General features: G+C 34.7%; 1 protein-coding gene across 3 annotated transcripts; it reads right to left on the bottom strand.

Annotated features, from left to right (window-relative positions):
• Positions 1-26,189: 26,189 nt before the first annotated feature.
• Positions 26,190-126,290, bottom strand: Antp (homeotic protein antennapedia). 3 transcript variants are annotated; one of them, XM_018515511.1, is made up of 3 exons: positions 125,803-126,290; positions 34,461-35,862; positions 26,190-26,733 (listed from the first exon to the last, which is right to left on the bottom strand). In XM_018515511.1, the coding sequence occupies exons 2-3, from the start codon at positions 35,269-35,271 to the stop codon at positions 26,480-26,482; spliced, it is 1,065 nt and encodes a 354-aa protein (XP_018371013.1). In that variant the 5' UTR covers positions 35,272-35,862; positions 125,803-126,290; the 3' UTR covers positions 26,190-26,479. The 3 variants fall into 3 exon arrangements, with proteins under 3 accessions (XP_018371013.1, XP_018371012.1, XP_018371014.1); XM_018515510.1 differs by lacking the exon at positions 125,803-126,290 and adding an exon at positions 61,308-61,739; XM_018515512.1 differs by lacking the exon at positions 125,803-126,290 and adding an exon at positions 50,469-50,571.
• Positions 126,291-144,179: the final 17,889 nt, after the last annotated feature.

The following is a 144,179-nucleotide window of genomic DNA, read 5'->3' as shown; positions in this document are numbered from 1 at the left end:
ATTAAAAAAAATCATTGGATTCTCTTATCTCATAAGAATGTTGACGAGTATTCTAATAATAATCGAGTTCTATTGAATCTAAATTTTTAATGAGAGCTTTAGACTTGGCATGTTAGAATATATGCAACAATATTATTCAATGTTATATAGTCTTTCTTTGGAATCAGAAGAATGCGGTTTCTTCATCAAAAGATACGAAGATTAATTATAAAAACATAAATGCGGAAGTATTCATGATAACATCCATACATGTGCCTGCGGATAATTCTCAACCAACTGACTGCCGCTAATTAATGACCTACTACTACAGAGATAAGGTATAACGCAGATTCTTTCTTTTCGAAGTTTCTTTCTTCGTGCTCGGGGATGGTTCGTCGTGGAAAAGGTGGATGAAAGCATCGGCTAGGTCGGTGTTGGCCATAGTGTGAGTTGAAAGGAGAGAAAGAAGGACGATGGAAAAGCGAGAAGGAGGATAAGGCAGGAGAGGGTGGTCGACGTGGCTTGGGGGAGTTTTTCTCGTTCCCGGCTTCCGTCTCCTGGGACGCGAAGCGCGAGGATCTTTTTGCTCGCCTCGGCGGAGGATCAGACGTCCCACTTTATCTCCGACGACCCGTTCAACCCCTATCCCTCCCCCCGTCACCCTCGTTCTACCTCTCTTCGACCCGCGTTCTATCCTACTGCAGCCCCCGTTGCGCCCCGGTTTCTACCCCAACGTCATCCCCCTGCCCTTCTCACGTCACCCAGAGCTATGGTTGATCACGTATAGGAGGAGCCTCTAGCAGCGTCTAGAGTGACGCGCCGTGGAGGAGCCATTTGTCATCCATCAGCACACGGTCCTATCTACGCAAGATTGCACAAGAGAGTCTGATCCAACTTGGCTTTATTGCGTTGCTTATCATTCTTCTACCGCTACATTATATACGATAGAACGCTCTTGAAAACAATTAAACCTTCTCTGACGTTTATAACAAAAATTGTATACACGTATATTAATGAATTACATAAATCGCGCTAAGAAAAGTTATATTAAAATATGGTAAATACTTTATTACACTATATATACACAGTGAATAAATGTTATAAAACGCGTTGCTAGAAAAATTGATAGATATATTTAACGTTTATAGGATGTCTATTATTGAAGATATCGTTTATACGGGGCGATTAACAGTAAATGGGGAAAAAGAACAACTTCAAGTCCCAAGAAATAAATCTTATAAGTAGGCAGTTCACGATACAAGCGGCGGTCACAAATCCGCGGATAAGCCATTGGAAACGAAAGTCCTGTTGTCGAGGTTGGTGTTGACCAGAATGCAGTATACATTGGGGATAAACTGAAGGGTAGAAAGCTGCAAGGAGAACGAACGGTCTGATCGAATCATCATTACAAACGACCCGACAATTTGAGGCATGCGCCGTTGTATATATATTGCTTGTTATATATCGATTGCCGTACTTGTTCGTGGTACCATCCCCAGCCTGCTGATAACTCAGATATTTTCCACGTCCGCGAGCGTCAGAAATTACACCAATCACGTAGCCGCTTAAAGTTAGTATTACCGGCAACAAACTTCTAATTTATTTCACGAGAGTCATGTTAGATACCGGAAACATAAATTCATATAACATTACTTAACATATTTCCTATAACCGACATCAAGCGAGCAAATATTATTTTTTCGATCTCAGCGTTTAGATCACCGATTGATGCTGCCTTATCAATAAAACAATAGTTTACAAGAATAAATAATTCTAATTTGTCGTAGAGAATACTGTAAGAAAGGGCTTGCCGATACGAGCGCGAGCAATTAGTTAAATACGTAGGTTCTTCTGCGCGATACGTTTCACTGTGGTAGAAAGGAGAGGGAGAGAGAAACACAATGGATGATATAGGTATCGCCAATTTTTCTCCCGTCCGCTAGATTTTTCAATGTAACTTGAGAGCCGCTCCCTCGCGAGGTCCCAGGGCACAGGAATGGATGAACAGGCAAGGAGAGAGGGTAGTACGGGGGTCGCGGCGACAAGAACACAGCGGAGGATAAGAGAAAAGAAGGACAATTGTGAAGGGTGCAGAAGATGAGATAGACACGGAAAGAGAAAAGGCCAGGCCCTATTTCTCCTGCGGGGGAATACAATAATGCTCGAAAAAGGAAAAAGAAAAGAAAAAAGGAATGCAAGAGATGGCAGAAAACGAACGAATCTCGGCGCTATCGTGACTGCATCCACGACTGCGGCGGAAAACCTGGCGAACAAGGGGTCGTGGAGGGTGTCGGCGGAGGGAAATGCCTCGGGCAACGGTGTCATTAATAAAAGTGTCAATGATGTCAGTGGACTAATGTTGGTAGTCACTCGCTCGCTGGGTGGATTGGGGCGGTGGCATCACTCGGCGTCCTATCGAAGAATTTCACCCTCTCCCCGAAGGTTGAATCGTTTTCAACCGGGTCGCTCGTTTGATTCGCCCTTTTTCGATACTAATAAGAGTATCATGTTTTGCTATATTCGCCGCTCTTCTTTCTTGCCACTTGCGTGAGATGAAGTTTATCCTTTTTTTTTCCACTCGCCAAAAGCTTTCACGAAAAGAATATTATTTTCTTATAACACATTTGAATAATTCTATTATATTAAATTTTTTTTCTACATAACTGTAATATACGGACAAAATATATCGATCCTCCTTGTAAAGGACGTGAAAAATTTCCACACGAAATAGATACATTTCTTATTGGAACACACATTAAAAATGCATTAATGTTTTAACTTATAGCCACTATACAATCCCTAACTCACCCTCTCCACCTCGTAGAGTCTCACGAAAGCTTTACATTAATTTTGCCAAAATTGCGTGTCCTACCTTTTCGTTTCAACCAGTATTCACAGAAACTAAAGAGAATCGTTGAGTTTTAGTTTCTGCGCATTTAGGAAATTTTATTTTTATGATTGACCAACATTTCATGAATACATTTAATGAAAGTGACAGTCTTGCGCGCATATCTAGCTTTATCAAAGAATATATTTTTTTCAATTTAATACACATATATAATGCAAGGTACAGATAAATTAATATTCTCCGACACAATGGCGTAAAAGCAGATCTATATCGCTCCGGAACAAAATGCAATTTTGCATTCAATTACATATTGCTTATAATGAAAAGAAGCATTTCTTCTCAGTGAGGATGTAATGTGTATCGATACAGAGCGATAGAACAGGTTTGCAGATCGGAGATTGGTGCACGGGAATATCTAATAAGAACCTAGAGCTCATCGATCCTACGGAGTACTCCAGGGGCTGTCACCGTGAGCGTCAGCATATCGTAGAGAAGAGATTTACATAGTAATAATATCGAGATTCTGGACTATATGTTATGGCATAAAAGTTTTTTATTATATTCGAAAATTAATAGCAACTATCGAGAATCAGCAATATGTGCTGCAGAATTATTTTTAAACAATTCAATCTTTTATTTATGACAATATTTTGCAAGATACTTGAGTAACATTGCGCAATTTGATTCACATAAGTGATTTACCCAAATCTATTTCCAATAACTTTTTCTGTTAAAACATTCCGTCTGATATTTTAATAACCACTCAAAGTACATAATGGGAGCCATCAGCAAAAATAACATTATCGATTTCTTGTCTCCATTTTATCTTCGCGATTGTTGAGAGAAGGAATTTCTTTCGTCCTTACATGAAAGAATCGGCCCTCCAACAGCAGAACAGTATTTCTTCCGGACGTTCTGCCGACGGCGTTGCGCTTCTTTCATCTTGCAGGAATTTAAGAGTTATCGCCGATGTCAGGAATTCCGGGAATCTCCGGCTAGACGCCGGGTAAACGACAAGAAGGGGAAGTGACGAGAGATGTAGATGAGAATTGGCCGATTAGAATATCAAGAGGTTAGTACAGCTTGGTGGTATGACGCTGACATAATAAGTAGGCGGGATAAACAATAAAAGGGGTAAAAGAGCACGAGGGTTGCTCAATGTCTCTCTGCGGAGAGTCACAAAGGGGGTTCAGAGTCTGGATCTACCAGGGGCTTTTGACGTCTCCTTTCGCGCGTGAGGAGCACAATGTTAATTAACGAGAGAAGAACGGCTCGACGATTCTCAATCAACGGATGACATTCATAAATTTATCCAAGTCTCGTAACAAAAGGAACGTATCGACTGCGTTATGTAAATTGTTTATGATCTCCTAGCTCTCCCCTCTAGTTCCAAAAATTACATTTAAATTTCAGCAAAAACATAATTTTTGGTAAATCAAGTTAGATAATAATTAAGTCGGTACGCACTATGTGAACAAGTAGAATAAGTCATCTACTAACATCGACCAGCAACGGAGAGAACTGAATTCTAATACACTAATATCTCGTATCTTCTTTATCCAATCTTTTTGCGGACAGATATTTTTTGCATAACTCTACCATACGACTATTCCCCTCTCGTCGCCGCCATCAGCACCTCCCTCTCCGAGCTTTCTCTCCCTTGCTTCCCCCGCCGTTGAGCGAACCAGCCTAGATCCCCACTCGTCCCGACCACACGTCCCTTTTCCCTCCACTCTGACCAACTTCCACGACCTCTCCTACCGACACCTCATCTCTCGGCTCTCTCTCTCCCTTCTCTCTGCCCCTACCTTACTGCCGCGGTTCCAAACGTTGTACACGAGGCTGCGGCTAAGAGCAGAGCGACGTCGGCGACGCCACGCACCCCGACGTCGCCCTGACGCGCTCTACTGACGCTGCGGAGCGGAGATTAATGGCTTCGGACTCTGAAATCCTGGAAAATAAATAGCGAGACCCCGGTGGCGAGAGAGGGAGTCCTGCGGAGCAAGATGCGGTCCCTCCTTCTCCGTGGCTCCGTGGCTCGCCTTCCCGTTTGTTGTACGAGGGAGCGAGAAAGGATCGCAGCTTCCCGAGGGACCTACCACTACCACTGCTGTTGCTGCCCATTTCTTTGTAAGACAGTGCCAGGTTGTCAATGAGATGAAAGGAACAATGTACGTTGTTCTATTACAAATCTCTCTATCAAAATATTTAACGCATAAAATATAACGAAAGAAAGTTAATCTGAGCAAGTAGATTTTTTAATGTAAAACTTTTAATTATTACAAATATCCAAATATATATTAAGATCGAAATATATATTATAATATTATGAACAAAAGTTAAATTGTATCAAATACTAGGTAATCGATAGTAAACTACGATCTAATTGTAACGTCGTTTACATAATATGTGGTCTACAAGTCTCACCCCTAATCTTGTTTGTCTGCTTCTTTTATTCCTCTCTTTATTACGTTCTTTTCGCGTTCCACCTTTGCGTCCGGATCGTTCTCCATCCCCATTCGTACACCAACCAAAAGATTAATTGCTAATTCTTGCTACTGCAACCAGTTGCTACTAAACACGTATGGAGGCTTCGCAAAGGTCAAGGGACCGCCTTGCGTATACGCGTTGAGTAAGAAATATACATGCGTTAATGAGATTCCTCTCGCAAACTTGCTTGATGATTAAAAGCATAATAGGGACAGACTATAAGGAATCATCTTGTTCGTAGTATACAATCTGCTTGAAGAGTATACACTTTAAGAATAAACCATAAACTCCGTCTCCCTTTATTATAAGCAACGGAATCAAAATGTACTCCTATATCGTTTTAACTCATTCTGATATAGCATTATACAAAATTGCAGGAAGTTATTAAAAACATATAAATGTTTTTGTTGTGTAGGTAATTATTGTCTGCACAATAAGTTATAAAAAGCATATAATGTAAGATTTTATTTAAAAAAGTACATAATGACTATAAATTATAATATTACACAAGAGTACATTTCTCAAGTCATTAATACTTGCTTTTTAAACTTAATTAAATGATTTAGTATCCAGTTATTTTTCCGTAGAATCTTCATATCCAAGATCACTTCGTAATTATGTTTACTTTTTATAGCTCCCGATAGATTTGTTTTGCCATCTGATAGTCTATAATAAAATGTTAATTAGAGTGTCTGAACCATTCATTAACTCTGCAAAAACTAGTTCAACGTAAAATGTGCAATGCGTATAACTATATAATTCTCCGGTCTAATAAAGTCTAACAAATAATTAAATATTCCCCGACACAATCATCATGATTACTGTAACGCAATACGTGTCCTCAAATTTATAAATAGATTATTAATCTTAATGCATAATTATTCCGAGTATTTCACTTAATACATACTGTGTTTTTAAAGTAATATTCTTTTTATACAAGATTTAAAAACATACGCTTTAACATCGCACAAATAAAAATATTTTCAAGGTATATGCATTACCTCTTCTACCCTCTCATTTCTAAATTGATTAACATAGAAAATCACAACTAGCAATTTTGTTCCGTCACATTCTTCGAAGATGATTTTAATTTTTAGCATAACGAAGAGAAGAGAGTGGAGGTAAAGGGCGATTTGATTCATGGGGGGAGGGGGGGGGAGGAGAGGAGGTAGAATAGATCGGTATGGTGTCTCTATAGACACGAAGGTGGGAGGCGGAGGGAATCGTGGCGTGCAGGGCCGTGCTAAGGTAATATCCATAGGAACACCCCGTCAGAGGGAGAGACGTAGAGACGTGCAATCAATCACAAGGGACCCTGCTGCCATGCTCGTGGCCCTCATATCAGCCGTAATACACAGTAAACATTTTTAACTTTGCCACGTTATTAATATTAGTTGCACGTCCCGTACGTCTTACAACTTTTTCTTTGTATTACAAAAAAAAATATATAAACATATGTATATTGTGTGTCCTATCATATGTACGTTATGTGAAATTTATATATTGACGTAACGTCTTGTTGAGTGTAAATTTAGCAAGAATTGTTTAAGTTCTCTCTCATGTATGGATAAAACATGGATGATTGTAACATTAAAATGTCAGATGCAGTGTTAAGTACGAAGCAGTGTTCAAAATTATACCGTCGTTACAACCACGAGTATCATATGAATTGCAACCCACAGTAAACATTTTTAACTTTGCTAGGTTATTAATAGTAGTCGCTCTTCGCGCAGCTTGTTCTCTTTTTCGTATAAACATATAAAAAAGTATATAAATTGTGAAATATTAACTAGTACAGTTAACGAGCCTTCGGAGAAAATAGAATGTATGTCGTGCGACATTATTTTATGATGGTATTACTAAATATTTAAAATTGCATCGTTATCATGCTACTCACATTTACGGTAGAAATCTCTAAATATTTTAATGTTCATGGTATTACGGATATATCAGTTGCCATCTCTACATTTCGCAATTTTACTATGTCAGCGAACATTATAAAAATAAATATCGTATAGGATATTAGTATTGTACATTTTCTTGATGATCCTCTACCAAAAACGTTAATTTAGTATAACACTTTGTCATTTCACGTTGATGCGAATATCATGGCGACCCATTCTGTTCCCTACGAACCAAATCTCGTTCCCTTCTGTGCGTAGCACGAATGAAATTCATCGTCAAGGAATGCGACTGGATTTATTTGTCTGCAGTAGCTTTGATATCCCCAGCAGGCAAAAGAGTATCGTGCATAAATTTTGTCTTAAACTGATCTTCCATTAATCATATCACATTTGCCACTATATATTTGGTCAGCACAACTCAATCATTCACTATTTTAGCTAACGCACATAGTTAAATAAATATTTAAAAAATCGATATATTGAAAAACAATTAATTGCTTCGGTTCTAATAAAACAAAAATAGATGTAAATAGTAGAGTTTGTGAGACAGTATACAATCATAGTGTAATAATAATGTAAGATATTAATAGATTAAGATATAAAATAATTTGCAAGACTACATTAACAAATAATACAATTAATTTTAATGTTTATATTGTATAATAACGATACAACAAAATAATGACACATGAAATATTTCTTTTTTCAGATTATTCCTTGAAGAAAACGTACAGAGTTCAATTATCTACTATTGTGTAAACAGCAGGATATCGTCTGATATTTGACAAGGAAAATATTCGACAAACTTTATATTCTCTATCAAATGGTAAATTACAAGTAATAGTTCTTAATTTAAAAATATTCAAGATTATAGCATAAAAAATATTATATTTTAAAAAATTATCCACGTTATTTTTTCTCACATTATAATACTATTAATTCAGTTGTACATGATATATACTTCGCAGATTGATGTCTCATATGAAAATATAAATATTTAATTATTCAAAAATTAAAGTATTATTGTAAAATAAACTTTAAATATACAATCGAATGACAATACAAATCTGTCACTGAATAGTACAGAAATAACTTACGATTAAACTTTTATCTTCCAGTGGGATACAAATCAAATAGGGAAAGAAGAAAGTTAACGACATGATTGGAGTTGCACAATATTCCACTACTTTCGCTAAACATTGATTAATGGATACGGAAGAAATATAAGAAGATCGAAACACAAATATAAGCGGATCAATCATGCGAAACCAATCCATTTAAATATCACAGAAGAAGAGATTCTTAATAAGAGGCAATAATGATCGTAGTATAAACAAGATTATTTCATGGAACTTTTACATCACCATAGTATTTTTCGACACACTCGTCCTAATTACTTATTAATACTTAAAAATTTCATAATCAAGTGTAAATATATCAATATCTTCTAACTTAATTTCGAAATTAATTTCGTTATTATTGTAATTAAATTTTTATGTATCTTTAACATCTTATTACGGATACTATTCTAATTACACATGATATTTTTCATGTATACAAAATTATGTCATGAATAATGTCAGTTGTTTTTTATTTAGTGATGTTTTAATTTTAAATATCTTTCTTTTAAAAAACTTATATCTTAATTATTTGAGATGCAAGAATTTTTAGTAAAAAATATGTACACTGCGATGGAAATTTTTCTACATAATATTTTAAGTATAATGCATATTTAAATTGCATATTTAAATTAATATATTAATTAAACCGGTCGCTTTCTATAGAAATCTCCAAATGACGTTGTGCCTCAGCTCGATATTTTAATAATTAGAAATGCGCGCACGCAAATTGCACAATTTAGTTCTACACTATTTAGTATTACAGGTATTTCGTTAATTGCCGATAAGAACTACATCGTTTCCCTTTTACAGTTTACCTTATAAAGGCTTCAATGGATTTCAGACGTAAGATAATTCGATTCAGAAACTTTCCACGTTTCTACCTCAATTTGATCAAACCAGTTACGATTCTATGATATTTTTAGGGTCTTTGTAAATCCAAAATTATTTCGTATAGCAAACATAAAAAGAGCTAGAACAGAATTCTAAACAAATTTCATTTACGAATTTAAAATCTTTATTACAACAATATTTCAATAGCGAGATTTTTAAGTATCCTAGTAAAATCAGAATACTGTATGAACTTGAAAGTGTATTAATAAAAAAAATGTTTATGACTGTTTCTTATCGGCTACGGTATGATACGCATTAATATTGCGACGGGAAATGTATCAAACATAAAAGAGCTTGATGAAGTAATTCTCTTTTCTTCTTTCTTTAAATTGTATTCGGTTATCAAATTAGTATTCCGATTACTGTTTTAGAAATTAAAATTTTTGGAGCTTGAACGTAATAACAAGAATATATGCATAAAAATTTAAAGAGGGAGAAAGATATAGACTTGCTCATAAATCATGTTATCTGATCACATATCTGCGCACGTATGTATTTAGACACGCAACATCCCGTAATCGTAAAGCAGATTTCTGAAATATTCATTAGAGGTACAAAGCTTTTCAAGAGTTACAATTGCTGAGATATTATGTATGTTTCTCCTCCATGATACATATATAAAAGCTAATTCTAGAATTTTTATCACAAACATAATCAAATTTCCAAGGTATCGTCAAAATAATCTCTTTTCACAATTTAACATAACAAATGCAAAATCTATTTTAATTTTATTTTAATAATAAACATTATCATTAACATTTTTGTTACATCGTGCAAATATATATATTTTTGAATACGAACATTATCTATTTTTTCCAACTTCGCATCTTGACTATAAAATGGCTTCATTACGCAAATATATATGAGATTTATTCAGTCAATGTAGGGAATAATTTATCAATATTTATGAAAATAAGTTTTTGAGGCTGATATTGTAAAATTCTATGAGATGTAAAAGGGCACTAATATCCATCACGTGGAATTGAGTTATATTTTAGCAGACAGTCATGCTTCAAAACGGTTCGTATAGTCATTAAGGCATCATTAATCTTGTGCTTTTCTTATGCGTACGACAATAAAGTCATTGTTAGAACAGGTGCTGCATTTAGATATGTCAACTAACTTATTAACTCAATTATAGAACAATAAAGTTTGATAATGCATATAAAAATTCATTTAGCGAAACCAAATTTTAGCAAATCCAAACGAAAACTAAATTATGCTGGATTATGTCAAATTGGTATTATCAAGTAATTATTATAAATAAAATAATTTATTAAATTATATGAAAGACCTCAGATCTTTTTTCTCAATCTCAACTAAATAATATTTTAAAAGAGATAGCTTTTTGCCTTTTTCTCTCATGTTGTAATATGCTTATGTAACCACAAATAACGTAACCGTTCTCTCAATTTGGAAATCGCTTCGAAATCATTTGAGCATAACAGAAAAGTGTTTGCATGTAACGGTACGACAATTATTTCACATAATTTTTACGTGATAAGTATTTTGCGAAACATGACAGAATTGTGTGATGAAAAAAGCATTGAAAAATTACAAAAAATGTTGTTTTAAGTAGCAGTAAAGTGATAGCGTAAATTAGATATCGTTTGAAATAAAAGAAAAATATTCACGCCTAAAAATATTCAAAACACAAATACAAAATCTGCTTATTAAAAAGGTATTTGGGTACGTATTATGGAATGGTTCGTTGTGGAATGTTCCGATCGGAATTATTGTGCTTTCTCTAGAAAATACAGCAGAAATCTAGGGAATAATTGAACAATTCCGGTCGGAATCAATTCTGAATAATTCCATAATACGTACCCTGAGTACCTCGAAATAATTCCCACATAATTTACAAAATAGCTTGACCTACACAAATCTGTGTCATTCTTGAAACCCAATACAAAACTCGTATTGTTTTGTTGAATATTCGAAACATTGATTCATACGATTTTGTAGCCTTGGCCTGTAAAAACTACCTGTACATTTGGTAAGGTCAGTCTCGAGTCTTTTCAGTCTCGAACAACAATACCGTATTTCGCGAGGACCGTATTTTCGCAATAAAGAAAACTTTCAATGTGCTTTCCATGCGTATGCACACGTGTTGCGGTTTCCTTCTGGAAACTAGAGCAATTTACGGTCCCCAAATTCAACGTAATATTTGACCTAGTCACATACCTTGCCGACATCTGACCTTTCTTAGCAATGTAGCCCACCGATACATCATCGTTTGCATCAGATTTCAGATTTTGCGTTACATGTTTTTAAACAAAACGGAAATTTATTGCTTCGCAATATATTCGAAATAAATTTAAAAATAAGCATATAACGGTATCAAAGAAGGTAAGAAAATTACAGTACATACAATCTTTACCATAAAATAACTTTACCATTTAGTAAAACCTGGCAATTGTCTGTGACAAATCGCAGAACGATAGAAAATTTACCATAAACTTTTCTGAGCCTCAACATTCAATAGATTGCATTAATTTATGTTTTGCTAATGTTTCGTTTTTTTTTTTAATAGTACGTACTTCCTATTAAAAGCAATATTCAATCGAGTACAAAGCGAAAAGTTTGAAATAAATAAATTTCATTGAATTCTGCGAGGAACTCAACTAATATATTTCGTACTATAAAAGTTCGTACTACAAAATCTATGTTATTGTCAATCTACAGTTATAATTTTATCATCATGCATTAGATTACTTACCAATCCCATAGTTCTTCTACATTTTCAGATCTTCATTACTAGCAACTCAACTGATGGTGAACTGCATCCGATGATGGAAACAAACTGTAACAGCACACTTTAATTAAATGATAAAACCAACTTTGTTATCGTCAATCTTTTTGGCACATTCATAAGTAATTTTTAATTCCAATTACTTCGAAATTACTGGGTTGTTCTATCTTTCAGTAAACGTCAGCTTATTGTCTTACTATCTTACTCTTTTATTCTTTTGTTTATCCAATAGGTAAATTATCACATAGTTTATCTGAAGATGGAACAACCAGCCCTATGTCATTTCGATATTTATTTTGATAGAAACAATCGACTCGTAATTCAAAGAATTTGTATATTTGTAATCTAAGCAAGAGATTTCGACTAGGTATTTAAATAGTATAATTATTTTATTAAAAAAATAGCAACATTAGTTTTGTGATAACCAAACAATTTTCATAAGATCTATATTTAAAAATCAGATTTATGAATATATAGCAGAATATTCATTTCAAATTTATAAGGTTATATTTTCTAAATTGATTATTAAAACATAACTGCTTCTTACCCACTATTTCGATCGCCTTCATGGTGAACCAGGCAATCAAATAGAAGAAATTCTTGGTTCTGGCCGACGCGAACAGGTAAAACCGCGAATTACAGAACCGTTGTAGAAAATATTAACCCTAGCAATACACGAACAATGAAATCGAACTTCTAATCAAAATGAGAGCGTGACAACGTTGCTTGCGGGGAAAAAAATCAATTCAACAACCGGTCAACTTCTTGATCCTACCAGTAAGGTGGCAGCACCTCGCCGCGATTTCTCTCGTCAGTGGCAACGTCGATGGCTGTATTTTTTTTTTCTCTGTTCACGTTGCTGGCAGATTAGGCTAATGCGATGGACCAGATGAGATATGGGCCAGCGAATGGGAGTACAGTACTCGCATGGCAGGGGCGTGACTGTACCCTGGAAACGGCCGTGCCCGGGGCCGCAATCGCGACGTAAACTAAGTGCTGGGTGGAGCCCCGTCTAGGCACTACCTACTCGATGGAACCATCATACTCTACCTCGAATGTCACGGGGGCAGTCTAATGGTTGCCGGTATCCTTGAAAAGGCGCCAGTTTCAAATAGTTTAAGTTAACAAACGTACGATTGTATTGTTTAATTATGATATTGCTTTATGTCCGGCTAATATCCTCGATTGGATCCCTCATCGATGTACCCGTTGCATTCTCCCTCATACCCGTTGCCTTCTCCAATTCAATATTTGAGTGTGATTCATCGGTTTGTTGATAAAACATAAAAGCGTGGCATTTTTTATTGATAGTTTTATTTTATGTACAGTCACTTTTTTTGAAAGAGATAAAAAATATGTATCTCTCATCTATAATTGTAATATATATTTCACTGGTACCCCATATAAAGTTGTAATTTCTGTAGTATCTTCAATATAATTATGAATTCTTTATATTAAACTTAATATCTTCATCAATTTTTTGAATTGTCATCCATTCATTCAGTAACTCACAGATAGTGCCACTAGATCCTCATTCGTATTGATTGATTCGTATAATACGATAAGTGTATGCGATGAAAAAGCTTCCGTTTTCATTTGATAAGTTGGTATAATGATTAATTTTGTTGCAATCCATAGTAGAGAGTGAGAGTATATCCATAGATAATATATAATGGAATCTGAAAAAATAAAAAGAAAGTATTTTATTATTATTAGAGAAATATATTCTTAATTATTATATAAAAATAAACACGTAATGTAAATGTCATCCATGCAAGGAATTAGAGGGATGAAAGAGCGTGTGGTACAACTCATAATAATATTAAGGATGAGAGAAAAAAATATAAGCAGGATCCTTTCAATTTGTTCGACGCGGTATACTCGACAATGCTACTTACGTCACCCTGATCGTGAAAGTTTATTGAATCTACGAGGTCGCGATATTTTTAACAGAGAACAATGAAGCAAACGTATTTGCGCCAATCTCGCGTACAATGCATTCCAATGACCTCGGGTGAGAAAGGGCAGCAAAAGATTTTAAAAAAAACGTCCGTCCGTCGAACAAACACTTTTCAGTCTATCAGCCCTTGCACGGTAGTTTTTCATGTCCCGCTTACTCGTTCCAACCCCTTGCTCATTCCCACGCCATTCGTCTGTCTACCGATATTCGTCGGTAGGGCCATATCTCCCGGCTACTTTTCAATTTCATTCGACGAGAGTACCACGGTGTGCACCGCACCCGCCTCGTGCCTCTTTCTCGCCGTCCGTGTCCAATTCTGGACGACATAAATCCGATAAGTTTTTATTATTTAGCATATCTGTAGCTACAGTCGTCACCTAGAATCCCGTTGAGAGGCCGCGGACGGTCGCTTGGTAGGAGCAACACAACTGGCGGAGAGCGGTAGGGGAATGAAGTCGGCGGTGTGGCGCAGCGGCGAAATTTCTGTCGCGAGACTAGCACGGTTGGCGGTCTCGGGGGATGCCCCGTTGATGTCATCGGGACATCCGGCTAATTGCGAGGATGTTTTGTTAGTTTCTCGGAGTACGCGAGTCTCTCCCCTTACAAGGTTTTGCATTTAGCCTTTCTATACATCGGCGACGTGGACCCGGACCCAAACTTCCTAAAACACCTGGAAATGCGCCCCACTCGAAATAAATTCGCATTAATTCAGCAAATGTCAGCCTGTATCTTATTACTGAAGTAAAAAATAATCTGAATCTAACCAGACCGCATATATCTGTCTATCTAAAAATCCCGGATTACTCATACATTTTTCATTCAACATTGTCTAGTACACAAGAATGTTCCATCTATTATAAGATAATAATACTATATTAAATGAAATTCGCTCAATGATATTAGAAAATGCTTTCAGATTTTTTTTTCAAATATATTTTTGTATAGACATATTTAAAAATCATCCTGCAATTTTTACGAATTAAATATTTGATTTATATGTAACGTAAAATTACTACCGTTGTATTACAAAAAAAAGTATTTTTCGAGCAATTGTTTCTTATCAAAATAATTATATTGTCAAATATTTTATATGTATTATTGAATCCAAATTAATGATTAATTTAATTAAGCAAGTTGCAAAGTTTTCGATAACTATATCGTCGAATGTGTTAGAGAACACATACTGTTTGCGATGTTTTAGATGTGAACATTGATTGCGGAAGAGATGCTTACTTCGCTTGGCGGTTTGCAAAGCACGGTGCTCGGGATAGAGTGAGGTATCCTAGGGAGGGAAGAAAGGAGAGGGGGTAGCGATATTATTGATTTATGTCCCGTTATACGTTATGTATCCAACGGCGTCCTCCGCAACATACAATGATTCACCTACAGCACAATATTGTTTACACCTGAGAATCGACTACGACAGAATTTTTTTCAACTTCCCCTTTTTACAAAAATAATAAGCTTCCCATTAACATGCTGGTTTTTTTTTTCCGTATAATCCTAGGATTTGAAACGTAAAAACTATAACCGAGAAGATTAATAATACGGTTATATTTTATCATATCTAGTTTTTGTAAGAAATTTCTTTGTAAGATTATCTACAATATATTATCTGAAAAAGATAGTAAAACTATCACTACATAATAATAATAATAATTATTAAATTATTATTATTAAATAAATAATTTAATAAAAACTGTGAGAATTTTTCATTGTCCAAAATTGTTCGAATAGCTCACACAACGCCGTTTAAATTTAACGCGTCTATAACGCGAATGTTCGAACTTCCATAAACTCTTGGTAATTGTCTACATTATCGGACATCTCCATCGCACAAATCGAAACTGATCATCACCAACGGAAACAAACGCCGCGGAAGCAGTCAGGACAGGCGAGCAACTATCGCGTACGGGCATTTCCAGGGAAGTAGGCGTTCGTGATATCAATTATCTTCGATACGATTTACATTGTACGAAATGCAGGGTGTACGAGGATTGTGCCGTTGTGATGTGCGACGGAAATTGGGTGGGGATAGCCAGGGCGGAGCGGGGTGAAGAGACAAAATCGTCGAAGGTGGTAATAGTGGGGGGGTCAGCGAGCGGGAAGCGCCGAAAATTGATGCATTCTCTATGCAAAATAGCAGAAGCACACGAGGCTAATAGTAGCCGGACAGCACGCAACCAGAATTCCTCTATGGCAACCGCTTACCATTCTCTCTTCTCCCCCCTGTCAAGCTTCTACCTACATCACCACCTCCGTCACCTACGTCCTGGACAGAATCGAGAGCGGCATAGAAGCCGTTAACACTCTATTAACACTAACGACGCTCATACATAACAACGGTGCCGCGGGGATAGAATTTATGGTCTATTAATGGGGGTTACTTTATGCGTTATGTAGTTGTAGTCGTCATGCCGACAGGTAGTATGACGTAAATTTTACGAGGCCCCGCGCGGAGCGTCCGTGTATGCAATAAGTTACTCGTGAGACCCGTTATTAATGTGTTTACACTAGAATATTCGTGGATTCGGTCGGCGCCACTTTTCCTGTTAACCGCCGGAACAATTCCCAACGGGTTGGACCAAGTGAATTAAAATCCAGCCGTTAAACGCCCATAAGTATAATGAAGCATGCGAGCAGTTCAAGAGTTAGCACGCATCGAGTATATAAAGACATAAATTTAGACCATGGACTCGGGGATAGCAGGCTTCTCAGATTAGAAGACACACAGATCGAGTTTATCTCCTTCTTCTACTATCTTCGTAAATCTGTACAATTCTATATTAATTCACGTAAGTCGAAAGTTCGTTATTATCTTGATATATTCTATTTCCAACTTAAGGCGAAACTTGATTCCATAGATTACGAGATATAACTAATCTAATGGAAATTAATTAACAACACTTTTTTTTCTTGTTAAATTTACTATACAATTTAATTTAATATCAAGGAATTTTAGAGCTAATAACTTTCGACTCTTTATTCATATCGTACGATCCGATTCAATTCAAATATATAAAATTATATTTTTTAAAGGACTAAACCGGCTTTCAGAGATATATATTTTTCTCCTTGACTTACACACGTATCCTTCAGATTGTAAAACACATTTCATATAGTGTTATATTGCATTAAATTTGAAAAAAAGGGAAAAGTGGAAAAGAGAAAGATAGAGAGAGAGAGAGAGAGAGAGAGAGAGAGAGAAAACAGGTGTACTTGTAATCTCTCGCGAAATGCGAGTAAACAAGAAAGTTAACGGGCTCACCGCTCGTCGAGTGCAGCGTAGTCGAGTGCCAAAGTTCATCGTGAGATCCTGCCCTCCTCACGGGCTAAAGGAGACGCGGCAAGGCCGGTAAAGTGATAAAGCGGCCATAAATTCTAACCGCCATCCTCCCACCGGCTCCTCTATCTTGCCGGGTCTCTACTCCGCCGACTCTTCGCTCTCTCCCCGTCCTCGGCTATCTCGCTCCCTCCGTTCGTCCTGCCTACACGGATTCCTTCCTCGCCTCGAATGCATTTACAACGTGGATGCACCTGCAACAACAGAATTGGCAAAGGTCACCATGCGCTCCGTTGCTTTAAATCGTAAATACGCAATCCACTATACAGATATACTCACTTGACGATGAATTCTTCTGCTTCTCTATCTCGCATGACCTGGATTCGTTACCCAGTTCCGGAAGTGCGATAGCATTACCAGACTTCCGCCGATTATACTCACCTTTCGTCGCGTCAACAGATGTTATAGATAGCATCGCATCAATTAATTGATCTCTTTACAGCAAAATTTAGCGGATATACGTATACATATATGTGCTTGCTCAATTTATGTTTAACATTTCTAATCGCACAGAACGTTAATAGGAAAATAATGTGACAAAAACACGCTTCGATAATGACTGATTCTGCGTTAACAAAGTATACGTAAATCAATATTAAATTAGGCATGTTTTAAAAATTTTCTCAAGTAAGAAATATCCAAGTTCGCCATTGCTTCGTACACATCATTTAAACATGTATGTATTTTAAAAAGCAGTATATCTATTCTTTTATATTAATCTGTTCTGATCACATTTATAAAGTGATTATTTACTTGTTCTATCTTAATATTGTATAATCATTAAACTTATCGAACAATGTAATTACAATATGACAGATAAATTAATCTTTGTGTAAACTTTGACAAAGAAAAAGGCAGTCAGAAACTAATGTTTGCAGTATAAAAAAATAATTTTAAAAAAAAGACAGAAAAATATGAAACGTGAATAATCGAAAAGGGGCGAGATATAAACCCCGTGATATCTGAAATTGAATCTGATATTGACACTTGAAGCATGCCGGACTGCACATGGACACGTGGAACGAAGACGTCTGTCCGTCGTGGAAGAATGGTTGCAGCTGCACTCGGTCGAGATGTCGAAATCCAATATCGCAAATCCGAGCATACCTACCGTCTAGGCAAGCTAGGCAGTGGTGTGTTCGTTGCAGCGCAGGGGCGAACAGACAGAAATCCCAATAAATCATCCCGTCACGAGCCGTGAGCCAAGGCGGGGCCTCTTGCTTCGTATTAGCCAATAATAATCCTCTCCGAGGTGGAGGCCATCTTGGATTATACAATGGTTCCTTCCGCTGCAATTCGTATAAACGCAACCTCCGGGTATGCTGGACTACTCTCTCGAAAGGAAGCCAGTGGCGTACTAATCGCGATATCCTCATACGAGTACAGAAATCATGATTTCACGCTGAGAATCTGCGAATCCGACTGGGAATCTCGTCTACTCCGCTGATTGACCGCGCCGCGAAAAGTAGATTCTCAAATCTGCATAGCGATGTAATGATAAGGGGGACACGACACATCCGTTTTTTTTTTTTACCACATCCTATTTCATATTCAACCACAATTTATTTCTCGTTTTCAAACACAGCTATTATAATTAATATAATAATTATTATTAATATGGACAGACTCTTATATAATATAATACAATACACGGTTTAGACTCGTCGACATGATAGCATGTATAATACTATTATCCATTGTCGTCGTCTTCATCATTATACATAATACATACTTCACTCGCGTAAGATATCGTTTACCATTGCAATCATCATCAACATCGTCACTGTCGTACTCTTTATGTATACATATAGTTTACATAATGCGAGACACTACAAAATAACTATATACGTTTGTTGTAGCTGTAATAATTATCGTATATATTTATATTTAAATATATATATATTTATATATATATAATTTATATATGTATATATATTTATATATATAGATTCATTTATTTATATTTTTTTTTCTTCGATTTATCGTTCGATAAAGCAGTGTTGCCCACGTTTGTTTTCGGCTGCTAGGCACACCTGTACTTAAGTATTTCTTCCGCACAATCGTTGGAACGAATGCATTGTACCCGGTCTTTTGTAAATAGGCAATGTATATATACTGTATGTATGTATGCATGTATATGCGTGTATGTGTGTGTGTATATATATATATATATGTATATAATATGTAGAATATATGATACATATACACTTTGTGTTTTCGGTCGGGGCAATGCGTAACCATGGTGACTCAAGTGTGTAGCTGAGAGATAGCAAACTTAATCGCAGATCGTATATCATACTTCAGCAAAACATGTTAACGTAAATTTTTATATGGGACACAGCAACATAGCCGTTCCTTCTACTTAAATAAATCACGGCTTGTTTCCTAGATTGTTGTTTTACATGTAGGATATTCAGAACTTACTCCTAGCACTTTAGGTCGATTCTTAGTGAACTTGACATTGATTATATGTGTTTCTTAAAAATCGCATGAACTTTTCATACGAATATTAAAATACTATTGTACAATCAGAAAATAAATATCAAGGTTATTAGATAATTAACTTGCTATTAAAATCTGGTAGAACCTGTTGACATTCTGTGCCGATAGAAATTCACGGCAGAAATTAAGTAGAATCTGTTGATATAAACTAATGGCAGATTGGCAGTAAAATCGAGTAAATCTGTTGAGCGTCGTAAACTCTTTTAAGGTATCTTTAAAATGTCAGAATCTAATGCTTTAATGTAAAATATATTAATTTCCATTAATAAAACAGTTTAACATTATTCTTTTCAAATAAAAAAATTAATAAAGTGAATAAAGATAAAAGAGAATAAAATTTTAATTTTAAAGACTTTTCAAAATCAATAACGTCACGATTGAAATAGCTACAAAACAACAGCTTCCGCTAGGTTTCTATCGCCAATTTGCCATCAGATAATATTAGTAGAAGCTGCTTGATTTCTACTGCCAGTCTACCAACATTCTACTATAATATTTTACTTACGGAGTACTTAGTCTAAAGCACATGTAAAAAATCCAATCTTCTGTTTTCCCCCAACGATTCAAATGACCTTGAAATAAGTATTTGAGAACCAAGTAACTAACAATAATAGTTAAATCAAGTATATATGTCCGTACAAATTTTAATAAAGAAATTCATGTATGATAAAAATCTATAAAATGCGACACACTGGAGAAACCGTAAGTTCATCGGCGGACGACAACGTGGCGGCTCTCGAAATATTGTCATCCTCTTAGTCTAGTTATATTTTCGTCGAGTCACTGAATAATCGAGTTACTCGCGAAACTCAACTATGTGAATATCGTTCCTATATCGTATCAATAAATAGTAATTAATTAGACCTCTGCTACCGTTACTTTGTAAGGTTTTTTTTAATCTAGTAAACAGGTACCTACTTTACCTACGCGGTATCGTATACAGGGGTCGCGGTTCGCGATTCGATACCGCGACGTCAGACGTCGCCTTTCACATTGCCCCGCCGATAATTTGAAAAAGAAAACTTTCATTCACATATACTTTTCACATGACTAATTATATACAAATGCATCTTGTTTGTCTCCGTGTCTACCGGTATCAGAATGAAAGTTATATGTAGAGCAATTTCGGTAATTTTTATTGCTTGCGTTTAGAAGTCAACTCCATTTATAAACGAAATATGATTTCAACAAGTTCCGAAATCGCTCTAAATTGAATCTCAATCTGCAAAATTCTTTTGGAATAATTAAATAATTTGAATATTAATAACGCACAGTTAAATAATAATTTCTATTGATAAATAATTATATTCGGTCTAAATGTCTTCTTGTTTTAGCGACTATTGTATACAATATTCTTGTCTCGCGTTACGGAATCTATCAGTCTTTATATGGCGGAACCTATAATCGATGAGACCGCACATCTCACGTTTGAAATAGCAAAAAATCGAAAATTTCTTGTATATAATTGGCAATTCTCCTCTAGTTGCATTACATAAGCGATATATTTATGATGATTTGATCTTTTTTACATTTACAAATACATCGAAATATGATTCAGGGATTAAATGAAGCAAGAGTAGAGTAAATATATTAATCAATTTGCATTACAAAATTTATGAAAAAGATAAAACCAGTGAAATGTATTCTAATGGTGTACTAATATCTTTTGAATGATACTGAGATTTTATCTGTACTTTTGTTGTTTCGTCACATGTTATAGAAATGATATTAACTAAATATTTCATAATCATATCAATGAGTTTTAGTTCGATGGATGATGATGAAGCGAGGGACTTGCTTATTTATACATTTTACGAATTTGAATAGAAATACGATACCTAAAAGGTATATGCAATTAATGACACTTTCCTGCGACAGAAAGTCAGGAACTCTTCGGCGCATACACGTATGAGACGTTTTGTAATTTGCTTATTCAATTTACCTAATCAAAAATGGATCAGATTAAAGAATCGAAATTGCGAAAGGATGAAGCAGCAAAATATGAATACACGGAAAAATGTTTTTATGAAATTGCTTTTCTTAAACGTCTTTTTATATATATCTACACGTATAATTCGATAAAAATGATTGGATATGACGAGAATACAACATCAGCATAAGGATTTCGTAATCTCTACCAATCCACGTCATTTCGTAGAGATACTCAAGGAAGTAGAATAATGGTACATACAAATACCTACAACTTTATCTAGTACATTATAAAAAATATTTATTGTATAATCAATTAAACAAACAGAAAGATCCACTTTGCGATATATATAACATGTATCAATAAATATTACCGGACTAAACAATATTACGGTCTGAAAGTTACTCGTTCATTGACAAGCGTTACTTCTTATATTTCTTTGTTTTTCTTTGTTCTACTTATCTGGTAGCGTTTTTTTGCAGATAGCCTAGTTAGAAAGATCGGACTTATGTACATTTTTTTGCAAGTGCCGCCGCTCTCTGGCGTATTGTGGACAATAATAAATAAAATTTTCATTGCGCGTTTCTCCCGTGGTGTACGCTTAATGGCGGATATCGTCGTTTTTTTATTTAGACGAAAATCCAATTAAAAATTTACGACCGCCACCTCCGATTACTGCGACCGACACATACCCGTTTACTTAATGCTATTTCTTTATTTTTACGAATTAGATTTTAGATGTTACTCTTATCGAATACGGACTATCTTAGTGACATACTTCGTACGTACACACTGTTGCATTTTACGTTCAGTTTTACGTTCTACTTTTGCATACACTCACGGTACTTGGTTTAATTTACGTATATCTTGTAATTTAATGCGCATATATACGAGTAAAGATAAAATATATATTTTGCATTTTTATTCCTCCCAGTTAATACTATGAATTTCCCTTCTCGCGTTATATATAATATATGTATATATTTTTTAATCTATAAGTAATAGGTTCGCTATCCAATAGATACAAAAGTTCATTTTTCTTTCATTGCGTACGTATCCACGGCGATCGCTCACCACAGTTTTACTTTTACAGCACCGAAGTCCATCATATCTTTCGTTCAAACGCATTTTTATTTAAACATATTTTATTGCACTATTCAACTTTTGTACACATTACAATCGAATTAGATGTTTGCAAGTAATCTTCGATTTGATAGATCGGTGCTGTATATCGAATTTAAACTATTTAATGCATATATACAATTTTGACAAATATTAAAGTAATGTACATAGCAAATCATAAAAATCTCATCTTAAAGTTTAAATTTATTATCATTCCCTCTTTAGTAATTTAAAAAGAAAATTATTAAATCAATCTCTAGAAATTGGATACATGAAATTTTCTTTTGGTCATAGTATTATAACAATCGATATCATGGTCAAAGGATAAAAAATTCTTTTCTATCAAAAATGATAAGAAGCCTTGTATATGTTGCATCATCTCCTCTATCATTAAAATATTGTTATTTGATGAATACAGTTAGAGCTACGTGCAATTTGCTCGCAATAAAATATGTTACCCAAAAATCCATGTGATATCGTGCAAAGTTGCATGTTGTACGTCTACATAAATCATTCATCGATAATACAACTGTACAATTGTTGTACTTTAGAGGCCAAAAAACGTAATTTTGATACAATTACAATACAAAAATGTCTCAAAGATAGAATAACTTCTATATATCCAAATTACGTAAAATCGAATGATGGAACAAAAATGTAAAAGATGGAGACCATGATTGGCTAAATTACGGATGTTTCAAAATAGCGAGCGATCGCCGCGGATTTTCACACAGTTCGTTGCTCCTCAAGGACAAAGAGTTTTATATAAATAAATTTCTCGAGAAGGAAAGGCTGGTCACACATGGCTCGATCGATGCACGAGCGCAAGCTGGACCATACGTTACGTATATCGATTACACGTTTTATGCCACTCTCTTCGCCTCTTTCTCCTATTTTTTTCGTAAAGAGATGATAAGGAGCCGAATTCTGCAGTGAGTTAGAAATTAACCACCTCTATAGGCATTTTTGACCGCTGTTCGTAATTAGCCACGCGGTTATTAATATCATTTATTACGTATATCATTAATTATGGTGTATACAAGATATACACTAAATAATTATGTCGAATCTAAGTTTACAACACAGCACAAGAATTCACCGCGGCGGAATATATGGGCTCGCCTGGCTACAACGTGGCCGGGCTTTCCTGGATCTCCCGATACGGCATAATCGAATCAATTCATCGAACCAGATCAGACGATCGAGTTGACGAGTGCCCTGATACCGCTTGCCACACTTAATACGCTTGTTTCAATATAAATGTAACAAATTGGATTCTTGTTCATCACACATTTATCATACATAGAAAGTGTTTTGTTATGTAAAAACTAAATAAAAATATTATATAAAATTCTCATATAAATAATAGAAAATAATTCACAAAAGAGAAGCACAATCACTCAGTTAAAAAAAAACTAAAATAAACATTATTTGAATAATTTTCATACTATATATTAAAAAAATCAAACAAACAATATATTTATTTGGAATGATAATGCAATTAAATTATCGTATATACATAATAAAACAATTTCTTTTGGTCAAGTTAGCTCTAAGTCACTATTAAGGTGCCAAGCGGTTTCATGCCGAAAGCATCCTATTCCGAAAATACGCTATGTATTATAACACTTGGTAACTTGGCGTCATGTCGCGCGGAGCAAGAGCAAATTTTCGATAGCTACTAATGCAAATAAACTTTCGTTCCTTGAGTTATCTTCTCTTAATATTTACAGAAAAAAGAAGAATTGCAACGCTATTACGAGTATAACTATTGCATTTATTCTTTTAAAAAAATTCTAAAGAAAATAATTTATTCGAGATCACGTTACGTGTCCGACATTGTAAAAGACATCACGCTATATACACTTTATTTATTTATAATATCAAATATTATTAGATATTACCAGATATCTTAATATCAAACAGTTGTTTTCTGAAATTAGTTGAACTATTTCAAATACAAACTAAAAGTTTTTTGATTCAAAAATAATAAATAATAATATAAAATACATTTCTAAATTATCGAAAATAATGTAAAAAATTTTAATTAATTTGAACATTCTTTTCCAAGCACAGACACGCTTTTTAGCTAGAAAAGAACTGCTTATATACATTATATACTCGTCATTTTTTGAGCAATATGCGTGATAGGAACAAATTTTTCCAACTATCGGTTATTAAACGGATAAACTACATTTTTATGCATTATCAATTACACACAAAAATATAAGCTTATTCCGTTGGAGTTCAAAGCTTACTGTTCTTATCAAATGCACGATGATTTAACGAGAAACAAAGTAATGTAACCGATAATTGCGATCATTAGCAATCTTTATAAGACTAACCTTGCGATGACGCTGATGAAGAAATGCCAAGTCCATTTGACTCTGCTCCGCCGAAGAGCGCTGTTTTTTTTTTTTCATATTCACTTTATCAATCAGCACTAGTCTGTCCCATTCATGGTCGCTTTTTCCGCATACAAAATCCAAAAACAACGCCGTGACCTTTCTATTTATACATCAAAATTCACTGATCTTCCATGAAATTAGTTTTGCACACACTTGTATCACTATTCTCAGAATAAGACGAAAACTTTGCGATATTTCTCTTCCGCTTTTGCACTGCTCTTTGTGTCCACTTGCTGTATCCCGCCGTTACTCGAATCCTCCTTCGAATTTTATCAAAACACATTCTCAAAGATCACACTTGGCACGAATCATAAATATCCTCGTTAGAGCCACCGCTCGGCGGTATTAAAGAAAAAAAAAAAATCTATCTAAACAATCCTCTAAGGACACTAAACCGCTTACCTATCGCTAAATACAGACGCGATGGACACCTTCGTACGGCTATTCTACTAATCGTCCTACAATTCTACTTTACGATGTAAGAGAATAAATAATAAAATGCTCTCCTAAGATTTTAACACGATCTTTTTTTTTTCTATCATACTCGCAATCAGATTCGCGCAATCATTCTTTCTCAGTAGATTTAACTCTTAATACTATATCATTCGGAACCATGTCTTCTACGTGCGTTAGTGCCAACCGGTCATCGGTCACTCGCTCCCACATTAAACTACATATATCTCTATCCATATGTATATATTTATGTATATATATGTATACGTATGTATACATATATATGTATATATATATATGGACTTTAGTATACAATAATCGTTAATTAAACGTAATAGAGGTTAACGCGGTTCTGATTAGCATGTGATCCAGTTTTATTTACTCTTCTCGATCGAATAATCTTGATCCACCTTTTTCACGCGCATTCACGCAAATCCTCTGCTGACTCGTTTGTGCGTCTCTTTACTTCGTTTTATTCTCTTCTTCTTGCATTCTCGTAACTTTACGTCTCTCTGGGTTTATCGTAAGTTCCCTTCTTATCGTCTTCAAGCGCTCTTACGGGTCCTTCTACAACTTCCTCGTCTTTATCATTATCTGCTTCGTTTTTGGTACAAGCAACATGATTAACACGACAAAATAAGCGTCATTGCTTAGAGGGATCATTTGGAGGTCATCGATGGGGATTGGAGTTTGGGTAGGGAGGAGGTAGTGCTGGAAACAAGGTATTAACGACCCTGAGAGAGGTGGAAGGAAGTTCCACTCCCCTCGGAGCTCTTTTAACCCTGCGGCGACGTCTGCGGCGAGATTTCAGTGTCGCCATCGCCTGAGCCCGGCTCGCCTTTCGTCTTATTCTCTTTCTTCCACTTCATCCGTCTGTTTTGAAACCAGATCTTTATCTGCCGTTCCGTCAGACATAGCGCGTGTGCGATCTCGATGCGTCGCCGCCTAGTAAGATATCGATTGAAGTGAAACTCTTTTTCCAGTTCTAACGTTTGGTATCGTGTATAGGTCTGCCGACCCCGTTTCCTTTCTGAAACAAAAGAAATTAAAATTGCAAATTAATATAAATTATTATATTATATCTCTATACATAAGTATAAGAGAAAAATAACTATATTGTACAAGATATGCGTCAAAAGTATCAAGTATAAGTAATATATTATAAATATAAATGTAAAATCTTTTGACGAATAGCGATTGCGCTGGCATAGAAGTACAGCTGTAGCGGACAAGACACGTAGATATTTCGCTATCTTATCTTTAAACTACAAACGACCAGAGTTAACTAATATATTTCATAAATACTACAGTCTATGATCGACTTAACTGGCCGATAGTTTCTGTAAACTTCAACAAAGTTTCTGTAAAGTTTTCAACGAAATAAATAAAATACCGCTGCGAATAAGAAAGACTCAGGATCGTAAATGCAGTTCCGCATATGATAGATACCTTAGCGATATCCGCGATATGATCTGCGGTCAGTGCGCGGTACACGAATTCCGAACAAGAATATTAATTATGGTTGCCAAGAGAGCGAGAGAGGCAGAAAAGACGGAGGAAGATACTAAGGAGACAGAGCGAGTTGACTCTGTGTGAGAAGTCTCGCAACTTTACAAGGTATAAACCTCAAAGGGTTTGGTTCGGTTAACCCGCCATACGAGTGAGAGAGCAAAACGAGAATGCTTCAGAATGGTATGAGGGAGGGAAGAAGGAAGAAGAGGCGTAGGGATGAGAACTGGAAAGTAAGGAGGGGAGAGGTGAAGAAGGAGAAGAAGAAGAAGAAGAAAACTCCTTGGCGAGCATTCGAGGCAAACGCCGCCCGTCGCGCTGTCGGCCGATGAAGATGGATGGCGGTTCTGCTCCGGAGAGAGATGGAGAGATCGCGTAGGTTCCTGAACCTTCGACTAGACGAAGAGGACGATATACGGAGGAAGAGAAAAAAACGCGCGTTAGAGAAAGAGAGGGGCAGAGAGGAGAGGATAGAGAAAGTTGGGAACATGCCCTCTTATTCCTTCCCTTGGGCTACGCTCTCAAATTAACAACATACCAATCTCTAGCGCTCTCTTATAAGCTTTAACGATTTAGGCAACTTCCTTGGCTCTCTTTCCTTCCGTTATTTTAAGAAAATAGCCATTTACTATTCCGCCAAAGATATAATAAATATTATTAAAAAGTAATTATATTGGTCATCGCATAAATAGATATATGCTCTTATGGAATCATGTACACATTATATGAAAAAAATATTATCATAATTGTCTATCAAGTGTATCGCGTCGACTGTTCTATAAAAACTGCATCCTATTAATATTCATTTGTCACACCGCGTTAATGAAGATCATGTTCTAGATCTAAGGCTAAATCATCAAAGCGTCGCGCGTCGGTGAAATACATGAAACATATTCAATTGCACCGACACTTCAGAAAATGTCAATTTATTTATGTAATTTTATTTATAGTATTTTATTCCATAAATAGATAAATCGTATTCGAAATCAAAAAAAGTTCATACGTGACTAAAATTTTAACTGATTAGTAACACGAAAATTTCCAACATAGCATCCGCACGTTATTTTTAAAATGCTAAACAAATTCTAGACACACATATATATATTTTTATTCGAAACTTATATATTCATCTGAAATACGTTTATACGATCACTTTAAATAAAGATAATCCTGAGTTGAAGCGGCGTAATAATCAGGTTTGTTTCAAAAGGTCACTTCGCCCATAAATCCTCTCATGCCACTAGATGTTGCAGAGCAAAGAAATGAATTATTAAACACTGCATCGAGACGAGTCTGTATTATTTATGAGCTAAAACCTATAAAGTTTTCGAGCCAATCGATTTGATTATTAAAGACTAAAATCTCGATTATTAGATGTATCCGGATATAAGAATTAGACAGCGGACAATAATACGTGAGTTGAGTGGGGGTAATTTAAAAGATAGCAATATTTTATGTTCTCAGACGTTATTTACCAACATGGTTACATGCTTTTATAAGATGTAACTATAGAAAGAGTTGTAAACTGATATTGCATATTTTAAAATCGAAAAAGTTATTCTTAACAGATCCCAATAAAAATACATACTAAAAAAATGTTAAATGTGGCTAAGTTCTAAATTCTAAATGTTAAAATCCAGTTTTTTTATTTAATTTAAATGTTGAAAATAAATTTGTATTTTTAGGAACAACGTTATTATCATATTTCTCACATTAAATTTATTATATATATATGATGTTGCTGTGGTTCCATTGATATTTTTAAGATACGTGATACATACACGCAGGCATGCATACGCGCGTATGGAAAGAAGTCCAGTAATAAGAAAGTCATACCGATGGCTTAAGTTTCGGATCGGCGTACCAGCGCTGCCACGGCTTTCGCGGACGGAGGTGACTTTAAACGCGGAGCAATAAATTAACGGCGTTGGGTTACGCAAGGATCAAATGTCCCCTGGAGTATGCCCGGGAGATTTATGGGTCTGCCTTCACTGGCGCAGCATGAAGGAACGAAACAGAACAGAACGTACACAACCGTGCGGCTTATTATAGGCTAGTTGCTCCGTATCTCCGCTTCCCCTCCTGCCTGACTAGTCTTTCAGGCCCGCCGCAGGATACACGCAGGACTTTTCAGATTAACAGCTAGCCGGATGTTGTAACCCGCTAATAAGGTGCGGCCACCACTCGGTGCCCAATTAAGCTAAGCTTTACGTGGGCACTATAAGGCCAGGCCTTGAAACGCGCTTCGATTAGATATCCTAGATGTATCATTAATTTTATCATTTGCTCACGGTATCAACCTTGGGTTGTATCTTACACCATTGATAGACATTAATATTAATTGCACAAAATTGTATGGATATCTTCTGAAATTTTCTTAAATAAACGATCATATACAACAAAGTCGGAATTTAACATCCAGTTTGTTGTATGTAATTTTTAATGAGACAAACATAACTAAAAATTTTATTTTCAAATGTTGAAGATTTGAATATATATATATATTCCTCAAAAAGTATTCTTTGAAACAATTTGTATAAATAAATAGTGCAGAGATATAATTAATAACGAATAAAAAATTATGACGTTCTAATTTTATCATATATTTTAAATCAGACAATTTATTTTCATTTTTATTAGCAATTCTTACAAATTTGCAAACGATCCTCATAAGATGGATTAAATCCTAAATGCTTTACTTTGTTTCTTTTAGTAAAACTATAATTTCAATATACGTTTTACTTTTAATGTTTTATGTAAACTAACTAAGATTGACTGAATTTCACAGAAGTTTTCAGCGAAAGAGAAAAGCATCAAGTCCGGTAACATTTATAGAGGAAATTTAGAAACTCCAAGGAGTCTAGAGTATTCTATAGGTAGTTTTTCCTCCTTGCTTTCGTTTTCCTTTTTTTGATCTTCCGGGCAGACGAGCAGACAGGCAGACAAGAAGATGGAGTCTGAAAGAGCCCCGAGGTAGAAGGTTGAGATAATGAGTAGCGAGAACGGCTTGCCGCGACATATGCATCTTTACGGGTATCACTCGGAGCATTAAAATTTACTTTTTCTCTTACACCTGCTACTCTAGATACGAACAATATAGCTATCTCATAAAACTTTAGATTGAATCAGGACAAATGGAAATTTTTATTTTATGCAAGAACTCAAATTGATTGTTAAGTATTACGTAAATGAGTAAATCAAATCACAACAAAATAGAGACAATTTTGTCTTTCAAACGTTGAATTCTAGCCAAATATCGAATAGGAAATCAAACCACGACCTCCATATCGTTCACAATTGCCTCCATGGCGGAGCTCCAAAAGAAAACGGTCCCAGGATTTCTGTGGATTCATTCATCATCATCATCCATCCCTTCTACCTCTTTCTACCGCCTCAATTTCTCTCTTCCTCTCTCTCTCTATTTCTAATATGTACATATGTACACATATGAGTGCGTACATATACATGCACATGTCCTCTCTTCTTTCGCCTTTTTTAGCTCCTCCTTTCCTGCCCCTTTTGGACTCCATCGCTTTTTGAATATCTCACGAAGCCGCCATCGTTATGGCCACCAATCTGTTGAGCGGCTAGTTGGATTATAATAAAATGCATATCGGATTTGGAATGCTGATTCTTCTTGTTCTATCTGCTGATTCATTCTTCGGATAACGACTATAAATTTTACATGCATCTGACGCGTCGAATATCATTTTAGCTTTAAACATTTTGTAAAATTTTATTACATGACTTCGCTCTTGTAATATAATATTAAGTAAGTACATAAAATATACTAATATCTTATATGTAATATATATATATATATATATATATATATCTCATTTGATATTAACACGTTCACAATGCTTTTATTGTGAAAAAATAAAGAAATATAAAAAGAAAAAACATGGAGAGTGCGTTTTACAATATTAAAATTTATTCATTTAACTGAACTGTTTTATTCTTTTAATCTTTTTTGTATCCTATGTTTCATATCGCGACAATTTATTTGAAGCATATACATATATTCTGAACGTCTCAGAATACACATTACATAAGGAATGTAATATACGAGCGTGCACGCACGTATGCAATAACGGAAGCTTTGTAACTGTATCACGCCATGCTTATTTGCCGATTGAGAATATATGAGGGGGGAAGGAGTCGAGATGTCATAAATCTTTTCACACAGAGGGTCGCAATTATCTCATGCATTAAAAGTACGATGGTCGGTCTCCTTTTCTCGGATCAACACTTGGGATCGGAATGCCAAATGTTGAACAGTGTTGTAATATGGCAAGCACATTGTATTATCCAATATGAAAAAGATTATGTCGAGATTTTCGAATCTTATCAAATTAACGTATAGCAATACTTTTGTTGTTTTTCTATATAAGAATTTTTTAAACTGTATTATAATAATAAAATTTTTTTGTACAACGTTTCCGTGACAAAATTCTAATACAAACATACATTAATAGAAAAATAGAGAATTCTTATTGTGTCACGTATATTTATAACTATGTCTCATTAAATCTTTGGCATTAATCAAGGAATGTATGCATGTTTGCACGTCTTTACTTCGTAATGCAACTAACTATGTCGGAATTTCTCGGCTCACGTGTAATGTGCCCCATAAAAAATACTAAGAAATCTCAGCAATTTCACTAAACGAATGCTCTTTAACGGTATCCGTGAAATAGAACTGTACATAATTCACAAAAATCTGGTTAGTATATTTCATTCAAACTGTACAGCAATTGAAGCAGAATACGTGTAGTGTGATAAAATTATAGCTATAACTAAGAAACTATATCAAACTTATATGGATTTTAAAGAGTTTTCAAGATATATAAATACAGATAGATAAATATAAATTAAATGAATTTTAAAAGCGCAGAAATAATACATTTCAAATAGAAATAAAATCAAAATTACTCCAAAATTAATTAATTTATTGCGTGCACGCTCGTATATTACATTCCTTATGTATATAATGTGTATTGTGAGACGTTCAGAATATATGTATATGCTTTAAATAAAGTGTCGTGATGTGAAACATAGGATACAATAGAGATTAAAAGAATAAAACAGTTCAGTTAAATGAATAAATTTTAATATTGTAAAACGCATTCCGTGCTTTGTCTTTTTAATCTTTTTAAAATAATATTCATTTTTCTCTTAAAATCATTTACTTATCAAAATGCATTCTATAAAGTAAACTTCTATGCATTTCTATGTACAAAAAAATGTTATGTAAGTTTTTTAACAAGATAAGCAAAATAAATTTTATAAAGGCAATGAAATGCGAGAATAAGACGAAACATTCTTAAACGTGCCGACATCTGTGAGCACATTCAGGGACTTAAGCCATTTTCTTCGTTTAACAGGCAGTAAACTACAAGCCCTGGCGTCGTCATAAGCGTAGTGTTTATCGGCCAATCCCGGAGCAGACTTGGGATCTGCTTCTGAATTTAACCGAAAGATGGTACAAGTAATCAATAACAGAAAAAAAATATGTATAATCATTGCTAAAAAGACTCAACATTTCTTCTTTTTATGATTTTTAAGTACCAAAGTTGTAAAAATAATAATTTTAAATATTTATACATTTTGAAAAAATTTATCGAAAAGTATTGCAATTTTTTATTCATATAATTCTGCTATGATATATTTTAGACAGAAGTATATTAAAAACTATAATTATATCTCAGAACGTCTAGAAATAAATAAAAATAATCGCAACAGTAAAAACACTTCAAAATGTGATATCAGTAATTCACATTTAATATATTTCCAACCAATACTTTAATTAAAAAGGTTTTGTCAACATACTTCAAAAATATGTATACAACAGAAAAGTCATAATTTATGAAAAAAATATAAAACATTTTTAATATTTTAATGCTAAAGATAAAAATATAATAAACATCAAATTTATTTGAATATTGGCACGTACCTTTAATTGTTTTCTATTATTTTCGAAATGTAACTTTATAAATATGCACGAAAAAATTAATCGTGTCCCTTATTTACTGATCAATTTGTAGTTACTTAAAGAAGATATGAAGAGAAGCTGCTTTTAGAAGAAGCGACAAATGACTGAGGAATAAGAAATAGGTGAAGAGATAAGAGTGGGTCGCTAAAGTTTTTTTGTTTCGGACAGATGTTACCTTGCAGAATTAGGTAATACAGATATATCGTTCTTTCATCAAAGATGGGTCGAACTACAAGTCAATATAGAAACGAAGAAGAGAATGATGGAATGATGCGCTTTAGGATTCCATAACTTATTCAATTCCGTGCCAAGATTTTTTTCTACCTAATGACGGTCCAGCCTTATTGTTACTCCTTTATAGCTATGTCATACAAAGCCATAAATAGATATATGATATATGATTCGAAAGGTGTTGAATACCGTGAAAAACACGAGAAGATTTGTCAAAATGTTTACGATCTTGTTGAGGAGCATTATTTAATTGCACAGACATTAAAATAAAGACATATGATAATAAGTGTTTTTTGAACCAATTCTATATTTAGAAAGATATTCGATACTTTCGATTCTTTAGCCAAAATATATCGCATATAATAGAACGAAAAAAGACAAATTGCAATATTACAAATTATGTTAATAAAAACGAATATATCGTTGAGACTTCAAGCGGTAGTCATATGAAAAAAGAACAAGAGATAACGCTTATTGTGACCTGATGAACGAGCGGTGAAACTAACAGACAGGCTAACAGGTCAACGCAATAAATAACTCCGGTCGCGACGTATCTAGAGACATTGTGCCAATCCTGAGTCAGCTACCGTACGGATTTGGTTTAGTTTTGTGTTCTGTTGCATAAATACAAAAGTTAGCTACCTGCTACCTGAGAAACTACTTTACCAGAAACTTAGCTTTCTACTAGACTTTTGGTCACGCATAAAATAAAACGTTGATTGTATTCATAAAAGCGGTCTTTTCTATTATATTTTCATTCAATAATATACAAGAAAAAGTGTAAAACAACTTTTAACAATAACAATAAATTTTAATGTGTGATATATTACTAAATCTGTATATATTACAATTCTCAAAAAGTTGAGGTTATAATAAATTATAAATTTCATATATGCATTTAATTTATAAGATCTATAAAATGTTTTATCTTTTTGTTCATAAACATCAGTTAAAATAACGATTTGAAACTTGAGAAAAGAAGATGCATTGTAATTACAATTTTATAAAAATGTAACACTTACCAAACTGACTCCTCATCCAAGGGTACAACGGACTTGGTAAGTTCGCACTCGACGCACTTTGAGGCGTGCCTTGCTGTTGTTGACTGAGCGACGATGCAACAACGCTTTGATGAGCCTGCTGAGCTTGCTGTTGTTGTTGCGGGTGCATTCCACTTTGTCCCTGTTGCGATGCAGATTGAGATTGTTGTTGCTGCTGGTACATCATATGTTGTTGCTGCGTCTGCAGATGCTGATGCTGCGATTGCTGTTGCGGATGCTGCGATTGCTGCGTCTGCATATGAGGGTGTTGGCTGTGCATTTGGTGGTGCATCTGCGATTCGACGAGAGGCGGGCTATCCGGTCCGTCGAGAACGCTGCCTTGATGATCGACAGCAGCCGCCTGAAGTTTGCAACTGGCATAGACGATGGGAGTGGACGGATGTCCGTTAGGGGTTGATGAGTGTCCCATGTGACCACCCATACTGGTGTTCGGAGACGTCGACCTATAACCGGCCATGCCGTCCATACTTCCGTGTTCCTGTTGATGTTGATAGTAGGCCGCGTTCCGCATGTCGATCCGGTTGTACGGGGGAAACCTCGGATAAGGCATATCTTGCTGACCTCCCGCGGTTCCATAATGATGGGCGGATACTCCTTGACGTAACAAACTCGGATCGCAGGGATCACCGGCTTGCTGAGACTGTTGCTGGACCGATTGTGTTTGCTGAGGTACCTGTACGGCCGCACCATAGTGCTGCTGATGCTGATGCGGGTGTTCCACCCCGCCATTTCGCAGGTCCGGGATATACGAATTCGCAAAGTACGAACTCATGCTACTGTCCCACCTGTCCTACCTGCTTATGTCACTTCTCTACGTTGCTGACTGACTTTCCTTTGGTTATCTTCAATTGATCTACTATTCTTCTCTCTATCTTTTTATCTTCGTAAATTTATTTTGTTTTGTACTCTTCCTGTGCGGACACACTGGCACACGTCTTTACATAGATACAGATTTATCACTTCGGAATTGCATTTCTTTACGAATCTTTTTTTATTTTTTTCTCACTTGACCCTTGTCATCTCACGCACTCTTGAGCAGCACAGCACACACACACACATATATATATATATGTATATATGTATCAAATTACCATCATTTTGGATCACATGTACATCATTTGACTTTGTATCACACTGAGCTCACTACCAAAAGAGGATAAAATTATTAACTGGAACACTACAGAACCTTTTTAATTAGCAAGTGGAGAAGGGGGAGAGTATACCACGTATACACAAGGTGGTAGCGGAAGATAATAATCAAAGTCCTTCGTCTTCCCCGGTGTGACACCTTCGTTCAAAACGCCAAGCCACTCCAGACCCGTTTCGTTCCTCTGTCCACCCTATAATCGAAATTACGCCGCACCTGTAACACAAAAATAATTTACGTATTACACATTACGTTATTTGTACAACATTACAATACTACAATATTAAGAATTACATTAATTACGTCTGATTCATATGTATCAGGCATCACATAAACTTTAGTGTAAATAACAATTATATTAAATTTACGATATAATTAAAAAAATACTGATAAATTATTAAATAATAAAATTATAAAATGATAAAAATGTGTATTAGTGATAATTGGCAACTGCCATGAATTTCACAATCAGCCAAAAAGTTTTCAAATAAATACCATTATTTTTGCAAAGATTTTACGATATATAAATATATAATATCGTAGACGTAACTGAAACTTTGCATGATCCTTGTCAAGCGAACTGAATGTACTGAACAGAGTTTAGCGCGTGAATGACAGAAGGCAAGTTACACATGTGCTCGTCACGGTGACGGCCATCGCACAGACGCCAAACTTATTACAGCGTTCTGTGTGGGCGGGCTAAGCGATCGTTAAATTTGGAAAAATTTCCTTCCATTAGGTAGCATAGCCACTTCCCACAAAAACCTTTCCCCTTCGCATCAATCTCTTTTTCGGAAATTTTGTAAAGGTTCCGATGCGTATGTTGCATGAAATTGGTATAATAAGATGTATCAAAACCATTCTCTCTCTCTCTCATATCTAACTCAATATATCAGATTAGAATAAAACAACTAAATATAAAAGAGATATTATACATGTATAAGAAATAAATAAGAATAGCGGTTTTAATTTACCTAATTAATCTTCCTAAGTAAATATATATTTATATTTCAACCAAGTCATTACATAGCTAAATTTAAAAAATTATTTTTTTACAGCTTCATATGATTTCATGTTGACAAACAAATTTAACTTAATTATTCAAACGTTCTACAAATATTATTGCTTTCATTATCCACGTTATCTTATTATTAAAATACCACACATTATCTTACTATTAAAAAAACATTTAAATTTAAATTAAATTTAAATTAATCTGTATTTAAAAATTACATAAGATATATTATTCATGTTTTATTATTACATCCCATTTAATAATAAAACACTAAAGAGAATAACAAAAAATAAATACATGGCATTCGATTAAACATATTTCGCAAGAATGAAAATACTATAAAAAAAAACCTATTAAAATAATATCGAATTAATAATATTAAAAATTAAATTTAAAGATCAATAAATATAGCGATTAGTAATGTAACTAATTCTTTTTTGTACGTATGTATAACGTAAAAAAAATTTTTAGCCACAATTTTTACGCTTCGCAAAAATAAAAATTAGATTAATAATACTCTTAACAATTATATGAATATAATATTTTTCCTTATTTTAATTCTAAAAGATATTATTTGCACGTGGCTGGGATATCATTATTGTTAACAAAATAAGACATGGCTTTCTTATCGACTGAAATACGAAAGGTTTTTGCCTTTTATGAGACTATGTTGATCTGCCGATTCAAGATCAAAACCTTCTATACCGACCATATCTGATGTTTCAAAGTTGTACAACTTATTCCAAATACAAATCCACGTAATTTTCGCAACTTTCAAATTCTATAGTTTCTTAAATTTTTTTAAATTTCAATGTTGGCTAAATAAAAATACAGAATTGATTAAAGTTTCTAGTTAAAAAGTTTCTATTTAAAAAGTTTTTATAAAACATTGCAAATCATTCTCTTAAAGCAGAAATTTTGTTAATTCTTTAAATATACAAAAAGATAAAATTTAAAATACTGTTAAAAATGGTTAATAAAAAAACATGGCCCTTTAAAACCAATAATACATTTAGCTTTTACATTGCAAAAAATTTATCTCGTCGCAAAGGAATAAATGAAAATATACATGTGAATGTACATATGGTATTGTTGCGGGTGGCATGACAGTGTGGGTGGTGCTAAACACGGAGTTAGAAACGGGTTCGGATGTGCAGCGGGCAGCATAGCAGGGTAAAGGGTGTGAGTGTGAGAGAGGGTGAGAGGTGCGGCCCTTGGGAGTTTGCTGTACATGAGAACGGGTCGGACGCGGACGATCGCGATTAACATTCCGGCCGCTAGCTTGCTGTTCGCGCGGCGCTTTCATTAATTCCAGCGTATTGATTCCACGGATTGATGAATGGCCGCCGATAGCGATTCCACGCGTTCGCCACCCCCTTCCCCAGCACCTCTCCTTCCTCGTCTCTCGCGTATAAATTCAACCTCTCGCAGGATTTGAACTCAATTCCCGCCCCGTAAATTCCCCTTTATGTATCCTCCTCTGAAGTGCAAGTATCTGAATCCTATTGACGTGGACGAAGTATTTTTCGCAGCTTCTCATCCTTTTTCCCCTTGCATCTCTTTAATTTAATAGTAGCAAAGTGTGCACAATCAGTTAACGTACGTTACCCTTGATTTTTCAAACTATTTTTTGAATCTCAAAATTTAGAGAAATTCCTTTAAAATTAAAACAATTAAACAATACGTCTGTATAATAATAACAATGTTATTTGTAGAACAGTTAGTCTTCCTTTATCTGATAAGGTCTTCCTTTATCTGCAACATGTTAATTATGTCAAATTCAAGATACATATATCAGATAAGTATTTTAGGCCTCATTTAGTGGTGACATCGACCGGAAAGATCATAAACCAACTGATTATTTAAGGGTCTAAGAAGTACATAATATTGTCGGCAGATGGCGATAGTGATAGCACGGAAGAAGAGGAAAAAACGGGGTGGAGCATGTCTGACAGCTGGGTGGGTTCGGGGCCAAGGTGATTGAAAACAGGGTGGAGCGTCATGTGACGCCATGGTTGGATATGGAAGTGACGTCATATAACTACGATGGCCTCTAGTTAGCAAAATGGCCTCTGGATAGGAATTTCTTTGTCCCGCATTCTCTTATCTACTATCTCGATGTAATCAAAAGTAGACGGTCAAGCTGTTGATTGTCAGCCGTCCATCCCAGAAGAAACGAATTGGATTTATTATATTCATATTGTTTCAATATATTAAAAAATAGAAAAGATAATATTAAACTAAAGATAATAAATGTAATCGAATTTGAGAAATTATGAAATCTGATACTTGCAATCGTTTTCATTACAAGACCGTATAAGAAAGACAGCAAAAAATGTTGAGCAATCTGTTTATATGTATATGTATCACCGGCTGATGTAGATAAAACGGCTGGATAAAATAAACGATGTCGTTAGCAGCCGTAAAGATTGAGCCATAAACGGCACTTGGATTTGACAGTTATGGAACTCATAGCTCGTGTCAGTCGTTCGCACCTCGTAAAATAGTCGTAAACTAAACGCGCTGTAAACTGAATGTATTTCTGATGCCACGTACACACCAGCGGAGTTATATTAAAAAGTTACGAGCTCCTGACCTTGTACTATGTAACACTTAGCGCACATAAGATAGCAGACTCTTCTCACGCTCTTCTCACAACTCTTCAGGTGTTCACATTTAAGTGGCATACTATACGGTACTTTAAGACGCAAGAAGATAAATAAAAATTGATGCACATTTAATAAGTAAAATATATGAAATTAGAGGTGTGTAATGTGGCAAGAAACTAGTAATATATAATTAACAATAGCCACTGTATATTATAAATCGTTAAGGTCAATTTATATTTTAGCTAGTATCACGATCAATTTTTTATTCTACGAGCAATATGTTAATACGGTGATTGACGACTTTCATATAGCCCACACACTACAAGCAATTATATAAAATGGGCGCGAAGCGGACGCGGTAATAGCTATCATTATATGTAACATATAATTTGGAGCGCAAGAGAAGAAGAGCTAACTCGTAAAGGAACAAGACGATTCATGTAAGATTATTAAGTAAAAATTGATGCGGGTTTATGAAATATCACGATTTCGAGGTACTTCGTTATATAAAATGATCCGTCCTACAGAAACAGGATGACATTATTTTTTTAACTGTATATTATACCATAATCGAATTTATTATATGCATTCGATATTGCTGTCGTATGATTTATTCGTTTCGACGGGAAGTTCTCGGACATTAAACCTGTCTGGGCTAGCGACCATTGTACAATGAATTTACATTTTAACGCGTTATTATACATATATCATAATTTTTAATAACACTGAGAATTACGCGTGTAACAATGATAAAAGAACGCTTTAATTAGATCGGTTAGTGTTTCGTTTCGTATTGTTCTAAAATGCAATAATATTAATGTGCCATTAATTACATTAAATACAAATGAAGAATCTACGGATATCTTGCATACAAATCTCATATTAAAACTGAATTTTACATATTATCTAGTAGTATTTTTCTAACTAATAAATAATAAGTATAATGCTTGCGAATTGAAAATTAAACGTCGAAAATGTATTATATAGTACGTCAAATGTGTGAAGACTGAAAGAAATATGCTAAGAAACAACCACGCTAGATTTAGCAAGAAATGCGATCACGGCGGAACACTTCAGAGATACCGTTACGCGCATTAAAGGATGCCCGGTTGGCGGGAGGTCGAGGTGGCATTAAAAGGTGTTCGCGATCAAGGATTCCAGCACGCACATGTACGAACACATACACTCGGGCGACATCGGTATCCTGATTCTTAACCGTGTGCAACGCATATGCGTGCATTTGCTTCCGTGATCGTGTACGTAAGGATAGTGCTACGATATAAACACATGGGCCACGCCACGCGCGCCCTGTGTACATGTGTATGTGTGTGTACGTTTGTGTAGGTATGCGAGCCGATCAGTCGAATGCTAACACGCATGTGCGATTAGCATAATCGAGTCGGGTTGCAGGGAACCAGTTTGCAAGGCCACTGAAAAGCCGGCCGGTCGGCCGTCCGCCCGGCCGATCGTTTATGCCGTTCCTCTGTCTCTACCGGCGAGCGCGCGATCCATCCGTAACACCGATAACGTCAGCTGAACGCGAAAGCAATGGTGACGATGCATCGTTCACCACGGATTCCAGCTGCGCGGGTATTACGTGAGCTTTCTCTCGAATTACGATACCTCGATAAGAGCCCGATCCCTCTGTATACCTGCCATTTAATACTGTATAACGCTTAATGGCTATCCGTGTAAATAAATGTAATTTAAATGTTATTATCGCGAAGCTCTAATGAGTGATGAAAGATTGCGATAATACACTATTTAATAGATTCTCAGAATTAGACGTACTCCTAAAATGTATAAAATCGTGTGATATTGTATTTCGACATTCGTTAAAATAAGACAAATGTTAACTTTTTTAAATTAATCTTATACAGTTTTTATGATGTATTTTATGCCGATTTTAAATCTGCAGTTTGGTAATTTGTAAGGACTAAATTTTTATAAGGACTAATTTTTTAGTAACATGCATTTAAAACTTTTTTTCCAATAAAATTTCATTTTTCTTATGTTTAAGTTGATCCGATAAGATGTTTCTCATAGAATTCTTTACTGATTTCAAATCTGTTTGCCAAATTTATGAGGAAAACAGGTTTTTTTAAATAACACGCATTTAAAAATTCCTTTACCTATCTCTTCTTTGACATAAATAAATGATTCATAGGGAATAGCTACTGAATTTAACATGATTTTGTACTCATTAAAGAAAAAGCTTCAAAATAAATTCTTTTAATTAAGAAAAAGATTGGATATACGACGAGCCGCTGTTAGCAAAACATATAAGTTTTTAAGACAGATATGTCGGTTACAAAAGATTGGAATCCGTAGAATAAATTTTAATCTCATTTTCAAAATCAACATAAAAAATATATAAGAATTAGCCAAAATTATCCATTTAATGAAATTATTATCAACAAATATGCAATTGGTAATTTAATTATCTTCGATACAGAATAAAGAAATTCAGATGATAGATCAATCATATATTTCAATATTTCAATATTGACGCAATTACCTGTTAAAGTTTGTTGCAAATCATTTTATAACATTATGTACCATTATTATAACATATCATGTATTTATACATATCAATTATACAATAAATATAAATTATTATAATCAATCTAGATTTTAGTTAACCTCTAAAATTAATTATTAGCTTTCTGATATGAAAATGTGAGAAAACTGTAAGAAAATAAAAAAATCTAAGGCAATAAGAAAATTTAAAGCACTAAAAACCTGAAAACATGTTTCTTTTTTAAATAAAGTCCATTTATTTCGAACTAATTCAAATCTATGAAACGAAGGGACTCTAGAAGTTCACAACTACCGTTTATACGCCATTAGTTAAATGATCACAGCTAACTGACCGCATATATGTAAAGATGTAAAAAACACGTGTTCATGTGATGATTTGTCAAGTTTTGTGCGGAAAACGGTAGAAATTATAGAGCACACAAAAACATTTATCACATTTTCAATGGTTAAAAGATTGTATCCATACAATGGCGATACAAAGAGAGATACGTTCGCGAGAAAAGACAACACTTGCAGTTTAAAGGGTTAATGGTAGCATGGCCCATACGAGTTGAAAATGCCGTCTGTAAACATTGTAGGTAATTTTGGCTAACACATACTTTAAAGTTCATAAACTGGATATGTATATGTATATACATATATTATATACATATGTATGTACGCCGCGCATATATCACTTTAAAAATACGTTTAAAGTAACTTCATTTACATTAATCGCGTAATATTTGATGTACCGATATAATACAATGTACATGTGTACTGCAATGTTCTGCAATATAAATATTTTCATCTTGTTGAAATTTTAATTCTCATATAAATATGCTAGTGTCGTTCACGTGATGTTGCATTAATTATATCCATATTGCGAAGTTACACATGCATGTGAAGACGAACACAAGCGAATGATTTAAGAATACAAGAGATGATATGATAAACGTGCTTCGATAACTTGATTTCCATGTTTAACATATAGTGTAGTTTTAATTACATAAATTATTAAAAGTAAGTAGTATTATACTCTGAAATCTAAAATCAGAATTCATTAAACATAATTGCAAATACTTGATAATCATATATGAGAAAAAAAATTGTAATACAAATATTAGATACATTCTTTATAAATATGTGTATTCAACTATGAGATCACATTAAAGTTTTAACTCTATTTAATTTATAAATCGGCCCAAAATTAATCGCCGTAAAAGGAACTTTTATACACACATACATGGTGTACTTCAAATAAAAGTTTAAAAATGTTTGAATATTAAAATTAATATTTATCTCAACATTTTTCCCTTACAGAATTATTCACAGAATTCGTCGAAGAATCCGTAAATATAAAAAGAGGCCCAGAAAAATCTTCGACATATATCCCCGACATATTGATAATATCAAACTATTAATCAATTAATCATATTAAATAATTATTAAATAATTCATATGACGAAAATACCTGCTTGTTTCTTGTATTGTTATTTGTCAATTAACAGTATGTCGAGAAATATAAAAATCAATAAATCGAAATACTGTTAAACATTGGAATATGAAAACACTATTGATATTAAAAACACTTTTACAATTTTATGTAGCTTTTTCTCCATGAAATTCTCGACATCCTCTGCGGCTCTACGGTCTTCTACTATAGAGTTTCAACTACAACTCCAAGAGTTTCAATTCACCTGAACAATTTTTGCCGATAGGTGTGGAAGATGCCAAGGGAGTTCTATTATACGATGTCGTAACTTTCACATCTTTTGGTATTCAAAAGTTTTTTGTTCCGTTTACTGGAATTCGAGAGATTTAGCTTTCTCTTTTGAGTCAAGGTTCGGTAAGTCCGTCTAAAAGGGACAATGGTCAGTTGTTGCGTAAAACTGTCTGAAAATGGGCGAAATATCCTCTATTTCTGAGATCACCTCTTTTTTTTACGCAAAACAGAATTTCTAATATTACCGTTTTGAATGCAGACGCGCAAAATCATGTGTAATTTCGGACCAGTAAAAGTTAATTATTCGCCTTTCTTACGACACGTTTTTTACAAATTAAAAATGACATCGTTAACGGTTTTACGATTCGCTAAATGGGAACAGATTGTTATTCCAGAGTGTCATTCTACAGTCTGCAAATGTTCTTGATTTGAAGTGCCTTGAGTCAGAAGTCGAGGGTTAATCACTCCAGATTTCACTTAATTAACGGTAGGTCTAACACAGGTTGAATTATCTCGTAACCAGATGCTATCGCAAAGTGGTAAAAGTTTTTTAAAAGAACTTCGTAAAAGTTTCGCCGGGTTCAAATGTACGTAGATAATCATATGTCCATACGACGGAACTAAATTAAATTTCCAAGTGAAATGTTACGCGTATAATTTTGCATGTAATACGAACAATATTTAGTATAATATTAATTGTAAATGTATTATAAACATATTTTAAAACTATTATGCGCTATGATTTTAATACTGAATTATTAAAATAACGTGTTATTGAATGAAATAAATTATTTAAATATTCATCTATATATAGCTTGATATATTTCGATCTTTTAAAAGAGAACTAAAAAAAGGCTATAAAAAATTAGATATTTATTCGAAATTCAATATACTTTTCCAGTTATCTTAACGGATCAACAAATTAATCACTCTGAATATAAAAATATGCACAGTAAATATGTATATAATAATCATTTCTTTAACATCTTAAATATCTGTAATCGATCGTTAGTTTATTTTATAACATGGATTATTTTCATTTATCGCGACATTATACTTTTCCCTGATTTAAATTAGATAATCAAGATTCATGATGCAAACTAGTTACTTTACGGAGGGACAACATGGGAAAAGTAGACGCACGGATAATTTATAATTTACGCGTATGTGGGTGACCGATGAGACGAGAGCTGCACGTGACTACATAACACCAAGGGAACCCTTTATTATAACACGGCTTTAAAGTTTATGTATATTGTATGTATATAAGTTAAGATAAGGTAACAAAGAGCTTGTATATGGATATTGAAAATATCTATAATAATTTTCAATTTATATTTATTATATATTTAATGATTCGTAACAATCATTATAATCTTTAATAATATAATAAATTATCCTATCGATATAAAATAGAAGGACATACGCACATATACGCACATATACACACAAACTGGGTGTGCCTGTATGCACAATAGCGACAGCGAACTCGAAATTACGAAGCCGTGCCTTTATTTCGTCGCAAGCGCGAAGAGGTATCTATAAGGCCGTCGAGACACAGCGGAGAGTACAAAGTTTTGACGTCACCCTATAAATCAACCAACACACTCGCACCTTCAAGACGTTGGCGAACACATCCTGGGTTGAAGTTTTGTTCACCGTATGTCTCCTTTGCTCTCAACACAGATAACTTGTACATGGCGCATCAGAAATTTCGGTAACGCCTTGTACATCCTTTAAATCTCATTCACACCAAAAACTATTAGAACATCGTTTAAAGTACCTATTGTGTTGAACGATCAACATTTATTAAAGGATTGTGATTACTCATCCGTACGGTGAAACATCTTACACACACGCACACACACACGTATAATCGTAATCCAAGTGAAATACATGTAGAAAACGAGAATGGAGATAAAATATTGTAAACTTTAATAAATAGTTAACTATTTTTTCTTCTTGTATAAAAAAATACATCAAATTGATTATTTCTTAGGATAATTTATGATTTAGAATCGAGAGGAACGTTGAGTTAAAATGACACGCATAAATATGCGAACTTAGGAAACATGGAATGATGAGCACAGAAATAAACTATACGGCACGTATACAGCTACAACGTTAGCATGTCAAAATAAACAGCGGAACGGGAGTTGACCGAGTCTACTGAAAAATTTTGGCATCGTCGGCCACGACACCCGACGCTGTCGGCACAACTTTGAAATTATCTCGATGTAATTTATATTACGGCTGCGAGCCGAGAAAATACGCGACGTATTTTCGAATTAAAATCGTCGGCGCGACAACGAATCGGAATTAATGAACTTTGAGATGGGAAAAATTAGCTGAAACAACTTTTATTTATTCCTGTGAGTTATTCGCGCGAATCGAAATTTATTAATTAAAATTCATTCCCACAATACACGTTATAAAAAATTTTGTATGAAGAAATTTCAGAATTTAAATTAGAAAATAACAATGATTAAACTTTAACGATATCGGCTGCGATCAGGTAATGATAATGAGGTAATGATTGATTTATCACGTAAATGCAGTAAAGAGATGTAATAAGAAAAACGATAAGAGAAAATGAGATAATTATAAACCATTTGGTAAAGATTACATTAATTTATAAGCAAATTGTAACGCTATAATTATAACAATATTATATACATGTGGCAATATGATAATAATAATCATTACAAGCAAAATATTTAAGCTTTCATGTATCTACTTTCAACCTTGTAATGTTCACATTTCTCGCGATAAGATAAAAATAGAAGTGCATAAATATTATACAATTAGGAAATAAGAAACCGACTCTTATCATAAATCTTGATCACGTATAGATACCGCGCATCCGCATAGAAAGCATAATCAGTCTGTTTCGGAATTACGCCGTAGATCTTCATAAGCGTATAATTACTGATGATAATGGTCGGCTGTTAGTAAGCACTCGCAATTATCATATATAGGGGATTAAAACCATGTCTATGTATTAATAATAAATGTACTAATAATAAACTAATAAGATAACTTTCTTATATGCAATTCATAAAATTCTAACGCTATTGTATATATTACTAATCCTATATGATCTATATAAATATTAACAATTATTGAAAAAAAAAAATACTATTCACTCATTTAAAAAGCAGAGATATAAAAATAGAGATCTGTGTACAGTATTAACCATCTATATATTTGTATGAATGGACATCTCGTAAAACTTGTGAGTAAAAACTCGCTACGATTGTTGAGAGAGACTGTTGTGGAGAACGCCTTGAAAGGCGGAAATTGCAGCTGCTCTTACCTCACACGGTCGATGTCTCGAACGCAAAAATCAAACGGCAGGCAAAGAAAAACAAGCAAGGAGACAGAAAGAGAAAAAGAAGGCGTCTCGAGGTGGGGTGACCGTCCTAAGAGGGTGAGATCGAGGATTTGGCCGGAGGTGTAGAGGGACAGGCGGTACGGACATGGTATTGGATGCTATCGGGGACGAAGGTAGGGGTAGTTTGACAAGTTGACAAGAGCACAAAGGCCGTGGCAGACACCCTCGAGCGAACGGCAAGAAAGGTAGGGGCAAATGCACGAAGAGTGGGCAGGATAGAGCGATGGGTGGTAGGGAGCGTCGCGACGCTCAGCGACGGAGGATTGCCGGATGGCGGGGTGCCTGAAAGCCCGGTAGATCCGACGCTGCGAACAAAGGGTGGCTCACCCCACTGCGGAGTCCCCGGAGTTTGGGAACGAGATTGCCTATACCGATTTACTCGGAGTCGCGAAGATGCGCACGCGATATATGTGCGCCGTATGCGTGTGTGGGCGAGAGAGTTCGGGTCTACTTGGTCGATCCAGTAGATACGCCGCGGGCCTAATATCGAAAGTTAAGGGCGAAGCTAAAGCTCGTGCTTAATTAAATCGGAAGACCGTGGGAGATAATCGCTGCTCCCTGAGCGGCGAAGGTCAATATATATGGTGCGGGGCAATTTGATTTTCGCACGGCAATTGAAAATAAACGGTAATTTATAAATGTGCACAACTAATCTTCTAATTAAATGGACTTCGTTACAATAATCAACATTAATAAATCATTTATAAATTATTCGTTACAGACTATTCAAAATATTAGAAATTTCCTTTAAGGGGGGTTACTCATGACTTATTCTTAAATGTTTCTACTCGCTCGAACACAATTTTTCGAATGTTTTAAAAATATCTTGTTTAGAAATAATATGCAACTTGCAGATTTATTTAATATCTCTGATGCGATTGCACGGAACACCATTCTCGCCTCGAGCTTCAAAAAGAAACGGGAAGCGAAAAGAATACGGTTCGCGCTCGTGAAAGCGCTGACAATTTTTCACAATGGAATGCTGTACGGCGTGCCGATAACCGTTCAAAGGGTAATAAATATCTTCGCTAACCACCTTCTATAAGGCAGCCTCCGCAAAAGCGTTCCATTCATACCGCAGTATAACGTTAGCGTGGGCATCGTCTCTTCCCGTTTCCATACCCCCTTCATCATCGCGCCTCGGCCCACATTGATACACATATCGACTCCCTTATGGTTTACGAGCCGCCGCTGTGATTTATCACGCTTGAAAATACCGCACGGCGTCATTAGAAACATCATTCGTATCGCGTAACGTCTATCATTCTGCACCCAAAGTAATTCAATGATCCACGTGTCACCCCTTTCGACCCTTTCGTCCCAACATAGTCAATTCACGTTATTGATGTATGTATTTTTGCAAAAACTTCGAGAGAAGAGCAAAGTTCAAAAAACATGAAAAAAGAAGGAAGATACGTTCTAGAGTAACATCATTTCTAAAAATAATAGTTATTTTAAAATATATAACTTTAACTCGCATATGTTTTATATTAATTGAAGATTATTTAAACTAATAAATAAATAAAAGTTCATATTTATGCAGAAATATATAGTTTTCACATCATCAAAAACTTCTGGAATTTGTTTTAATAACTTATAATGTAATTATGCATTTAATTGCATTTTAATTGACATAAAGTTAGTTTTAGAATTGCAAAAAGACACTGATTTCAGCTTTTGGTTTATGACACTAACAATATTTTTTACATTAAAAGCAACATTATTGCATATTAAAATTATAGAATATATGATGAATAATATATTGTAAGCAAACATAACTGTAGGATGACACGGTACAACCGTTTTAAACCGTATGATACCAACGCGTCCGTCCGTATAGGATTACCCCTTTTGCTTTCTGCTCTTCTTCACGCTTGTACCAAGCTTCTCTTTTACACTACATGTCGCTAACCTCATACCTGCGCAGCCAGTAAATCAGAAACGCAGCGAAGCGTCTTTCGTTCCCGTCGCGTCGCGGTGCCGCGAATCATCCCTCTATACTATAGGGTTTTATACTCGCTATCTGAAAAGGTAGACAGGCTAAATATATGGAACTTAATTCAGAAAAAGAAATAACATCCTGACACATTTTTCCAAACGCGGTAAAAATAGAAATTATCTAAATTAAATACGCGGCTTCGCATTTTATTCGTTTGACATGAATTTGAATTAAAAAGTTAAGAGAATATTTCTCCTCAAAAAAAAATATATATAAAAAGGAAATATAATAAATTAAAGATTAAGTTTTAAGATGTATAAAAATGCATTAAATTACTAGTCAATTTAACTCGGTATTACCACGGTAGTTTAGTAGAGTTTACATTTCAAGACCGAAAAATCATTTTAAAAGACTACATACATAGTATATAATTCACACAGAATTATACAAGCACTTAAGATCCAGCTAGACCGTTTAAGGCATTTAGTTCTATAGGTTGTAGTTCTATAGGTGTTTTGAAATTTCTCACATATGCAGTCCTATAAGATTTAATATTAAATATAGTAAATTAAATTATATCCATAATTGGATTAATAAAAATTAATATAAAGATAAAGCAAATTTCATAAATTCAAATAAAAATAGTTTGCACATCATGATTCATAGAAATTGGCAACACAAACAAGAAAACTCGTATAGAAAAGAAGATAATCATGTTACTGAATTCCTCGTAATCGTGTATAAATCTTTTTTACTATAATGAAAAATGATTATCTACGATAGGAAATTAATCCTTTGTCGGTGACTCCTTCATCGAAGGATTCGTAGCTCATTAAATATTCTTAGAGTCCTAATATCATATCGAAATGTCCCATATTGCTGTATGTATATATACAATATATGTGTATGTGTGTGTTTGTGTATAAGTAGATAAAATTATAAATCAGTTATAATAATAGTCATTTTGCGAAATACTTGAAATTTCTCAATCAATGATTTTGTTTATAATAGGATCGAGATCACCTAGCACCATGCATTATCGTTTGATCGCCATCGTGTTCCCTGATAGAACGATGAGAGAATTGCGTGCGTGACGAAACGAAAAACCGGAAAGCCAGACCAGGTCGACTATTATACGAGATGACTCTCTTATCTCTTCAGGTAACCGAGTGACCTGTCATGCTCTTCCTACCGAGTTGCCTGTGCGTTCTTCTCGCCTCCACTAACAAAATCGGTTTCCGGATCTGAAGTATTCGGAGTTTAAGATTGTAATCCGTGATAATACGAAGGCATCGCATTTAGTGGGACATTTATTTTCACGTTCCAAATGCTGCAAGCTAACTCCCCTAAATGTGACTAAATAACTGTAAGGTGACTACGTACGGCAGCTTCTTTGAGAGATTCGAAGGTTGAATAATTGCAAATTGGAGTGCCAGGAGTGGTTCATTGAGCACTACATTGACTGATCGATAAACTACTTGCAACAGTCAATCTTCCAATTGTTGAGGAACGATCAGAGCTTATTAAACAGTCAAGTAGTCGTGGTCAAGTGGACTTTTGTGGCTTCGCAATCTTTCACAAACGACTCACAATCAGTATAACGCATGAAGCAAACGTACCTTTCTCCACATGATCCGTCTTCGCATCGACTTCCCCGCGGCTAAGATCGTCGATTCACGCATCTGCGACTTACGCACACCATCGCTTCCCGATGCATACTCCCGCGCGCGCACCAAGTCTCTTCCCGCGTCAGCTATCAGCTAATTAACATTACTGGCAGCGCGAGTAACAACCAGACCGGCAATTACGAGCACCGGACGCGATCGTTGCGGCGTCCTTATCGGTTCCACGTCGTTGTCAACCGCGAAAAACCGACTGTCGGGGCAGACTGTGCAAACGGTGCCAATTACGTGTACACAGGTGTCAATTTGTCGGTGTCTTTCGTCACGCTTTCGTATTGTGAGCGACGCAACTGAGGAATCTCTGAGTAAGAATCGCCGAGCGAATTTCGCGCCAGCATTTAGGTGATTCACATCGCGGTGCAACCGCGTGACGACGATAATTAGTCTTAGTGCACCAAGCTGTTATAACGGACCGACTACGCGGCGTATTCTGGAATACACGGCTTGGTTGCCGACCGAAATCCAGGAAGTATACGAGTTTCTAATAAAACGCTATTATCTGTCACGATCTACTCGCGATTCGCTCATTTAAAATGAGCAATTGTCGACTGAATGCGATCGATTTAACGATTCGTAACTCTCGGATGCACTCTCAGTTTGCTGGATGAGAAGAAACATTCTCGTTTAAGTGATCTTCTTCGAAATAATTAGTTAACGTCCATTCCTTTACTCTCATACCGTCCGCATTATAGCAAACAGTTATGTTTTCGAAAATATTCAATTCCTCGTGTGCGGTTATAATTCAGAAGAATTTCCTAATGATTTAATTAATATGTAGATCACTTCGCATCCAACTGCACAAACACGCCTTTTTCACTGTATTCGACGTTACGCGTCCGACTCGTGAAACACGTTTGATTTCACCATTCGCGCTCCTCGGCGCAACAATCGTACTGTTCAAATTTGGCGCGTTCTCTTCGTCCGCTTACTCTTTCACGCGCCAAGTTATGTGTCGCGTGATTTGCAAAATCAACGACGATGGATCTCTCGTACACGCGGAAAAAAAGAAGGCTATTGTCATATCCAATTGCACTTTTTTTTTTTTCAACACGACACAATCGCGATTTCCGAAGAACTTTCACTTCGCGTTGACTCCGCGAAGGCTTCGCGCTCTCGATCGTAGCGACAGATGACAGCGAAACGCACGTCTCGAATGCTCGCGTACGCGCGATGCGGCCCGCACGAGTCGGCGTGTGTCAGGGCCTTCGACTCCGCAGAAGCACAGACAGAAACGAAAGACTACACAACGTGACTAACGCGGCATGGAGAAGCGAACAGCAGACGTGAACTATGCGTGTGCGTGTTCACGTGCACGCGTGCCGGGGAGAGGGGAGATGAGAATGGAGGAACCGACAGAGAAGGCGAGAGAGAAAGAGTGAGAGAGAGAGAGAAAAAAGAGGGACAGAACGGCGACGGAACGCCGGGATATCCACCACGCGTTAACCAATTCCGCGAGCATCGCGCGTGCGTGTGCGCGCGTGTACGGGCGGACGTGAATGTGTGCAGAGAAGCGTATCCTCCCGTCGAGCATGGAACGGACGAGAGCGTCGAGCTGTCAGCGCACCCCACCCCGAAAGCCCCTTTGAAACCAACCCCACCCATCGTGACGAAACCCCCGCCTTCCCTCTCCGTGTCACAGGCTCTTTCCCTTGACTAGTCGTTCTTCCATCCCTCTTCGGACAATCCCCCCAGACTGTGACAACATCGAGGAACTATGTGCCTTGCACAGAAAGCGAAAGTAACACGAGCTCGTATCGACGAGCTGGAATGGAAATTACGTTAAAGAATATTGCGCTATTAATACAATCCGATTCATAAGCCGTATATCGTTTGGCTACTTCTTTACTTCTGTTTCAATTGTACGTTTTTTATTTGGTTTATTTTGCGCGCGAAAAGGAAATAGGTAATGAAGGAAATGGAAAAGAAGGGGATATAAGAGGAAATGTTTGAGAGACACAAAAATACGAGAAATACATACGGACGTCTCAGAAAACTTGGCTTCTCTTCGTTTCCACTAACGTGGACGAATCATAATTCTTATTCACCACAAGCTCGAAATCATCCTCTCTGCAGTATTCTTTCCGCTCTTCTATTTCAGTTTCAGTTTTATCCATTTCCTTTGCCACCACCCCACTTTCGCATCGAAGCGTGAACACCCACCGTAGCAACGGTAACAAAAATTGCTCCTCTATATAGCAACACAAAATTGTTGCTTTCAACTAATGTAGCACGCAAATTTCGCAAAAGGATTTGTTAAACTATATAAAACGTTTAAACATTTTTTTTTTAATCACAATTTACTTTAATATCGACGCGTGACCAAGTCCCTGCCCTTTGAAACGCAAGAATGTCAACAGCCAGTGGTCGAAGGGCCGACTCGACAGCAAGGAACAGGTATCGTAACGAAATACGTGTGTATGCCTGTGAATGAAGATGTATATGTATGCATCAACATATTCGAATCGAGGGTTTGTCATTGACGACCGATGAAGTCCGCCATTGTTCGAGGCTGACATTTTGGTGAGCGAGGAACGAAGAATGTGACTTTGCTAACATGGCCGTCACTTTTGACCTTATATATGCGAGACATTTACAAAATCAAATTATACGTCATGTTAATACTAATCGATTGTAATTAATCTTAATGCAAATTCGTTTAAGTTGTGTGGAAAGATATATACAAAATAAAAAAATAATAAAATATCAAATAAATTGTGTGATATAATGAAAAATTTAAGTATTCGGAAATTCGACACTCCAATGAAATGAATTTTGATACTTTTAATAATACATTTCTGCAGACGGAAGATAAGCGTTCAGCCAGGTATACTAAAGTGTTTTACTAAAGATCATTTTTAACGCAATAAAATGAAATACTGCGTTTCTCTCATAATTCATATGTAACATTTATTAATAGAAATCTTTCGAATCGTTCCCAGATTTGTCCGAGATCCTACGGAGGGTGGAAATTTTTTTCAAAGAAAATGGAGTTGGCCTGCGTCCGAGCGGCGCGGCGAAGTGATGACTTTATCCAATCGACTCCATTTCTCATCCGCATTCGTTCTCTGCCCGCAGGCTGACCCGCAGTCCCAACCAGGGAAGAGAAGGAACCGGGTGAGGGAGAGAAGCGCCCATGACTTATGATCGCCATTACGGTACCGATAATTATATGCTGCTCCGTAGCCGCTCCCTCCTGTACGTTGTTCGAGAGGAACGAGAGAGGTACCGTAGATGATATCCTGCCGACGAACTTCGAACAGCCGACCTCTAACGTAACCGCACGCACATCAACCATACGCTCCTCCTGATTCGTTGATCAACCCGATCGATACGTTCCGGTATTTCAGAAGAGTTGGAAAATAATTGCCCCTTGATCGAGGGTCGATCGTTAATATGTGCAATCTCTTTGCCACACGCTGGTGAGCCTCTAAAGAAACTTCAGTGTTTTATATATTTTTATAATCGATTTTTAACGATAATCAACAACAATCAAATAATTGTAGAAGAATGAATGACATTTTTGTAAACTATAAAAATTTCCTAGATTGATACTGGAAATAAAATCGATAATAAATTAAAATAAAATTGACTTTAATATGTTAATAAAATGTATTGTAATAAAAATTTTTTTAAATAATGAATTTTATAATCTGATAAAAATTGACTTCAATTGTCCAATCGCTGAGAAATCTGAGAAAAACGTGATTTATAATTCATATATATGAACACGAAGTAACCAAAAGGACCCTCAATTGTTGGAAATGGTGGTCGTATATCGAGGAAAGGACTTGATAGTATCCTTACAACTCCCCACGGCCTACTTATTACGCTGATTCTCTTACGAAGCACAATCATCTAATGTAAGTAGTTCGATCATTACCGTATCAAATTGGCTAATTAATAATAGATAGAATACACTGGGGATTTCGGATGTTATACGAAAAGCTTGACTTAAAAAAGCATTTTGTCAATAGCTTCATGTCTAATTTTTGGAAACAATTGAAAATTATTTTCGACGTTTTAAAATAATTATTAATAATGACGTTACACATAATGTATATAGTATTTTAATATACACACATATATAACGTATATGTATATATTAAATTTGATAAAAGAAATAATATTTCCAGTTATATATTAGTTTTACGCATAATAATTTACACGCATATATAAATGTTATTAAAAAGAAAAATGCAATGACTTTCTTTAACGTAGATTGCGTCTCGTTTAAACAACAAATTATATTTCGGTCGCCAATTGAGATCGCGTAACTTATTGAGACATCGGTGTGTTTAATGCGCCGTTACGTCACGCTTCGTGACTTTTGTAGTAACAAATCGGGACGGCATTGTGCCCGTGCATGAGTTTCCACCACGGTACTACAGCCCACATGCATGCGAATGTCATTAGCATAACCAACAAGCTCAACACGGCACCCTGCGCAGGACCCAGACGCGCTGAACACAGAACGTTGTTAGTTACATGTGTAAAGTTCGGGAGGGAGAACTGGAGAAGAGATGTGTGAGGAACGGCAACGAATTCATGAGAACACACCAGGTGTATTCCACCAGTTCTTGATCTTCTGAGCCACGTGCTCTGACATATTCTTAACTATCCGCACTTTTGCCGTATTTCTTCATTTCTCATTTGTATTTTCAATCTGTTGATATCCTCACATTTTTCTTTCTTCTTCTGTACGTTTTGTATTTCCCTTGGTTCTTTAATAGAATTGAAGATGCTCTTATTCCTGTTTAAGAATGTAATAATCAATTTACATGATAATTGTCAAATGATTAAATATCTAATATCATAAATTTGACAATTATCAATTTGTTCAGGCAATTTGTATAGCTTAATTTCCGTGAAGTGCAATACAATTTTGCACTTCAATTCTTTACACGGAAAAATATAGCTAATTGTTATAATAGAATAATGTTGTTGGAAATATTTAAAGTCATAAATTTCTCAATTATCAATTTGTTCAGATTTGTATAGCTTAATCTCCGTGATGCAATAAAGTTACATATTTCAATTCTGTGCAAGAAAAAAATAGCTAATCATGTGCAGTGGTAGCATTTTAATTTCGCTATTGATGAAAAAATTGAAAATGTAATAGAAAATTATTTTTGTTAATTAGTTTTTTAATTTCTTGCAGTATATGCAAGTGCAAAAACAGATTCGCTCAAAATTATCAGAGCGTTGATCTTAAAATTAGTCAAGCTGCACTATTGATTAATTTACGTACTGCAATTTGTTTTTTCATTTACATTATTCCACATAAAATTGAGTATGAATGTTAGTAACTAATAGCAAATATGTTCATTGTTCCATATTTCCATTGTTCTACAACGACGGATAAGACTAATAAGTGAGTTCGAGAACTAATTGAGTTTTCCTAGAATAGAGGGATACCACTTTCTAATATAGACAGTTCCTTCGTTCCAGACGGTGCTATTATGTAACGGGAGCGCACATCCCCTTTATTGTTTACGAGCGTGAGCTTCTTAAATTCGTGTTATTTTCGTCCGATGTCGCAAGATGAATGGCGTGCGGGTTTTCTGGCAACAACGGCGTATCCCCGAGAAGAAACTAGTAGAGTAGAGAAATCAAGAAAGGAGATGAAGCGACTGAAGCAAGGATATGAGGGGAGACTTTATCCTCCGCCTCCTCTCCTCTTCTACCAAGAAAAAGTTAGGAGTTGTTCTTGAAGAACGTCGTTCGAGACGATGAGCGGCACGTCGCTACCATCTCGACCCCCTCTTTTGTTCCCACTGTCTTCTCTTTTTTTTTCCGCGCGTTCCACGCGACGCCTTCGGGGCGCCGTGTCTTGTTATCCGCGTGATGTATGGTGCACTAATTGCACTACGGAGAATAGCGACCGAGTTGCGACGAAATCGATCACACGACTATCGCGCACACTTGCTGACAACGATCAAAATTTGCTAGAAAATTATTTCATAAATCACGTTTAATAGGGATGTTTATAATAACGGATCGACGAACTAGCAATTTCATTAGTTTCTTTCGTCCAAATTTATATTTGACGATCAAATTTGTTGCACAAATGAATAATAATTTTTTTAAATTAAAAATGTTCCTTCTATAAATTGTCAGGAATGTTGACAATCTCCGCCGCTATGGTTTTGGTTTTGCGTCCGGCAAAACGAGATCCCCCTCTCTCTGTTGGCCCTACTTCCTTAGTCCGTCCGTCGGCATTCGTGATTTATCGCAACGGAAAATAGGAGAAATAACAAGGGATGTCGGCTGCGTGTTATACGCTTCGCTCTCTATCTCAAAATAAAAATGTACCTTGAACCCGCAAACCCGCTATAACCGGGCGATTTTTGAACATAGAATTAAATATTTCCTTCAGAAAGTTAAAAATGTTTCTTGATGACTAAAAACTAATTTCTTCAATTTTTTATTTTCTCAAATATTTCATCTTCTCTCATTTAACAAATATTCAATAATATAAATTGTAAAAGAACAATAAAAAATATATATAAACTTTTATGACTTAATTAATCTAAGAATCATAATAACATTTTACACAGAATGATTCTTTAAAAAACAACTAATATTTTTTTGTAAAGCATAAAATAAATATAAATTCTATCTTTAACTCTTACCGTACAAGGTTGGGTTACTAGTTGTATCACCGAGCGATTCCTGTTTGTGCAAGTTTCTTTGGGTAATTATAAATTATACATTTTATTATTTTCTAAAATGAAGTTTCAATATTTATTCTAGAAAATTGAAAGTAGTTGGATAATTTTTAGAGATTTTTTTAAATCATTCTGAAAAAAACAGACGGATTCTAGCGACCCGTGTTTGGACGGAGTGGCACCAAATTGTACTTTGTACTGTAAGGGTTAATTCAAATAAAATATTATTCCATATTAATTTATATACAGATAATAATATTATCAGTACGTAATCCAAATTTTATATACACAGAAAAAAAAATTTACTTGTTTCAAGTAACCACATTTTCTTGAATTTATTGATTGAAAGAATTAATTACTTGCTACAATAAATTTGTTTGTTGTTCTAATAAAAGCACAATTATTGTCAGTAGAAAATTATTTTATTAAATCTAATAAATGTCATTACTTGAATCTGATTGTTGTTAATAAAAGAACATTTTTCTTAAATTTATGACATGAGTATTAGAAATCGTACATTGATTACTTTTTATAAAATATAATTTTTATTTCAAAAAGTAATTTCTTGATTACCAAAAATATTTACTAGTAACGAGAAAATTGTTTCATAAATTAATTAAATGCCTGGTAGGGACTATTTGAGAAAATTATTTTCTTGAATCAAATAATTTTTTCTTGAAACAAGTAAAATTTTTTTTCCGTGTAACTAATGTAAATTTTTTAATCGTTTCTGTCAGGCTACATAAATAGGGTATCGATTCAACATTAATTACTAATTGTTTCGTTAGTCATTAATTAATAACGAGCAAATTTATGAGATTTGTGAATTATATTCTCATCGATTTTAGACTGCAATAGCAAGGAAGTGAAATGGGAAAAGGAGCAAGGTCAAAGGATACATGGGAGCTTGTTCTTTCATATTAACTTCGTCCTTTATATTCCTACTTGTCCAAAAGAAATCGGGGAAACTTTTGCGTCATTGTAGACCGAAAAAAGAAAGTTAAAATCTCATGAGAACATTGTTGGTTGCGTCAACGTTGCGAGCTATGTCTCTTCTCTCTTTCCCTTTTTCTTAGCTAACCGAAGCATCGTACATAATATCAAAATTTATGACTTAGGCTGGTATTCGTCTGAACTTTTTCTTTTCCGCATTTCTTGTCTCTTCTTTTTCCTTTTGCAATTTATTTTTTTTTTTTTTTGGTGTCCTATAGATCTTCCCATGCGTTTTTCACATTTCTTTAAAGTATTATATTCTTTGTTCCTCAATAGTAATTATCTTAAAACTGTTCGACTAGATAATTTATTTTCAAGAAGATATAGGAACTTATTCATATAGTCTAAGCGACTGACTGATGAGATCAACACATAGTACGGAAGTTATTTGAATACAAGTGATTCGTCTCACCCGACTGCTCATTGATGTCCCGATATCGAAAGTTAAACTGTGCTTATTAATAACAGACTCATGAGAACGGCCACACATGCGGAGTAGTTTGCGTGCTGCGGTAATCAGTATAATGATCAGCGGCCGAATTGACGTATCGCCAGGATAATATATATGACGGCATATGGCGGCAGATGCATTGCGCAGCGTGACGTGTTCTAACGCGTCATTGATAGCCCTCCTCTTCTCTTCCCCGTCCCCTTTCCCCCCCGTCCACCTCCCCCGGCCCCTTCCTCCTGTCACTCTGCCACCCTCCATCAAATTTTCCTATCACCCCAGACTACTCCCTTCATTTCCTGCCTCGACGATCCCCCTGCCTGCCCCTGTACTGGCTGCCTCTTCCTCCTCCCTTCATTCGTGAACGGAAGGGACGTAATGCGAGCGAGGGGAACCACGGCCAACCAGCGTCGTTGCTTTTAGGGATAAGAATTCTATCGGCGTAGAACCCCAAGCCCTTTTTTGACGCCGATGTTTCAGCGGAAAAAATAACACAGGGAGAGAGAAATATCGCAATGTCGGCAGTTGAAGATGCAGAAAAAAAATACATTAATGTGTCGTATATTAGTTATTGCTGACGTTATTTTTTCCTAGGCCGATACGTGATCGATTGTAAATAAGAAATTGATTGTATTTTTAATATTTTAAATATTATTAACTTAATTTTGCACTCCACTAACTGAGCTTTGCTTTTATTTGTTCTGTACGATTTTCTTCTAATTTTACAGAAATCAAACAAATTTGCATAATATAATTAATATTTATATTACTTAGGTACTACCAAGTGAAATAGATAAGCCCTATAAAAAATATATGCTAACGTACGATATCTAGTTTAAATCGTTAAATTTTTTGTATGTATGATTAGGCGCTTCATATTTGGAAGATAATTAGATAGCAAGTTTCAAATTTATATTAATGATGACCGATATTTAAGGAGTCGAAACGTTTGTTACTAATATTTTAGATTTACATCTCACTGTAATAATTGTATTTACAATATTAATAAATAGTTCGTTTAGCTATCGACATCTTGCGAGGCTTGATAATCCTATTATCTTAATTTGAATTGTTATTTATTAGAACTATTTACATTAAATTTTAATTTTTTAAATGGAATAGATAAGTATTTTATATGTACGTCTTAAATAAATTCTGAAAATCAGTATAATTTTCGAATTATAATACATTATTTATCAATAAATTACGTTATATTTCATTATAAAGTATTTCGATAGAAATAATATATATAAATGTATAGAATAACTGACAAGTTTAAATCGGTGTATATCTTTGAGCATTTAAAAAGTAAAGATAATAAATTATAATATACCGACGTAATAATATTTATAAAAAAACTGTCACAAAAACCTCCTTGTTTAGGCCAATTAAAAAATAAAAGAAAATATTCTAGACTTTTTTTTTAGAAATTTCTCACGTACTGTACGTCTTGAAAGTATCTGATCGACACGTCGATAAATTTATTGTACCAGAAGAAAAACGAAATTGAGGCACATTGTAGAATGCCAGGACTAAATGCTTAAAGGACCGGCAATCAGGCCGCTATAAGAAACTCGATAAACTGCTTAATATTGGAATCTGCGTTTTTTGCATTGACCGCACAAGCCGCCTTGAAATCTACTGCATCATCAATTACACTTAAGAGCGGTTAGCGAATTACCAAACGTTTCAAGCAAGCGGTGCAGATATATTCCACGCTTCATACGTGACTTGATCAGGGCTTTCGCAGAAAACGTAATTTTACATCATTAATCTTATCAAAAACCTAATCTTCAACTAACTGATCTTGTTCACAAATTGCTTCAGTTTACTTAACGTAATGTATACATTTATAAAAATTGATTGTTGTACTGTGTGTGACAAGATTCGTTTATTAATGGGGACTAAATGAGATTAATATGAATAATTGTATATTTCATAATATTGGATATTTCTATATAATTGAGAGGTTTTTTTTTCTTTTTGTTTCATTAATTTTTTTTTTCAAAATCAGAGTCAGTTATATACTTATTGAAATATACATAACAATTATATATCCTAAAAGTATATAATATTTTTTCTTCTACTTAATTTAGTATAAAATGATTAGACAATGAAAAGACAGCCAAAATTTCTCGAAAAAATTGGAATAGATATTACTTAGTTGGTCGTCCACGGGTTTTATCAATAGTCACGCAAATTTTGATGAATACGCGGAAATGAATAACGAATTGTCGCAGAATCATTGATCGACTGTTATGGGTTTTGTAATTTGACACTCGAAGCATTATATAATTCGATATTAATTAAAATGTTACCGTCATTTCTTACATGTTTCATGATTTATCATAATTCTATTATTTGCTTTGACACATACATTTTACAGAAAATTAATGGAAAATTGATGGTAATAAGCTAGACTGTTTGTATTCCGGCATTCTTGATTTTTTTAAATTATTGAGTTATACCGAACTGTTATGTTCAAAAAGTTAATATCATAAATTTCCTTTAATAGAACACGATTAAAAATTGCATTCTTTATTTAAAAAAATTCAAATTTAATTCATACTACGATTGATATTTCAATAAAATAGTTTCCTGCGATATTATCGTTAATGTTTAATAACGATTCAAGATATAGTTAAAGCCATTTGACTATCCGCTCACCTCCGTCGCTTCTTTTTCCGTCGCCTCCGTCGGCGAGGTCGCCTTCTAGTTTCCCCCCTGTTCAAGGGGGTAGTTGTTCTCCCCTGTAGTTTCAGGGCCGTTGCTGCTACGCTAAACTCGACTTCTTCCCCTGCCTCGCTTCTTCCCTGCACCGGGGGCCTTGTCTCCGCCCCGGCGCTGGGCCCCGTCGTGGCTGGTACTTCCCTTCACACACCACTTTCTTGGAAGTCTTTGTCCACGAAGAGCGAACAGATTCGCCAACAGTCACCGAGCCAGGTACAATCGGAAACTGCGTGGGATCAGAAAAATCCAACACCGTCGACGAACCATGTGTCCTTCGAGCAGATTCACTGTCTATTGGATAGAGTAACCATGTGAGTCCATTCACCATCACCCTTTCCTCACTTTGCCTTCGCGATACCTTTGCACACAATCCTACGAACTGGAGGAGTCACACGAAATACTTGGAACGTTTACGGTACTTGATACTCTGACTTGTTCCAAATGATACTGCTTCAAGTTCTTACGTCCTCGGATTGTCTTGAGAAGATATTGCCAAATCGCAATAGTTTATTAGCTGACAGAGCTGTTTGCTGATGAATAACGATAAAAAATAAGCGAGCAACCGACTTAGCGCAACATAAGATTGCGGATTAGACCATTCGAAATTATCCTCATCTACTTAACTCTTTCACTCGGATGAAATTGCTGATAAAAGCTTGAATTACTGAACAGATTTCTTCACGACATAACGAGGAGAATGCTCGCGCAAAGCCGATGAACAGTGCACTGTATTTAATAAGCTGCAATTCAACATCGACCTATAAGAGTCACAACGTCCAAGATCTACAATGTAAAACGTAGTCTTGGAACATTTCTTTGGTACTACCACGAAGTCGAGCTTCGATATCCAAACTAATTTTTTCGGCGTTTCAGTATTTAAAATATATCGCGGAAATCAATGATGAAGCAGTATGGATCGCCAACAAATGAGAATGTTTATATGTGCGAGGAGCTTCTCACGATATCACACTTTCCTCTAGTGATTCGACGATCTTGTTAATATGTCGCCTCAGCAGCTTGCGTTAAAGCAGAATAATCCTGGAAGCCTTCTCAAAGACAGTACCAAGAAAATAAACATCGATCCTTCAGGTTCTGTTAACTGGTACTCGACAGTCGTGCCAAATCGGAGTACGGTCGTCTCGTCACGGCAGATCCTCCGGACTCGTCGTTGTCGCACTTAAAGGTGTATCGCACGTGTGTCGCGTCGCACGAAAGATCGTAATTTCGGACGTTATCATTCGTCACCGGGCGTACTCCGAGCGCAGCATCTCGTCCACGATTGACAGTCCTAACCGCGGCTTGGTGCGTGTCGGCCAGCGTCGGGACGGTTCTCGGCTCGCCGATACCCATGGAAAACCGCGGATGGTGCCGCGGTGATGTATATCTTAAGCGAGAGATGCGACGACTCTGATCCGCGAATTCCGCCCGCTCGGTTTCGCAGCCTCCGGAGCAGCGGGACCGGAGCGCCGCGACGCGAAGCGCCCTGTGCACATGCGTTAAGCTTCACTCCCCCGATACACCCGTATTCCCCTTGGCCTACCGCCTGCTCTCGCTTCTCTTGACGCCCCCGTGATCTAGCGTCGGTGGTGGTATACAGTGGTTGTGTACAGCACCGCCACCAACGTCCCCCCTTCTCCCCTGCGTCCGTCTTCGGGACTCGGGACACGGGTAGACTCGAGGGGCACCGCGGGACACTCTCGAGGCTATCTACCATATATACCATATCTACCGTATATATACAGTTATTACGCAGCTTCTCTCTGCGTCAACAAGGACGGTAGACCGGGTAGACTGCGTCCTCATCGACGTTCTCATTACGTTATTCCAACTAGACGGTTTTCATATAATATCGAAGATGAATGCCGAATGAATTTAAAAAGTCTTAAATTTTGCATTATTACGTTTGGAACAAGTGATAAGTCATGTCCTAAATTAGAATTGTAACAGTAGACTTGAGATTAATGGTAGTGACGATGACGTCCAATGCGTATTAAAATTGGGACATAATATATTTCGTCTTCTATCTTCGTATTATAGGATGATATACGATAGTTGTTTTCGTCAAGGTATTGAATTACGTTTAATCATTTAATTTATTGTGCATGTATTCGGTTGAGAGAGAGCCAACTCAAAGAACTATATCTATCACAAATCTATTTCTTCGTTCGACTAATTTTAATCCTCAGAAACGCTCAAAATAGCATCACTGACGCTAACGATACCACCATGCTCGCGCGCATCCACGTATCCACGTGCCACTCATTCAAGCTTTCATCAACCGCAAACGTACGCGATTCGAATTGAATGCCGAGCTTTCGAACCTCGGAACGTGCACGGCCTACAGTGCCGAGGGCCGTGGAGAAAATTGCAGAAAATCCGTCTGTCCATGCTGTAGAAAACGGCTGACGGATTCGACCGTCAATCTTTCAACGATAGTCGTAATCCTATCAGACGACTACCAGCGTCGAATCGGATCTCGGATAGAATGCTCAAATATTTTTTCGGAAGGATGATGCGTTGTAAACACACGACATGCACTAGTTGGATTATGCTTATGTTATCTGTATATCAATATTTATTTTTTTTATTATTGAAATAATTAACTTGCCACAAAAATTCGTTTATCTTTCAAAACTTTCAAATTGATACTCTGAAATGTCTATTTTTTATACACGGATCACGAGACATGATAGTAGTTGTCAATAAGAATAATAAATCCGATCGAAATTTGACGAATTTAATTATTCAATTACGACTTATTACGGAACATGGTAATTGATGACGTTACACAGTCTGAACAGCTATTGCACGCTGCGGTGAAACATACGGAACACAAAATGTGCATACAAATAATGTTACGTTATAAATATTAAATGCGGTTTTTGTATTTCCGTTGAAATACTATTTATTATTACACGTTATTTACAAGGGTATTAATCGTACTTGATAAATTGAATCTTATATTATCATCACAATTTGTGTAATCGTAGAATTAAATAGATTACTGCTTAAAAAGGAATATCTTACTTACAATTAAAATTAATTATATGATGGATATGACTATGTGCCAAAATTTTTCAAAATTATATTCTTAAGTAAAAACTGTATATAAGAAATGAACGCGAGTCTATGATGTATGTACGTATTTTCGGAACGCTGAGCTGCAAGTTTAACTTACTGCGAGAGATTTAAGGGACATCGAAAACGCTAAATTTTCGGACAAGTGCGGTAATCGTCTTACGGATCGCAAGAAATTAACGAGACACTAAGTTGTAGAGAGTGCTGAGAACGTTGGAAGGTAACATCGAGAAATCACAAACTAGGCAGCTACCAAGGCAGCAAAAGTTCGCACGTCGGTAGGAAAGAAAAGAAAAACAACGAGAGAAATTTAAAGAACGGCAGCGAAGTAGATAAAGAGAGGGAAGGCATAAACCAACGGGCAGCGGCCGTGAAACAAAGCAGGAGTTGCCGGCCGTGTAATTGGACTTTTTGTTGATATTCTTTTTAAAAGCAGCAAGTAAAGCAGGATTTTCTTGGTTATTAATCGAAATCTTGAGCTACTTATTGAACATCCGTTTATATTATATATGCGACCAACCCGATTTTAAAAAGACCGACATAATTTATATATTTAAAAATTACTGTATATCTTCGAAGAATGATTTTTCAAAAATTAATTTTACTAATAACAAGAATAATATTTTGGAAAAATTTACGACAAAGCTTGCTGTACATATATTTCCAACGTTATTAAGTCAGGATATGATGAAGTCGCCATCAATAGTGGAGACGACATCGTCAGCAGTGTGAAGCAGTCAACCGTTTATTTGTCCAGTTAGCTTTCGATTGCAGACGCATTGGGGCTACTACTGTACCCTCGTCTTGGGCAGTCGCATACACGCAAACGCCCATACGCAGGCCCCTTTTCACAATCAGTAATCTCTTCCTCCTTCTACTTCTTTTATAGGCCACGCAGCTAGTTGTACGATCTCACGATCGTAGATATACCCAGCATTCGTTTGCAAATGGTTCAGGATGGTCGCGCGAGTGTATGCTACTAGAACTATATGACCTAGTTTGTTGATGAAGTGCGTAATATCCGCGTGAAATAAACAGTGTTTCGTGATAATTGAAGAAATGAAGTTTGTTTGCCATCTCATTGTTATCCGATAATTGACTGACTATCGGTGTTTTTTTTTTCTGTCGTATTCTAGCGCAAAATAAAACAAAATTCGTATTTCGCATCAAATTTTAGCACATTACTAAATATTTTTTGAAAATGAATAGCTGTAGACTTATAGATTCCAAAAAGCTATACATAAAAAATTGCTCAATATATATTTTGCTGAAAATATGAAGAAAATAACATCATATGAACGAAAAATATTGTGGTCTATTTTGTGAATGATTTCGATATTATCTGCAATAAAATTGCAATTGATACAAAATATTTTATCGTCAACGAAACATAAAAGAGTTTAAAATTGTTAGAGTTTTCATCGTTTTCAAGTAGTCTTGAATTAAAATTCCATGCAAGTATCTTTTTGGATCTGCAGTCTACGTGCCAACGTGGCGATATCGCTTTTCCGTTATCCGTGCAGAGTGAAGCTCGTCGACAGTCGCTTCTAAAATATTTTACGAGAATTGCATTTTAAAATTACAAAATATAAAACCGAATATACTTATAGACCAATTATATAGACTTTTTAAACACTAATATATCCAACTAATTATTGTAAAGTAGTAATATTGTATATAAACAAGATGTTCTATTTTATTTTTACAACATAAAAAATACACATAGGTATAAAACAAATATAAAATTTTCAAGATTACCGAAATGAACATCCAATGTTTGTTGTTTTTCTTACAAAAAAAATAGCATAATCGCAAGAAAATAATAAACAAAATAGCTGTAAATGAGAGAATGCTTATGTGTAATGTATATACGAATATACGTTTTTCACGCGTCACCGACATCTCGTGAGTATCGGGTAGATTATACTGACACATAAGGGAGAATTCAGCCCTATGGTAGAGGAAACTCTCTGCGGGAGTAACCCATGGAAGCGGAGCCAGAGAAGTTTCGCTTCGAGAGCGTGACGGGGGTGGAACGAAGGGTGGCGTGGAACGAACGGAACCGAGAAATGCTGGTGAAGGAGGACGCCGGGAGAGAGAAGCGGGCTGATGACTCGGGGGTGGGCTAAGGGGGTAGGTGAGGGGATGAGCCAGAGTTGGAGCGATGGCAGAGTATTGATTTAGTGGGTTTCACCGTCTCCTTCTATTTGTCTCTCTCGTTCTATATCTCCACGTCTCCGCTATCTACAGCCACGGAGAGCGCATCAGCTCATTGTTTCGCTGCTGCCGTTTCTTAGCTGGCAAAGCGCACGCTCTATTTTTGCGAGATGAATAATCTCATTAAAATATGGATGCTAACGACTATTATTTATCATATTTAACTATTTTCGTAATTTCCCTTGAGGCACATAGTTCTTATATTCACAAAATTAATTATATTAAAGAAACATTAACGTTTTAAGAAGTATTACGTATATAATGTAGACGTACAGTAAATACATTTTTATATTACATAGAAATAGTAAATATGTGTTCCAATATTCTTATGTAGTAATTATGTTAAATCTATTCTGAAATATTTGGTAGTATTACATATTTTCGATAAATTAATGTCATTTTTTTTTGCGATGTTGAGTCTTTGATAAATTATATTTAAAAGTGTTGCTGAAAGTTGGTGTATATATAAATTTGGAAACAGTTAGCGATTGAATAATCCGCGATCAAGCGAGGAGGAACGCAAAACCGGTTTTGAAAGCGAGTCAAGTTCAGAACATATAAATCGTGATATATCTCGATACACGTACGAAACGTCACATTTTCACGACGGACAAGAAGCCGCCATGCCGCGTTCAACTTGCCACAAGGCAAGGTCATTTAAATGCGAAATTTCTTTGCCATGCGACAAATGTTGATCCAAGCATTGATGAATATGTAAACCGTTTGTTCAGGTGAATGCTAAACTACAAGCAGGCGGCAGCAAATCGATCGGTGTCGTTCTAGCGTTAACAAATATAACATACACAATATGCAAATTAAATAGTCGAAAATCGATTTAACAATACTGTTGTACTTAAATTTAAAATGATTATCACGATGTAAAATGAGAATGCTTTAACTGTGGTATTTTATGTTCAATGCTATTATATTATATAATTGATTTATAACAAAAAAAAATGTAACAGCTTCCGTCCCTCCGTATTATAGATAATTCATGTATATGAATTGTGTTTAAGTTATAAGATACATGGATTAAGAAAAATATCATGTTGCAATCATATGATGATCTAATTAATGATAGTCGCAACACCCACGTAACAGTTTAGGGCACACGAGGAGGGAAACCGAGATACTATCTCCATATAGTTAAGAGGTGTTTACAACTTCAGGCAGTGAATCTGTGGGTAAGTGGTGGAGAAGATGGCAGTAAATATTCCTTGGATGCTACTCCTCCCTACTCTTCTTCTCTCTCCTTTTTCCTCCGTCGATTTCCTTCTTCTTTCGCACTCCAACATGCCCCTTTCGTCCCAGCCAACCGGAGCAGCATCATCCTCCGCATCGCGGAATTCCAATTTACCCTCCTCGTGCCTTCTTTCATCCTCGATCGTGGAGCACGGTTCAAAACGAAAACACCCAATTGATTGTGTCCCCAGTACCCTTACATACCATTTCTCTTTGAATGAATTACGAAAGATTTACCTTCCAAAAACGTTTTTAAACAATTAAAAATTTGTCTTTTGAACTGTATATGAGATATACATAAAAAGTCAATGTGAACATAATTAAAGATTGTTGCACTTCACTTTAGATTTTTTAACAAATTAATTTAACTGATGTCATACGGGTACGCATTTGAAATTTATAATATTCGGAGGAATAGATAATTAAAATTCTCTAAATCCTGGGATTTTTAAACGGTTATAATTGACATCATGACAAAAAAGAATAATTAATTTAAAAAATACATTTGTACAACTTCAATTGAGAAAATAATCTGATGTAGAATGTGGTTAAGGGGTTATAGTTTTAGTAACAGCAGCAATTTTATATGTATGTGTATGTTTGTGTATCTGATCTTTTCTGACAGGAACAAATATCAAAATGAAAGTTGCTTCGCTGGATCTGATGAATTTTGCCCTTTATCTCAGCTATTCTCAAAGGAATTGACGAATCTCCGGATGAGTTTCAAAGAGAAAATTGGTTTCACGTCGCAGATCGGAAAAATAATTAGAAAGTTTTCCTCAAGGCTTACATATAATACAAATTAAGTAATTCAAATACGTCAATCAAAGAACTGTGTTAATAAGTGCAAATATCCTATAGTATACATACGTATTGTAACTTTTTTATGATTATTTTTTGTGTTCGTAATAATAATTGTAGCAAAATTAAAACTTTGCAAAATGCGAAAATAATAAAGTCCTTTCATTGTACTATATTTTTAAGATTATATTATAATGCAACTGTCAAATTTAACATGAAAGTGTTGATAACAACACAAATTATATATATGAATTGTTTATTGTAAATACTAAATCTTAAAAATTTTGCAAAAATAAAATAAAATAAAATAAATTCACATATCTGTAAAATTTAGAAAAAATGTTATTGACAACAAAAAGCATAAATAATATCCATGATTATTCTAAATTAAACGTGCATAACAAATAATACAGATAGGAATTATTCAAGCATATAAAAGGTAATAGAGAAACAAAAATGATACGATATATCTCTGATGGAAATTGAAAAAGAAAACGGAGAGAGGAATAGAGGGAGGTATCGCGCAGAGGGATGAGAAAAAAGCGTTGCTGTCTGCAGCCTCGGCCGATAGGAGGAGAGAAAAGGATAGGACTACCGCGTAGACTGGAAATGAAAGAGCTCAGCCCCGAACGGGCGATAATTCATTCCTGAACCGAACGAGGCAGCTGAATCCGGCGTTGCACACGTGCACGATTTCGTGGAATGGGCGGCGCTTTACGTGAAAACTCGCGACTAGTGATATCAATAGCTATGGAATTCACGCTAGATTCGCAAAATAGAAAAATAGTACATTTTTAGAAAAAAAAATCCATATCTCAAATTGTATTTAGAGCGCAATATGTTATGTGCAGTTTATTAACTTTTGTTAAATATCAACTACAAATTTTGCTTAGTTTTATGGATATTTAAAATTTTAAATAAACATATATGTATGTAAAATACTAATCGATCTTTTATCGTTAATATATGTAATATTTTTTCTTGTGATTTTTATTAAGCACTTTCGACACGTGCGTGCGATGCATTTTAACAACATTAAAAACAAACAGCTACGTTACGACCAAAAGTCGCCTATCGATACATTTTTTTGTTATAAGAATTATAGTACGATTGTGATAACCGTAAGATTGGGATATCTTAACGGTTATGGCTATTAAGATATGTCCATCTTACGATTATCACAATCAAATATATTGATGGACCAAAATTATCTTAATTTCCGGTTGTGGCAATCGTAGCGTTTTTTCTGTGAATAAATCATTTTATTACGCCACTATTATTAACGTTTTCGCTTTTTGTTAAAGTCCTAAGTTTGTTACAAAAAATCTGATGTATAATGATTATAACAAAGAGAAACATTGTGTCTCCAAATTTTCTTCCATTTCTGGTTCTTCCGCGAAGAATCAGTTTTGCCTATATGAAACAATTGTGAAACGAAAGTGAAACTCGCTTTTATGCTGAATTTGTTTTTCCGACTGTCAGTGAAACTTAAGGGAATACCTTCACGGTCTCGCCCCTTGTAACTTTCACTGCCATAAAAATATAAAAGCATTGTCGTTCTGGCACGTTACGTAAAAGAGCCTGAATACATAATACGTCCTTCAAGCGAGAGAGAACCTACATTCTTCCATTTTCACGTTCAACCAATCTCACTAGATTGATTCAAAACCTAGAAAAGCTAAAACAAAATTTAATTCTTTTGCATAATATTTGAAAAATATTACTTGCGAAAAAATAACAAAATTATAAACATCGTGTTCAATTTTACGTTTATGTATTTTTAAAAGATAAGAGCATTCTTGAAGAACTCATATTATTATGCGAGATAGTCTATTTTAAAGATTATAATCATAAATATTTGTTAATTTTTGGAGTGGAGTGTACCCTTGAGGATCCACCCCTTCGAAAGCTAAAGGGAGGGAAGGGACTTTTGGCTCTAAGGATAGTCAGTAAAAGGGCGGGCAGTCAGCGTGAAACGGAAAGCAAGATTTAGATGTCAACCTCTCTCATGACGTGCTTTACTTCTACTCCTCCCACATGGTACTTCTTTCTGTAAGACAACCAAATGTTTCTTCGCCTGACCTTCTAAAACTTCTCATCAAATGACTTATTTAAGAAAGGTACTCATCATAGAAAGTATAGCCCTAATAAAGTCATTGTAATTTTCTAAAGAAATCTGTTACGGTGGAAAATTCTAAACATGTGAGTTCTAAATAACGTAAAATTTGACATAACAAATTCAAGTTTTATTTAACTTAAAATTAATTTTAAAAAATTATTTTTATGATATAATAATGCATATAGTCAAATATTTAAGAAATTCTTTTTTTGAAAACATAGACTAGCAAAAAATTTGATAATGGTGACAAACAAAATTGCACAATATTATCTCTCTATAAAACAAATATTTTATTTTTTAAAATAATGAAACTGTATTTAGGCTATACAGAGTTTTATAATTTTCTTACTAAGCCGTGAAAAATTTTAACGCGCTTTCAAGAGTTTGTCTTTCCAGAAAGGAAACCCTAAATTTTCTACGAATAGGATTAGTTCATCCAATCAGACGCAACATTGGAAGGGCGGGTTTAATTAAAATCTTCTTGGAGTCAGGCTATACTAATGTAAGTCCACGACTGCGAGATGCCACAGATATAAGAATAGAACATGAAGAGGTTTCCCTACGACTAGAATTTCTAAGTGGTTTGCCAAATTAACGAAAAGCAATGCGATATTATAATACGAAAATTTATGTTTTATTCTAATTAATATTCATAAATCAAATTAGTATAAAATATATAAATTAATGGACACATTCAATTATTTCATTTATAACAATTTAATCTCTTATAGTATTAAAGACACACTGAAAAAAAAATAGCTTAAATTTAAATAAATATTTACTTAATAAAAAAGTAATTGTTAAATCAAATTAATGTTATTTTGTACCAAATAAATATATTTTTATATTTAATAAATATTTAGTTGGTACTATACGAATAAATATTTATTGAAATTTAAAATATTTTTTTCTCAGAATACTTAAAAAGTTGTTTATTTTGTAAATAAAGAAAATTAATACTTAATTTACATAATTTTCAAATTATAATCGTATTTTTCATAGATCGCAGTAATAAAAAGTAAACAAATTTACACGCAATTTGTTATTTAAATAGTGATTGATGTTTTTTACCTTCATATTTTTTACTTTTTATGAGAGAAACGACATTGACATATTTAAATAAAGTAACGATACGTTTAACATATTTAACGGTTAGTTTTATATATATATATATATATATGAAAAATGTAATTTATTTTATTGTTAATCATTAGTAAAAATAATAATTAAAAGTAATAAAAAATTGATTGCATCAATATAAAATTATATATTAAAAAATCGTCTAGTTCTTGATAAAGCGGAATAACATTTATTATTTTTATATTTTATTTTTATTTCATCATTTTTGTATATTTAGAACAAATTTAATAAATATAAAATATTTTTTTCAATTTTTCTAATTCTTTAAAAACAGGTTTTTTAAAATTAAAATAACGCATCTTGGATTTTTCTTCTTTGTATTCTTCGTATATTCATAATGTTACAAAATATAATACGATTATAATTTGAAGATTATACAAATTAAGTATTAATTTTCTCTCTTTATTTACAAAATAAACAACTTTTTAAATACACTGAGAAACAAATATTTTAAACTTCAATAAATATTTATTTGAATAGTACCAACTACTTTATAACACTGGCATTGTACATTCATATATGTACCATACATACATATAAATTTTCATTTTCTTTTTTAACTATATGTATAAGCCACAATCTATTTGTTCTAAAAACGTAATTCCAGTAAAGGAATTTTCAAAAATTTGTTCACGAAGGAAATTTAGTAATATTCAAGGTTAAATACTGGTACTGCCAGTCAGCCAATACAAAATCTTCATAAGTGGAGCTATAAATTTATCATGGTCTGAACACCAAGCCTATATTTACTCTATTATACAAGCTCGTTTTTATAAGCCGTTTACGTTTAACGGCAAATAATCGTTTAGATGCCGCGCCATGATACGGGTCATAAATTTGCCGGCACCCATGGCGTTCGAGCTGTGTTATGATGGTGCGGGATATGCGCAGGTCAGTACCACCTTCATTTTAAGCGGGGTGCAGAAGGTGGCAGCACCACGGAAACAGCTGCCACGCGCGAGTAGCGGCCTTGAGATTGGAATTACACCGCCATCTGCTGCACTTTGCTGGAAGGTCGAGTACCTTTGGGTTCCAGCAAAATTGGGTAGAGGGCTTTGCTTCATGTGGCGGGAAAAGCAATAATTTTCGAATTTTTAAGATTAAATGATATAAATCAATGTTCCATTATCTTTACAACAGTCTTGGAAAAGATGTTGCAAAGATAATGAAACACTGGGTTTATAACACAATAAAATTTTATAACATAAAATATAACACAAATGTGTTTTTAGTATAATTATATAGCAAAAATTTTAACAATAAAAATAAAAACCATATATAATAGAAAACTGCTGATTAATAAAATAAAGAATGTAATTCTGCATAATACGTATAATCTATGATGTGATTATCTTCATGCATGTGATTATCTTCATGCATGTGATTATCTCATGTATGATATGTTAATAAATTACACGCAAAAAGGTTGATGTATTATCATTCATCATTATTTACATTGTGCTAAGCAATAACCAACAATCAATATAAGCTTGCTATCGATATTATAACATAAATATAAAAAAGTAATTACTATTAACTTATAAAATCATTTACAAGATTTAATTTCTTTTTACAGGTACTACATTAAATAAACTTATATTTTTTACATTGAATTTTCAAATACGTTTTTGGTTATATATTCTAAATAATGTTATAATCTTATAAAAATATATATCTCTGTTTTCATGTTTATAAACAGTCGTCTATAAGATTCGATACGAATAAGAAGCTAATGACACTTGTTAGACACGTTTCTCACATCGATTTTTCACTTTATTATACTTTTAACTATTCTATATATAATTACCGTGACTGTAAATTCCTACACCATTGGACAATTGGACATCTATATATAAATTCAACTTGACATTTTTATTAGACTACATTTTTATCATATTAGATTTGACTGTTCTCGTCTCCGAACAAAGAATTAGTTATAAATATTTTTATGACTACCATTGACTTAATTTATTGTACCTTAAAAACAGACGTTTTATATTTGTACTTATTTAAATAGATGACAATGTTTCTAACTTTTAATATGACTTTTTATCTGCTTGTTCTTTGCTTGTTTTTAATTTACGTTTTTCGCTCGTGTTCATATCTTTTAATTTCCATTTCATTATTAGCTGTTTTAATTTTAATTAATTTTTTATTTTGTATTATTAACTTAATGCTAATGGAAATTAAAAATTGTTAAAATGTTCATTTATTCAATTATTTGAAAATAAATTTTTTTTATTTCATTGAGTATCCTCGTTGTTTGGTCGGTGACCTTTTTGTATTGCTTAGCATATAACGAGTCTAACTCTATCTATCATTTTAATGTTTATAGTTTGAATTATCTAAAATGTAATTAATTTTTAAGTAAGCCTATTAATAATCAAGTAACATATTTAAATTTTACTTCCTAGTAACTCTTTTATATGAAAAAAATTTAATTTCCTCTATTTTGGAATATTAAAGCCTTCAAATAAAAACTAAAAGAGAGAATAACAAATAAGTTATACTTTTACTGATTATATTTATAGATTTAGTGTAAGTTTATTTGAAAAATACTAAATATTTACCAAAATATTATATCTATCGAGTATGTGTATATAAATTAGTCCTATTTTTTTTCAAATAGCGGACTAAATCATATGTATGTATATTTGCCGATATAAATTTAATACGATTACTTGGCTTCTACATTTATATGATTTTGTAATTTGATTAATAAAAGAAACTTGATCAAAAATTAAGAATGATATGCGACAAATAAATATCCAAAGCAGTCTTGTCGCTTTCATCGCGATTGTGCAGCGGACTGGCGCGTGGCACTTCTTATCAATTACTCAGATCAACCTACTGTGGTCTGTGTGTCCATGTCTACCGTTCCTGTAATACCAATCAACTTTATAGTACCCGCTAACACCGATTCTTTCGCCTTGTGCGCGATCATTTGGGTGGTCGGCAGACGGAGCCAGCGAGGTGCCAAGGTCTATTATTAGTGACGGGGTAACGAACACATGACGGCACGTTACCATGAATTATGCTAAGAAACCTCGGGCCGTATGGCGATTGGTCAAATATTAGACCGATCTACTTCGAGTAACTACTCCATAAGCAGGTGTATATGAACTGTTTCGTAAAGAGTTGTAAGTTCACTAACGGATTTCCCGACAAATCCGACATTAGTTATTTTTTAGAAATAACTAAAGAATTATAATTAAAGCTTATTAAACGTTAAAAAATTAGAATTCTAGTAAATTAGATTTTAGCAAATATAAATAATAAAATCTTTACTTAATGTGTTTACAGATTTATAGAACTGGATTATCTGGCTATAGATGATAAAAAGATGAGGAAAAGGAGAATTACTTAAAAATAAAACAATTAAATATTACCAATTAAAATTTTATCCTTCTCACACATTGTAATTATAGAATAAAAATATTTACATCTTTGAAAAAAAATTTACTTAAATAATAACGTGATATGCAACATTTCATATTATATATATAATGCTGCATATCACGTCGTTATTTATGAGTAAAATTTTTTCAAAGAGAAGCAAAAACGTACAACTAGCGAAAACATTTACTGGGCGTTCCAGTGTTCATTTGGTTGACTATAAAATGAGATGATAAATGGCAGACTAGACCTGAGCATGCGAGTTTGGTTGGACAGGTAGTAATACTCTTCGTAAAGGCTGTAACTCATACCTCATCGAACCTCGAGGAAATTGTGATATGACGATCAAGAGCAATAATCTGGAGTAAACTGCTGAGAAAGAATTAAGGTGAAAGGCAGAGATCGACGACGACCAATTAGCCTATATAGCCATTTTACGAGTATATCCGTCCCAGTCGTGGAAAAGTAAGATTTAATCACGGTACGAGAAGGATGTATGTCTGTTTTCTCACGCATAGCGAACTTCCTCCCGAAATGAGCAGCCGGTCTATTACTCACGTGCGCGATGATAAACCCGTGCAATCGTCTTAATTAGTTTGTTAAAATGCGTTAGATCATCCACTCACGCAAACTATGCTAATCGAGATAACGCAGGTTAATTTACCCCACTTTTCCCTAATATTATTATTTAATGGCATTACTTTCGTAATTTTATATATTATTTAGATAATGCATATATCGCATTACAAAATTGCAAAATTAAAAATTTAATTTTTTAATCTACATACTAATTTTAAAAGTCACTCTTTTATATAATACATGATAATTAACTATGTTAAATGTCAGCGACTAAAGAAAATTATAAATTTTGTACGAACGAAGCAGGAAACTGCGTAGAACACGACCGGTTTTCTGGTTCCACGCAGTCGAGATCCCTGGAACATTCGAGCACCACGCAGTAGTTCGCGCAATCACGTTGCGCAGTAGATCGCAGAATAGATAAACATGACACTGGCACGGCGCTCGTGCTGTGGTTTTAACATCCAGCACGAAGAAATACAGAAACTACACTTAGCTGTTTCGCGCATCGTTCCTAGATCCACATCTCTTTGGCGAGAGGATAGCTTATCTTGAGCTATGCATCGAAGCGTTACGCTGCGACAAGAGCTACTCTTGGAGGCTCATTCCATGTCTCATATAAAGAATCGCGCTAAAATGCAGATTATTATGATTTTATCTCGCTATCTGTCTTCTAACAAACAGAGATACATGCAGATAGTATTAGAAATGACATTTTTTTAATAGACCGGTTCTTATAAATTAAGAAACGACGCATTAACTAGATAAAGTAGTATCAATTTCTTCATTTGACATAAGATAAAAGATAAAAGATTTATGTACACGATGATAAAAAAATCAATCGAGAGTTAGAAAGCATATATATAATATTCACGCTTGACTATCAGATAAGTCCACTCACACAATTTGTTGTGTCAAATTTTTCAAGTTTAAATAACTAATTAAAAATATTTTGTTAGTAAATATACTATATCTTTTGTAAATTTTAAAAACTTCTTTATTTGCATGTTACGAAATTCACTTAATTTTAATACTGATAACTAATCTCTATGTTTGCCACATTGAAAAATGAATACTTAATTTAAATCCTCTACTGTATATACTTATACTTATAGTACTTACACATACGTAACATGTAACGTATAGCTTAAGCACTTTTATGTTCTTTTTCCAAAATTCTAAATCCTATAATAATGGATGAGAAAGACAAGACAACAACTAAAACATCATTGAACAATTTTTAGTCGACCCACAGGAAGCAGGATCGAATAAAGAATGGGTAGAAAAAACCAAAAGTATATGACGTATGTGCCTATTTCAGCTAATAATCCCGTTATGCCCGGTTCTACTTTGCCTCGCGGCAGATAATGGACGCGCCAGAAACCGAACCTGGGACTAAATCAGCACGTTGGGGGCGTAAAAGGGGAACGGAAGGGAGACTGAAAGGCCGCCTCATCATCCGTCAACTGTCAAACGTCTAACCAATCCTGTACAGCAGAACCAAGAACCAAGCAACCACCCACGGGGCCTCAAGGGTAAATTACACCTAGCCTTCTATCCAATCTCGCCTCTTCCTTCTTCTTCTCTCTCTCTCTCTCTCCTTCTTTTTTAATCTACCTACCAAAGAATAAGGAAATTCTTTTATTCTCTTTACTTTTTTTATTTATATCAGGAAAATGCAAATTGGCACAATATTAGAAAATTATATAAATTATTTACTCCTTATTTTTTTTATAATAACGGCTTTAGATTTTATAAATAAGAAAAAACAAGATGAAGGGAGAAAGTGAGAAAGAAAGAATAATAAAAAATAATTATTATATTATAAAAAAGAATTACAAGCATTAAAATCAATAAATATAAGATATTCATATATTAATTTAGACAAAAGTTTATTACACAAAATAAATTTTATTAAAAATTTTTTCTATATATTTTCCATTGCATAATCTTATAGAAATTACATATTTTTTCTATCTAGTCTCAGAAATAAAATTTACTCTACTTAGCAAATTTAAAAAATTATAAAATTTCTTTTAACATTGTTAAAGAAACAACTTAGTCATTAATTTGTTAAGAGAGATGCTCAAAATAAATTATAAAGCAAAATTTTTAAAAAGATAATAATGTTACGTGTATGTATAAAATATAATACTAAATCTTGAACTAAATATTGACATAATTTGTCAATACTTATACTTACATATATCAAATATATTAAAACTAGACTTCTTATTAAAATAATATTTTATAAATAAATAATTATTATATAGATGATATAATACATACACATATAATATATAAAAATTGTATCAACTTACCAATCGTTTGATTCTTCTCTTTTTAAGTAGCAGTTATTTTAAAATATTCAACATACACTTCAAGTTGAAAATAGTTTTTACGACAAATAACATCTTGACGTATTTAACTTTGTATTGTAATGGAGTGATAAGAGTAACTTTGTCGTGTTAAGAAAATGCTAATAGATGAAGCAAGAGGGAAATAGATAAGTAAAACGTGAATGGTGAAGAAAAAGCTCATGTTGTTATTATATGATTGCTAATAACATACTGCTATTAATTAAAATATATTTATACGCAAACGATAATTTCTCCGATGCGATATGCGAAACCAGTTTAAGTCATGAGTGGCCAGTTACAAATATTTTTCGCACGTGTCGATTTCTACACCAGAATAGATACAGTAAACGTCAAGAATTATTGACAGAATTATTATAAAATGTTTCGTACGATATTGTGTATTATCAAATCAATGCCATTTGAATTATATATGTTTTAGAAATTGTAATATAGATCTTATGTAAAAATCTCTAGTAAAAAATTTATTAGACTTGAAAAGAGAGAGTTTTGTAGCACTGGAAGCAGATAATATCGCAAAACAGATATATTAATTTTCACAAAATAAAAGTTGGACATCTATGGACGGAAGCGTAAGGCCACAATTGTCCGAAATCACTGTGGAGCAGAAGTTAGACACACAATGTAGTAATGGCATCCGGTTATTCATCTTCCTTGAAGCTGACAACGAAAAAACGTAACTCGTAATTATCAATACAATGACAATACCCCTTTTTAGAAATTGCAACGAAACGGATATTATATTAAAGAGGAACGGACCGATTGAGTAAGTTAACGGATCGAGACGCGCAGAAACACTGCCAGGATTATGAAGTGCGATGTTGATGGCAAGCAGCGCCGCTGAAAGAGGAAGGAGCGGGCGCGGAAAACACATCACGCGCACCTTACGACCTACCGGATGCCACAAGATCTACAAGCATTCACGTCTACTTATCGTCAGATATCGTCGAGTATCAAATGTAGGGTGTCTTGAAATATTTTTTACACGGAGAATTTTCTTTTAAAATCTATCCTGAAAATATAGTAGTTGTGGTACAATACAATATTTTCAAGATTTTTACCATGTACTTCAGTAAAATTAATCAAACTTAATTTATACTTTATTGTAGTTTTATTAATAAATGAAAGAGATTTACATTAAAATTCTTCGAAATATAATGTTGTCCCACGACTATCATATTTTCAGGGTAAACTCTAAGAAAAATTCTCTCCGTGTGTAACGAAATTAACGAATAATTTTCATGACAGCTATTACACAAAATTCAAAAATATCATTCACAACCATCTATAAAAATCCGAATACTACAATTTTTTTTTGGTTTTGTACAATTTTATATTAATTTGTCCTATAAAAATTCATTTTCAAAAATAATTATATTTTATAAAAACTTTTTCTTTATCTTTTATAAAAACTTTTTCATACAAATTCTAAAAGACATGCATACAATTATGCATTTTAAAATTCCATGCAAATATTCTTTTGCCATATATCGATGAATAAATTTCAATTATAGAGTTAAATTCCAGAAATAAAATTCATAAAAACAAATTGTATTTAAATTCTCATCAAGGTTCGACGTTAAATCTCGCGAAGCCATAACAGAATTGATGTTTGTGGATTTTCACATGTGCAGGTAGAAATCGCCATGTGAAATCGTGTAATATGTCTATTTTAATTTTACTTGCAGCACATTCTCTGAAAATTTTTTAATAAGAAATTAACATCTCTCTAATAAAGGAGAACAATAAAAAAATTATGATGTACGTATCATGCAATTGTACTATAATAATATAAAAGAGTATTATATTATGTTCAATATCTTAAAAAACAAGACATAGCAAGTAAAATAAAAATATAACATACAAATATGTTACAAACTCACAACTATTTCTCTTTCTAACATTTGAGAGGAAATAACTTTCCTGCCCTATTACAATACCCGAATTGCGGCGCGTTTTTAGCAGTTCCGTAATTTTCATCGTAGACTATATATCCGCAATTACTTTGATGGCGAGGAAAGCTTTTAACGTAGCCCACCATGACCGCCGACGAACGAATCAAACATAGCTTACTAACATGTACGAAGCTACTAGCCATGTTGAGGAGGGAAGCCGAAGTAATACCTGGGACGTGGACGTAACGTAATGTATCGCCGCAGGAACAAGCGTGTTACAATGGTAACGCGTTCTGTCACGGTACGTGATATACTACATGATAATGTAGACTAGAAACGCCCATGCGTATAGTTGTAAGGACCGAAAAGACATTATCAGCGATATCTCTCTATTTCTTCAAATAGAAAAAAAGATAATATTATGAAAAAATTTATTTTATATTTAATATTTCATATTTAATATTTTATAGCGTTTTCAATTGATTATTTCAATAAATATGTATAACAATATAATTTATTAGGAAATTTAATAATTTGTCATATAACAATTTTTATAAAAAATAAAAAAAAATTTTAATAATGTATTGATAATGGGTGCGTTCCGTTTCTCGCATGATGCGCATAATGCATCGTTTATCCTTGTTGCTCACCAAATGTTAAACAAGGACAATGGATGCATCATGCACATCATGCGCAATACGGAACGCACCTAATATGAATCCTAATATGTAAGACTACAATAAATGTTCAAACAATATAATAAACAATATAACAACAAATGATAATCAATTTAAGTAGCAAACAAATTTAATCATGTTATGATTATTATGATGGGAATTAGCAACATACTAATCTAAACGATAACATTTTGATTAAAACGTATATTTAATCAAAATGTTATTCAAATTAAGCTCATGTTTAATTATTACAGATCTATTTTACTTTCTAATCACATACAATGAATACAATCCAATAAAGAATAAAATTATTCAATATTTTCATTTTGCAAAGTTGTATTATATACAAAATTAATTACTATACATATATCAATAAATATATTTCGATTATAGTTTTTAGAAATTATTCAAAAATTTGAAGAAATAAATTACATTTAAATTCTCATCAAGATTTGACGTTAAGTCTCACAAAGAACAGAATCGATGTTTATGGATTTTCATCCACATGTGCAGGTAGAAATCGCCACGTGAAATCGTGTAGTTGATAGTAGCAATTACAAATCGCGTGATTTGTGGTCGTAACTCGTCGCGACGGCGGCGTCGTGACGCTCCCAGGTTACCTGCAGGTGGCCGGCACGAAGTTACCTTTGCCTTCAGCACGGCACTGCTTTTTGAATGACGGAATATTACATCGGGTTTCACATCCCCTCGCAAAATTAGTGATGTATTCGTTCAAAATGGCAAACTCCATCAGAACCTGGCAATTTGAAATATTTCAAATTGTAGTTTCTAAATTGGATTCGAAAAGTATTATGTTTGAATTTTTTTTAGATTTTTACTTTTATGACATTTCATGTAGATATCGGCAAACTTATCTTTAATTTTATAAAATATACACAGAGAGAATTTTTTGTTAGAATTTACCCTGAAAATATGACAACCGTGGGACAACATTGTATTTCAAAGAATTTTAATATAAATCTCTCTCTCATTCATTAATAAAACTACAATAAAGTATAAATTAAGTTTGATCAATTTTTCTGAAGTGCATGGTAAAAATCTTTAAAATATTGTATTGTACCACAATCACCATATTTTCAGGGTAAATTTTAAAAGAAAATTCTCTCCGTGTACAAACTTTTAATTGTGAAATAGATATTATTATAGACTAGCTATAATATTACAAATTTAAAGAATTTTTTCATTTAACATTGAGAAAATAATGGGCGACGTTAAAAGAAAGTAGTTTTGTAATATTTCATCTCATCAATAATTAAAAATACGATCAGTGGCGCAGAGTCGACAATTCAACCGGCAGGAGTCGACACACGTGGTGAATTTAGAAAGTCACGAACGGACTGCGACCATCGCCGACACTCAATTTATTTTCTGCCGCCGAACTGGTTCGGTCGCTAATTGAAAAGCGGACAAATTAACACAGTAAACGGATTGCTGCAATTTATAATACCACGTCTGCAACAATAGATAAACGAATGCAATACGAATGTCGAGACATATACATAGGTATATACAGATTATTAACGATGATGGATAAAGAGAATTGATTGATCGGAATTCGTGATAAATTCGTAATATCTTTATTATATTTTCTCAACGTACGAGAAAATTGAAACAAATATTTTTATTTTTGAAAAATAGAGAAAAGAGAATCTCGATTCAGATCACGTTTAAACTTTCATTTTATTTTAATATTACGTCTCTCACATTAATTAGAGAAATTATATTAGGATTATCACATTATACATATATATATATATATATAGGATGTTTTATTTTTTATGTATTATTATTCTTTTCATGTATATTACTTTCAATATTTCAAAGATATTTATGGAAGTTCAAATCATATATTGAAAATGTGCTATCACATTATGTAATAGATTTCGTATGTAGTAGATTATTACAGACATTTACTAAAGTGTAGAAATTTGCGTAATTTGAAATTGATGTATAGTATGAGAAAAGTGACTCGATACAGTTCGAAGAAATCATCTCTAAGTTCTACAGATGTAGTAGAGCCAATGCGAGCTGTGTAACAAATACAAACGATTATTATCGAGCCCCATTTGAAGGGGAGACAATAATTATAATGATTATATTGGAGTTGGGTGGTACGCGCAGCCGTCGAGGAATAAATTACAGGTTTGCTTGCTGTGTGCGGTCGACATAGCACCATAGGTTCGTTCGATAGATGCGTATCACAGTGTTTCATGCGACAGAGAGCGCCACTGCAACTGCCGGTTTCCGCAATTTCTTATCGCTGCTAATATGGCCGTCATACGAGTTAAAATTTCGAAACTCGACCTGATCTTTAAAAAATTAAAAAATCGTGCATTTGCCTCGCGGTGAAAGGTACACTACAATTTGCGGATGGTGTCAAGGTTTATTATAATCTTTAAAGAAATTAGACACTATCGCACTTGGATCATAAAATGATTCATTGAATGGTAATAGCTAATTAATAATTTCAGAAAAGCAGCAATCTTACGCGCGTGTACATAAATCAATTATTCATTTAAATCTACAAATTATGGATGTTATAAAAGACAAGCTGTGTAAAATTTGATAAAAACAATCACTTCTTACAAAAATTAGTTCACCAATTAATTATAAAAAATTAATTTGATGACAAAAAATAAGTGTATTGCTTGTATAATGTTTTAAAAAATTATCATAATCGTTATCCCACAGCTATTATAAAAGAAAAATTTACTGCGTTCCATTTAATAATGACCCGTATATTTCCATCTATTTTTATCCATTATCGATGAAATGATCACAAATGATCTCATTAAAATAAATATTTATATGCATATTTTTCTGCAGTGTGCATCACTACAGGCATATCTTATTTTTCATGATTTTTATCATAATGTTTTTTTTCATATTTTCATATTTTAACTTTATATAACATACGTACATTGTTAGATATCAAAGGAGCAATAGTAATCCGATCTCTTGAGTTAAAAAAATAACATCTTGTTATCTTTAACTTCTATGTGTGTCAAAATGTAAATCAATTCATTTCTGTGGTTAGTTTTAAAGTAAGTCCATATTAACGCATGTGCACTTTGTGAACAATTACTTAAATTTGAGTGAAATTTAAACATTTTCGTTTAACTCCATTGTTTTAGTTCAATTAACGAGATATTAAGTAGGAGCAATAATGATTTAAAAATAATTAAAATTGATTTAAATTGAATATAATTTAACATCATGGATTTTACAGTGTAAGCTACTATTTTTCTCTTTTTCTATATTTGATGCTTCCGTATTCTTTCAGCGTCATATGTTCAATTCTCCTTTTTCTTTTTCACAAAATGCTACACAATCCACTTCTTCATTCTCAATCTTGTTGCTCTTATCTTCTTCCGTCTGTCTGTATCCTTCTTCACACTTTCCTTGTTTGTGACACTATCTTTCTCCTTCACTCCTTTCTTTCTTTGCAAGGCGTACCGAGTACAGCGATACATGCGATTTTCTTCTCCTTGTCTTCCTTCTTATTCCTCTTTTCACTGCAGTGAAGATTGTCGCACGATTAGTGTAGGCTCCGATGTCATGCGGAAGATGCATTGCCCTCGTGCCTTGGACCGCATTATGTGTATCCACGGTGTATGCATATCTACCGTGGCTTATACGGGCACCGTTTATATACGGTAACGTTGTAAGTGTATAATCGCCGATCGCATTTGCTTGCACTTTGTGTCAAGCATGGCACCTTGCATGTCACCAAGCATCAACAATGTGACATATCCTGTGTAAACCGAGTGATCTGTGACATGTAACATGTGGTTTCGAGTGATAAATACCATCATTACCACAGTTGTCTATGCCGAGTATAACGTTAGATCTATTAAAGTAATTGATCTCATAATATTTTCAAATTATAAGGTTTGTTGTATCAAGATAATAATTTTTAATAATTGTAGTATACTTTTAGAATAAAATATAGAGTTTTCTATAATTAATGCTACAAACGAAAAGAGATGATTTTACGTGAAAAAATAAATCGAGAATGTAGAATAAAAATTTTTTCATATAAGACTTTATTGTCGAAAAATTTATTTTAAATCTTTAAATACTTGCCGAATATGTGTGCACTTAACTATGTTTCGGAAAAATGTATTCAATAGAATGGGCAACATTTTCAATAAAGTAGTAAAATTTATTGTGCATTAATATCCTGTTTTATTGTGCATTGTCAATTACCCAATACAATAAAAATAAGCAGAAATAATTCTCTACAACGAGAATCAAGTCAAGACATAATTTAAATATCTGTTGAGTACACACACGTATTCAACAAATATTTAAAGCCAATTTCCCAGAAAACACAGAACCTCATATGAAAAAATTTTATTCTACGTTTTCAACTTATTTTTTCGTGTAGAATTATCTCTTTCCCGATTTTACCATTTATAGTTACGAAACCTGTACTTTCATTAATTATTTTACCATAGATATTGCGACGCATAATGAAATTATTAAATACATGTAATATTTAAAAAAAAAGGTGCATTTTTTAAAGAAGACTCTATTATCAGCTTTATTCTTTAAAGAGCGAAGATACTAAATCAGACGACATAAAACATTCCGGGAGCTGCGTTCAGAACTGCCCATGTCTGTCCCTTTCCTCGCGTTTGGTCCATTCAATTCAAATTTTTCTGGCATGCCGAATCAATTCGATTAACGGACAAGACAGAACATTTCTGACCCGTAAATGAGTTAAAAAATTATGATACAATATTGAGTTCTTAATATAATTTCTATAATATGCTATTTAATCGAATTTATTATCCGCATGTTAATTGTAAAAAAATATATTTTGTATACTTCTTATTTTCTCTTTTATTGTAGAATATAAAATTCTACATAAATATAAAAGTGTCAACTGAAAAGTATCAATAGAACTGCAGAATAATGCACCGGTTTCGTGGACCCGACTATCCGATGATTCACTGTTGCTCGTTATTCATATAGCTTTTTACTTTAATCATATTAATGAAGCATTTAATCTTGCTGCGTGTTTTACGTGCCGCCGGGTGTGTGGGCCTATCCTGATTCTGTTGTTGACGAGGATTTCTCAGCACTGCTTTTGTAAGCATCTTTCTAACCTTCAGTCGCATTCACTATATATTATTTTTTCATTTTTTCTTGTTCATTATTATCTGACTGTTTTATTTTTCATCTTCCAACAGTGTGCGCTAATAAGTCTCCTTTAAACCTCCATTTACACTTTTACTGCATGATTACCCGTATGCTCAAATCATCAACTGCTCGGATACCATTACAATGATAGATTGTAGATAGTATAATATAATAATTATAATAAGTACTTATGTTCATTGATATATTTATGTGCGTGAAATTATTATATAGAAAATAATCGAATTTGTGTATGACTCTTTTATGTTACTGTGTTCTCAGTGCTTACAATCTTCAATAAAAAATTCAGATTTTTGTAATAAAAGTATATTTTTAATGACTATCTTAACTGAAATAATCGACTAATTATACATAAATATGATAAACAAAGATATTTTTAACTTTCATATTTTCCTTCTAATTTTTAATACATTATCCATTTAGCATCCCAATTCATATAAGTAAATTTATTTCGAAATGATGAGTTTAGTTTTTATATAGAAATATAATTTTAGTTTTAACCTTATATAAAGATTATAATACAAAAAAATTTTGACTTTTTAATAATGTTTATCATATTGTTATATTTGAGTTTCCCATTTATAAATTCACTCACGAAAAAAATATTCTCGTATCAGCGTAAAAATAAAGAACTAATTAAAAAAATTAATAATTTAATATGGAAGTAATACATCACACAAAATGCTATACAATGCGAAATATTGAATCTAATAGGTAATTATAAGAGCCGTTTACAACATGCCGAAAAACCACCCTAGAATTAGTTTTCAAGATATCTCCTGATTTATCATCTGACAGTTGTAGAAACTATCTTTTTGCTTCGATTGCCCTGTATCGATCGAGCATAGCGGATTTGTAACAGGATATAGGGATATACAGGGACGTATAAACATCAGGGAGACACAATAGTGTCTCGGGTGTCATGTTATTATATTTAGTATATGCGTATGCATATAATAGAATATAAATATAAATAAATATTCTAGAGAAAAGCAGGAAATAAAAGTATAAGACGTAGAACTTTATAATTAATTCTACTCGCAATTATTTCATTCACAAACAAAAAAAATTTGATAAAAAATAATGATAAATAAGTTGCTTACATTATACCAAGCAAGTTGCACAGGCATGCTCCACGAGGCTCGAGGCGTTGCAACGTCACTTACCTGAAACAATAAATTACATCTTGTTAGATATAGACTGTACGCGTATATATACATATATGTTTTGTACTAATACGTTGCTTAATTCTGTATTTTTCTATTATATACACTAGTAGAACCACGTTTATTCGAACATGTCACGAGACAAGAAAACAGTTCTGATAATCAAATAGTTCGGATAATAAAGGTTCTTCCTTCTAGTTCTTCCCTCTACCAGAACTTTGTTAGATAATAGGAGCGATGTTTAGAAAACTGAAATCGAATACGTTACGTAGTACTCAAACAACATGTAACTCTTATTGTCCGAACTATGATAGTTGCAATTTAGATAATAAGAACTCACAATTAGCTACGAGTATATTCGAAATAAAACGTGAACTTGTTTGTGAAAAGGAGTATAGATAAACAGAGTTCTATTTTTTTTATTATATTAATAATTGTAATTAAATGTTATGGTAAAAAATACGATATATGTATAATTATATAATTAATTAACAGATAATTAAAAAAAATCATCAAAATCATTTACCGGTTGAATTGAAATACGTTCATCCAAATATACACGCGATAAGATCACGGCATAATAATAATAACAATATCTGAAGCACGGTCCAACATCTTTACATTTTTATTAGCTGATACTTGATATTCGGGCACACATTTATTGGTTTTAACCGACACGTGGTGTCATCCACTGAACACTTCGCTATCCCCAAATATACCCACAGGATAACGCGCACAGTTAGACACCATCAAAATCTGAATATTTCTCAAATTTGAATCACGTTCACTAATTCGAAATTTTCGCGCGGTTTCATTTAATCAATAATTATAGATAGTGACACGAATTTGTGACGTAATACAATCGGCGCGACCCGCAGCAGAATAATTGCAGGCGGAAGATGTATACAAAAGAGGCAGGGGGAGTAAAAAAGAAAAAAAAAGGAGCGGCACGCGAGACAGAGTGGAGACACCATATAAACCTTTCAGGTCGCAAGCCACCACATAAATATAATAGAGAAGGTAAGGCCTCGTGATGGTCGGCCGGCATTGCCCGCCGAACCGTCACGGACTCAGCACGTCGTACAGGAAGGGGGAGATTTGCGCGGGGTGGGGTGAGATGGGTGGACGTGTCAGAGACAAAGTGGAGGCCGCGCGGGGTCGAAAGGGGGCATTGGTGGCCGACTCCTCTCTCTACACCGCGCAATACACGGCGGCGTGAAACACGGGGAAACGGCACGAATGATCGATGGGATTCTGCGCCGTTGCGGGCATGGCATAGGTATACATACCCCCACTATTCTCACTCACACATAAGAAAAACAGTGGGGAACCCCACTCCCCCACCCTTCTTGGACATGACAGGCGTGTGCTACGCCGCCTGGTGGGCACGGTGCACGTGGTTTTCCCGTGAGAAGTTTTAAGCGTAATCTCATAGATGGCGCGCCGTACGTTCGACGCTGGAAGCGCCATCCTACAGCGAATTGATGAACATTGTTCACGTAAAACAAATCAAGATCGAAAGGCCGATATGTCGGCAAAAATGAAAAATACCACATGTCTGTGGCATAAATTGTATAATATGATAAAATGGTATAGTATAATAAGAATATTGATAAAGTAATTAATATATTCGTTAATAGATGTACATATAGTAAAAGGAGTACTCTAAAAAAAAATAGTTAACAAATTTAAGAAATACATTTATACATATACAGGGTGTCTTACAACTACCGCATTTCCTCTTAAGAACGTATCCTTGAGGTAATTTTGAGAGGAAAATTTTAATACAAAAAATGTCGAGGTTACAATATTTTTAAATTATAATTAGTTAAAGATAGTTTATAATTCAAAAACTATTATAGCCTCAATATTTTCGTATAAGAATGTTCAAAAGAATCCAGAAATAATAATAGAGATTATAAAAGTAAAATGGTTCTTTACTTATAAGCATTTAAAGTTAGCTTATATAATTAAAAAAATTATTGTAGTCTCGATATTTTCGTATTAGGATTTTCATCTCAAAATTACCTCAAGAATACGTCCTTAAGAGGAAATGCGATAGTTGTGAGACACCCTGTATAATATTTATTGCTATACTCTTTTATCTATTAAGAAAAGGCACAAATATTCTTTTTACCTTAGAAAATTAGATAATTACTTTTATACTTGACTTTAAAAAATTTAAGACACTTTAAATTGAACTTGAAAACCAATAAAAAATATACTAAAAAAATATTTTATTTCAAAAGAAGCTATCTTAATATTTTTAAAAAAGATAGGAAATGTTTTTATGTATAATGATACATAATTCTTATATATATATATAGATCAAAATATATTTTAAAATATTTATCTAATAAAATTTGAATCATGTTCAAGAAATAAATTAATATAGGTGAGTAAGTAGATAAATTAGCTAACGATATTATTGATTTGTAAAAAGAAAGCTTGGCGCTACGTATTCCATGAAGTTTTTGAGATTTAAATAATTCGTACTGACTTATAAATATTAATATGTTTACGCGATGCATTTGTTATTTGTTGATGCATGTCACAACACGTCAACTTAATTGTCGCATTGTCAAATCATTCACGATCAGCCACTGTGCATGCGTGAAGTAATGCAGTTACCTCCCGTCTAGAAATGATAGGCTTAGGTGATTTGTTGAAACCTCAAGGTGAAACTTAGTTACGCGACACCTCACGCGCACGTGCCCATAAACTGAGAACGCGTGAAGCATTCGTGAAATGCAACCATCAGACCACCCATACGTTGCCCCTTCTGCACGCCCATTGACGTGAGTATTGTTTTCATGATCGCACGTACAGATAAAAATTATTGAATGAAAAAAAACAACTCGGTCAATAAGGAAAAACATAATGACATGATATTTATAAAATTAATAAGCATATAATTTTATTCACATATTCAAAATTATAATAGTACTGAAATGTGATGGAAAAAAAATGACTATAAAAATTTAGTCTGTGTGTCAAAAAACAGTGATATATGTACAGATACGATATATGATATATATGCGATGATTAAAGTACTTTATACATTTTTAAATATTGTATAAAAAATATTAATGATACTAAAAGCAATGTATCATATCATTTATATGTCGGACAGTCTCGGTAATATTCTTCAATGGTAAAAATAAAAAATCCGGCATTGCGTGAAATGTTTTAGGAAACATAAGCATCATATAATTAGTCGCATTTGGCTTCACAGCGGGTATCGCTCCTCCAAGGGTATTGTACTTTATATCACGAAAGTAGCGCGAAGCACGGTAAAGCAATTGATCAATATAGCGCCAACAATCCCTTGTAGCTACCCCTCTGCAGCTTCCAAGCTCCGTCTACCCCTACCTCCATCTTCTTTCGTCCAAGTCCCAACGGCGCGGAGAGAACGCACCCCCATAACAAGTTTCTTACTCATCTTTTTCGTTCAATAACTCTCCATCCAAGATGGCCACCGCGGTCGTCCCTCATTGGCTGGGGGAAGGGTCGCAGGGGTCTGTACGGGGTTTGGGTGGTTGACCCGTAGTGGTGCGGTGCGGGGCGCAGGACGGGGTTGGAAGCAGTGACGCTATCTATCTTCCGTTGCCTTGGCTCGGCGTAACATAAGGCAAGATAAATTGCGGGATCTCCCGGGTTCTTGAACCTTTCTGGCAAATTGCATAAGAATATCCACCCTCCACCCCACAGGATGCCTCTTCTCTGCTCCTCCCCCCTGACTGCCCCCGCGGCTCCAATGGAATTGGAATTAACTCGAATAAATCACCTCCGCGCGGCTCTGTACGGATACGCAAAAGCTTCGGCCGTGTTTCCGCTCCACGAAGTTAAAATTTCTTTTAGTACAATACAATATTATACTATTATAAACATTCATATTTTTAGATCCTTTTTAATAAAGACGAGATCAAATATAAGTGCTTCATTAAAAAAAAACAACAAATTTTATTTAAATATTATAATATTTTTCTTCTTTATACAACAGTTATAATAAGAGTTTATTTTAATAAAAATTCTATTAAAATTAGAAGCAATCAATAATTATTCTATTAATTAAGAAAGTACTAAGAATTATAATATCGGTTTTAAGAAAGCGCATTATTACTTCAATTAATTTTATCATAAATTTTTTCCTATTATTTTATTATAAATTTTTTTAATTAATGTAATATATATATTCTCTTGATGTATCTCCAAGAATCATTATCTACATAGTAAATATGAGAGCAATGAAGGCATCGCATAAATTGAAAATCAAAATATTAATTGTTAGACTTAGAGAGATATAAAACATTGCTGACACCGATATTTGTGCGAAAATAAAGGAAACATAATATAATAATATAATGTTAGGAATATATGTACATACATATATATATATATATATATATATATTCCTAAAGTATATTTATATTAGAAATTAAGTATTTTTAGGTAAAATGCTTCGTGTATCATTACTTCATGTATAATTAAAATTACATTTGACTGATTGATAGTTGAAATATGTAAATGATACATTTTCTAAAAAGTTAAACATATAATTAAAAAATAAATAACAAATTATTTATTTCTGATTATTAAATGTTTATAAAATAGTGTTTTAAAAAAATTCATAATTTTTAAATTAATATATTAAATAAATATCTGAACGATATGTTCGATCCAAAAATATCTTCAATGTATGTAGAGATATATATGACACTACTGTACGTATGCGCGCGCACATCATGGCCGATTGATCAGAAGAACGTATCTGTTGCATAAATTTGATAAAAGTAATTTAATTTATACAGTATCATTATATTCAGAGATTTATTTCTCAAGTTTTACTTTCGAAATCTCATGTAAAAGCTGCTTTATTAGTAAATAATACGTATCATGTAATGATGATAAGTATACGAGATATATTATTCGTAAATTACGTGGTGTACAAAATTATTCAAAGTGCACTGATAAGAAACGACAGGCACGAGCCAGCGTATAAACTAAAACCGCCTCTTCAGTCAATATCCTACAGTTTATCTCGAACTATTATCTACTTCATTTGTCACAATTACGGGGCTCGTAACCCTTTTGCGCGCATGCTTGTTGCGATATCTCGATCGCATGCCATCAGCATGACAGTTCCCCTCTTACTCAGGCAGAGAACCGAAGAGGGGAAGTGGCTGGTTATCACTGCCTGCCGGCTGGCTGGGCTGGCTAACTCTCTGTATCGCTTTCCGTATATTGTGGCAGGTCAGTAAATCCGAAAACGAGCTTTACGATTTGTTTACTCCGTACTGGGTTATGGGACCCGGTTATATAGCCGTAGGTATGCGCGTGCTATGTGATCGCGGCCATAAACGCGTCTGTTATGCGCTCGTAAACCGTGAGAGCCCCACTCAGCGTTCGGTGCTATAGCGGTGTTTCCCCTTCTGCGGTCGAGCCTCGTAAAACACTTGTTTTACGATTGCTGCCTATCGTTGACGATGCTGCCACCGTTCACGTGGTGAAAGTATTCAATGTGTTATCTGGATCGTCATTCTATCCCGTTTCCCGATCCTTTCTCTTTCCGCTCTCATGCTCAATCGGGTCTGAAGGGCATCGACATACATACGCTCGACCTTGATGATGGGCAAGGCTATTAGGTCAACCTTTACTGTGTGTGTCTATGATATGATGAATTTTCTATAAAAAAATCTAATTTCGTTAAAAAAAAAATAGATTTGTTGTATTTTATTAATATTGAATACTTTTTATAAATCAACGAATAAATTGAAAATCAATTCTTTTTATTAACTAAAGATTAAAACGGAGAAAAGTTAAACAAAATAATGTCTTTGAGTGTACATAATCGTTGCATGTGCCAAGATCTTCCTCTCGTAAATAGAGTTGCATCTTATACTAAGATTATTTCGTACCATCTTATCGTCTATTTCAGCTATCGTCTGGCACAGAATTCTCATTGATACATCAAGCCTACTAATTCATCTCGTATGTTCCGTACAAACATGCAAATCGCATGGTGGAGTAATGGTTTCGTGTCACGATCAGTGCGCCTCTAGCGGTCGACATTTTATCGACGACTGCTCTATCGGCGATGACGCCACGCTTCTACGTCACAAGGTTGACGTCATCAACGGTATAGAGAAGGAGCGACGACAGAGTGGATGTGACGTAACTGGATCTAGAGGGAGAGAAAGAGACGGGTTGCGCCAGCCATGCTGCTGTAGGTAGGGGAAGGAAGAAAAGGGAGCCATTATAGAAGGGGCGCGACTAGGCTGAATCCTCCCCACCGGCCTGGTCGGCCCACCGAGGAAACAGCTGTCAGCTGCGTGGAGTTGCGGACCCGCAACTCTCACCCACCAACCCTCCTACATTCTATTCTATGTGCATGTGTGCGTTGGTACATGTGTCCCGTGTCCCAACCTAAACTCATCCAGGCACAGAATCAGCCGGGCTGCCACCCACCCCTGATGTTAAAATATTCTGGTGGGCGAGCGAGCGAGCGAGCGAGCGAGCGAGCGAGCGCGCGCGGAACGGGAATAGCCCGGGAGAATTATGGCCGCCTCCGAGAATCAAATAACTCTTTAATCCGCGGGCGCGTGTACGTTGCTCACGCTTCTTTCTACCGTATGTCGTTTGTCTCACTTCCGCTTTCTTGCCGCACGTTGTAATTTTCTCCTCCGTGTCATTGATCCGATTACCCACGATCGGTGACACATTAACATTTATTTACGTCAAATTATTAATTCGATAGATTTTTGAAACGAAGAGAAATTTATAAGCTCTTAATGTTTTGGTAAGACATAAATATATTTATACCCAAGAATAATAAAACTATATAATTAAATAAAAATAAATAATTAATTAGCTCTATTAAAATAATATCCATCAATATATGATATCATCTGTACGTATATCAAACTAATTTATTAAAATTAAAATGCAAACAAAAATTTGCAAAAGTAGAAAAAATTATTGCCAGAATTCTTATTAAATAATTTAATTAATTTTAGAAATTAATTAATATCGATGTAATTTAAATAGAGAAATTAGATAATTTGTTATAATATTAGATAATATGTCCAGTATAAATCTTAAGATTATATTTCATAAAAGTAATTCATTTTAAATCGAACAATTTATTTCGATGTAAAAAGCGAACGAGAGAGATGTAGAGAGAGAGAGAGAGAGAGAGAGAGAGAGAGAGGATGAGTGAGATAGAAAATTCCGATTCAATTTAAAGTTGCAAAGTTAACAAACTCTACCATATTTGTTAGATAAGAATTTTGTTGAATGCGTGTTGTAATGATACACTCGAACGTAATTAAAGTACACGATGTATTTTTTTTCTCGTTTATGTGGAAATCACGAAGTAACAACACATCGCTCATGGCGTGTACGCACGCAGATTAAATATCGGACAATCGTTTACGTATAAGAACACACGCGTTTGCAAAGGGCGCCAGGAAGATATATCGTTCCGCTAATTTGTTCTTCGTGAGCAAATCCATTATTAGGCGGAACACGAACTTTTGCGACTAATTGTAAGTAACGTGTGCACGCTTGAGCGACTATTACAGAAACTTGTATCAAACATGCTTCCGCATACATAAGAAAATTATACTATTACGTCAAACAATTGAATTAAATTTAACATACAAAAAATATGTTTTCTCATGGAATATTTTTTTCATGGAACAAATTTTTTTAATCGTGTTACGTACGTACAAACGTAGAAGATATTTGAATAAGAAGCTTCAGAGACATAAGAAAAATATATAAATAATCTCTCATATTCTTCTCTTATTACTACTACAATGATACAAATTTTAATATAAATTTACGTTTAATGTTGAATATAAAAAGATTTTGACAAAAATATTTGTAACTTAATTTTGAATCATTTTTTGAATACAGTAAAATAGATCTACTTTTGAAGATGCGTGTTAAGCCGCAGCGCAGGCACAGTAAAAAAGAGACAGTATTTCAGGATTTATTATATGGTTATAAAATGTAGTGTATGTAGCACAAAAAAGTTTTTTGTTATTTAAGGACCAATAAGTCCTAGAATTAAAAGGCAAAAAAATGTTCCGAAAAGGACATTCTTCGGGAAAGGTCTCTTCTCAATGCAAGATTTAAGACGGAAGCACACCACAACTTAAACTGTAAAACCATCAATTCAGTTTTAATTTTTTTCGCTTGTAAACATGTGTAAGAGGCAGAAAACCAACGTAAAAAAATCAATGTTATGTGACAAAATATTTTTACGCTATTCAATATGAAATATCCGATTCTGGAAGACTGTATGCATTTGTATTATTTTTTTTCTATTGATTATATTTATTCCTAAATCTTATTGATTAATGTAAATAATTTTAGAATTTAATAAAATTACAAAAATCTTGTTTAAATTTGATAAGATTGTTTCGTGACCATTGGTCTCTCCAAGGTCGAGCAAGTACATAGTCATAAGTGGACGTGGACAACAGTCGGTCATCGATGGGGCTATAAATCGGCCGCGGCGGGTGACGTTTTTTGTCTGTATCGGAGGTACCGGACAGAAAAAGGAGAAGAAGAAAAAAAAGGCGTCGTAGCAAAAAACTCCAACTTCAGCTTGTTATAAGCGGTCCTCGGTTAGGAGGACGCCAAGCAATAGGAAGACGTGGGACCTAAAGGGGACCGAAGAAAGGAGAGAGGAACTAGAGGGAGATCCAGAAGGAACAATGCCTAAAGTCACCTGGAAGAATGTGGTCCGTCGGGCTACGAAAACGAACGGACTCACTCTGTCTGTCCCTCCGTAGAAGATCATCGATAGTCTTTGCAATTCTTTTCTACTAGCGACAGATATAAAAGAAAATTCAATACATCGCTACGATTTGTTAGTTAGAAATCAGATTGAATTTCATGAAAATTGAAAAGTTCCATAAGTTTTTGGAAGTTTTTCAAATAAGTGTTGGATATATTTATAAAACGTAATACTCGAACAATCATACTTTATATTGCGTGTACATTTCAAATAATCATAATTAAAAGAAACAATACGAATATTACAGATATTAATGCTTGAGATATATTATTTTCTCTTTTTATGTCTCCAAAAAATCAATGCTATGAAACGAATCTCATCTACTAATCGTTTCACATTAATTATATGTGTTTTTAATAAATTCACGTTTAATCTTCATATGTACGTTAATTACAATGCTCAGCGAGCATTGTAATTCTTATGAAACACTCTCACTTTATAATCAATATCATGTCCTTGTTGATAACAGTGAATGATAAACAAATGTAGATTAAAAAAAATCTAAAATTCGGAAAAAAAACTGAACATGAAACTGCAGGCAACGCTGCTATGAAGGCTTACATTATCGATACATGTATAATCGTATAGATGTAATCTGATGATTTATTACCAAATGTTATTGCTAAATTTATATTGAATATTTTACGTGCATAAACGGATCATAAAAATAAAGTACAAAAATAAAAATAAAAATGCTGTTATTAAGGTGTTTATGTTACTTTTCAATAAATACAAAAATTATATTCCTTTAAAGATTACGCGAAAAATATACGTCTCCAATAATTTAATCAATGTTTTTAAGTGAAGCAACTTTATTAAGATATTATATGTACGCGTATTATGTATGTGTATGTATATACAGGGTGATTAAAAAGCATTTAGCATTTATACGATAGATAGTATACAAATCATACTAAAAATAAAAAAGTATACAAAATTATTTACGTCTCAGAAAGATTGGGCTTTCGATTTATGTTTACTATTTTTTATTTCGTATAATCTGTACTATCAACCATATAAATGCTATATGGTTTATTTAATGATGATAATTCACCGCAGTTCTAGTAACATTTCTTGTTAGTACTAGCAGAGATTTATACTCCACAATTATTTTTAAACAGAGTTCCGGCTGCAATTTTTTAAATTTTGGGTTTTTATAATAGTGTAAAACGTGCGAAACTCTTTTATGAGAAATCGTAGAATTATGAAAACAAAAAAAATGCTACTGGCATTGTCATTTCTTTCATATTGCTATAATGTGTTAATTTCGCGGATACCCAAAAATGGAATAATTTGAAACCAAAATTCCAGTAATTATCATTTTAATAAATTTTAACAGACTACACTTTAAATACATGATAAAAAAACCATTCAGCATTTATATGAAGATAGGTAGTACACTATATATTTTTTGCACAAATGTTAGTAATTTTAAAAATACTATTTTTGCGTGTAGAGTATATTTATTTCTGAAATGAACTCCGACAAACACACTTTTGCTAGCGAACAAATAATTTATCACGATATGGTTTGCCAGCTGCAAAAAGAAATTGCTTTTCTTTCGATTTTTCGCGCGTTTTTCTTATAACGCAACTTTGCTGTGATGCCCGGCCCCACCCCTTCCTTGTCGCCGAGAAAGTTTCCGCCGGTTGCGCAGCCGGCGCCTATGAGCACTCGCAGATAGGAAAAAGCGAGCTGGGTGGCTGTAAGACGGAGAAGAAGGAGGTGGTGGAGGAACGCGAATAATAAAAATCGGCCTCATAACTCACACCATGTGCCTCAGCGTGGGGGGTGGAAGAAAAGCAGAAGGGAGTGGGAGGGTTGTCTGAGCTTCTTATCTCAACGCTGGGGTGACATTAGCGTTACTACAGCAATTCTCTCTATACTGCTCTTCAAGGCGCAATGTCTTCATTCACTGTTCTTATCGATGTTATAAAATGGGGATAAAATGTGAATATTAATAATGATACACATTTATGTAATAGAAAAAAAAGATTTATCCAAAGAATTGTCAATTTAATATAAATTGATACAACTATATTAATTTTATATATTTAATAAAAAATCTATGCGTTAATTTCTATATTAAATATTTATTAACGAGTAAATCTGGAAGCTCGATATATGTATAAACGAACAATTAAACAACCGCAATTCGCGAAACATCCGTTCGTATCGTGCAACGGATTCCATTGCTAGCTCGTACATGATGAAGTGAAATGGGCCGGCCGCTAATCGGCAATGGCCCGAAAGACTGGCGGACTATCGTAAACAACATCGCTATAATGTACCCACGTGCTTTCATACACCCTTCATCACTCTCTTCATACGCGAACAAGATAATCAAACTGAATTATTTAGATTGTACAATAGGTCCTTTTCCACTTAATATTGTTCTCAATGCGTACTGAATATGTGATATTTTCACATACGCGAAATTATCGAATCTTATTATATCCATAAACACAACAGTATTATAATCAGAGTATACATTGATAATATCGGAAAATATACGGTGCAGTTAATTTATACAGTCTAACAGATTTCATTGTGTATATAATAAATGGAAAAAAAATAAATTGTACCGTTCGAGAATGTATAAAAGAAATACTGAAGCAAGATGAGACGGTTGAAATGTGTGCGTAAATGAAAAGATATAAAGAGTCGCGCTGGTGAGGATTATCTGATAGAAAAGTGGAGAGTTTGAAACACCTCGCGCCGGTAAACTGTGCGGCGGTGGTGGGAGGCGGGTGGGGGGTACAGACAGGGGATGAGACACACGCGGAGAGTTATGACGCCGCACAATTAGCAGTTCGTGTGAGAGAGATCGATCGCCGCCGAGAACATACATCAACGATGTAAACTCAGGACGCGTATCGTCTCTACGCGTACATATCCCGCGGATCGGCCGCGTGACGGTATGCGTAAATGTAGAGGTGCGCCTGTTTCGCTATTTTCACCGATTTAACCCCGGGAAGCGCTGCACTGCCAGGGAATAATGCATTTTCGTTTTAGTTTAAATTGCAACCGACGGGTTGCAGCGCGGCAGGAAAATTGGACGTTTGTTTAGCACGCGTCGCGTCGGCCAGGTCGGCCTGCGCCAGACGAGAGACGCCGTAGTGTTTTGTCAATAGCGGGAGATTTAGTTTTGGATAACGCCCCGTGTGTGCGCGCCTCGACGCAACGCGACGCGACGCGACGCGACGCTAACGCCGACGCTAACGGGGGGGTACCACCGCACCGATAGTCGCACCGATTCGTCATGTTATCGCTACTTCCGTTTATGCTTCATTAATTTTAATTAATTTCAGTGTCGTTCGTTACCGGCGCTCGCGCTCTCCAGGCGTGATTAATTAAAGTCGGGGTATTATCAATGTTTTTAATTAATCCGTTGTAAATTGACTTCGTAAATTATGTTTGAAACCCACGAGCCGTTATCAGGATCTGAAGTTATGATTCGCTATTCAGCCCCTTTAGAAAACCGATATTTTCCATTTATGTCGTGCGCCGCCGTTAAGCCGAATATTTACTTTTAAAAGATTTCACCTGCACAAGTGGTAGTTGACTTGAAACCAGTTTTATAAACGGTATATAGCTTTTCCGCTATTTACTGTTTACTTTTACTGTTTGCTGATATTATTACTCGAGATATAACTTCAACTTATTATTGACAAACCTGATTAACGTTTTTATATTGCAAACATTTATTTACAGGATGTACAAACCTGTTTATGCTTACGTGCTGTACGGGCACGATTTACGGAAGAAAATTTACATTATTATCAATCCAGGTCTCGTCGTAGGGATAATTTACAAAAATAAGAATAAAAACGATGACTGATAAATTACCTGCGGTTTTTCCATCTTACAAGAAAACTCTCCATGGTAGCGTATAATTAGCTAAAAGACGAGGATTGTCTGCAGCCGCGTTGTCGTCAATCAGAGTAATTCACTTTCGCGCCACTTCAAGACGGAGTCATCTCTTCTCGCACCATGGACGGAAACTGTACGGCAGTATTTCTCGAGGGGCGCGTGCCACCACGTTAAGTTACGAGGCGTTTATGAGCCATAAGCGATTCTACGAGCTAGATAGAGTTACTTAGAGGAGTTATTTCACTACTTTCAAGATGGAGAGAGTGGGACGGGCTAACTTTGATGCGTCTCGTAGCACCTCTGCTACGGATAGATCAGAAGGACCGCCTGCGACTGCCTGATTTACTATGGTGGACCGTACGTTCCTAGGGATCTGCTCTACCCTGCCTGCGGTACGACAGGATTTTGTGACGGGGGTAAAAGGGGGACGGGCTAGAGCTGAGGGATTGTAAGGTGGGGCTTGTGAAGAGCGACTTTGAGAGCTTCCAACGTGTCATCGATGGATGTCGTTATAATACTCGTTTTATCATTCTCTATCTAATTGCAGAGTTAAACGATGAAAATCTTAATTAAGCATGCCGCATCTCATGTAGGTTTGCATCTCTCATTCGCAATTTATATTTATTCCAATAAAAAATGCTTCGACATTTTAGTACCAAACTTAATTTCATATTAAATTTATATATTAATTATCAGAAAATATTAATTATCATATGTTAATATAAAAACAAAAATAGATAAAGAAGAACACTATACTTGTACGAATAAATTTTTTTTAATGTAAAGCGTTTTGTTTTATATGCGAGTGATTATCGCTTGTTCAGGAAATTGCAACTTCTGAACAGAGTTTATGTTTAAACCATGAAAACAACGGCCATACGCGCACAATCGTAAATTCCTGTCTACATTTTCGTAGTGCATTTCGCACTGCATTGTAATGCGTAAAACTCGAAATGCAACATTCCTACATTTATGCCTGGCTTCTCTTGGATTTTTCAACTATTCGTTCGGAATCGTTTGTGAGTATCTATTATGTATTTATACGCGTCTAATTGAAGCCATGATAAAATCCGATTTAGATTTCCTCATTAAAAATTCCATTAATTTATTTTTTATCCCTACAATTTCGGAATTAATAAAATAAGAATATTAGAAATTATACAAAGTTGTAATAACTTGCATTCGTCGTAAGTATTGCATTTAACCACTCAGATGTAGATGCATTTCAATGAGCGCGCCTTTTGGATCATGATTAAATTACGGCTTTACTGTTAGAAAGTTTATGCAACAATAGTCCATAGGGTGCGACCCTACTGTTCAAAGATATGTAAACGTCGCATGATTTTCATTTTTACTTTTTCTTTTTTATAGACTTTTTACGGGTGAGTGAATTCTTTTGGAAAAGAATTAATAGCATTTTTATGCTAGCGCTGTTTTCTTCATAGTGACATTGATTTACGAGGCCTTTTTTAGTCAAAAGGATCCAAACATATGTGACGTTTTGTAATAGGTTTCTTAAAAAGCGTTACAGAACATTAATTCAGAGGTACGAATCATGAATAAATACTTAATCGCTTAAAAATTTAATATGTAAATAAATAGTAAATATATTAGTAGAGTTTAATATAATTCAAATGAATCAATTTAAACAAAATTTTCGATATTAAGCAAGCGGTAAATGTAGAGAAAAAATATTCTATATCAATATCGTCTCAATCGACGCTGAAAAGACCAAAATAATCACCGTATATATGCCGTATACCTTGTAATCACAAAACAATTAACTATAGCAATTAATTAAATTTAAAATATAATTCTCATAATCTTTGTACGTGTTTTATTAAAGCTTAAAATTTTTAAACACATTGACAAGAAGTTAAAATTTTAATTGCTTCTATCCTGATCCACGTTTACGTCAGTGATTCGCTTTTGAGGGTTGCTATCACTAACGTTCATAGGGGAGTCAAACATGCGGCGAAGAGGGGATGACAAACGACATCATCGGCTGGCACGGCGTTACGATGGCGAATCCATAACTGTCATCACTTCTAAACTAGATCTGGGAGAATTCAGATTGCCTCCCTGTTTCGCGTCGACAGGTTAGGAAATTCGTGAAACATGCAGAGTGATTGAAGCATGCGTTTCACAATGCAATTAATAATCGATCTTAACTCATGCTGAATGAACAAACGAGCCGATAAACCGATAAATCTTTTACAAACGTATTTAATAGTTTTATAATTATTAAAATAATTATACATCATGTAAGAGAAAAATTACTGTTACATTATAACACGCATTTTTAACAAAAATAAAAATATCCTTAATATAAATAATATTGTTTTATATAAAAATATACACGAAATTTATTAATTTTTTCAACTTTTATGCACATATATAATTAAAGCTTCTGATGGTAGATAAATTTTTGTATAAAAAATACAAATTAATTCTAAATTCTTTTAATGGTAGTGTAAGAAGAGGTAAGAATTGGTCGGCCAAGAGGGTAATGGAACGCGACTGTCTGTACACTCGAAAGAGTGAGAAGGGTATAGTCAAGTGCGACCGCAAGGCCACAACCGCAGTGTGGGAAGTGAAACGAGCCGAGTGGCGTGGCTTTTAATGGAGTGAGGGAAACAACATTAAGTTAAGAAAAAAGCAGGGTGTGAGAATTACACGGAAATAACTGTAGCTGCCAGTAGAAACGGCGCGAAAGGGAGTGGAGAATACGATTCATAAACCAGCAATTATTCTGTTGCCCATCCACAAAACAGCGTGCGATCTTCAAGATGTCGCGCGATTATATATTCCCCGAGTGTTGAAGCCAACAGTTGAAGATGCAAAGTAACATATCATACTAATATTTCATTTGTATTTATTTTAACTAATGAGACGGAATAAAATTTATAACGCCGTGATATAATATTTTGTGAAATGTTCACATTTGTAAAAATTTAACGAATCTACCTCATTAATCACGATAAAGTTTAAAAATTGTGAATACGAAAAACTAATGATATAAACGGATTTTGTATTTTTATGAAAATATTTTTATAAATTTTTTTCCTTATTTTATATATAAAATTGTAACTATTTTTTAAATAATATTTATCATTATTTTTTTTGCAACAAAAAACCTTATTATTTCATTTATAAAAGACATTGTGCAGCTAATAATAAACGGAACTTCTAAAGTATTGATGGAATAAGGGTTAGGAAGTTCTCGATGTATTACGTGGGGGATGCAATTTATCGAATGATAAATTTCAGGGAGATAGGATCGCACGCGGTTAGATTAAACGACGATTCCTTCTCTTCTCCTCTTCTCGTTTCCACCACTTATACCATCCACTGACTCCTCAAAGTAGTGAAATTAAATATAGGGGTGGAGAGAGAGAGAGAGAGAGAGAGAGAGAGAGAGAGAGAGAATTGCAGCTTACGGTGAAATAAGCTTCTTTTTCTTCTTCCTTTTTTACCGATATAAGAGAGTGCCTTTACTATTTCTATCTCTTACTCATAGCTACTATTCCTATTCTTATCTACAATCGCATACTTTTCTCTTCATTTTAACAAACACCTCTCTCTCTCTCTCTCTCTCTCTCTCTCTCTCTCTCTCTCTTTCGCATTTGAGAGTTAACTAAATTGGCGTTCCTCCGATTTAAATAGATATTATAGTGTACCAAGTAGGTACTATCGAAAAAGACACGCAAAATTAGTATTTTAAAAGATCAATATACTTTCTCTTCAAACGTATAAAAATTTATAAAAGGTAGCAAAGTTAATATAAAATCATATAATGTATAATAGTTATATAATATTGAGTATTTAAAAAATATTTCAAAGAAAGATCTAAGAAGTACAGATCAGATATTTATATATTAGTTTAAATGTTTCTTATATACATATTTTGTTGTTATATAAAAAAAAACTTTAAAGTAAGTGCTTAGGTAGAATACACAAATAGATTGGCGAAAAAAAGTTAGGCAGAGATTTTCTTCAAATTTGCCGGCTTTGCATCGGTTTTATATGTATTTCACAGTGATGCGACTTAGTTTCTTTACGAGCCGAGCGAAACTTCGGGAATCCGCGAAGGTGATGGGACAGATAAGGCTAATTCCGGGTATTTCGCACCCCGCCGCGATACGTTGAAGCGCCGACCATGCCTCGGCAGAGACAAACCCCTTGCTACAGCAGCCCCTATCGAGGGAGTAAAGGGCGGTGGCGGAGGGTGGATGAGTGTGTGGGTGAGTGGAGAGCAGGGCAGAGCAGCAGCGTGCTGCCCGCACCAGGCGCCCCTTCGCATATTTCACCGGGAATTTACGAGCCTCGATACGACAGGGAAATTGCAAGAATGGCGGAGTAATCTATCTCTCCTTGCCTCTGTGGGCTCTCTCTTCTTTTCCCAGGTTCCCTTTCCCGAGCGCTCTTCTTCTCCCACACATATGTAGGCACAAAGATACTTATATGTGCATCCACACATACTTCGAAAAAGAAAGAAAACCCTTAGTTTTTCCATATAGATAAAAAGGATTTGTCCTTCCGTCTCAAGTTGCTGTTATCTCCTAATTGTATTAGTGTGATAAGAAATTGAGCTGTGTGTTAACCACTATTCTTGATAATCTGGAATACTCTTATTCATGTATTTTGTATGTGTAAGTACATAAGAGATAGAAAGAGAGAGAAAGGAGGAGGAGGAAAGATAGGTATCTCTCTGATATAAAATAGTGTATATTATTGACAAATTAATTAATTAAGAATGGATTACATAAATCATATAAGATAGTCAAAACAATACAAATAGCGTTCCAACCCTCCTATTGCGCAATAATTATGCGAAAGATTGTCACAACCATTCATTCGACTTGTTTTATCGCCATTTTCCATCCACATCTTTCACCTCATAGGGGTGAATAACGGCCGATACGCATGTGCTGCAATTATGGGGCATAAATCAGATTTATTCAGAAGCACTCTTGATCAAACCCAGAAAGAACGTAAGACAATAAACAATTTATGAACCCTTGAAAGAATGGGCTTTGAGATCCATAATAATATTCACTTAAGCGAAACTTGGCCTGTTTTGAAAATCCCTACATGACGTTTATCGAAACTTAATTGAAATGTAGAGTTATGATTCGCGGGAAATTGTGCTACACTTGTCCACCCGCGTTTCACAGTTATGTTCGCCGCGTTGTTTAAACTGCGAAAAGAGTCACGGCCGACATGTTGCTGGACACGATTATGTGTAATGTACCACGTTTTGTAGAGAGAAGGACACTCGTATTCAACGAGTCAGCGCAGAGAGAGAGAGAGAGAGAGAGAGAGAGGAGGGGGGGGGGGGAGGGAGAGAATGAGTGGAAGCACCATAGGTAACTGTACTTGCTATACATGGATAATACATATACACGGAGGAAGAGAACCCCCTGTGTCACGGCTCGGTGTGTGCACCTATATCCACATAACGTACTGTATCGTACCCGCGGCCGGCGGCCAGTTTAATTTAACACAGCAGCTGTAATCCCATCCATTACGCTCGCGGTAATATACGATCGCTCGAGATTCATAGTCCGTTTTTTCACTAATTAACAGACGGGACAAATCGCTCCACCGATCCGCGCCCTCCCCTCCCTCCGCCCTGCCATCCCTCACGCCCCTCTGCCGTCACTCTCTCCCGCCTCGCGCACGGACTCTTCATTCTCTTCTTGTCCACCGACCAACATATTGTTTCTTCGCGCTCAAATTTACACACTGTTTCGCGTAAATTCGTGTATGTTTCATTCACGCTATTGGCGAACAATCCGTTCGACTGGCAGATATCAAATTCCTCGCTCTATTTCGGAATCATTAGGTACACTTGGCGCACAGAAGATTTTCTAACAATGATACATTCATTGCGTTTGCTGTGTAAAATCAGCGCCGTGATGTGTAATTCCTCATTGTTGAAAAGGTTTTTTTTTTTTTTTTTTTTTTTCAAAGAAAGTGTTAAGCGGTAATTAAGAATGTCAGGAGCAAGCATCATAATGAAGACTTACGCGTGAAAACACTTTAAAAAAGATAATTAATACACATTCGTCATTTTGGCCAATGAATCGAATACAAATACTAACATATACATACGAATCAAGAGATTGCTCCAGTAAAATAAATGAAACGAGAAACGAAAATTATAACATAAACGTGAAATCTATATTAAGATAGAAAAATGAATTATTCGATACATCATTAAAAACATTTTTTTTAATTTTAACATGCGTAAATCGATTAATAAAATTTATCGAGCATAAAACGTTATAAATATTATTTCTTTAAAATAATAATGTTCTTAATAAAAACATATATTACATTTTACGTTGCATATTGATATGAAAATATTAACAGCAATATAAAAGATAGTTAAAAGAGTTCCTGTTTTATGGTTAATATAAAACTCGGGACGTGATGCAGAGCATATGGCAGAGAAGAAAAATATCAAGTAAAAAAGACAGGTGAGTGTCATAGTAACACGTGAAGAGAGGCGAGAGCTAAACGGAGTAGATGAAAATGCGAAAAACAGAGAGGAAGAGAAATGAATTAAGAGAGGGAGAGATGTGCCACGGTTGTTCTCGGTATAACACGAGACGCTTTCTCGGATGTCGCGTCTGCGCACTCGTAGACAGAGTGAGCGGATTTAATTGGAAGGACGCCATCTCGCGATGCTTAATTAACTAATTAATTTCACACGGTATAAAAACGAAGAGAGATATCGCTTGTTGACCTTTAATGATTCCAACGTTGCAATAACTGCCATCCACAGCCTATTAAGTTTCACGTGTTAAAAAAAAAAAGAAGAAAAAGAACTTTATTTACAACTTTCATAAAATTTTTTATTGCATTATTGTGATAAATTTTAATGTAAACAAGTCAACTCGGTTTACCTCACGTAAAACGTCTATCTGCTAAATATACGCCATTTATCAATACCTTCGCATAAAATAAATCTTAAAATATCTGCATATGTAACGGATAAGCTTGTCGCAGTTTTTACTATTCCATTTCTTGCAATTATCGTGAAATAAACTTGTTCGATATTGCTTCGTATAAATAAACTGATGTATCGAGGTACAACGACAAAACAAAGAAGAATGTTATTCCAATGTCTAACGCGTTACTGAGGATACCGTAAGAAGTGAAAAGAAAATGGCCGAGGTAGACGAGATTTGCATTCCATAAAGCATATGCCTATGCCGCATGGAATAAAAGAAAGCTGCTTGCTCAGCACCGACGAGAATACGTACCCGATCTCAGGGTTAGAAAAACGGGATTAGAAAAACTCTACGAGCATAAGGGTTGAATACGTTCATAGGAGTGAACTTAAAATGAAAAAGACCGATAGAAAAAAATGCATCTTTATCATAAATCAATTATGTTGATTATCCTCGAATATAATAAAAATAATAAAATAACATACCTATATAATAATTAACGACGCCGACAATAAAGAAAACAATGAAAATAAAAAAAATTTATGGATACGTCAACGATGTAATTAAATAATTAAACAATAAATTGAATAATAAATTAAACAAAAAATTGAACTGTTTTAATTAATTTAAAACCTATGTTATATATATTATAATTTCTTTCTAAAGTTTTTGTTCAAAGTATTTGTTAGTAATAACAGGGAGATAATCCAGGTTATAAAGTTGAAAGTCTCATCCTGTATGCTAAACATAATTAAACATAATAAAATTACATGTGCACGTTCCCGAAGTAAACCGCACATTTAAAATAGTCATAAAGAATAAGAACGCGGAGGTATGAATATGTAATAGCGGAGCAGGACTTCGCGATGAAAAGGGTTTACAATCGATAAACAGTAAATGAGGGCGCGCGTATACTTAACTTGAATTATAGGAGTCATTTTCAGATAGATCCTCGAATATTCTCAGCTATGTAAGCGTCTCGAAGGAGAAAGAGGAGTCAACGGAAGGCGGGAGAAGGTAGCAGCGGATAGTCAAAAAAAGAAAGCGAAGAAAGCGGCGTTGTAGGGAAACAAATCAACTCGTCCGTTGGCTCGTTCTGAGTTTTTAGTGGCGAGGCTCCAAATATTTGCCTTGGTCGTTCGAGCCTCATTCGTGCATGGGATGTATATATACCGACAACCGCGAGTTTAGCGGCATAGGCAACCTCGCCCGACTTCTCCTCCACCGATCTTACGGGTCCATGCAGTTGAGCCAACAACCCACGCCACCCCGTCGTTAATATTGTTGCTTGTACGAATGCAACCCCTCGTCGCATCCCCGGACACTATCCCATATCCTCTTTTCTCTGTTCGATACCCGGTCTAACCTCGCAAAGCCGCTGCCAAGAATAAGCTGAAAACTCGTTCATCATGCCCATTATTATATGAATGCCATAATAACGCTACTACGTCGTTCGTATCGTCGTTTCATCGTCAGTACGATTCCCTAAACTACTTTCGACCTCCTCTCTCTGCCTTTTTTCCTTTGTAGATACGCTTTTTCAGACTATACTTTTGGCTATTATCCTTGTCAGATTTCCCATTCTTTCGCTTTTGTTCTCACATTGCCCCAAGAATTGGCATATAATATCATGGAGCATGAACGATTTGAACTAGTCTCTGTCTCTCTGTGTTTGATTTTATTACATGAATCATATAATCAAGATTTTTGCAAATCTTGTCTTCACTTATTCTTTACGACGACACGTTGAAATTTCAAGGTATACGTTGGTATAAAATTTTCGCATTTTGTCAACTTTCTCATTTTAATGGATACAGTTGTATGTGTAACGTTAAGTTAATTTAGACCTAATATTAAACTAGTATATCTTATTAATAAATCCGCAGTATGCTCTCCTCAGCAGTTATCTAGGCAAACGGAGATGAATTATTAAAACATGTATGCAAAGTTATGGAAATATACTCGCGACGACACAGCGCAACGTCTCGCAATTACACTATTATAATGCAAGTTTTCACGAGAACTACCATTGATACTAAACTTATTTTTAGACAATTTTAGTGCAATGGCTTTATCATGCAATTACTTCCTTTTCGCAAAATTCATAAAATTTATTTTTAGCTAATATCTGTAAAAATATTCAATGTTGAAGGACTTTATACTGTATATAAATTGCTATATTATGCTAACAAATATCAATATATTTAAAAAAGTATGTTTAAAATGTGATTTTTACCTTACGCAATTTCAAAAATAATTTATATAAAATAAAAAATATTCATATATCTTTAACTATTTATACATGCCAATATGTTTTTGTACAAACATGAATGATTTTACTGTTAGTTTTCTAGTAAATTACAGTTGAAAATTGTAAGACTAAAATAAAATTAAAAGTAAAGCAAAATAAATTTCCGTATGTATAGATTAGTAAATAAAGTTATTAAAAATTTTCTACTTGATTAAATAAAAAACTTTAAGAATATGCACAAGAAAATTGTTTTTGTAAACAACTTTTTTAAAAATCAATTAAAAAAAAATCTTTGTTTATTCTTTTATTTATCACTTAGATTATCGTGTGTCTAAATTTATTTCTCGAAATAATGAAAACAAAATATAATATCTATGAACAACATCGGAAAAGAAGTGAAACTCTTGATATAGAAAGTAAAGAGGTAATAAAAATGAAGCGTGGCGTCTTTCCCCATAGATACTTTGTAGGTTGACCAAGTATCGGTATGTGTAACTGAAAGTTATTGTCTATAAAGTACACATGATTTCATGTACATAAATATAAGGGAACAAGTTGAATTTGTATCTGCAGATAGTCTGTGATACGTTAACGTTAAGATGTAATCGCAAATAAGCAAAACCGACGCATAGAAGTATAGAGCAATTAAACGTACAATTATCTAACCGTAAACATTGTTAAAAAAGATAAATGTGAATACTCTTTCGATAAATGCTCTTCATTTATACATGTTGTCTGACATCAAAAGCGGGACGGTGATTTCGGGTCTGTTCTCACTGACGGCGACAGCATATTTATTAACGGTTGGCATCCTGACAGCTACTTCTAGAATGGGCTGTTCGGATACCAAGTGTTTGTCTTTAACGAGTTAACTGATGAACGAGTCTGTTTTATGCCGAAATAGATTCGCGGCAACGAGGATTCCATTTCAGAAGCAAAAGGGAAAAGACCTCATACTTCCTAGAGCTATCTCCGTAAATAGCATCTAAGATCGCAAGAAATTCTATTAATAATTATTAACACCACAAGAAAAAAAATATTATAAAAAAATTATTTCCGAAATATTTTTATAATCTCACGAATCAAAGTAATATTTTGCTATATTAAAAATTTATTGAGACAAAAATTTGTTCTCGCACGCCTTTTACAAAACTGACATCGCTTGCGGTATTGTATTGTAAAAGACTAAGCACTAAGGAATTTGTAATTCCTGGTGAGAGAGATAACGCAATACGTCACGCTAAGTAGCGTGTCCTATGCTGCGCGGATATGTTAGCGGTAGTTGTATGTGTACTCCGATATGCACAGTTTACTAATAATGCATCTTTAATTAAGGAATGTAAGGTTTCAAACTGCAAGAAGACCCAAGAAGGCAGTTACATTGCCGCGGTAGTGATCAATCAATGTTGCCCGTCAGGCGGTTAAACAATACGATGTTACTACCATAATTGATGGAAATCTATCATCAGCAATTCGCATGTTCTTCTACGGTGTGCCTTATAAAGATCTCAGTACTTAGCGAAAGCTATATGTCAACATATTAACTCTTAGCAATATGCTTTAAATACATTGCTTATACTCTGCTTTCCATTGAATAACATATTTTCAAGTAAATAAACTGCACTAAAAATTTAATGTTTTACATTTTACGAAAATATATTACAAAATTAATTTTATTTTATTGGTTCTTTTTTATCAATTATCTTTAACCGATATTAGCAAGTAAAGTATTTATTATCATCGACAGCATAATAAATATATTTTAAAAAATTAAAGAAAAATTAATTTAATGAATTTGTACATTATATATTTTTCAGTTCAAGAAGAAGAGTTATATAATTTTTAATATTTCCTTGAACAGTTAATAATAAACAATAGATGGTTTATGTAAAGATGAAAGGACGAAATGAGAAAAGGGTTGCGTGATATCGCGAATGATGGTGGAAGTGAGCATGAAAGAGGGTGGGAGATTGGTAAGCCCCAAATCCTTGAGCTTAACTAATTCCCGCATGAGTTACGAGCAAGCTACGGCTAATTCCAAATAAATATTCGGAATACAGATTATGTTAATCGTAGTGGATGCAGATTAGATGATTAGCAGAAGATGTACGCATCCTCGATATTAGTAACATACTTAAGAGAGTCCTTCCATTCTTAAGAAATTTGACAAACACATTTTTTGTATACCTTTTTTGTGTATATAGTTTTTATTTAGCTTCATGATATTCTAAAGACTCATATATTTTCATATTATTGCATATTAAATCTATCTGGCATGATTTATCTTTCATTTATCATTTCTCTGAAATAAAAAGAAATGTTGATTAATATCGTAGCAGTAGTATAATTGGCGATCATAAAGAATTCTTTACAAGGGGGATTTGTGTTTGAATCTAACATTGTAAGCCTGACAGTGAATTACTGGTAGAGTCTGGTAGGCACTGGTCGGGAATCTAAGTGGCAAGTAGGTAAGTAACTTGGAAGTTAGGGGTTATACTCCCTTGCATGGACCTAATACATGTGCAAAACGTGTAAATATACATGGAATTTGTAACGTTCACTATGTGTACGTGTGCATGTACACGTAATGTGGAATATATCTACCTGTGGCCACAGTTTACCTCCGTGGTAAACTCTAGTAGGTGCCTACGGCAGAGCAACTCTAATGCAGAGTAATGTTGATTTATATCTGCATTAGTTTCATTTCACTCCCCCTCATTCCTCTAATATGGTCACCATTTGCCTATTTTCGTTGTTATATTTTCTGACATTTTTATCAAATTAAATACCATGCATTCGTTCAGATATATTGACATGAAATTATTGTAATAATTCTTAAACTATATATACATAAACATATATATACAAAAATATATATGTATATTTTCAAATAAAAGTAAACACAAATCTAAAAAATGCACAAACCTATGTATATGTATAAGCAATTGTATACGTTTTATTGTATAGTAGTATGTGGTCTAGTGTAGCGAATGCATCAGTTTTTCACGGACAAGACTACCAGTTTTTTGTGTTATTTCTACCATAACATTTTTCATAACAATGCCTGACATAAAATATACGTTGTAGTTAGTTGGTTGATAAATTGAGAATATATCCAAATTATTCCAGATTGTTTGCTCGTACAGATTTATGTTATGCGGTATGAATGTTAACGTTTTAAACTATGCATCATGTGAATCTTAGAAGAATCAGTGACTCTCTTTGAAGGACGAAGGAGAATGAAGTAATCCTCGTTATGAAACCGGTACGCGTGTACCCACCGTTCCCACATGTGCGCGCCATCTCCGACGTGAATACTCCAGTGCGTAATTTCTAAATATGTGATTCCCCCTTCCCTTTCACTCTATAAGTGGAAAAGATAAGACTTTACTTATGTATATCTTATACACAAGTTAGCATTTCGAATATTCGCGACGCTGAGTCGAAAATGCAAAACGAAAATGTATGATACGATTATATTATGAATAATCATGTGACATTTTAGTTTAACAAGTTTCAAAAAAACCTATTATAAATAATTAAGCAGATGGTGTAAAGCGAAAAACAATTTTACAATATTAACAAACCAAGAACCATTTATTACTATAGCTTGACACGTGGTAATATTTTATAGCAGTTCTAGTCAATATTTGTTACCGTGTAGCTCCACGAAGATTCATATATCACAGAGCGAGCTCTGCACCGTGGCAATACCGTTGTCAGCATCGGTCTTCTACTACATTCAAACAATCTATTATTAATACTTAAATTTAAATAATAATTTTTATAACATTTTCCTTAATCAAATATTAAATTTGCTCACATAACTTCAATTTTCATAATTTAATACTTTTATTTTTTTTTTCTTCTTTATCTTTCCCTATAGTGAAATATATAAATCCATACTAGCGATAGCAAAATTTTATGTATGTTCACGCTTAATTCTTAAAAATATTTCCTTCCTCAATTAAATAATAAAGCGTGATAATATATTATTCATGTCTAATTAATTATTACCTGCAGTTATTCATAGATAAAGTAGTAAAATTCCAAAAAGAAAAAAGAAAGATGGATATCAGTTGCAGTGCGGCGCATTGGCATTACAGACGAATGACACACATGTGCTTATGCCGTATAAGCGTATAAGCGTATGAGCGTACGGTATACAGGCAATGCAACTGCCGCCTATAGCAATCGCGCGACGCGGAACGGTGTGTCGGGTCTCTGTTAGCGGTGGGTTATGTTCACCTGCCTCGGCGCGGCGGTCGGTCAGACCTCGACCGACGCAGCCCGTAACCGGCTCGGCAGCATGTCACCCTCTTGCGCGGGTGACTCTATGCCTGGTTCCTTTTACTTTGCAGTCTCGTCACGCCGTCCCTTCCATGCCTTCCACTGTAGAAAAGCAGAAGCGCGCGCGAGCGCGCAGCCTTAGGGCACGTTCACAGCGCTCGGTGGTTGTCATTTGCACCCCGTTCGCCATGCTTACGCGTACTTCCGCGTGCTGTTGCTGAATGATAAGAAACAATCTCTCAATAGGAGAATCTCCTCTGATCAATTATATATTCTTTTAAAATTCGCTCGAGATCAATCTAATGCAAATAGCAGATTTTTACGAGGATTTTATCATAGTATAATATGCAACATTGATAGATTGATACTTGAAATATATGTTTAAGAAGTTCCTTGATTAATTGTACTAATTCTTCGTAAATAAATAATTGACGCGGCAATTTTAGCAAGAATATGGCGCTATATTACAACTACCTTTATAATTATTCAACTGGTTTTTTTTTTATTTTATAAATATGTCATAAATCATTCGATTAAAACACAAGAGCGCTTCTAATAAATATTGTATTATAATGTGGTTCGCAAGATTACCATTTTATAAAATTTTTATCACGATATTCAATGCGCTCGTTCCTGTTCCACCGGTTTCAGAGAATTCTTACGCAAATGTCTGTGTTTCAAGTCGTGATAATATATATTGCGAAGTTAGCTGGTGCGCAACCTAGAAAACCTTTAGCTAGACTAGACATCTTTCGTCATCGATACTGATTTATGCGTCCCATGATTTGCCTCTTGATCCATTATATAATTGTGCGATAAACACGACAATTGTAGTAAATGAATTTCTTCAGAGAAAATATAAAAAAAAAGAAAAAATAACAAATTAATAAAAAATTTAGTAGAAAATAAAATTTATTTCACGTTAAAAATTCGTGATAATTTTACGCAAGTCGTCTTGTGCAACTTTATTCGTGTCCAGTATATTAGTTTGCGCGTACGAACCAGTTACGGTGGACGAAATTCTGTAATGAATATTTCATTACTCGAGAGAGGAATGTATTAAAACAAAATATTAAAACCGGCGACACGTGTTATTAATGTAGATAGAACGTATAGTATGACGGCTCGAAAAGTGTAAAAATCGCACACATCTTCTTTTTCGCCCGGTAAACCCCGTTAAACACTTTAGTTCGTAAGTTAAGTTATTTACGTCAACTTGAAAGATCATGAATAATCTTGCAAGCTTATAGGCCATTTACACTGAAACATTGCCCGCCATGTAAATCTGGTAACTTTTAGCAGACGACGATGTGCGTGTACAGAAACGAAGGACAATAGGAAATTAATGCTCAAGAAACAACGAAATATATGTGAAAACCAGAATAAATATCGTGCAGGAGAGTGTCATAAAGAAAAAGAAAAAGGGACGACAGCCCATTCCATGGCATCGAGGAACGATGGCGAGACCCATATGACCCCACCTCGTCGTCATGGCACGTCCAATGCACGGCCAACGAACAGGAGAAGTATTTTCGGCTAGGAGTAGGCCGTCCCCTCTCAACGCGCCGCGTCCAGGGAAAGACGAAAAGAAAAAAAATCTCATAAGCGGGACTCACGTGAAGAGTCTCGGAGAGTAGGAAGGTGGGCATACAGCGAGCAGGTTCTCACGCGAGGCGAAAGAGACGGATGAGAGGGGAAGATGGCGGCCGCCAAAGTCGCTAACCGGTTGGTCCGTCTTTCTAGATTCCCCTAAGTTCACGGCAGCGCCCCAATACTGTAAATTCAGTACTGGACCGAGTATATCCGATTTTTAAACTTTATATCCGTCATCACGTAATCGTTGCTTTTGGATTAAAAATAAATGCAAGTATATATTTATATGAAATTTTCAGAATTTCGTGACTATTTTAACTTTTGTGCAGCATTTAATTTATATTAGACGATTCTCTTAAGATTTTACAATTAAAAATGTTAGAATTCATCATCTGTCAACGGTCGCACTTGTGATTTGATTGGACTGCGTGATTACTCATACAATACAACGGAAATGTAGCTCATATATCTATTATACGTACAATTTTGCGTGCCGCATTATTTTTGCAAGGATTTTGCAATGCATTTTCGTTCGCGTTATATACTTTGCCGGTAGCGTAATAAATCTGTCAGCTGTAAACTGGTATCCCAAAATTTATTGACGTTATCACTTGAATGTAACGCTGAAATTGTGCTGTGTCTGCAAAATGGGATATACTCGGTGTCGACACAGCGACCTTTAGATTCCCGAAATCTTCGTTAGAGCCGCGCCATCGTACTTTGGCCTAGCGCCTTGTCCTATGAAAATTCTTAATCCTACAAATACCCTGTAAGCGCTGCATCGTCACTGGTTGAGCAAAGCCCAGTCTTGCAAAGCTCTCCTCTTGCTTTGAGAGCGTAACGAAAATTTCGCAAGAATGAAAGCACGAGAGATGTAAATGCTACGAAAATACGAATAGGAGGAAAAGGGAGAAGAAGAAAGAACGGAAAGGGAGAAAGAGAGAGAAAGAGCAAGAAGAGATCAGTCCGTAAGCTTGGAATACTTACAGCGTTGCAGTAGTGGTCCCATTGTGCCATAACGACACAAGTCCCCCCTCTGCTTTCCGGTGCCCTCACCGTTCCTCTTTACAATCACGATGTTCTGCCACACTCCTATTCACACATACACATACAGATACCAACGGCATTAAGAAACACTATTGTCGACACCACTGCTAAGACCGACTGGCCACAATCTCGAGCGCGAAACATTCATTCGCACCATGAATTTTCATGGTTTTTCTATGCAGAAAAAGCGGTAGCGTGTTTTAGCTTTGAAGAAACAAACGAACCAATCTATGAGGATCACGGAAACTAAAGCAAAGAACCTTGCCAAGGAACCACAATGTACTGTGGAGGCACAGAAAGGAATAGGTCAGCACGAAGCTTTACTACTCCCTCTTAGTCCTCTCGTTCATCCACCGATCGCACGGTCGAATTCGCTTTACACTTACACCACTACTCGTTAACTCCCACATATCCTTCTCGTTCACCTGCGTTCTTCTCCTTTTTATAATGTCAATAGTAATAAATATACACATTCCTAACAATTCCTTAACTTTCTTAATTTTTTCATAAACATTTTCTAAACAAATTAGGAATTGGAACGTTCATATACTTTCAATATGTAAAGGACATAAATACATTCTTTAATTCCGAAATGCATTGCATTATAAAAAATAATAAGTAAAAAAATGTATACTTGTCATTACAAAATTACCTTTTCAAAAAAAGGTCAAAATAGATTGTCAAGTATAGGCGTGCTTCTCGAATAAAAAACTGTTCTACCAAATTAAAAAATAAAATTCACGTGTGTGTGTATATTTTTTATTAAAAAAGATAAAATTATCGTTACGTACTTCAATATGTCATTTATGTAAAAGATTTGATACCCAACAACTGATACTCAATTATAATCTTTTACCTAAGATTTAAAAATATTTTACTTAAAAATTTGACATTGCTATCTTAGGCTGTTTCCAAAATTCATTGCCAGTACTAAAAATATATAGTGCACGTAACGTAAACTTTAGATTTAGTTCTAGCAGTGAATTTTGGAAGAAAACCTTAATATAAATGTTTATAGTATATATTTGCTCTAGCAGTGCCAAAATTTTTATGTTAAATATTTTTTAATTATATTTTATAAGAATTGAAAAAAAAAACTGTTATATGGGTTAAAACAGAATTATTCTTGAGTAGAAATTCGAGAACGTCATTTGAATTGGGTATAAAGTTAAGCAATTTTTATGAGATTATTAGCGTCAATTATTGATATAAAATTTTTTATATAAATGATACAAAAAAGATAATTAGATTTTTTTTCTATGACAGATAGTACCACTTGTGCGTGTCGTTTTTTAATTTCGTACAACAACTTTTTGTTCAAAGAGTGCACTTATATTTGACATTTCTTTATTTTTTTTTAAATCAATTTTGTAATTAAAACCACTTGAAAATTGCATATAAAGAAACTCCGTAAATGTTTATGGACATAAATGTATGTACTGGACAGAAATGCGATGAGATAAAATAGCTTTTAATTATTATTACTACATTAATATAATTATTGATCAGTGCGTTCATGCATAATTTTATGTGAATTATCAGCATCGTACTTTATGTGATTGTGATCACGGTCGAATAGTACTTTATGTTCTGGACTCATTCCTGGTCACCTCGTATAATATTTCTATGCGAGTGCATAGTTATTTAGTTACTTCTTTTATTAAAATATTTTTTTTTAATTCAAGAATTGATTTACGTGATCAAGATTATTACAAAAAGACAGAACTACATTATTATCGCAGATATACAAGTTTTGTTAAATCTCATTTTTTTCAAAGAACAAATTAAGAGTTAACAGCACAATTGGGCTATAACAATATGTATTTTAAAGAAGAATGACAAAGAAGATAAAGATAATAAAGCAAGTTTCATTTTTTAAACGCTTAATTAAGCCGATTCGAAAGAGTGAAATAGGGATATGTAAATGCGAATGATACGAACAAAGCAAGATAGTTACCATGAGAAGAACGACATCGGTATATACACATATGCGTACATGTGTGCATGTGAGATACATATAGGCAGCGAACTGTGTCTCTTACCTCTGAATCCACACATTTCGATTTATCGTTAACGGCTCTATCGTATACGTGGTCTTCAAACCAGTTTCTCCTTTTATCATGGTCACTGCAGGTAATACGCAATCGAGTAGCGGAGTAATTATTGTACCAGCGGTACCTGTTTGTAGAACGGTTCACAAACGTTCTTTTATACTACACAATAAAAACTTGCTTTTTTGAAATTACATTCTATAAAAATAATAACATATTTGTGAAGAATACAAATATTGTTGATTTATCGATTCGTTATTTTTCGTCAATTTAAAATCAATTTTTTCTTCATACGTATATCAAAACAATTTTTTAGTAAATTAGAAGTAAAATTTAAAAAAATAAAAAACTTTTCAGAAATCTAATTTTTGAAATTGTATACAGATAGTAAATCTTTTTTTTTTTAATTAATTTAAAGTAGAATTTTGTACTTTTTGTAAGTGCTACAGTCTAAATATTGTATTTGCAATTAAATTTTACAGAAGAAAGTTATCTTTATAAAAAATGAAGAATGTATTAAACCGCAACTATTGGAAAGATATTTACAATGCAATATGCTTCATTGGTTTAAAATAAGAAATTCTGTTACAACATACAGTTCAATCTAAAAATTATGCATCCCAGTACTTCGTATGTATTGCATTCGCACAATCCATAATTCATGATTCTCATCACATTGATATATCACTGTACGATCTAATAATTAGCAGACTGTTTCCAAGCCATTCTAGATACAATATCATCGGGTTATGAATGATTACCAGAAGACTTGGGAAGTGCATGTAAATGCAATAAACCAATATTTATGTGGAATTATATATTTTGAATGAATTTCTGTAATTTATCCTTACAAATTTGTAAAATCTGATAGTTATACAATCTTTATTAAAAAGATAAATTCATAATCATAGAAATACACGTACAGAAATAAGATCACTAATAACACTGTACAGAGAAATTATCTCATATGTAATAGTAAAAAAATATATATAGCATATTTATTTATTTACTTATATCACTCACTGATATTATATGTCTATATATAAAAAGAAAGATATTTATCAAGTGATTTCAAGCGTCGCAAACCGAAGGAGTGAATAATTATAAGGCACAGGTGTTTCAGGCTTTTCATGTTAATCAGACACTGTGTGCTCCGTTCATGCACACCCGCAAACGTGTACACATGTGTGTAATGATACATAGCAAAGGAATATGTAAAATAAGTTTCCACGCGCGCGCACATATATATCCAGCAGTATTTCATGCATCAGAAGTACGGTAAAAGCTCGTTATACACTTCTTTTCTTTGTCTGAGTCAAGTGCTATCAATGAAATAATTATAATTAGCTGCAGCGTGGCGTTACTTAATTCGACTTTTAAAATACGTAGATATCGTAGGTACATAAGCATGTAAGTTTATAATGAGTCTAACATATGTTGGTGTACCTAGTGTAGTACCATCATAATGGTGTGCCATCATTATTAAGTTTAAACAAATAGTTCTTTTATCTCTACAATTTGCTAATTAGAAAAGCTGAATATTTTGAATTTATTCTCTTATGCATAGTACAAATCTATAGCTATCTCAAATATATCAAACTCAATAATATTATATATTATGTTGTTATATTAATATATTTTTATAGATTGTTATCCAAATATTGCTTAACTAATTGCGAATTGACTATTTATATCAGACTAAACGGTAAGGCAATTCGTGCGTTAAGGAGCAATCCAACAAGCATGATGTATCTAGGAATTGTTGGCAATACCTTAAGTATATTCCACGGTGTATCGTGTAATCTCTGTGTGCCATCACGACAACCCAACTTAAACTAGGCACCGTGTAGTCGATGTCCGGTACGTCGTACGGATCTGTCTCTCTCTTTCTCTCTTTTGCCTGCTAAAGAAGTGACATCATCAGCCACCTATGTCCACCTCACACCCATTCAGCAGTCTGCGCACGTACTTTCGTCCAAAAGAAGCATTAAAACAAAAATATTGTCCGTCTGAAGTTGAACTTATAAATCAGTGACCATCAGCAACGAGTAATGACACAATCATCATTCTACATAACCATTGTTTTGCATCGCAAGTGAGGAGTTCTTTATATTGTGCCACTTGATTAAAGTGGAATTTATATATGTTAACTGCAATAAATTGTCGTTTATATAGTTTAGATTATTGACACATATTATGTTATTCATCTAAATGTATGTATACTCATTATTAATAGATAAAATATTTATTTTTAATTAAATTTTAAAATACTAATTATAACTCAATACTTAAGGTCAGAATTTAACCAAGAAATTTGATATTTTTAGGAATATCAAATCAAGAGAATGAGAGAGAAAGAAAGAGACAAAAAAGGGAAAACAAAAAAGAGAAAGAGAAAACACTGATACGCTCAAACACTAATTGAAAAAAATATTCTAGATTGCATCAAAAAAGAAAAGATTTCGCTTATTATAATCAAACTTTTTGTTTGATAGAGATATCTACTTTGAACTAGTCATACAAGTTACACGCGGTTCATCATATAGTATTTACCAATTACAAGATCATTACTCGGGATTGGCCGTGATCTTACAACCATCATCTTATTACTGAAGCGCGAACTTGTTTATCTTCCAGGAATAGTTCCAATTAATCTTAATAGCCAAGGATGAGAGTAAAGCAAGAATGAGAATGAGCGACATTAGTCAATTATTATTCGTCACTCAGCAAAGCTGAATCTAAGTAAACAGCGGAATGTAGTTTCATGAAACAGATAAGCATGAGGCTCGCACGTTCTAGAAATGAGGGGGAGATAACTAGCAATTTTCTAATTGGAGCAGAAATAATCTTATAATATAGTATATATTTCCTGTAACCAGTGTTCAATTACGTATATTTAAGTGTCTACAAAATGTCGTAACAAGATTTTTAAAAACACAGACATTAAAAATAAAATAATATATATCTATTTACTTGATGCGATTTTTATTTCTGCGTGAAGCAAAATTATTGACAAATTTAATGCCAGCATATTTTCTTTATCATAAACGCTTTGAAGTTAAATTGCAGTAAAATTAAAAAAAACATATAATTCTTCTCTCATACTAATTAAATCCTGTAATAAAAAATGTATATTCAAATACATCCAAATCTCTTTTATTCTAAATAGAGAATCTTTATAGCTTAAAATTTTACTCAAATAAGTTTAAGTTATTTAATGTTTTTCAAAGTATTTAGATATATCTTTTCAATAAACTTAAATTATTATTTTACAATCCTTGACGTTAGATATACGAAAAAAAATAGTTTATTAAATATTATCAAATGTTATTTAAGTTGCAAAATAAACTTTTGAAATTTTTAAATAAATACTTTTTATAATTTTAGTAACAATAACGGAAATCAGAAATTCACATTGAAGTCAGCGACCTTCAAATACAAAAAGAACGAGACGCGTTACCGTTAAATTCATTTAAATTGCGTGACATTTTTTATGACTAGTTTAATTTACGGGACAGTCGTGGATAAGGTCATTTTTGTTAACACATCAGGTAGAAAAAGAATCGTACAGGTGACGCATTAGCTTCTTCAACCTTGCTCCAAAAACATTTTCGCACCCTCGCTTGAGATATATACTTTTGTATGCTCGTCACGCTTCTTTAATTGGTCAAGATGCTGTTATATTTGGAGAAAAATAAAGATCTCAATATTTTTTATGGTAAAAGTTATTCAACAATATGGTAAATTTTGTTCCACCTTAAAAGACAGTGTAAATTTATAGTGTGAAAAGATAAATGTTTCTACAAATTACAAATACTTGGTTTATCAACTTAAATCATTTAAGGATGTAATTAAATTTTTATTACAACATTTAATGTTATAAATTTATATTTTTTTGTACAGGCAAAACTGGATGCTGTAATCAGAGCATATGTAAGTTTGTGAATATATTTAAAGGCAATACAAAATATGTATGTTTCATGCGTCTCACATGTTTATACGAGTTATGTGCGTGCCGCTATCCGACGGTAACCATGGCGTAGGTAATATGAAATTCTATATGAAAGTTTCTGTTAAATTCAATATATTAATAAATTCCAATTGATCTTTTGTTAATTTATTTTTGCGGCAACTAAAAAACTGATTTAACTTTTATTAAGTTATATTATCATTTTATTTATGTATTATTTTATTTGTATAGTTTTGAATATAGTATCACATAAACTGTACAAATACCGATAAAATTAAATAAATACAAATATAAATACCGTGATTTGTAATATTACATATAACATAAAATATCTATTGACAGTACATAAGCAATGTAATTTAGCAAGTAACATAATTTAATTAAAAACAAAGTGCAAAGTGAAAAGATCTTGAGAAATCAGTTTTATTGTTAATATTTAGTATTGTTAATATTTAAACACAATAAAGAAAGTAAAATATCGGTAATTGAGAGCATTGAATAACGCGGTAATTCGTGCATAATAGTAAAGTTATGTATTTGGAGATTTTACATAGTGATTACAATATAGTCGAACGTTTCGGCTCCATTCGAGCCATCTTCAACAAGCGATGTTAGTATAAACAAATTTCGAAATAAGAATTTTATACTTTATTTTATTCTAATATTTATATATATATGTATATGTATTTATAGTTATATAAAAATAAATCTTTCAGATTATCAAAATTGTTAATAAGTTTTCTCAATCAGTTTAATAAATACAAATATAATTTTATAAAAGTTAATATATGAAATTCTGAATATAATGCAATTTGTAAGAGAAGCTATATTTTTCTTCGCATCTCGAATCAGTAGTATATGGTGTGTTTATTATGATTTTACCATATATTAAACTAACTCATATAACAATTTCAAATATATTGCAAATGATAACAAGAACCGAATTTCTCAATCTTGACATATATAAACCATTTTATAATACATATTTATTACTTTGACTCTCTATTATCTCTAGAGAGACATAATATTTTTAATAAAAAACAGGGAAAACATCAATTTAAAGCGACTTATGCTCAACTACGAATTACAGATAAGATACTTGGCCATGCGCCGTTCTTTTTTTCGAGAATGATTCAAGACCTGACAGACCCTTTTATCATCTAAGGTTTGTTAAGTTTTGGGCGACACTTATCTTCAGGCCGCGGGCACTCGGCCGGCACTTTGGGGGTTGCGAAACCGAGAAAGGGCGCAAATCGCGGACCACGAGTAGAGACACGACAAAAGGGGGTTTCTTCGGTCAAAGAGGGAGGTTCGCCAAGGTGTCGCGCAGTTAGAAGAGGGATGGAAGAGCCAGGGGCGGGCAAGAACGCAAGAGGGCAAGAGGCATCGGATGACATCGCGACGCCCGAGGCTCCCTGAGCAAGTTCTCGAAAGTGTCGGCTAAACTGATATGAGAAATGGTCGCTTCGTGCTGCCCGTAGGGGATGAAGCAGCCCGGCTATACTTATTCGTTATACGGTCGGGAAACGCTCAAGCACCTCGAGTATTCGTAAACCCCTTCATCCGATACAAGGACAAGCGATATGCAACTCTACATATTTCCGCTGATATCAAGAAGTATCGCCATTTAGTGAATTCCAAATATTCCATGTTTACGCTATTTTAAATATTATTATCAAATATTAGAAGATACTTGAACATTAACATCATAAATATTAGAAATATTATTTTTCTAAGTACGTATAGTTTAGGAATTGGCTAAATCAAATAATATTTTAGATACAAAATATTTTTCATCGATTCGTGCGATAAACATAATTTTAGAATAAAAGATAAAACCGATAAAAAGAATTAAGACACATTCCGTCAATTACCTACAGTTGAAAAATTAAATAAAATTTTGTTTATATTAATTTTATGTGGCACACACGTTACAAGCCTTATATCTAGTATTTTATCTATTTAAACTTTATTTTGAATAGAATGTGTTGCAAGTATACATTCCATACGCATTTCAAATTAAAGTCATTTGAATCAGCAAAAATTTTAAAAATTAAAAATACAATGTAAACAGATAAATACCATTCGACAGGAAAAACATAAGAAAAATGGTTTCATTATATTATTACATTATTTTTAATATTAACAAAGTCCATTATACATCTTATTGACGTTCATAAATTCCTCAATGCTCGTTGGGTGATTCAATAAATGTTTAATATATATCCAACTGAACTTCAGTTTGATAACTTTCTGTAACTTTCTGGGGTGTTGCATAGATAGGCTTGGTAAGAGGAAGATGACGCACGAGAAAGTCTAAAGGATTGCACTGGTGGGGGTAAAGGAACGCTTATCACCGCCTGCAGCCGCGCCGACCGTCGGATCCTTATTTATGGTCTCCGTCAGGCGTCGGTGCGCTGTACACTATACCTATTTTACCCTCAGGTTTCTCGATACTAAACTCACTTTATTTTCGGACAGATAGCTCCCAGTTCCTTTGGAAAATTGAAAACATCTACTAACAAGTACAGTCAATAAATTGGTGGGAAATCAAAATAATTTTTCAGAAACTATATCTTTGCGTTCTATCAAATTTTGGAAACTTAAACTTCTTTTGGTGAATAGAAATAAAATTTTTAATTTACATAATAATTTCGTAATGTTTATACGTCGATTTAAACGAAATTCCTTAGATATATTTATAATTCTTTAGATGTATTATGTAAGAAGACCAGTCAAATGAACCAAATTTTAAGGATGCGTAGTCGTTCAAAGTAATGATGATATTCGTCATCAATTAGAAATTAGTTCCAAATTTTATAAGCCAATATAAAGCCATATTAGAAATGAAATTTGCCATTAATAAGAAATTTGCCCCAAATTATATTTAGCCGTCATTATACGCTGGTCTTTTTACATCATAGATATTTAGCGAAAATTATACGAAAAGATGAAGGTGAAGATTTGTCTATATACAAATAAAAAAATCTGTTAAAACATTGTCTTCTTTGAATTAATTGCTTTTGATTATATTCCTATATTTATCTCGCAGTCATGTACTAACATGAAGTGTCATACAATTTATATTCTCATTGATATGTATTGCAAGTACACCATTTAAGGTAAATATGTGTACATTGTTAAGAATATGTCTTTATCTATCTATGTATCTATATATCTAGCAAGGTTAACCTATTCGCATGACGTGACAAATTCTTTGCATATATGTATGTGACGTTTACGAACCGTCCACTATCAGAAAGAAAGTAAACTACGTTTATCGCGACAATTATAAACGAACAGATTTAAACGTATTTTCTCACACAAGTATATCTTTATCAGAATGATTGACGATATGTCACACGTCACAAGAATAAGCATTCATAATTCGAATAATAGAACAGTACATGTAAATAAACAAATAAGTTTCTGATGTACATATATCGTGCAAGTACAACTCGACATAAGATCAGCTAAAAATAATCTTCTGGGAGTACGAAGAAAGAGTCAGCCTGTTATATAGCAGCTCTAACTGACTAACGGAGCATGTGCACTGCGTAAGATTTTGGCGGGATGGCGGTCTCTATAACTTTGACAGATTTGCCTTCCGACACGTTTACGTATCCGCGATATATATTCAACGAGTAGCGTAAGCGGAGAAAACGCTTATTTTCGTGTGTTGTGACATGATTAAATAATAAGATGACTTACCCGTAGCGGCCCACACGAGATCAACGATAGCGAAGTCGTCTTTGCGGAAGGGTAGTCCGCGCACGTTCCTTACAGCTCATGATAGCGCCTATTCGAACTCGTTTTCTCTCAAATACGTTGCTCCATCCGCTTGCTGGGGATTTGCGAGCGATTTTCCAGCGTAGAGCCTTCGTTCACGTCTCTCCTCGTTCGGAAAACGTCGGTACCGTGGACGGGCGGAGTCTCGAAATCACCGGCAGAATATGATCCCGCGGTTGTCGTATCGCTGGTTACGAAACCGAGTCCTCGTCCGATAGGGATCGCCCGATTGTACTCCCGGCCGAGAACGAGAGACGGTGACGTCCTCGCACAGGATGAAAAACCGCGTGTGTCGCGGTGGATCTCGTCCACCTCCTCGCGCGGAGGTTTCGCGGAGGCTTCGCCTTCGAGACTCGCCGACTCTCCGAGATCTCGAGGACGCTCTTTCACCGGCCAAAGCAAACTTGTTGGATGGCAATACGTGAGTTAAATGTTCACCGCGGATGGTTTACGGCCCGATAGTCCCCACCTCATGCCGCCACGCGGCGCTGCCTCCGTTTTCTCTCTCTCTCTTTCTGCCTCTCCTCGTGCTTTCGTCCCACTACTGCCGGCTAGAGAGCTCTCTCTCTCTCTCTCTCCTTCTCTCCCTCTCGTACTGTCAATCTCTCTCTCTCTCTCTCTCTCTTTCTCCCTCCTGTCCCTCGTATTCGTGTCGTCTCTTCCGTGTGCTCCATCGTTCTGTCTTGCTCCGTTCCACGAGCCTCTGGCTCTCTTCGCGTTCCTACCCACACCAGGGCTGTCCTGCGGCCAGCGCAAAGGCGGGGTATTCGGACCGTGGAAGCGAGAGCGTGTATTAGCGCGAGGGAGAGAATTGACTTTAGAACGAGACGGTGACAGCGCAAGATACACGAAATGAACGGAGATGAGAAATCACGCACACGCGCGCGCGATCGACTCTACACGTAGAAGAGGCGGATTTATATGCAAGGGCGTTGTTAATGGCGGGAGGGAGTACGGCGAAGGGTGTACGTTCGCTACCTCGTTCCCGCTTGCTTCGTTCCATCTCTATCGCGCTTTTCTTCTCTTTCTCCCCCCCCCTCTCTCTCTCTCTCTCCTCTTCTCTTCCACTTTAAACATTGCTTTCCTTTCACGATATATGTTATAGCTATCCTTGTTTCTCGCGAACAATATTTTCATCCCTCTTCGATATTGCGCTCGCGCTCTTCAAGGATAAGTTCGATGTCTCTGTCGCGCGCGCGCGCGTCCTTCCCCTCTTTGCTTTCTCTCCTTTTGATCGTTCTCTCTTTCTCTCTCTCTCCCTCTCCACCTCTCCCTTCGCCAGTGACTTGTACACTCACAAGGATGGCCACGATGACGTAACGAAACACGTGACTACCGTTTAGCCAATAGCGGATAGTTAGTTCAAATCTCGCGGGCATCGAAGACCCCACCTAGCGCTTCATCTTCAGGACTGGTTATCATCGAATGTACATGCAGGATTGAGCCATTACCTGGTGCTTGGCGTTATAGGTATAATTATATAGCGTCGCGATACACATCGAGTAATGGTGATTTGTGGCCACTCCTCTGCACACATACATACTCAATTCTCTCTGTAACCACGTGGTAGACACGCCACATACGGACACGTTGACTGTTCCTATAGATTTTCAGACGTGACAAAGTATCGACGCGCAATACTTGGGCAATATCTTAATGCATTTTGTCTTCGCGCTCGCCCTCTTGATTATTTACGAGCTTTCTTTTAGAACTTACACAGCGATTGGATTTCAATCGTAGGTTGATAGATGTAACGCAGATGCGAGAAAAGAAACCAAAAAAAAATGAAAAAAAAAAATACAACGAATCTGTTTTTCGAAACTATATTTTGCATATGTATATATGCTGAAGGAAGCTCGTGGGCAAGAAACGCCATGAATCAGTAAACGTGATGTCTACTGAAACCTCATTCGACGCAGCTTGAATAATTTAGAAAAGTCAATTCGCACGACGTCCCATTAATTTGAATTCGTGCGAGAATAAACTCTGCGCAGTGAAATTGCGTTTCGCCATGCGGCCAATTCCGCTTCTGGCGAAATTTAAATCGAGCCCACCTAAACTCGGCACCGAATTTAGAGTTGGAAGCGCCCGGTGGACCATGCGTGCGCTGCAGTCACCGCCAGCGCATACATCATCCGATATTTATTTGTCTCTCTTCCTGAAGAATTTAAAGCGTGTGGAAGCTCCTACTTTTTTCGTCCGGCCACAGCAATGAACAGTTTTGGAGAAGATACCGTTATTATGGCGTATGACGCAACGAATGGTATCGTGCGCGACAAGTCCGATATATTGAACAATAAATAATGCCGGGACATAAAATCGATGAATTGGAACCCGGACTCCTTCGCTTCGTGCATTTTGTTTTTGCTAGACAACATTAAATCTACAAACCCTACAAATACTCAAAACAAATGAAACAATATATTTGTAAAAAAAGAAAGGAAAAGAAAAAAATATAAACGTGATAGCTAAGATATATTCCAGAGATTATACTATCTTCGTAAATAATATATAAAGAATGTAGATATTTCGCAAGTAATTTTATATTAACGGATTTCGTAAACAATACACCATTAAAAAGTTCAATTCGAGATAATATTAAACAAAATTATCATAAACTTTTTTAATTAACTGTCGACAAAAAATAATAAATGCATGTAATGTAACATTAATTCTTTATATATTTGTCTTGCAACTTAGTGATAAGAGTAATGATAAAGAATAAAGATAAATGTAACTGTAGATAAACCGTGATTAATGTAATAAATCGCCGAGTCACGTGGCTCTAGAAACGTTTCTGAGAGTTAAGATGGAGTTGGGAAATCCGAGTACGCGCATTTGCCGTTTGACGGAATGTTATTGCGGCCATAATCGTAGGCGCCAACAGGTGCGAGCCCGGCACAAGCCTATACGTGAGTGTATGTGTAAGCATGCAATACTACGTCTGTGAGTCGGTATACCTATATTATCGCTATAGGGCAATAAAGACCCCCATCCCTATAATCTGTGGCGGAAACAATAACTAAACAGGCAGGCAAGCTAGCCAACCGGCACTGATCCAGTACCAGTCATTTATAATGCTAATGGCCACAGGACTGTCAATATTTTGACATTTTACCTCTTTAAGAGACGATATCTTCACCTTTTTTACGTTTTTGTCATAAGTATCATCGATCAATAGTTGCAATATTTTTAGTTATAGAATTGATAGTTGTGTAATATAGTTATAATATATAGTTTTAATATAGTTATAATATTTTATAAAACACGTAATGGATTTAACAAAAACGCGAATCATATATGTATACTAATGGAATGTGTCAAAATGTCGCAGTTAATTACAATTTTTAGAAAATGACATAAAACACCTTCAGCGTAGAAAAAGTTTGAAAGTTAATTTAAAGATATTCTTGTTGTGAGAGTAAACTGTCATTTCAGAAATCCTTTAAACAAGAAAGATATTGTATAAGATAAAAATTCCATTAGCATTAAAAAAAATATTTGCGGGGAGAAATATTTCTTTATAATAATATTTTGTGAAAAAAGAGCTTATTTTGTATGTAGTTATAAATAGTGTTAAGAATTACAAAATATTTGACTTAATTTATATTTTGTGTTTGTTTCATATTTTATATTTTCATGTACTATCCGCACCACGTGTGCATACATCTCATCACGCGCGCATGTCCGTACACATGTAAATCTATCTGCATTTATAAATGTGATGTTATATACAGTGTATATTATGCTGGTTTCCATAGCTACGCATGCGTTTCCATTACTTACTCGTTCATGAATAGACATTAGTCTATTCATAAACGAGTAAGTATATTATATAATCAATAAGAATCTTACTGGACCGTACGTTTAAAAACTCAACAATAAGAAATAGAAATAATGGCCATAACGGTCAAAGCTAGATTTTTAATGCTTAAATAATTCAATCTGAAATACTATATATACTATATACATGTACATGCATATATATCGTATTTATTATCATTCGAACTGCGCGCCAAATTGGTTTTTTCGGACTTATAAACGCAATTAAACTACTGTAGTAATATCACGAATTAAATTGACGAGCAATTTTAATAATGGGTTGCCTGATCAATCAAAAATTGCTTGTCATTAGAAAGATGTTAATATGCTGAAAAACTATAAATAAATTTATTGCAAAAAATATTATCTCGGTCGAGAGTCAAACTCGGATCTTTTGTACGAGCGTCCTAACCTTTAGACTGTCGAGGTCTATATATAATATTAAAAAAAAATATTGGTCCAAAATGTTTAAATCTAATAACTGTAATATTATATATGTGCAATATATGTATATTACAAACTGTCAAACGTCACATTCTACCATTCTAGTCTTTTAACATCGCGCTATTTTTATGCACTTTGTATTTAAGAAACATTTTGGTTATATATACAAAAAAATATATACAGAATTGTAATATACACATACAGATATTTATTACGATATCATCTCTATATATGTATATGCTATAGAAAGAAATATATTTATAGCACGAAAGATTTCCACATATCTTCTACCTCGATCTACTTTCTTATCACAAGGAAATTGTTCCGCCCGTCGTGGCAAGACGCCCGTTCCTTCAACCTTAGTAAAAGAGAGAAAAAAGGGAGTTAAGGGGGGCATACTGAGGAAGAAACAGTGACGAGAAGAGAGAGGATGTTCACTCCTCTAAGGAACAGTCGTACATTACTCGCTGGCGAAAAAAGACCATCCATAGGACGTTTAATTTCCAAAGCCCTTCCGCCAGCTCCATTCACCGTGTCCCTGAATCCATGAGCATTGCATGAATTCCGTCATTCAGGGTCCAACCCCTCTCACCACTCTCTGTACCTCTTCAGACTTACGACTGCGAGGCACGACGACGAAAAGCGCCGTCGTGTGCAATCTTCTCTATGATACCACCTCTGACCCTCCAGCGTATAGAATTACGGGGATAAAAAGGGTCCGTCTGATACGGTGAACGCTTATGCTTCCCCACGTGTAATTATAAAAACATGATGCAATCTTTTGATAACGTTTAGCGCGTCCATGAAATATATGGAACACTTCTACATGTAAATATCATTATTTTGATTTCGTTCAAATACAAATTTTGTCAAAATTGTGAAAATTAAAATTTTTTTTTTTTTAATATTTCAATCGCACAAATATTCTGCTTCTACAAATTTATTTCAACGTCATCAACGATTATCTCAAGAGTGTAAATTGTTTAATAAATCGCTAAACTAAAAACTTCTTTAAGCGGATTGTCTTTAGTGTGTTAAGTATAATATAAAGGAGAACAATAATAATTTTATTTGTATTTGCATCACGCAAGCGCATGATCAAATTAATACTTTGAAACAACAGAAAGCACACACACATATATTAATTTTTTTTGATTTTATAGTAAAGTATCAGATAAAAGTTGATTAAGATTTTTAATAATAATAAAATATTTTACATAAAATATATATAAATAATCAGTAAATAAATAGAATCAGTAAATAAATATTGCAACAGCATATTCTAATTAATGAATATATGAAGAATTACTGTAACGATCTACCCTTCGCGTCGATCTCGATGAAGTTAGATATCAGCCCATGTTAAAACATATTTACTTTCCACACCATTAAACGCCGCAATTTTTACCGCAAGCAATCATATAAGTTTTGAAAATCGTCGGGTTAACCTAACGGCGCTATAAAATCTGGATTCTGGCGGCACGCGCACTCATCCCCATTGCCACCCGTTCTATGGAATATAACCCTCCACGAGTCTCCACACCACGATAACCTAGCGACACTTCTTCCGCTACGTATATCCTCATTTGTCCGCTGTGTTTTACAACTCGAGTCTCGCTTCACGACCGCTAAACGTGACGGATGCTTAGATTCGCATTTTTCTACAAATCATGAGCTTGCAATCTATGCGTGTTACACAAGGAGAGAACTCGTTATTTCGAGAAATATACTGAATTACGAATTGCACTTACATAATTCACTTCTTCGTTCCAGAAACAGTTCTATTGAATGGTAGAATATTACATGTATCAATAGCTTCAATTGTAATAAAAGTATAGAATATTTTATCATCTCTCGATATTTACACAAATTAATTATTGTTTTATTTAAAAAATTTTATCAGTGTCGTAACATACTTTTGTTAAACATAAGACGTCGTAAAGAACATTCTTTAACAAGGAAAGAATATGAGAAAAATAGAGAGAGAGAGAGAGAGAGAGAGAGAGAGAGAGAGAGACAAAGAGGAAGAGAGAAACAGTACACATTATCTTGTCGTGTACATATTATATTTATATACATTATATTATATTGTATATTATGTTATACATGTATTATTTTTTTCATAAAAAAATTTCGTAAAAAAGTTATACTAATTTTAATATTTTTAGTAGCAATACATTTTGAGATTAAGAAAAAGAATTTCTCATTTATAACATTGCACTTTCGCGATGGTTATTATAAGCCAATGTTATTAAAAAAAATTAAGCAAATTTTTGTACCAACTTTTATGTAGAGGGTGGGAAGAAATGCGGTTTTAAGTACTTTGGCTCAAGACGACTGGAGAAAGGGTGTTTCTCGAGACGTTACCGGAACTGCCTCTTGTTTACAATGGGAAACAAAGTTTACGCGGTTGGGATTAATCTTCGAGCAAGGCGTCCGTGGGGTCTCCAAACGGCGTCAGGATCAGCAAGATCCCTAATGAATCTAGGCAAAGGACCCTCGAGAGTCGGGATCTTGACTTTTGAGAGGGCGCAGCCAACTTCGGCTCAGATGTTGGTCTCGTGGTAGCCAAGACTTGGTCCTGAGTTTCCAACGAGCCAAGGAATACCTCCCATGTTCCATGAACTTTCGAATGCTTGCATCTACCTACGCATCCACAGCTACACGGAAAACTGCGAATTCTCTATCGTATTCGCAGACTAATACAGTTTACATAATACAATTTCCCATACTTTAGCTATTCCTTATACAGTACCCCCGGTATTTCCATTTTTTTGCTATGTTTATTAATTCATGTGTGTGTCACTAGAATTAAGAACCATTTTAGCTATATATATATATACTTAACTTTGAACACGCAACTGATTTTTTATTCTATAAATATTAAATGAAATATACTAAATTTTTTTTAATTACTAGATTATCTATTAACAGATGTCTCTATTAATTTTGCAAATGTACATAATTGAAAATTATCATATACACACTGATCTCAGTTTAGAATACTAATTGGTAATGCTTTCGCGTACACTTTATGGTCTACATCCAACGTAATTATAGTTATACTTGTTGACCACGTCCATTTTCACCATGATGGTTACGAGCTGGTTACATTATGGTTGACCAAACGATTTGATGTAGCAACCATAGATGCAACCGCAGACTGATGTTAAAATCCATTTTGTAGTAGCTAGTATTTGCACAAGTGGTCACAAGTTTTTTAAAGATAACGATTATATTTTTATCAAAGTATCATTATTTTAACTTAACAAAATATCAATATGAATAGTATCAATATGAACATAATAAGAATCTTTTCTTTCTTTGAAGTAAATAATTATAATAAGTATGTTTGTGCGTGTGTGTGTAAAAAATATCAGAAACGATCGCAAACGCGTTATAATTATTCGTGAAACTCTTTATAAATAAATGAGATCAAAAGATGACAAAGCGCGCGTGTGACGATCAAACTCATGGGAGTTTCTCGCGCATAAATAAATGGTGGCGGAGCATGGAATTATCGGTTCCATGCTGCCACCGCCAACACTGTAGGCAGATAGTGTATATTCCATGGCCCCAGTCGCGAGGGTCTTCATTTCTCCTTCGTCTCGCCGCCCACTCGCAAAGACATACCCAGGTACAAGTAACGAGGGGAGGAAGGGTGGGTTAGAGACAGAGAAAGAGTACAAAGTTCTTTGGACACGCGGGCACAACGCATACGCAACCATGGTATCAGGTATAGCGCAGTGGCAAGCCAGCGTGTTGGCGATAAATCATGGGTTACCACATTGTAGCCCAGTAAATCATCGGACGCGGGGAACGCGAGAGCTTCCCAGCGTGAAATGAAACGAATTCATCTCTGTCATCCCCCACTACGTGCTCCCATCCACCTCTCTTTCCACTCCCTTTCCTTCTCTCGCGCTCCCACTGTCGCTCTTTCTTCCGCTTTCTCCCTCCAACCCACCCTTCTCTGCACCTCATCTACTACCATCCCTCAATTCGCCTCCACCATGCCCCTCCCCGCTCGTCCGCGTGTTTTCTATCCTCCGCACGCAACTGGCTAGGGTAGATAGTTATATATAATATCGGTCCCACCCATCTACCCCCATTCACAGTCCTTTCGAGAGGATCGTCAAGAATCTTTCACGAATTTTTTTCGGCAATCGCGTGACGTTTACTCGATTATTTTTTGGCCAATCATCTTTAGATTGCCTATGTGATTCTGGTCATTCTTTTCGCATGTATTGTTTTAAATATATAGCAATATTTTACGATATAAATAACGCATTTAACGGGCGCGTTAAAAAATTGAGGGAGAAGAGGGTTAAATATATATATCAGTTATTACATTGTCGTGAAATAAACAATACATTCACTTCTTTCTGCATATAGAGATAAATATCTCCTTTCATTTTGATTCGCACAGTATGATAGAGCTCTATCTTTGTCATAAGCTTTTTATTTCGTGTCGCCTTTAAAGAAAATTTTTAAATTTCTCTCTCTCTCTCTCTCACTTTCTCTCACTTTCTCTACACGATGTTAAGTCGTGGCGTTGCGAATAGGCGCCCCTTACCGAGGTTCACGTCGGCACCGCAATATTTATCGTAATTTGATACAAGCGGACGACGAACAAAAAATTGCTGCTAGCTGGCAGAGTGGGAGGTCAGAAAGATGAGGTAAGGGTGGGACGAGAGGTGGTAGACCCATACATTGCGGGCAACTCAGACGCAGCCGCGCCTCCGCCTTCCTCAGCCTCCCAGCAACCCCTATCGCCCGATACCGCTCATTTCTCCTACCGCTTCTACATTTCAACTTTTCACTTCCGTTTTCATCTGTATTATGGTTCTTCCTGATATGATCATCGATCACTGAACAGCACTGACATTATATTTCTTGTAAAATAGCTATTATTGTTACAATCATTTTTAACGTTAGAATTTCATATAATATATCTATATTATATATATATATATATATATATGGACATATAAATCACGCAAAAAAAAATTAATAATTTATACACATATACAAATTTTTTAAATGTATATTCCAGTTTTCGTGTAAATAAAGCATATATAACGTATACAATTTATAGCATACAAAATTATTTCTTTTTCTTGAATTCGATTTAAAACGGTATTTAAAATAAAATTAATAAAATATGTTACAATTATGTAATATATAGAAAATATAACAAAGAGTATGAGAGAGAGGGGGGGAGGAAGAAAGAAAGAGAAAGAGAAATAAATAATAATAACAGCACAATCCTCTGCGGTCAGGTATGAAGGAACTCGTTTCTACCCGTCGAATAGGTCTTAATTAACATCAGGTAGATTCTGAAACGTATAGCTCCTATTTATCATTCCCAATTAAGCTATAATCCGATATGATAAATAATACCGCTAACGTAGTAAAGAGGCAACAAAATTTGATTTATTTAACAAGATAACTTGATTACATTATATAACGATCAAGAATCAATAAGTCTTTAGTGATATGTGAACTGCGTTTCCCTTATCAATTTAAAAAATGTTCACGTTTTAACGTGACTTCTTCACGCTATTCTTAAGTTTTCTTCTTCAAGCGCAATAAGACATCTCCGAGAAAAAACGACAAATTCATGCACGAATAAGCATCACGCTCGCAATAAATGCACGACTGCAATTAATCCAGCGAAGGTCGTTGGTACGGCTAGCAGGAATGCAAGGAACTAGTGCACTAATTAGGAGTTACCTCCATTTGTTCTTTTATTTAATCAGTGCCCTGGGTGGTGAGCGTCAGTAGGGTGGATGCTGCAGAGTAGATGGCGAGCAAGAAGGGGCGAGAAAGAGAGGGGCAATGTGGGGGAGGGAGGTTTCTCGCGTTGCGGTGGCAGACTATTACGGGACTCCCACATAAATTGGATTGTCGCTCGGTCCAAATGTATGTAGCGATAAATCCACCCGACGAAAATAATGGCGACTCATTTTGTAAATGGCGTAAAACTTAAAATTGTGCCGTCTCCGACAGTGAGTTTTATGGACATGGTGACAGCGTCACTATTATGATATCTAGCTAACAATTATTGATCAACATGTAGACGTAAGGATAAAAGAAATAAAACGATATTTGTTATCAGCAAAATGACTACATTAAGTATGAAAAAATTATTTTAACATTATGATATAATTCGACATTACAAAATTATAAACTAGTATGTAACAAATATACATATTTTAAGTTATTTTTCTTATTTTAGTATGGATATGATGAAATATTGTTTCACTTTGTGAGTTAAATATTATTATCTCGAAAAGGTTAGAAAAATATTACTATTATACTTACATAAAACTATTCTTCATATAAGATATGATGAAATTAACATTCATTCACTCTATAGTTAATTTATCAATCCATCTACCTTTGACGCACAGAACGCTCGTAACCTATTGGCCATCCACTAGTGACAAGAACCGAACCTGGGACTACCCTTATAGTCGACTTCATTGAACGCGGCGCTCGTTTATCTCCGAACGTGTATATCATCCCCTCTTCTCGCTTCACCAATGTGCCAACCCTGTTTTCGGTTTCGCCTTCTTTACCCCTTCTCCTTTCCCCACTAGACTTGACGCACGTTCAATAGGTAGAAACTGTAAATCGAAATACTTCATCTTCATTTACCAATGTTTAACGTTGATTCTTATCCTTCTTGCTTGTGTTGTTGCTTACACATATATATATATATTTTTTTTATTTATTTATTCAGATATTTATAATTTAAATTCACATCCGATTAAATAAAAATAACTAATAAAAAAAATATCAAGATCGATATACAATAAGATTCTTCGTAGATGTAAGGAGAAGCTAAGTTCGTAATGTGCGACAGACAGATAGGGAATCTAATTTTCAAATACCGAGGGGTAGATCCGAAGGAATATCCCCCAGCGTATTATTTATAATATATATGTGCATATCTTCGCAGATGAAATTGGTGTCCAAACACGTTAGGCATGCGCTTTCGGGTCGTATGCTTCTTGTACTTTAAGCATTTCTAGTTTCCTTCCTTTCAGAAACGAAAAAATTTTCACATGTCGGCAGACAATATTAAAGGTAATATTCACGCAATAAAATACTTAAGAATTTATGAAATGTTTCTTAAAATAACTAAAAAAAAATGTCATTAAATATTATCACACTACAAATTTTACTTACAAATAAAACATGTAGCATATATGTTTCAGTTTAGTTAATGATTTATTAACGTTATAAATATGCAAAATTTTACAATTTAATAGCAATTTGAAATTCAAATTTAACGGGTAATAATATTACGTATATCTAAGCACGTAGACTAGCGAGATAAACTGATAGAAAGCCAATGATTGGAATAAAGCTACGCCAACCAACAGTTTCCGGCAGATCTCGTTTCACGGCTCGATTCTGTCACGAAGCGAGCAAGGAGTTTCGGTACCACATTCTCGCCGAAGGGATAACTAGAAAACTTCTTTTCCGCTCAACCGCCTTCTCATCCAACACACACTAGGACTAACTCAGAGCTACCCCCTTCTTAACAACATCCATGCCCTGCCCATCCGCGCCCCTGCCTTCTTTTTACCCTCCTTCTTTTTATCCTTTGTAGCAGTTGTGCAGTCGTAGAGTATCTTCGCGCTGCAGGGACGTGTTCACCCAAATGCGCTGTTAAAATTTTGGACACAATCTTACCATTTGTCTTACGGGATCTGAGAATAAATCTTTGGCGGCTCAGGCGGGCCGAGAAAAACGCCTTGCCCTACGTTACTCACGTGAGCTGGTAAATATATATATGTATGTGCATGTATGGGTGTGTATGTACAGATACGTATATCTGTATAGGCTCGCTCGTGTGCAGGTGTATATATATGTATACGTGTGCAACGGTACCCTCAGGGTTTCCACCTTCTTATTCTTCTTTTTCTTCATTTTGCCACCCTTACGGACACTGGCAGGCACGCCGAACAACCCCTGGAGTCTTACAGACCGATGTTCCATCAATAAATCATAATATTCGTATTAACATTCTTCGCACTTCTTTCGTGCTACGATGTTTTACCTCTATCTCATCCTGCCGTCACCAAAATAGGTAACTTTTGTGACATATCGAAAACGGCAAAAACTTTCTCGATAGGATTTGTATCACGTAAATATATGCTGTATGTAATTTCGGATGATTGTAACAAATTATGTTGTATTTATGTGCGTCAATATTGTTGCGTTAGAGAACATGTGTTTAAGAGGTATTTTCACTGTTCTAAAGAAATTTGATTTATAATATTGATAGCATGATAATTTTCACAGATTTCAGCTACATTTTTTCGAAGAGAGAGAGAATCAAGAGATTATTAACATGATATATCAAAATTCATTGTGTAATTCAATTTTCAGTAGGATCAATGCATCGTCTGCATGGAATATAAAACAAATGAATGACAATAATATCGTATATCATAAATGGAAAGTGGGGCGTGGAAACTAGATGAAAAATGAAATTGACGCTTGTATGAATTTGTCTGTCACCTCCAAAAATGCAATGTATATTCGGGATATAAATACATATAATATATTGTAATATAAAATTTAGAAAAATTATGTACTATAAAATATAATTAATTCTTCAAGATTCTTTAAAATGTGTTTAAAAAGAGAAACAGTATAATATAAATACAATTTATAATGAAATAATTGCTTACAAAATGTAATTTAACAATGATTTCCCATTAATTAATTTTTCCTCTTAAAGATTTAGTTTAATTTAGTTATTTAGACCAAAAATGATAAATATCTCTCAATGCAGTATACAAAATGTACAACTCATAAAACAAATATATACCTGTTTTTATTAAAATCAAACTGCACATTAGTATGTACATTTTATTAAATTGCTATCTTTTCTACTCGCCGTAAAATGAGAACTGCACGTTATATTCGACAAAGGAATACCGAAGGCGGATGCATACACATTTCAGAGTACTACTTCATATAACGATAACTCAGAAACGCGACGTCGTCGTTCGCCGTGTACGCTTTGCCCCATCCGTGAAGAGCTCCGGCGTAAAATATGTGTCTGGTGTCTTATTCTTCACCCGGTCGGTTTCTCTCGAAGGCAACAGGAGAATCGAGAAATGGAAGAAAATAAGACAAGGAGAGAATACAAAGCACGAGGGGTTTGAACGAGGATAGTCTTTCTACAACTCTTCCGAATCCTCATCATTGCTCCAATGCTTTCCGCTAGCGTCGTTGCTTACATTCACCATTTCCACAATTCTGCACAAACTTATTATTATCGTGGTCCCGCGTGGATGGTCGCGAAATACGCTGTCTGTCACATTAGCGATCCAAGAAAGAATATCATACCGGACACTTTTGATAGTCGCGAGACATTGCCATCGCCATGCTGGCGACTGCCCGCACAGTTTCATTCTATGAAGCGTGCAATATTTATATCGGTACTCGTCAGTTGTCTTTCATTAATATTTAAAAAGAGTCATCTGATTTCTTTTTACACAATGTTGATTACCGCGCGTTTCATTAAAATATTCGCGATAATGGATAGACATTAGACGGTAGATAGGCGCTTCTATAGAGGCCGATGACATGAGTCAGTTCTTCATGACGATGAAAGGGAGATTACTTCGCAGTGGTTGCTTTAGGAGAAGGGCGGAACGTGTTCTTGCATACATTTAAAATATTCTGGTTGAGAACCTCCTCTCATAAACTTCCTCACGGTTGTATGTACTTAATACCTGTGAAAGTGTGTAAAGGAGTAATGTATGCGGTGCTGGTAATGCACTTAGGGAGATAAGAGTTTCCCACTTATCCGAGGACATTACCGGATCTAAAAAATCAACAGAGGTTGCAGAAGAACCGAAATTTAGCGAGAAAAATATTGTCACTGCAAGTAGGTTTACCGAAGGCGATAGCCTTGTAGAAACACGTACCACTTTCTCACTGGTGGTAGAACGAGTAAAAAAATCAATTTGAAATATTTACGATAATTGATATACATATAATTGAAAAACTCAGTGTGTGGCGTAATATGTGATGATTACTAATGTCTCCACATACTTGATTTGTCACAAATTGCCAACCACGAACAAATTAATGCAAAGTTTTACGTAATGCCTCCTGATATCAAGACAGGGGGTTGAACCTTTCCCCTTAAAAGAAACGTGCATTAAATCACCGGTACTTCGTCCGTTGCTCTCCTCCTTTGTCCTTGGTCGATCGTGGAACCAGCAAGCCGTGGCAGGTTCTACTTATCTCGAGAAGGAAAAGGGAGCACCTTCCTCTTTTTTTTATCTAGTTACGAAGATGCGAAGGCGCGTCGCAAACCGACCGAGGGAGACTTTCTGCCGGTGGTACAAGGGGGTAAAGGGATGCCCGGGGGGGACGATGCGGGGTTGGGAGAGGGGGTTGAAAGCGCAAGGGTGTTATCTAGGTGGCGGAGGACCGGAGTACCAACATAAATATTAGGCTCCTCGTTAATGCCTCTGGTAGCTACTGGCGTTACGTTTCGCAGTAAGTAAATTATGCGATATGAAATTATTAGCACCATTAAAGAAATTTATACTTTTTCGGTGCTACTCCACCCGACCCCACCTACATCTACTCCAAGGATTCCAAAGGAGACGAAAGGAATGGTGACGATTTTTCCACTTTATCTGCCTGCCGGTGCTCGTTTCCTTGCCTTCTTGCCTGTTCTGGAATACCGCAACGATATCAGTCCGCCCATCCCACTTTTCGCTTCCCCATGCCTACTATTTCCCTTCCTCCTGCCTGATACACCGCTTAATGTTTTTGCAAGAGCCAATTCTTATTGTTATCCTTCATGTAAGCACTATGGTTCTACCGTTTACTTTATATTACAAGATGTTGGTTTGAGAGATATACATATACCATAATAATCATTTCTAATAGCTATATGAGCACATCAATCAAATCCTACGAATTTAAATTTTGATAGTAACTAATACTTCTTTTTCGATACTTTGTCTTCATTTGTCATTGAATCAATGGTGCTTAACATTTTATGAACTTTTTAAATACCTGTAAGCCTACGTTTTCTTAAAACGAATTGTAAAATTCGATTATTTGAGAATCCTTGAAATGTGTCCTCGTGAAGAAATAAAAGGACAAGCATAAAAAATTCCGACGGGCCAATCGTGTTGCGCAACACAGGTATGAATTTTGAGGCGGACTGTAGGCTACATTCTTGTGCCGTGGGCAAATAAAACGAGCCGACGAAGACAACATTATTACGGAGCGCTGCCAGCCATTGCTCATGCCCTGCTTCCTTACGTATTTCCAGCCATATACATGTACAAGGGCGCGTGAACGCACACCCAACATATATTCGTGTACATACATATCTGCTTATGCACACAACGACATGATACAAGCGCGAATGGTTGGATTGAATCAGTTCTACGCCTCTGCGGTATCAATATAATTGAGTCTGCTTCCTAAATGAAGTAGATTCGTTAATTAAAAAATACTCTCTCGTGTTTACGTCACATCCATCACATAATACATCTTCACTGTCTGTAATGCTGTATGTAATGAAAAGTTATAACATTGATATGGTAATTTCAGATTTCAAAAATTCTTATCTCACGCGATATCTTAAAGAAATAATTTTAGTAAGATTTTTTTACTTTATTATACGTATATTGTAATAAATATGATTATAAAAAATAAAGAAATAGTATTTTACAATAATGATTAATATTCTAATTTATAAATCAACATAAGAAGAAATCATATTTGCATCAAAATGATAAAAAAATTCAATATTTAATTTTTGGGCTGTAAAACAAATATTAAATTGTCAGACATTAAAATGATAAAAAAATATAGAGAAAGAGAATTATAAAATAAAAAAAATAATTTTCGACACTGCGTGAAGAAATAGCAGCGAACATCGTTGTCATTAGATTGTACAGGCCTTAAAGCCAAACTACTATGCTGAGATATACGAGTACGCGTTCAGTAGGAAAGAGAATAAAGGACTAAAATGGTGAAGAGCGCTACAATGGAGTTGGCACGCTCTGTGGTCATAGAATCATGGCTGTCTATTCAATGAGCTCGAAAATAGCCTTCTTCTACAGATATCTCGTGGGATTTCACGGAATGGCATATTTTATGAAGGTGCACAACCTGCTGTACTTCTAATATCTTATGTCTGCGTTATTAAGTGCTAATTTTATAATGTAATTCACCATGTCTAGTTTAAGACGTCGCAGATTATTATTATCAATAATATTGTGAATATAATATTAGTAGAAATTTCATAAAATTTCTCCTGAATTTATATAATAAACTAATTTTTTTTAATATCGATCGCTTATATAATATTTCTATTCGTTATTTTGTTCTATAAACTTGTCATACGACTTAATTTTTCAAGTTAAATTTCAATTAAAATTAAAAATAAGATAAAAAATAAAAGATACAGATAAAAAATTGTACAGACACACCAGCTAAAGATCGTGGACGATTGGTGGAAGCTGTGGAAGGTAGGAACATGGTGGTAAAAGGGTCGTCCAAGAGGTCACTGCCGAAGGAGTCGTAAGAGGGCGAGGAAAGCGGGTGGAGTAAGGAGGAAACACAGAAGGGGTAAAGGGGGGCAGGGGTGCTCAAGAGGAGTGAGCGGAGAAAGGGGCAAGAGGTTGCCCTCCATGAATCACGACACAGAGGCTGATTTAGAGGCCCAGAAGTTGCCGCTATAGGTACTAGCTGCCGCCTGTAACCTCCAGGTGAACTTGCTGCAGAGTGTATCCTAATGGATCTTATATGTGAAAATATCGAATACAATTAACAATATTATTTTCAAGTTTTTGTCCCACATTGACTTCCTTTTATTAGATAATAGTTGTGTTACCACCAAGATTTCTTTGTATTATAAAAATCTTTCTATACAGACCTCTAAAATTCGCAATTTAGTACCTTATTGAATAATTAAAATGTATTGCGATACCTTTATCAATCTTCCAATCTATTCGTACCTTTTGTAAAGCATGTATATAACGTGCATGCATTGATGTTAATTACACGGATATGTGCGTATGTACATATCTTTAGCTAGTATATTGTTTAATTATATGTATTTGATTAGAATATATTGTTTTAATAAAACAGTTAGAATGAAGTGTGAATGCTATCGGGCTCAAGACCGCGAAACGGATGAATAAATTAGAACCAGTACCTGTCCATCGAAAGCATGGTACTGATAAATTTCCGTTCGCGTCCTCACAGACACGAACTGCATATATTTTACATTCTCAATTCGGGATGAACAGATTTATTGAGCTTCACAACGTCCAATACCGTTCACCTCCCTTGACAATCTTTCTACTTCACCGCGTATCTGTATGTATATAAATCTCAATTGTTTTTAGAGCTTTATCTACCGACTACATGGCGCAAATGATGTAACAGCGAACCAAGAGTTTTTTGTAAATTACTCGTGTTGTAATTATAAAATTAGCAATATTATGCAACTGAACTAACAAATAATCAAAATTTATAGAAACAATTTGTACAATTTTGTACAATTATAAAAATTTTGCGACGATAAATGAATATATAAATTAAAACTTAAGCACAGTTTGAAACGCGCGAAGCTTACGGTTATAGAAGGCGCAAAAAAAACAATGGGTTCAAATATAAGTGGAATATACATATATATGTAACAGAAGAGAAAAAGAGACAGAGTTAGAGGAGCGAGAGGTACAAGAGAGGGGAGTACAGCAGAATGAGTAAGTGCGAGGGCTCGTCGCTTCTCCATTTCAAGCCTAAGCGCGCCCATTCATCAGGATTTCGGCGCGCAGACGTGCTTTATTACTGCTCGGTCGAAATTGCTATCCTACGACTCCATTCCGGTCCGCGAGCTTGCATGCACCGTATCCAGGCAAGCCTCTTTCGGCATAGTCAGGATAATGCATTAGTGCCTTATATAAGATTCAGCCACGCGCAAGCGATCTATATTCTTAACCAGACAGGGCGCAAGTTAACTA

Source organism: Trachymyrmex cornetzi, unplaced genomic scaffold (assembly GCF_001594075.2).
Source record: "Trachymyrmex cornetzi isolate Tcor2-1 unplaced genomic scaffold, Tcor1.1 scaffold579, whole genome shotgun sequence".
Classification (NCBI taxonomy): Eukaryota; Metazoa; Arthropoda; class Insecta; order Hymenoptera; family Formicidae; genus Trachymyrmex; species Trachymyrmex cornetzi.
Note: the sequence above shows the minus strand (reverse complement) of the source record. Positions and strands in the feature narration are given on the sequence as shown.

What these genes read in the sequence shown, in the direction of transcription:
- Antp (XM_018515511.1), bottom strand. Translation starts at nt 35,271, where the DNA reads ATGAGTTCGTACTTTGCGAATTCGTATATCCCGGACCTGCGAAATGGC. An exon ending in TTGGATGAGGAGTCAGTTTG is followed by an intron (nt 26,734 to 34,460) that starts GTAAGTGTTACA and finishes CTTTTGTTTCAG; the next exon opens with AAAGGAAACGGGGTCGGCAG.